Genomic DNA, 144,179 nt, shown 5'->3' on the forward strand with positions numbered 1-144,179 from the left:
TCTTATGCGAGGTATTCTGTTTTCCTCCAGTGAAAATACACAACTGAATTTCAGTACAAAGACTAATTGCACTTCCCCATTATTTGAAACTCTTGTTAGAACTTTCCCATTTTCTTCTTCTTGTAATTTTCCTAGGAAATGCAACAAATCTCAGAGATTATCATAATTTTGGCAAATAGTTTAGAATGTTGGTGGATGCCCCAAAGAGAAGAGGATCTGCTATGGACATAAGCTTGAAACCCTTGTCATCACTTCAGAGAATTAAAGTGAAAAACAAAAACACTGCACGTATTTTTTAATGACAGCAGCCTAATTTGCACTTCTTACATAAGCAAGAAAATCTCTGCAGACTGCCTTGGGTGTCAGCTTCACATAGCCTCTCACTCTTGTTTAAATTTCCGGCATATGCAGATGAAAGAGCGTGAGTTTCTGGGAAAACAGGTCATTCACTTCTGACATCCACTTCAGCTGCAGTAGAGGCTTGGCTAGAGGGTGATTATATTAATATAGCATGATAGCTCCCTTTTCGATAGGATTCTAGCAGAGTTTTGCTTGTGTGGCTAAGTCTTAAAGGACTAGAGTGTCTCCAGCTCATGACAAGGCAGATCACTTCCAATGGACTCTTGAATGCAAGTGTACTTGATGGGAGGTGGAGGCGGCTTGAAAGGCGGAGGTCTTTCCATGCTAGGAACAAAACATCGCTCATTCAACGCTAAGAATGTCAGGGGATGATGTATGTACATATAATATATTTTGTAACATGGGAAACAGAGAAAGTGAAAGAGACACACTTCCCTGGTTCTCTCAGATTTTTTTCCTGGCATAACCTGCTTGTTAGTCCTGTTATAATAGTATCATTAATTAATATTTATGTGATATTTTATAATTTACAAATCATTTTTATCATAGCATTATATAATTCATATTTAGGAACTAAATATCATTGTCACTATTCCACAGATAAAACTGAGGCTCAGAGGTTTTAAACAACTTGTTCAAGGGAACCAGACCAGCAATTCAAGCCTTTTAACCAGAACCTACACGCTCCATGGCAAATGCCTCCTTATAGAAGAAGTGTTTCTCTTATGTGGGTTAAAACATTCCTTCAGTGACAAAATTTTAAAATTCTGGGACCAAAGACGGCAGCTTCTCTAACAGTCCCTTTGCCAACCTTACCCCCAGCCCTCACCCGCACACTCACTATGTGTGTACCATGGGGAAGGATGCAGGCGGGAAGTAAAGCGCTCCTGAGTCCCTGAGTTGATTGGTACAGGATGGATGATACCCAGATCCCTCCTGTTTGTATCAGTGAACATTCTTAAAGTTATCTTTGTATAAAGTACTGTTCTATGTGAGTGCAATTCATCTCTCTCTCTGAAGTGCATCAAGCATAAAGGTGGGTGTTAGATTTAGCTGTACAAATGCTCCAGCTTTCTTGATATTCAGAGATAGAGGTATGTCTATGAGCAGATTTATATCCAGGACTCAAACACCTCTACCCATTGTCTGTCGATCCATAGGATCTTAATTTCTCCAAAGAGAGTGAGAGAGAGATCGTTTTTCATCTCTATGTAACACAGACATTTGAATACAGAACAGTAAAAAAACTCAATTCAGATTTTCAGATTCCCATTTACTCATTTTAATATAAAAATCCCCAATACCTATTACCTGGTTTTCTGATGCTTTAATGGAGATGCTTTTATCCACCTTTTGTGGACAACGTCCTAAGAAATTTGCACTGCTATTTTTTCTGGGAAATTAAGACTTTCTCAAGGTCACATGGTGGCCAAAGTGTAGTAATTGGACAAGAATCCAGAATTTCTAACTCTGGTGTTTTATTGACCACAAAACACTCCCTGCACATGGCTATAGGGTCTTTGCGTATACTCTAAGCAGAAGGTAGAGCACACGGTCAATGTTATCTGAGACAGTAGTAATACAATATGTGGAAGATCAGCTCTATGTGTTCTGAGGGTTTCCTCCAAATATGGCCTAATCCAGACTGAGCCAAAATAGCCAAGTCAGAAAAGCGAGGCTTAACCTTACACACCATTCCAGACAGCCGAGTGGAGGGAAGAGAGTTTTGGAAAATATTTCAATAAGACAAAAAAAAGGGTAACCCATTGCTTACTTTCTTTTCCCCATGGGGAAGAGGAAAAAGGCAGTAAAAGCCCATTCTGCTGAAAAGCAGCTGGAAATTTCTTAAAATTACCTTTCTCACTCAATTTCACACTTGAGCATCTAGGCTCAGTTGGGCCCAGGCAGTTCGGAGATGCATGAAAATGAAAAAAATAATGAAGATTAAAAGAAAAATCAGTTTCAGCTTTGAGGTGACGTGGGCCTCAGTTCTCATCTCATGCCCACTGACTTGTTCTATCCGGTGAGTGTTCCGGCCTGAGCAGGTAGAGGGGGTACCAAGGCAGCAATTGTGTATCCAGTGCCAACTGTGTGGTGCTGAGAAAGCTAGGGAGCCTCTCTGAGCTTCTCTGAGCCTTATTTCCTCAGTTACACATGAGAGAAATGCTACCTAGAAATGATATTTAAAGTGCTAAGTGAATATTTTGTACTGAAAAAAGTATCTGCTCCTGCATATTTTAGTACTGTACTCACATTTCTTTTTGGTATTGACACCATTTTCTCACTCCAAGACCAAACAATAAGAGGCAGGAGAAGAGCAAAGCTGCCACAATCACTGGCCAGGACATCCCATCTTTGGACCTATTAACCACAATACCTGAAAAAGGGCATAATGAGAGATGAACTTTAATGCCAAAGTTTGGAAACTGGAAAGCAGGATGAATGGAACGAGTTTGCTTACCTGAAACGTGTTTTCCAAGGGCCATGGTGTGTTCAAATGACGACACAGTCATGTTCTGGGATCATGTCTATGCCTTGTTCTCATTTCTGTTTTTGTATTTATACAGTTGCTTTTTTTTTTTTTTAACATGAATGTCTTTCTTGTTATAAACATCTTTCTTGTTTCAGACCTAATCTTTTCTTTTCTTTCACTTTTCCAAGGCCCTGGGCAATTCCTGGCACATGGTGGCCAATGAAATGTTATTTGTAAGAATGAGTACATAAAAGCGATAATCTCTAAATTTGTTTTCCAAATTCACTCGAGTAAAGAAAACTTTATATATGGAAATATTGGTCTAGCTTTGGATTTTCTTATTCTTTAAGGAGTCATTGAATGCTTTATGGAATATCAGTGTGTCAGGAGGAGGAGGAAAGAGTAAAATGCATTGTAACAGTCCAAAGCCCTGAAAGTCTAAAGCCGAAAAGACCAGAGGCAATATAAATATAACATTCTGGACTGTTTTACTTTTTCTCTAACATGAAGGAAAAATTAAGAAAAATGAACTCTCTTGAGAAATAAGATTGTCTGGTCCTGCCTGGCAGAGAATAAAAGAGAATGCTTATAATTATATGGTTACTTAATTTTTTTCCTTTTCAAAAAGTGTTTTATGATCATGTTAAAAATTCAAATAGTACAGAAATAGAAAACTACAATGAAAAGGAAGTATCCTTACTTCTTCAGATGCCAACTACCCACACTAGGCACAATAACTTTTTTTTTTTTTTACAATTATATATTTTTTTTGGGGGGGGTACACCAGATTCAATCATCTGTTTTTATACACATATCGCCGTATTCCCTCCCTTCCTTGACTCCCCCCCTCGAGTCCCCCCCCACAATAACTTTTAATAGTTAATTATGTATCCTATCAGAAATTTTTTATGCATGTATAAGGAAATATATGTACCATGGATATATATCCCTTTTTATTACAAATGGGGGCATACTGTACACACTGTTCTGTTCCTGGCTTCTTTCTCTTAAAAAACATTCTTGGAATACTTTTCACAAGATGCGTAGAGGTTTACCTCATTCTATTAAATGACTCCATAGTTCCCTAATGTATGCATCTACCATAGTTTATTTAACTGACCTCTTAATGTTATAAACATCTTTGGTTAAATTGTTTCCAGGCTTTTCTTATTTCTAACAACATTCCAGTGAAATTCTTTATACATTATAGGTAGATCTTTAGCTCTTCAGATTACATAAATTATTTGGGCAAAAGTGCATTTTTGTATCAGAGTTATCTGGATTGATTGTCTCATTGTTTTAACTAGATAAACTGCTTGCAGGTGGAGACTAGTTTTTAAATTTTTTTGATTGCTTCAGATTTATTACACTGCTTTTTATAAAGAGAAGTCTCAAAAAAATACAGGCCAAAAAAACTGGATTTAAAATATTAGTTACCAAATCTTTTCTATGTTTTATATAGTTTGGACAGCAGCCACATGATGTCATGTTAACACCGGTTATCAGTGCGGAAGATTTTTCCTCTTACAACACATATTCAGGGATTTGAGGTCTTTCTGATGCTCATGCTACTTCAGTCCTGTCAAAGCAGACACTGAGGGTTCCTTGGAAGTTCACACAGTCCTATAATATGTAACCATGTGGCTCACTGTGTGCACAGGTGGCTAGAGAGTTCACAGTAGTTCAAACCACTAGAGTATCATGGTCACAAAAGAAACAATCATACAAGAGGTCAATTCAGGACTACACAAAGTTCTTCTTTAGTAAAGTCAAGACTTACTAAGCTCTACACTAGTAATATGGTGGGATATAACATTTTACCTCCAAAGTTTTAGAGAAATGAAAGAAAAACGGGTTTTTAATAGGTCTTCTATAAATGCTTACTAATTTTCTCCCAACCAAATATAGAAAATGAGGCCATTAACTTCAGGAATGTCTCAGTGGAGAAGCAGAGCTTTAGTTTTGCTGTATCTCTCAACTAGGCAGTTCTTTAAGGCACCAGTAGTCAGAGATGTTGGTAGGACCTCAGTTTGCAGCTCCACTGCCATGTTGTGTGCAGGATGGACGATGCTGCAGTGACTGAGGGTTGTATGACCTTCAATACGAAATAAACTGAGTCCCCAGGTGGAGCGTTCACCAGTTAAGTGAATACCTTCCAAAGTGAAAGAGTTGATTACGCCTCAGAATTTACAATCAAGATCTGTGTTGGGAGGGTTCTAACTTTATTGAATACCTTGACCTCTTGTGATATAAAACAAGCGATCACATTTAGCACTGACAACATTTTATTAGTTGAAGTATAGGTATACTCTTTGTTCCAACAATCAGACTATACTTTCACAGAATTGAAATGTTTCTCACTACTTTTCACCTTGCTAATTCTTACTAATTTTTCAGATTTTAATTTAAATATATCCTCAGAGAATCTTTTCTTGTTCCCCAGTTAAAATCAGACTATTAGACTCTGACACCTTATACTATATCATGTGTCATAAATAACTTTAATTGCATGATTATTTATTTACTATATATCATCTATAATAGATTATAATCTTCAGGAGGACAGTGCTTTCAATGCATACCCAACAATTGGCACAGTGCCTGACAAATGGTAGGTATTCAATAAGTATTTGTTGAGTGAATAAAACATAAAATTTTTTAAAATGGTAAATGACTCACCAGTAATATGGGTATGATTATTTTCAGTAGATCCATTGGCAGCTGTAGGAACTTCTGAAATGGCGCTGGCTGTGCTGGTGAAGGTGTCACCTAGGGATATAAAGGGGGTATCTGAACCGATCCTGATGACCACCTGCACCTGGTCAAACAGTGTAAAATCAAGATTGGACTTCACTTGCTATTAGAAAGAGCTCCATTTGAATGGCCTAATACTCCTAAAATATTATGTGTAAAGTATACCAGGGACCAATTTATGCAAAACTGGTGTCCTAAGATCTGTCTAATAGTTACCAAAGAGTGACACCTCCTATTGATTTAAAGAAAAAAAAAGAGAAGCAATATAACAAAATAATATCTGCTAAAGAATCTCCATGTGAAGTGGTTATGGGAAAATGTCTGAAGTTGGGGTCATGGAAAGGTGAGGGTTATCCATAGTGTCCCAGGTTATCAAAGGTCCAGTGAATCAAAATACTGATTCTCCCCACTCTAATGTGTTTGATAAGGTCAATAAAAATTCCTTTGCAACATCTGAGTAGACAAATCCATGTCAGCAAGTCATTCCATTTGCCAATGGAAAATTAAAACTTAAAATGCATTTTAATGGATTTAATTGGCCCCCAAATGCTATAAGGTAGATTTCATTTTGAAATAAAATGGGGAAGAATTGAAGACTTAGTCTCTATCTTTTTTGAGTGACTGGGAAGAATTTTGGTTCCATCCATTGTCATTTTCATCATCACTGTTGTTTTCGAGATGCACTTTTAAATACCTATCTGAGACTGGCTTCGTATCAGTTCTTATTTTTCCACCTCTGACCCATTAAAGCAGACCACAACCCACCCCGACCCTAAATCTCCATTAAGTACTCACCATGAAGTGTCGAACCTGCACCTGAGGAGGATGAACTGTGTGTTTCACTGGGCATCCATGAAGCTGCTAAAGGAAGAAGGTATTGGGACAGTTAATCTGTATAAGGCTTATTATTTTATTGCCTCCTCTTGACCTTTAATTGAATCTAAAAATTCAGCATACATTAGAATGTCCCAAAATAAAGTGGGAGTTGGGGGAATGCTTGTTTCTAATAGAGAAGGTTTTGACCATAGCCATTAAAAGTGGGAAGAAGAAATGGAAGGAAAACACTAGGAGAGGTTTCTGCAGCCACAGAGATTGTGTTGTGACTGTTCTCATATCTATTCCACAGACGAGCTAAAAGAATGGGAGAGAAAGAAAGCTCAGGTATATTATGGTGGCCTTCAGTCAAGAAAAGATGCCAATAGGACTTTGAAGACCTTGGTAGAACACGCACGAGGGAACAAAGTAGTCTGTACTCGTGGATAAGCTGACATTCTTGTTTGACTATGAAAACTGAACCATGTCAACAGCGAATTATCAGACCCCTATGGTTACAGGCCTTGTTAGCTGCTGGGTGAGTCCTTTTGATACATTCAGAGGCACACCTCCCCCTTGTGTGGATGGCAGAAAATTCCAGCAGCACATATGGCCTTTGATATAGATCTCTCAACTCATTTTGTTTAGTTCTCCATCTCTGGCAAGAAAGTTCCACTTCCTGGCAGGCTCCACATATCTGTATTTGATAACATGCCTATAACGTAATGTGAAGTAAAATAACTACAGCAGTATATGGTTACCATCAGTAGAAAAACATTACGCTCATTTATTTAAAACATTAGTATACATGATTTTCCCAGTGGAATGCTTTCTTTTGTGTCAAGATCAAAACAAGTAAGCAAAACCAAAATAAAATAAAATAAAACGAACATTAAAAACCCCCTCAGCCTGATCATTTCTTGGTTACTCTCTAGATGCCAGTAGCAGTTACAGCTGCAGACAAAAGTATGTCACCGGGCCCTTCAGAAGAGCTGAAGCTCAGAGCCGTCATAGCCACTTCATTTGGGGTCACCCCTGAGGTTAGGGTGATTTTGTACATAGCTATTTTGAGTTTGTCTATTGAAGATATAGTTCTATGACCCTGCAATATAGTTCTATGACCCTGCACATGTGATCTTGACTACTTTTTGTTCTAGAGAGAATGCCAAGGCCTATAGATGACAATGGACTGGGCACTGTTTTAATGCTGATTTTTAATGTTTAAGCCATTAAGCCAGGAGTTTGATTGACAGTAAGCAAAAACCAACCAAAAAGCAGCTGGATCCAGGCCTGGGTTTAGGTAAAATTAGGAAGAAGGTAACTTGTTCTGGATAATCTTGCAGTTTTTTTGCCCAATATGGTGTCTCCTTTACTTCTACTTTTAGGGCTTGATGCCTCTATGTCTCATCTCTTCAAAATCTGTTTGCAAGATAGGATATGAAAAATTAAATTATGCTAAGATATAAATGGTTTAACAAGTGCTATCACTTTGAGAGAAATGAATATTTAAAAAAAAAAAAGATTTTCTATTTTATGTTTATTATTAGCAAGTCAATACAGGACACCTGCAATGATCAGTTACAGGTGGACAACAGCAGTTGTCCAGTCTTTTCTGGTCAATATTGATTTTCTCCAGACAAAAGAATCAACCACAACACAATTTCAGGAGATGGTAATACCACCACCATGATCCATCCAAATTGCAAAAATGGCAATACTTAAAATCATGTAAATTATTTGACCATTTCTTAAAACTTCTTATTGGCCTTCTGAAAACTTTGCAAGTGTAAAAAAAATCTCAAAAAATGTGTGATAAAACTGAATTATAAAATCTACTTTGGAAAACTGGGAAGTTATTTTTCTGATTTTGGCTTTAAGATTTTTCAAGATCTGTTAAAAAAATAAAGAGGAAAGTGTGTTGAGAGAGGTGAAGAAAAAGGAGCTTCCAGTTGATAGATTTAACGTGCCGGAAAATATTTACGTAATGTAAAGAAAAAACTTCAAGAGCAAGAATGTATTATAATTAAGAGAAGAAGAGATGGGCAGTTCTTGTATCAGCTGCTCCCATAGGAGAGAGGTCTTCCTGAAGAACGCCTGTTTACAGAATCCTCAGTAAGATAGACTTGGCTATCTCCAGTGATTTATTTTTCACTAAAACAATACTTTTTCTAAAAGCTCATCCACTCCATCATTTAGATATCCAATTTTTAGGATGTGTTAAACACTGGCTACTCCACCTGCCATTCTTAAGTCTCCTTGGTAGTCTCTCAGCAGAGTTAAATTACTATTGTCCTTTCATTGATTGAAATGCTCTGTGTTCTTCAAGGTGTCATTATGTTTGTTAAATATATGTTAATTCTTTAAATCCTTTGAGAACACATTTTCATCAAAATCCATGAATGAACACAACCTTGACATTTGGATGATAAACACCAGCTTGGTGGATAACATCCTTGAGTACATCACCATTATCAGCCAAAAACATGAACATAGGGATACTGTGTGATTAGAGTTTCTCAAATAAATTCTTATATCCCTCCTTTAGCATAATAGTTTCTTCCACAATTCCTTTAAATTTAGCTTTTGATAAATTATTTGATAATTTATTTGATAAATTTATTTGATAATTTGTTGATAATTATTTGACAATTAATATTTTGATAAAATATTATTTGACAAATTATTATTCGACAAGGAGACTAGGTGACTTAGCATACCATTCTACCATAAAAGGGTACTTCTTTTCTATGGTAAAAACAGGATCAACTTCGATGGCATTGTCTTTTCCTTGAGTTGCGATAACACTTATTGACATTCATCTATAACCAGCTTATGGTTCTCAATAACATTATGACGTTAGGCATCTTTCCCTTCGTAGGAAAATCTACTTAGTGTCATATCAATGTCCATGATTATCTGGTTTGGCAGCTCCTCTTCCGACAACATCAGAGGTCACTTCTGTTTCTCTTACAGGGTTCTTGAGGCAAACTGAACTTTTCTTAAATTCTGGCATGATTTTTACATGTACAGACTTTATATTGGGTAACCAATCTTCCTTAAGACACTCCAAGTTCTGTCCTTAATTTTGTCCTAGAACAAAGGCATAGGGTGGCAAGCAGTAACCATAGATGCAAGACTTGGACACAGATCTCACTAATCTTGGTCTTCTGCCCCATCTTTTTTTTCCAGGTGAATATGTACCATCAGCATCACTCCTTCCATCAGGATGCAAATATTGGCACCAGCTACTGTGTCCACTCTTGCCATCATCACTTAGTCCATAAATGGGACCCTTATGCTCTTCCTGACCACAGAAGAAAGGTGACACTCACGAGCTTTGAAAGTGTGGGGCTTGTATATCAACTATGAAGAAATCCATGGAGGCCCCCAGAAACTGATGTTTCAACAGAGGATAGAATTTTAAATCAGAGGAACAAATCTTTAAATTGAGACTGACCTAATGAGGAATTAGGTAACAGAATGGGAGCAGAACAGTGTTTCAGAGAAGAGGAAAACGGAAAGAAATGTGATCTGAGACATATAAGATTTTAGAATCTGAGGATAAGAATGGTGAGTGTAGAGGATCAGCATCCTGGCCAACAGGGAACAGAGGGACAGAAGAGATTATGGGGCAGCCTGAAACAGGGCCCCGCATTGTCGTAGGTCCCGGCATTGCGGCGGCCCCGCCATTGACCCTCAAGCCCTCAACTCCAGCTTCTCCATCGCCCTCTGCCTGTGGAAAGCCAAAGGGGCTGTTAGGAAGTCGTTAGGCACAGCTACCAGGAGCCTGAGGAGAGACAGCCAGGACCAGGCACGGGATAAGCAATGCACTTGTAAGATTTAAGAAGAATATGTAAAGTTTGAAGAATATGGGACGCAAGGTCAAAGAACGGAATAAAGACCTCACGTGAGATCAATAAGAGGTACTCTGAGGCTCATGGGTGCATGCGCCTGGGCGCGTGCGTGCACATATGGTGACAGTGAACTTGATGATTTCGGTAATGCGATAAATTGGAGGCTTAGGGACCCATGGAGACGCATATCATTTTTCTGCTTGTCTAACTTAGACTGGCTGACTGATTTCAATGTGGCTTTAGGCTCCACTGGGCCACATGGACGACAGGAAAAACCAGGAAGAAAAAAGCAATTAAGCTTCAATTTTCTGCTCCATGGCTTGATCACCTGAGTGTTAGGATGAAAATGTGTCCCAGGACATTATTAAATTCATATGTTTTGGGTATTTAGAAGGTCAGATTTGGTATCCCCATTCCATAGACAGTTACAGTAAAATATGCATTCCTGTTCTATACTGTAGGAAATATGGAAGCTGAACTAGGATGAGATTCCAATATTCTTAAATCCTAGATTAGACCTTTGCAAGTTAATAAATAACAAAATACAACAAAAGTATATACTAAAACACACACATAAATTTAGTATAAATGCAATGTACTCAGAACTTTCTAGTGACATCCAAATATATATGAGCTATAGAAAATGCATGTATAGCAAATATCCCATAGAATGTGTTCATAAATAGCAAGGGCCCTAGAAACATTGCCAGTGGTTTTATTTCACTAGAAATCCATCCATTATCATTCTTTTTTTTTTGCCTCTGAACATTTCATAAATCTACTGAAATAAACATATTGGAAGAAAAAATCCTGTTACCAATGCCTGCCACGAATCTTGCCAAATGCATCATCTAATATTGGATGTCATATTACAGTCCAATCCAACGACGAGCAGAAACGCTTCAAAAACAGTTTGGGAGTCAGCAATCAACATTAACTTGTTGGATCCTAATGTGTTTTTGTGAATGGTTATAAATAGAGCAACTCACTCTGGGGAATGTTTTCTCTAAGCTTATAGATGAAAAACAGCAACTGGTTAACAAGCTCTTCTTGCCTAAGTAAAACTGTGGGTTTCACTGCCAGGAAAAAAATTGTTTGTTGGGTTTTAGAGTCCCTTCGTAGATTTCACAGTTTCTAAGGCTATTTTTATGGTAAGAATGATAAAGAGATGTCTGTGGATAAATGAAGTTTTCAAGTGGGGAAGGACAGAAAATGTGAAAAATTACAATAGTTCACTTCATTATGAAATCTGTTAAAAAGATCAAGAATATACTTGTGTAAATTAGGAAGCATTTTCAAGCAAGACCCTTTCAATTTTCTAGCTTCTGGGGCAAAAAGTAGCTTGGGTGGCCTCTATGCTTCATGTTGATGCGATGCACAGGATGAAAAGGATTTTATTCTGGGCACACGTGCTATTGCAATAACAATTTAAATAAAGCAAATAAATAAAAAGTTCAAAACTTTCAATTAAGCAGATCATTTCTTTTCACTGTGTGTGTGTGCGCGCATGTGTTTTCTTCCTTGTCCATATGTACACATACCTTTTCAATCATTCAACTAATATTTGCTGAGTACCTACTGTTGCCTGCCACTGGTATAGATGTTAGAATACTACAGTGAACAAGACAGAAAAGGTTTAGGTCCCTGTTCTTGTGTATCTTACATTCTAGTATAATTTCAATAGACAATCAAATAATTCAGATAAACAAAGGAAAACATCAGATGCTAAGTGTTATGCTGAGACTTGAAATATGGGATCATTTATACGCAATCATAGCAAAAATTAAGTTGGAGTTCAGCTTTTTCTTATAACTTTGATCTATAAATTTTTATCCTCATTGTTACATGATTTCCCCCCCGTAACCAAGAAGTGTTAATTCATTTATCAATTCAGTAATATTTGTTAAGCACTAACTCAATGTCAGGCGCTATCTCATGCACTGATACAATAAACAAACAAAAAAACCCACTCTCACGGAACTTGTATTACAGCATCAAGAAGAAAGGGTGACACCTGTATATGTATTTTGTTTTCTCACATTGTTAATTTTAACCTAAAATAATAGTATTGTGTAAATATATTTAGATGATGTGCATTTGTGTAATATATTCTTAAGTGAGAAAGGTATATACATTCTCTTTAGGTTACATCTAGATAAAAGATAATATTATGAGCTTTATTGTTAGTCTGTGGTATCTTTGGTGACTTTTGTTTCTTCTTGGAATTTTTCTGCATCGTATAAATTGGTTGGAAAAAAAAATAAAGGGTGAGAACTAGTGTAGGTAGAGTTTCACCATAGTTTATTATTAACAACTCAATTTTATGTTTACATCAAATGATTAAAGTTAATCTATAAAGTATGAACTTTCATCCCCAGTCTAATGCTTTTATTCTCAATTAATATCTGATTGGTAAAAAATTTCCAGCTCATACCCTTTTCTATATAGCTTAGTACATCTTGGCTATTGTTTGGTTTGGCTTCATAATATCCATTGAATTATTGTCTCATCCTATTCTACATTCTTTTATTATTGGACATACTTTTCCTTAACAACTCATATACACAGATTTTGGAATTATTATAAACAACATTATAAATATTTACTCCCTGTCCCACCCCGTGTATGCCCATTCAAAAGCAAGTGCTGTTCTGAATGTTGTCTATTGTTCACTTATATATATTTTAAATTTTTTTATCACATATCACGTCTAAGCCATAAAGTGTTTGGTTGCACTTGCTTTTAATCCTAGAGCTTATCATACTAAGTAAAGTAAGCCAGACAGGGAAAGACAAACATCATATGATATCGCTTATATGCAGAATCTAAAAAAATGATGCAAATGAACTTATTTACAAAACAGAAATAGACTCACAGACACAGAAAACAAACATGGTTACCAAAGGGCAGGAGATGGGAGGGATAAATTAGGAGTTTGGGATTAAAATATACACACTGCTATATATAAAATAGATAACCAACAAAGACCTAATATATAGCATAGGAGACTATACTCAATATCTTGTAATAACCTATAATGGAAGAAAATGTAAAAAAGAGAATATATATATATATATGTATAACTGAATCACTTTGCTGTACACCGGAAATTAAGACAACATTGTAAATCAACTATATTCAATAAAAATTGAAAACAAAGGAAAAAAATTTTAAAAATAAATTTTACTTAAAATATCATTCCATATATTGTCACTTGGCATTTACTTTTTTGACTCAATACAGTGTTATTGAGTCATTCATTAAAAAAAAGATTCATTCGTGCTGTCGTATGTGGCTGGCATTTCGCTCATTTTTCATGGCTCCATAGTATTTTATGATATGACTATATTACAATTTATTTATCTACTCTCCTAACTATGACCATTTAGATTATTTACAGTTTTTTTGTTATTATGAGTAGTGTTTTCCCCCCAACATTTGTGTACATATCTCCTGGATACATGTTGTTTTCTCGGGGTATGTATACCTAGGAGTAGAATGTTCAGCTATAAAACATTATGCCTGAGTGGAGGAAAGAGATGGTACCAATTAATACTCTCCCCAGCAACATATAATAAAGGGTATTGATCTACATCCTATATCACACTCAGCAATTCCAGACTTGTTAATTTTTGCAAGTTGATTTATGTGTAAAATGACGTTCCGATTTTAGTCTTCAGTGGCATGTCCTGATTGTTAGAGAGGCTGAGAATCTCTCGATGTTTTCTAGCTACTTGTGTTTCATCTTTTGTGATGTGCCTATTTGCTCATTTCCTACTGCTTTTTTGTCTTTTTAAAAATTGGTTTGTAGGCATTCTTTATATATTCTTGATTTAAAGTGTCAATCATTTGTCAATTATATATTCTCGATCCTTTTTCAAACGTGTGGCAAATATCTTCTCCCAGATTACAGCTTGCCCTTTTGAGTCTTTTGATGAAAAGATTTTTCTTAATTTTATTGTTCTCTAATTTTTCAGTCATTTTTATGGCTAGTGCGTTATGTCACTATCCCAAAGCCAGAAAGAAATCCACCTTGATGTTATTACATGTTTTAATGTTTAGCTTTTCTACACAAATATTGTAAACTATATGGAGTTTATTTTTGTGTGATGTGCACAGCGGGGGTACATTTTAACGCGTTTTTCTTATAAAACGTCAATGCTCCTGGGTCCACTTGCTGAACAGTCTCTTCTTTTCACAGTACTCTGCATGCCACCTTTGACATACATCAAGGATCTCCTTGTGTGTTCTGTCTTCTGATACTGCCTTTTCCTTCTTGTATTTGGGTACTACGTTCACAGACATCTATTACAGTATCAACATATTTGTTAAGAGAAATATGTTACATTAAATTATAGAGGGTCACTCCCAGACTAATGATGAAAGTGTGTCATGAATTAAAGATTATGATTAATCTAAATCTGTGAATCTGAGACCCATAAAAGAGATTAAATAAATTATGCTCAAAGAGCGATATTACACAGGTTCCTCTTCTCTCTGATTTATTTCCTAAGGACGCGTTCCCAGCAGTGAAATGAATGAACCAGTGGGTATAAAAGACTTTCAGAGGTGTTCAATGCACAACTTAAATGCTTTTTAAAAGCGGCATACACATTTACTTTGTGGCAAAGGGCCCAGGAGTTAAATTCAGAGTCCTGCACCTGTGTTTCTCTCTGCTTTAGCCACACCCTTTGCCACTAGCCACCACGCTGATCTTTGTCCAGTGCCACTAAGAGGCAGTATATTTCCTTTGCAGACCCTGTCAATACCTGCTAAAGCAGCATCAGCAGACCCTGCTGCTACTTGGTCAGATGACGAGGAACGAACCATTTCTGTGCCTCACACTGGGCTCCCTCTTTTCCTTTTTTTAGCGATACGCATATTCTAACTAGTTCCCTCTTTCCCCAGACCTACCAATAGTTCGCTTTTTATCTCCACTTTACTCAGATGTCACCTTCCTCAGTAAGGCCTTTCAAGACCACCCTATTTAGAAGGGCAGAGCCCCCTCACCCTTGATTCTATCTCCCTTCTCTGCTTTATTTTTTCCATATCACTTATCACCATTTGTCTGTGTCTCTTCCACCAGAGTTTGGAACTCAGATCTGTTTTGTTTACAGAGGTATCCCTAGCAACTACTACAATACTTTAAACATGGTCCATGCCTTGTAAATATTTGTCAATATGATTATAAATAAAGCACACAGTAGTTGTTCAATAAATGTGGTGGATAAATGAATGAGGCCCAGAGGACTCCAAGGGACTCACAGTTACACTTACAGTATTTGGCCTCTTTCCCACTGGAGGTCCAGGAGTAGTTGAAGCCTCGGGTAGTCACATCGTAATTGCTGGCTGAAAGACAAAATTTTCAGAATTCCACTTTCTTATAAAGCTGTAATTTAATTTTACTTTGATGTGCTGAATTTTTAAACTATATGACTTTGGGGAAATCTGAAATTGAAAATATGCTTTGCTACGCAGAACACTAGCTGGCATAATAAGCAAAAGTCTGTAGTTTATGTTTAATGCCAACTTGTCACTGATTTTCTTTCTTTTTCTGTTCTTGTCACCAACTCAGATCGCTGGGAGTACTGTCACGATTACTTTAATATTACCTTAAAAATTCCATGACAAATGAAAGGTATAATATAATAACAAATCACCAGCCCATATTTTTAAGATTATAGGGATTGTCATATCAGTATATAGACACCAAATTACAATTTGCCACAGAGTAACTCAAAACCAAAATATCAACAACATCAAATGAAAAAATACAGCCTTTTACCCAAACCTCAATATTATCGTAGCTGTAGTACTGTGTTGTCTCTTTTGAGTCACACGAGAAAAGCCTTGCTGTACTCACTTTGAGCACTCTGAGGGCTGATGCTTGGAGTTGATGTACTCACATCTACAAGGGCTGTTGAAGACTGAGCTGGATAACCTATTTTGAAAAAAAATTCCCAAGTTCTCATAAGTATTTACTTTCACTTGTTTAAATATGCCATTATACTTAACAAGGGTGGCATATAGAGCAAGGAGTAGTAGAGTTGGGAAGAATCTTAGTGAATACATAGCTTAATGGCTTCATTTTATAAGTTATGAAACTGAGTCCGAAAGGTCTATGCTTGTGGTTACACACCCAATATTCAATATAATTTACTTGATATTAACCGAGTTCTCCTAACTCCTAGTGTATTACGTTCACTCTTTCCAATTATATTGTTTTAGTGTTTACTGTATGCAAGACTATTCAACATGCAATGAACACTGAAGACAAGGTCCTCGCCCTCATAGAACTTATCTTGTAGTGAATTTCACAATTATATATAATATTTTCACTTACTAAATATGGATTCTTACTTACTTCCATTATTAGCTTTCAAAATCATCTCCATCTTTCTAAGCCATCATTTCTGATTCTCCTCCTCCCTCCTTTCCCCCCAAAATGAAAGACTAATTCATATTCATTTGAAAATATCTCTGGAGATAAAGCAAGGTAGATTGAAGAAGAAAAATAGCCAACCACAGCCTACTGAAACATGTTTATGTCTCTTGGGAAGACAAATCTTTAATAGATTTTATTTCTATGAATTTCTCCTTTGTTCCAAAACATGTTCATGGTGGCTTACATAAATATGCAAGTGCAAGAGGATAAAAGAAGTAGATAGAAAGGGAAAATAAGGGCAAGGAAAATAAAGTGAGAAAAAGAATGCTGAGTTTTGTTGAAACCTGTTTGGGGATATTACATAAAATGCATTTCTTGATGTAGTGTTCTCTTAGTAGATATAGGCTGCACATTTGGCCAGAAGTTTCTAGTAACAATGCTAAGAAATAAAAGGTATATGTAATGCCATTGATGAACATTATAAGATAAAAACAGTCAATTTTTAAGAGAAACACAGCTATTCTTTTTTTTATTGTGATTAAAAAGAATTTTCTCCCCAGTCTTTATAAAAAGGACACTGAAAACGTGTACAACATTCTCAACAATATCCTTACAGTATGACAGCCAATATGCTCATTCACCCTCAAGCTTTAGTTAGTAGTGAATAGCCTGGCAACTTCCCAGGTACCTCAATTCTAGGAAAGGACATTCCTTAAATAGAAACTAAGGGTAATCAAATCTCTAAAAGAGGTATATATAAGATAAATAAATAAACTGGCATTGCGGTTCATAAGTAGTTCAAATAGGAGATGACCAACAACAATCGTTTTGCAATGCAGCCTACCAATGAACACCAAAGACATACTACACCCCAGCTCCATGAATACAATTAGATACGGGGAGATGTATTAGAGGCTGCCTCAGATGATGCTGTGCGAGGAACGCATATGGGCAGCCAGCAACAGGATGGTCAGAAAAAGTGTTTTAAAGACAGGATACGCACAGCTTCATTTATCCAACAAATATCGATACGTATTGAGTTCCCACTGTGTACTAGTATTGGGGATAAAGTGCAGAGAAAGAGAATTGTTGCCCTGACGTCATGGAGTATACAACCTAGTGAGAATAAAGGTCAGTGTGGCAGATTACTGGTTCACCACCAAACCTGGTCCTCTTTTTTCTGGCACAGAGAAACTACACTTCCTAGCCTCCTGGGCAGTTAGGTGTGGTGGCCATGTACCGAGTCCCAGGCAACGGACTGTGAGTGGGAGTGACGGTTGCCCCTTCAAGGCTTGTCCTATAAAACATCCCATATATGATCCTCTGTGATTGTTCCTTATGTACTATCCGGATATTACGATGCAGACTGACTTGGAAATCACAACTTAAATGTGACAGAGCTGCCACAGCCTGGGTTGTTAAACAGCTGTGGAGCAGAGCACTCAGCTACTAGCTTGGCCTTTGACTGAATCTTTCTGTTAGGATAAATAAATGTATATTATATCAAGTATAAATGAACAAAATGAAATTTTGGAATTTGCTGTTACTGTAGTTTGTTTCCTTTCCCTCACAAACAGTAAAAACAGAATTTCAGGGCTTCCTAGGTGGCGCAGTGGTTGAGAATCTGCCTGCCAATGCAGGGGACATGGGTTCGATCCCTGCTCCAGGAAGATTCCACATGCCGCAGAGCAACTAATCCCGTGCGCCACAACTATTGAGCCTGCGCTTTAGAGCCCCTGAGCCACAACTATTGAGCCCATGTGCCACAATTACTGAAGCCCACCAACCTACATCCCGTGCTCCACAACAAGAGAAGGCACCGCAAAGAGAAGCCCACACACCACAACAAAGAGTAGCCCCAGCTCGCCACAACTAGAGAAAGCCCGTGTGCAGCAACGAAGACCCAACACAGCCAATAAATAAATAAATAAATAAATTCATTAATTTGTAAAAATGAAGGCAAAACATAATTGCAGTGTAAGATAAGTACTATGGTAGAGAAAACGCACTGTGCTGTGGGATTCTGGAGGAGGAACACATAACCAAGGCTTGGGAACTCAGGGAAGGCTTTCTGGAGGAAGTGACAGGTCAGCTAGGCTTGAAGAGTGACAGGAATTAGCCAGATAAGTTGGAGAAAGAGGGTAAGCAAGGAGCAGAATGTTCCAAGTAGTGTAGACAGAAAAGGTGGGAGAGAACAGAAGTCCGGTCAGAATGCTGAAGGCACTCTGTGAGAAGAAAAGGGATGAGGATGGAGAAGTGAGAAGAAGCTGCATGCTTAAGATTCCACAGAGGAATAATATCAAGCTAGTCCTTACAAGATGCTCTGACCCCACAGTAAGTGAAGGATGGCCTGGACTACAGGGTGAAGGCTGTGGGAGAGAAGAGAAGTGGACAGCTTTCAAGTGTGGGCTCAACAAGACTTGGTGAATGGCCGAATGCAGGAAATAAGGAAGAAAGAGAAATCAAAATAACTCCCAGTTTTCCAGCTTTGGCAGCTTTTTGGATCAAGGTATTATTATCTCAGAATATAAACAGAGAAAAAATAGCTTTGGAAGGGCCAGAGGCACAAAGATGAAATAAATTTTGGACAGACTGATTTTGAGTGCATATGAGACATTCAGTTCCAGCAGAGGGTTGATCATGTGAGTCAATCTTAGGAGTGAAACTAGGCTGCAAATGAGTATTTGTGAGACATCAGCGTGTAGATAGTAATTGGAGCAACTGAGAGCTTCAAGGAGGATGGGTCCTGGAAGAAGAGAAGAGGGCCTAGTGGAACACTGAGGAACACTTCCATGTAAGGTACTGGCAAGAGAAAGGGAGATTGAAAAGGAAGGGCTGGGAGGCAGGAAGAAAGCCAGGGCCTATTGTATTAGAAAAGCCAAGATGACAGAGGGTTTCCAAATGCAGAGCCAGTCAGTCCGATTCAGCAAATATTTGTGGGTGAGCACTGCATGCCAGACGCTGGGTCAGTGCAGTCAAACGCTGCCAAAAAGACAGATTTCCATCTAGCTCTTAACTGCTAGGAAGCCACTGAATTAGACCCATCAAACTGCATACAGTCTAGGAGACAGATTTGCAAACCACTTGGAGATTTGCAAAAGCAGTGTAGCTTAGCTATTAAAAGCATGAATTCCAGAGTCAGATACCATGAGCTGAAGCCTGGCTTAGTTCTAAGTTAGATGTACGATCTTGGTAAAAGCTATTGACCTTTCTCTCTTTCTCAAATTCCTCGTGTGTAAAATAACAGTACTTTTCTATAGGGTGATTGTGACTATTTAGAAATAGTCACACATATACAGTACTTAGAATGCCTGGCATGAGGTAAGTGCTAAAAAGTAATCTTAGAAGCTATACAACAGGGACTTCCCTAGTGGCTCACTGGTTGAGAATCCACCTGCCAGTGCAGGGGACGCGGGTTCAATCCCTGGTCCGGGAAGATCCCACAGGCTGCAGAGCAAATAAGCCCATGTGCCACAACTCCTAAGCCTGCACTCTAGAGCCCACGAGCCACAGCTACTGAGCCTGCGCCACAACTACTGAAGCCCACTCACCCTAGAATCTGTGTGCCACAACTACTGAGCCTACATGATGCAACTACTGAAGCCAGCACACCTAGAGCCTGTGATGTGCAACAGAGAAGCTACCACACTAAGCCCATGCACCACAATGAAGACCCAAATGCAACCAAAAATAATAATATAAGCAAACAAACTCAGGCCCATGTTAAGGAAAAAAAAAAGAAGCTATACAACAGGTCACCTGCAGTTTAGTTCAGGTGTTGAAAACACAAACATATCATAACAATAAACGACTTGAGACTTGAATCTCCTGATGAGTTCTACCATTACCCTACTTTCCTTGGTCTTTCCAGAAGGAGGCTGATTCGAGGTAACCAAACCCTCCTTCCACAGGCTGGCCCAAGTCAAGAACTATATTCCAAAAGGCTGTACCAGAAAAGGGCTGTCTGGGGTGATGAGAACTGCAGCTTGCTGGGCATTAACTCTATGATGGGGTAAGAATTTCTACTGGCAGAGTCACCTACAACTCTTCTCTTTCACCTCACTGAGCCCCCAGTGGTTTGGATTCTTGTACAGTCATTGTAACTCCTACCTCACTGCTTCCCATCACTTATCAAGATGAGTGAGAGGAAAAAATGCACCAACAGACTGGCTACAGGATATATGCAGTATCTCTAGTGTAAACTCAGATTGTCTCAAATTGCGTATTGGGATCACATTCCTGGACACTGCAGAACTGCTCTTAGGGAACAGAGCCCTGGCGTTCTCCCACTGGCCCACCCTGTCAGGGGCGGTCTAATAGCAGGGCTGCTGGGAGAGGTCCGCCACTGTTCACTCCCTGTGAGCACTTTGCTGGCTGTGCTCCACCACGCTCTCTAGAGGAAGGCCCAGGAAACCTCTGCATCAAGAGAAGCTATGCTTCTCCTCCCCAACTGGTTCACTGTGATTTTATGAACCCATGGATCACAGAGTGAATTTGAATTTCTTTCTCTCCTTGAGGTGGCTCTATCTTTGTTCTTCTTTGCAGTAATTTTTTCAGTTATCTATTTCCAAAATTTTGTATGGTTATATATTTTGTAGACAAGGTAAAAAATGTGTAGAAGAAAACTAGCCAAAAGCAATCACTGGATACTGTGGGATAGTGAGAGGTATGATACGCTCCTCCTAATTAATATAGGAAGAAAAGGTGAAAGAGGACGTATGGAGGGGAAGGGAAAAAAGAAGAAAGACTACCATGTTTTAAACGATTCTCAGAAGGATAAAAGAAGAATGATCCCTTTACTCTGGGACTCTGTTCCTTGCATAGGAGAAAGTGTGGCTTTCGTTGTCTGTAAGTAGTCTCTTATCGCCCCTCCCACGGACCAGCATCATTCATTCACTCATTCTTCCTCCCTCCCCCACTCTCTCCCTCCCACACCAAGAACTGACCTTCACAGTATTCACCACGTGACTGAGTAAGTGAAAGCAGAAAGGAATGGTTTTAACACGATCATAACAATGGCGACGATGGTGAAGGAAAAGGACGAGGACGCGATAATCAGAGAATTTCGTATTTATTTGCGAGCTACCACTACCACCTAGAAATCTCAGTCTAATAAGCAACAGCCAGCCACCTTTGAAAAGACTTCTTACAAGGACAAGACATTTTCCGATTGCTCATACTGGGTGCTGGCGCTCATTAGTGACACATGATTTAAATTCTGGCAGGATTCACTGGAATCCTGATGAAGTAGGATAACTGGGAATTTCATTTGTATTAAAATAACTGATTACATGTTCTTTTCTAGAGGTCAGAAAATAAGGTGACATAAATCCTTGCTCACTGCAGATCTACTGCAGGGGAAGAATTCATTCATTTGATTCCATCTAACAAGTGTTGTTAGTGGACCACTGGGAAGAGGCACACTGCCTCAGGCACGCATGCCGCCTTGATCTTTGCCACGCTGTGTCTCTTGCCTGGTTTAGGTAACAGCCCTACGCTTCCTTCCACAGGCAGGCCTGTGGAGTTTGTTGAGGGTTGAATAGATGCCATTAAACTTCTGGGAACAAAAGGAAGGATCAATGATACCTATCACTATCTTGAGGGAGCCCAAGGTCATTTCAGTCTTAATTCGTCTCCAGCTGAACTGTGTTTCGGTGTTGGCCTGAGGGTCTGTACCAAGTTGCATAGGTTATTGAAAGAATGATCCCTTTACTCTGGGACTTTGTCCATCATGCGGAAGTCAGAGCTGAAGCCATCTAGAGATGGCTTTACACAAGGAAAAGGCCCCCTGGCGTTACATGACACAACCTCTAACTATCTCAACTTTGTTATCTCTTGCTGCTCCCTGCCTACATTCCTTCATTTATTCACCCAGCATTTGGGAGCCCCTATCTCCCAGGCATTGTGCTTGGTACTGGGGATACCATGATTAGCTGCCCTGGAGTTTATCACAGAGGATACGGACATTAACCAGAGAATCACATAAACCAATCCAAATATGAGAACACTGGAAGGAGAGAAGGCCTAGTTGGAGTCCCAGGAAGGTTGCCCTGAGGAATGTAGAGGGAGAATGGAGGCAGGGGAGGGGCTGTGGGAGCTTTCAGGTGGAGGACACAGCAAGTGCAAAGGCCCTGGGGTGGTCTCACCCGTGGTGGTTTAGTAGTAGCCATGTGTGGTACCTGTCTATTCCAGGGGTGGGCCTTTACAAGCCCTCGGAAGTGTTTGTTCTGTGTTGAACTGAACTGTTGTCACAGCACACACCCATGGCCTCAGCAGCAGCAGGACACTGATCAAACTGTGGCACGTGGGTGGCAGCCAACGCTTCTTGTTTCTCAGAGTTTTTTGTTTTGTTTTGTTTTACTTTTGTCTCCAAAGCAATCCCTTCCTAGAGCCTGACCGGGAGATTCTGTAACTATAAGAGGACATATGTATCTGCCAATCTCCTGACATCAAGTACATCATTTTAAAAGACTTGTCTTCATATTCCTTTCAGTCAAGCCTTTCAAAGATTCCTATTACATATTTCAGCATGTGAAAAAGCAATACTTGCTTTTGTCTTTTCTGTTTTAAGGTTATGTTTACACTCACAATATGGCAAATTCAATCGCTGGTTCTTTATTATGAGATATTATGTAGGCAAGTAATACACTACGCCTGGTGACAGACAGTTGTTTGCTTTGTTTGCTGGTTGTTTATCTCCTCTTCAGCTTTGAATGCTTATTGTTATTTAACCTTGCACATGTCCAGAGATATATAACAATGATCCTTGGTTTCCAGGAAAGACGAGGTTTAGAAAAAAACATGGCTTTGTACAAAATGACTTGCTATATTAATTCATAAACCGCCATTAGGTTAGATGAGATCTGAAACCTTTTGAAGCCCATTTCTATTAACACAAAATGCTTTTTCACTAATGTTAAAAATTACCTCTTTGTGTATCACTAGAAACTCAGTGAAGTCAGAAGACAGCTCTGGTCAGTTCTGAGTTGAATGGAGGAGACAGAAACATGTTCTATACGAGCTAATTCTGGTTGGCTCCTTGTGACATCATGACGCAAAACCCAATCTCTTAACCTGGACTCTTGCCATCTTCCCAGCGACCGTCCCTCTCACTGACGGAGAGAGAAAGGCACGGAAATGCCAGAGGCCCCATGCGGATTAATTTGGGGAAAATATTGAAATATTTCCCAAACAATTTAATTATTTAACATCGACTAGTATGTGCCAAATAAAAAAGATGGGTGAGCAGTTGTGATGTAAGTGGAGGATGAGGATAAAATGGTAACGACAACAACAAAACAGAAATATTGACTTGGTCATTGCTCCCTCCTTCAAGGAATTAAAAAAATACAAGTAAAAGTACTGATTTTTTTTAAGATTACTTTTGCTCACCGCCCTCATCTTCTGATCCCGGCATCCTTCTCGGACGGGACGGTATGAGCCTTGGCTTTATAGTTGCTCTTTATGCACTTTCACATTTCATACTCTTAGTAACCATGTGAATTAGATAATATTACTTCTTTTTTTTTTTAATATAAGAAAACAGTATTAGAGAAGTGAAATAACTTGCCCTGGGTTACAGAGCTAGTAGGTGGCAGAGATAAGAATTGAACCCAAGCCTGTCTGACACCAAAGATTATATTCAACCCAGTCTGGTGGCCTTGAAGTGTAGTTAGCCTATATGATTTGTCACAGGATATTGAATATCATTCCCTGTGCTGTACAGTAGGACCTTGCTGTTTATTCTGTACATAATAGTTTGCATCTGCTAATCTCAGATTCCCAGTTCAGCCCTCCCACCTCCCCACCTTGGCACCCACAAGTCTGTTCTCTATGTCTGTGAGTCTGTTCATTTCGTAGATAAGTTCATTTGCATGTAATATCCTGTGATACACCATAATGGAAAAGAATATTGAAAAGAATGTGTATTTATGTATAACAATCACTTTGCTGTATAGTAGAAATTAACACATTATAAAACAACTATACTTCAATAAAATAAAACATTTTAAAAATAATTTTAAAAAAAGTATAGTTAGCCTTGTAACAGCATGAAGGGAAATGCTAGACATCCCATGGCAAATTAACTGGGGGAAATCTTTAAGAACAAGGGTTTAGCCATGGAAGAACTCAATCATGGTCCCTAACACACAACCACTTAGAACAGAGGGCCTCTCTATCCTTTGCTTTTCTCCTCTCTCCCATTATCACCTCTTAGTTTCCTGTCATGAGACCACCCAGTCTTCCGGCCTCGACCAGGGTGCCTTTCTTTAGGGAGCCGTCTTCTGCTCCTTCTAAAACCCTTCCTTTGTTAATCACTTTCTCCTTTGTATTTTAGAAAATATCCTTAACACCCCCCCCAAATATTTATTGAGTTATCAATACTTACTGATAACCATATGTTATTGTTCTAGACGATAGAGGTTTATCAGTAGACAAATAAGACCCCAAAATCCTGTCCTCATGGGATTTACTTTCTTGTGGGGAAAACTCAGATAAGTAAATTATACAAGATATTAAGAGACACTAAGGAGAATAATAAAACAGAGAAAGAGGACAGGAAGTGAGATAGAGGGTGCTGCAGTTCAAAATGAGTTGGTCATAGAAAGCCCACATTGAGGAGGTGACATTTGAACAAAGATTGGGAGAAGAGGGTGTGAGGCATGTGGGTTATGGGGGGAAGAATTTCCAGGCAGAGGGAGCAAGTGAACATGCCCTGAGGTGGGAGCACCCAGGCCATGCTGGAGGAGCAGCCAGGAGGCCGATTTGGGTGAAGCACAGTGAGAGTAGAGTAGTGGGAACACAATAAACTGCATATAACATGTGACCTTTCAGGCCAACTTTATAGATACCTGCCTTTTCTCACTGCCCACTTCCCTCCTCCACTCATAAGACCATGATCATGGTGGGTTTCATTTACATCAGAATCCATCTCAAGTAGAAGTAGACATATAGTTCTAGATTTTTTTTTTATTAAAACAAACACACACAATATTAAGACAAAGACAGACTGGTTAATTAATCAGCCACTCTATTTCCTACCTTGGGTTCCTACCATGTTCCCAAAGGGATTTAAGGGCACTAATAATAAACTGTAACATTTTGACACTTACTATGGACCAGGTATTATATTAGGTGTTTTGCAAGCCTAGGCTTTTATGTTTCTTTTAATAACCCATTGAGGAAGGCATTACTCATGCTAACACTCTTCCCTTTTTCTTTCTCTTGCCTTTCCCCATTTTCTTCAAGCATCCTCGCCTTGGCCACACTTTTAGAACTCACATCCATCCCTCTGTTGCCAAGAATTACAGCTTTCTGTGGACCATCTCAGTGGGTAAACCCTCACCTCATCATGTTTGCTTCATTTTCACTGAATTTATTTTACTTATTAATTTTTTAAATTTTAAAATAAAATTGTATATGTTTAATGTGTACACATGATGATTTGATATACACAGTGAAATGATTACTACAGCCAGCCTATTAACATGTCATCTCTTTTCACATAGTTACTTTTTTGTGTGTGTGACGACAGCACATAAATCTACTCTTAGCAAATTTCCAATACTCAATACAATATTACTAACTATAGTCATCATACTATACATTAGATCTCTGGACTTCTTATTAATCCTACTTAACTCCAACTTTGTATACTTTGACCAATATCACCCCATTTCCCCTACCTCCTCGCCCGTGATAACTACTGTTCTACTCTTTGCTTCCATGTATTTGACTCTTTTTTGATTCCACATATAAGTGAGATCGTGCAGTTTTCTTTTTTTCTTTTTGTGTCTGGCTTATTTCACTTGGCATAATGTCCCCCATGTTCATCCATGTTGTTGCATATGTCAGGATCTCCTTTTATAAGGTCGAAAATATACATACTATTTTTATTGATGGGAACTTAAGCTGTTTCCATATCTTGGCTATTGTGAATAGTGCTGCAGTCAAGAAGGGAACACAGATATCTCTTTAGAGGAGGCTGATTTCATTTATTTTCTGTATATACCAAAAAGAGAGATTGCTGGATCAAATAGCAGTTCTATTTTTAAATTTTTGAGGAACTTCAGAAACTGTTTTCCATACTGTTTTCCATTAAAGACTGTATCAATTTACATTCCCACCACCCGTGTACAAGGGTTCCCTTTTCTCCATATCCTCATTAAAACTTGTTATCTTTAATTTTTTGGATAATAGCCATTCTAACAGGTGTGAGGTGGTATTTCATTGTGATTTTGATTTACATTTCCCTAATGATTAGCAATGTGGAGCACCTTTTCATATATTGATATCTTTTGGCCATTTGTATTTCTTCTTTGGAAAAATGCCTATTCAGGTCTTTTGTCCATTTTCTAGCAGGTTGTTTTTGTTTTGCTATTGAATTAAATAAGATCCTTATTTATTTTGACTATAAACCCCTTACAGATATATTATTTGCAAATATTTCCTCCCAATTCATTGATTGCTTTTGCATTTCGTTGATTGTTTCCTTTGCTCTGCAGAAGGTTTTTTGTCTTTTTAGTTTGATGTAGTACAAGGGTTTATTGTTTGCTTTTGTTGCCTGAACTTTTGGTGTCACATCAAAAAAGTCATTGCCGAGGTCAACTGATGTCAAGGAATTTTCCCTATGTTTTCTTCTAGGAGTTTTACAGTTTCAGGTCCTATATTTAAGTCTTTAATCTATTTTGAGGTTATTTTTGTGTATGGTATAAGAAAAGTATCCAATTTCATTCTTTTGCATACAGATATCCAGTTTCCTAAGCACTATTTACTTATTTATTTGTTTTTTAAACCAGAACACTTTATTTTATTTTATTTTTATTTTATTTATTTTATTTATTGGCTGTATTGGGTCTTCATTGCTGCGTGAAGGCTTTTTCTAGTTGCAGTGAACGGGGGCTACTTTTCATTGCAGTGAGCGGGCTTCTCATTGTGGCGGCTTCTCTTGTTGTGGAGCACAGGCTTTAGCCACGGGAGCTTTACTAGTTGTGGCATGTGGGCTCAATAGTTGTGGTTTGTGGGCTCTAAAGCTCAGGCTCAGTAGTTGTGGCACATGGGCTTAGTTGCTCCATTGCATGTGGGATCTTCCTGGACCAGGGATTGAACCCATGTTCCCTGCATTGGCAGGCCTATTCTTAACCCCTGTGCCACCAGGGAAGTCCTTCTAAGACTATTTATTGATGAGACTATCCTTTATCAGTGTGTATTCTTGGTGCCTTTGTTGAAAATTAGTTGACCATATTTGCTTGGGTTTATTTCTGGGCACTCTATTCTGTTCCATTGGCCTACGTGTCTGCTTTATGCATGTACCATACTGTTTTGATTACTATATCTTTGTAGTGTAGTTAGAAATCAGGACGTGTGATGCCCCCAACTCTGTCCTTCTTTCTCAAGATTGCTTTGGCTATTTGGTGTCTTTTGTGAATACCAATTTTAGGATTTTTTTTTTCTATTTCTGTGAGCAATGCCATTGGAATTTTGATAGGGACTGCACTGAATCTGTATATTGCTTTGAGTAGAGTGGACAATTTAATAATATTAATTATTCCATCCATGAACATCAGATGTCTTTCCACTTGTTTGCATGTCTTCAATTTCTTTCATCAATGTTTTATAGTTTTCAGTGTACAGATTTTTACTTTCTTGCTTAAATTTACTCCTAAGTATTTTACTCTTTTTTTGATGCTATTGTAAATGGGATTGTTTTCTTGATTTATTTTTTGTTGGTGCCACTGAATTTCTTTTAATTTTAATGGATAATGTAGAACACAACTTTCAAATGGAACTCTGTGTACCTCCATTTTAGGTGAGGCCCCAAAGGCTAAGAATGATATTACAGGGCAAGTCACCCTCATTTTTAAAGCAGAGTTCTAGACCACCTCTGAAGGACATGTGAAGATGGAGTAGAATGGGTTCTGTCAGTTCTGGTCCATCATCCACCTCAAGGCTATGTAAAGGGATGGAAGCAGCCCTGGTGAGGATTTTTTGGGGAAGAGTTGTAAGGGTTCTGTGAGTCAAGTCCCTTTTCATGGAGGAGGGAAAGAAGAATATGCTCCCTTACCTTAGTCCAAGTGAAGTGTAGGTTCAAGAGACCACACAGAGCTCTTGACTGTGTGTTGTGGAGTTTGGGACAAAGGTGCCTGACTCAGGCTGAAGAGGCTACATTGGGAACCCATGCTTGGGTAGCAGTGCTAAATGGGCACAGAGAAGATAGATGTGGCCATACTGGGAAAGAGGAGCACTTCCCTCAAACAGGAGGCCAAGGTACATGTTTTTTCAGACAAAACAGGATGCCATGAAAAGAAATCTCACCCAAGAAAAATACTGAGAGGAACAAAAAAAAGGCCCCCAAGCTGACAAACTCCCAGAAGCTAACAGGCTGCAGGACAAGGGGGTAAGCAGGAGACCAAAGGAGAAACATGGTCCATACCATGTGGATAGCATCCACAGGCCAGTCACAGATTTCTGAGAAATCTACCAAAGTGCCCCCATGAGGTCAAGATTGCAATTTTTATTTCCCCATCCTTAGGACACCTAAGTCAGATTACAGTCAGCCTGACAAGGAAGGTCTTTCCTTACCTACCCTTTTTCTTTTTTCCCCATTTCATGATCTCCAAAGAGAGATTCAAGCCAACAAACAGGAGTGGAGAGGATGGAGCCAGGAAATGTCAAAGACATCTCTCACATGTCTCCCCTACCCCCACAGACATAAAAGACACAATCTCACATCCCAGGCTTCCACAGCTGAGGTAGACCCATGCTTGGCAGGGAGGAGGGGGAGAAGTTCTGAATTGAATTAATTTTTACAAATTTTGACATTACACTGACAAGCTTTTTAAATTATTGACACAAATCTGTTCTTATGGCTGAAAGGGACCAGATAATACTTATTATATGAAAACCACCAAAAAGGCCAAGGAAAAAAATTATCTAAAATTTCTTTTAGAGGCTAGGCAGAAGTTCAACAGAGCTTATTTGAACAGGCAATGATGGGGCAAGAAAAAATTATTTTTTTGCTAACCTACCCCGTTCAGCTTATTTATTCAACTAAAAACAAGGGTAAAATTTATTTGTAAGTTCAGGCTGCTGCTGTCATAGTGGTTTGGTTCATCAAGCTCAATTGTCCAAGACTTTGCCAATTCTTATGTAAAATTAACCTTGAAAATTTAGCTTATTTTCTGAAATAGTAATATTTTCACTTGACATTCCACTCTATTGACATAGCATTTATCGACATAGCTACCCAGTCTCCTTGACAAATGTGTAATTGTACTCCATTTATTCACCTGCAGCACAAAGAGGCTTCAAACCCACAGCAGCATTAATTGAAAAATTGCACTTAAAAGAATACAGGTCAGCAAATACATCTAAACACATCTGAATGAGCCTCATCAACCCCCAATGTCAGGATAAGGTGGATACAGATCCTCAGGTCAACATATAGGAGATGTGTGGTGTGGTCTTAATTGGTGTGAAGTCTTAATTTCTACAAAAACTGTTTTCCCATGGGAGGCAGATAGTTTGGGGGACATGTGCTCACTGAAGGGCTAAAGGCAATATGTATTGCTGGGCTGCTGGTCTAGACAGGATTTTCAAGACTCTCTTGGAGGAAGATGACAGTAGGCAGGACAGAGCTCATCATACATCATGTGATACGTTCATAGACACTTGATAGTAAGGAAAGGAAGAATAGGATGCCCAATAGTTTTCCCCAGAGGTACCTCCCCACAAAGGGGGAAAGCTGAATAAACACACACCCAAGGTAAATCAGTCATCAAGGAGGCTACCCTTGACTTATGGGTGACAGGTATGGAAAAAATTGAGAAATTCTTTAACAGCCTCTAACGTGTGTCCCAGGTGAATGGTGGTGAGAAACTTGCAATGTCCAGAATTTTCTAGGATTCAAGGGAGAGCACTGGAGTTTCATATGGATTCTGTACATATCTCGGGCAATAAGAATTATAGTGTAATGATGTCGAGAGGAAAAGCAGTAACAAATTGAGGAGGGTCTTTTACTCCAATTTATTTCCGTCTGAGGAAATGTTAGCCCCACGTCTGGAGGTGGTATTTCTTAAAAGCACCGAAGAAGGGAAAGATTAATATAGGCATAGCTGTCACATTGACCTTCTCATAGCATCGATACCAGATTCACACTAGAAGGGATTTATTCAATGTCTAACAACATTTATTGAGCACCCATCATGTACTCTCAGAGGCAGTAAAACTCAGGCTTTGAAGCTGACTGTCTAGGCCGTTTCTGCACAACTTTGGGTAAGTTAATTAACCTCTTTGTGCTTCAGTAACTTTATCTGTAAAATGGGGATAATGACAGTACCTATACCATTGTGTCTTAGGGAGGATTAAATGAGATAATGCAGTTGCTAGTTTAAAATGGTGCCGGGCACATCAGAGGCATTCAAATATTAACAAACATTGTTACATTATTGCTTAGTACTATAATACAATCATGGCAGTTGGTAAAATTTTTTAGGTAAACACTAGAAAAAAAAAACCTGGAAGCCCCTTATACTATAGTTTTATAAAAATCTTTTATTTATTCCCCCACATTTAGGCAGACAATCCTGATGAGTCTCCTGTACACACAGTACTCTCCATTTCTATATATGCCCATTCTAGTTCAGACCATCATCACTTTAAATCTACATCACCTGGTCATCATTATTTGTCTTCTGTTTTACTTACATTTTTCATATACTCAAAAAGCCATAGCTGGGACTTCCTAGGTGGTGCAGTGGTTAAGAATCTGCCTGCCAATGCAGGGGACACAGGTTCGATCACTGCCCCAGGAAGATTCCACATGCTGCGGAGCAACTAAGCCTGTGCACCACAACCACTGAGCCTGTGCTCTAGAGCCCGTTAACCACAACTATTAAGTGCATGTGCCACAACGACTGAAGCCTGCGTGCCTGGAGCCCGTGCTCCGCAACAAGAGAAGCCACCGCAATGAGGAGCCTGCGCACCACAATGAAGAGTAGCTCCCGCTCGCCACAACTAGAGAAAGCCCATGTGCTGCAATGAAGACCCAACGCAGCCAACTAATTAATTAATTAACTAATTAATTAAAGAAAAAGACATAGTGGCTGTTTGTTGATGTTCAGATCACAGCCCAAATCCATAGCCCATTAACCTAAGCTCACCCCCACCTGGTTCCACCTCACCTAAGCAACTTGCAGCCCCCTCCCCAACTCAACAAGCACTGTCAGCACCCCTCCCGCTAATCTTCCTATGTCCTGCGTGCATTTTATGTCTTTGCTCAAGACCATTGTCTAAAGATCTCTCATCGTTCTTCCATTTAAGGCTGTATTTCTTTCCAGACCCCCTGGGCAACTTTTCTGATTCTACTCTCCCTGCCCCCAGAACTCATTTACTTTTCTTAATTTTCGGTGCTTGGATACATATGATATCGGCAGAAACTATCAGATAACAATAGAAGTGTCCTGACCCTTGAAGACAGGTATGGCATGACCAGAGAAGGTGTCATAGTTGCTATCACAAACAAATCACTGAGGCTTCTCATTGGCTTGCAGAGTCTCTCTAGGACCCCCTCTTAACTTTAGAACCCAGTATCCAGATATACAATTGATCCTGATCTGCTTCCCCTGGATTTGTGTTGGACTAATCTCATCTAAATTCCAGGTTGGTCCCCCACCCATTTCTGACATGCTTTCTCATAAATTAGTAGTTTCATTGCATCCCTTGAGTAACTGCTTCCTTCATTCTGTACCCCTCATGTCTGATCCCCCACTCACCAAGGATCAAGTGTGCTCACCTGGAGAGCTGGCCAGTGGTTAGAATCAGAATGGATCTGGTATTTCACTCAAAGCTTCCAGGAGTAGAAAGATCTAGACTGTAAGGATTATCTAAGTTTTTAGACAGTTCTTTTTTTTTTTTTTAATTTTATTTATTTATTTATTTATTTTATTGGCTGTGTTTGGTCTTCGTTGCTGCACACGGGCTTTCTCTATTTGCATAGAGCGGGGGCTACTCTTCACTGTGGTGCGCGGGCTTCTCATTGCGGTGGCCTCTCGTTGCAGAGCACAGGCTCTAGGTGTGTGGGCTTCAGTAGTTGCAGTACATGGGCTCAACAGTTGTGGCTCACGGGCTCTAGAGTGCAGGCTCAATAGTTGCGGCGCACGGGCTTAGTTGCTCTGTGGCATGTGGGATCTTCCTGGAGCAGGGATCGAACTCGTGTCCCCTGCACTGGCAGGCAGATTCTTACCCACTGCGCCATCTAGGAAATCCTAGACAGTTCTTAATGTCAAAAATCAATGCCATCAGGTCCAAGAGTTGTGCAGCACATACGTAAAAATAGGAGGCAGAGCCAAAAGATCTGTGGCCTTGTGGCCAGTGAAATGGAAGGCTAGGCAAGCGGGTCTGGCTAGGCTGTAAGCTCTGTGCAGCTGGGGGCCTGCCTGTCTCATTCATCACTGTATCCCAGCACCTCAAATTCCTAGCTCGTTGTCGGCACCCAGTGTTTACTTGTTGAATGAAATAAGGTCTTGGATGATTGCCACAGTCGGGGCTGGCGTTTCCGAGGTCTGCTCTCTGAGGCTACGTATCCTAGAGGCACTTCATGGCCAGTGAATTAGAAGCCGTAGGGCTCTGCTCAGGGCAGTGGAAGGCTGTAGTTATGCTGGTACTGTCTCATCCTAGATGTGTCTGGGGTCTCTATGGTTCCATGCGGGCTTGTCTCATCTCACCACTTAGCCTGTCATCCTCCTGTCTTTTCCTAGGACAGTGCTGCAGAAGCAGCTAGGACTCAGAAAACACCAGTTAGTTCAGGTTGAATTGAGCTGGGCTTCCCTGGGTAGTTCCTGCAGTTGGCTGTAAGTTATAAGGTTCCATTGTTTCCACTACTTTCTACATTTGTCTCATGAATATCCTTTCGTTGAGAAAAAAAAGAATACGATTTGGATGTTTGCAGCATTTGGAATGAAACCATAGCCTTTAGAAGCTGGTTTCCATGACATGTTCCATCCCGTTTCCTTTCTTAAAAGAACTCGAGGGTGAATCCTACCAGCTTCTGAGGCAGCCAGTCATCATGTGACTTCATAATTACCCTCCAGATTGCCAAAATGAAATTTAGATTTTTCAGTTGTAATTCAGTGTTTATTCTAAACAAATAAGTTTCACTTAGACATAAGCAGCCATTGATTTAACACGTTTCTTTGACATGTAAAAATCAGACTGAAAATTGTTCCAAACATAATCTTGTTACTATCTTGACAGAGGTCCAGATTTTGTAAAGTGAGAAATAGCTACTTTTATTATACCTGAGGCTGGAACTAAAACAGGGTTTCTTAACCTCAGCACCATTGACATTTTGGACCTGATAATTCTTCGTCCTGTCTTATGTTGTAGCATCCTCAGCCACTGCATGACAGATGCTAGGAGCACCGTCCATTCCCCCAATTTGGCAACCAAGTGTCCCCAGACACTGCATATGTCCCTCGGAGCGGGGTGGAGGCAAATCACCCTGCTGAGAACCATTGATCTAAAACAGTCCTGAGGTCCAATGTGGTGGGACCTTATTTTTAAGGAAGTCTTTTGATTCTCCAAAAATTTCCCAACAATATCACCTTAGTATGAGAGTGGATCAGATGGCATTTTTTCTACTTTTAAACAACTATATTTTTTGACTGTGCTCTTTCAACCTCTCTAATACTAAAGCTATATTAGATTGTAGACTCCTTAAGGATAACAAATGTCCTTTTCTTTTCCTTGAATTTCTTCACAGAAATGAGAACGGTGTTTGAACTGATGGAACAATTTAGTGTATGTCAACTAACCCCACAGAAAACTGAGCTAGAAGAAATTCACTTCTGCTTTCAACTGGCAGAATGTATATGCCATGACAGCATGTTTTTTTTTTCTCTTTTGTTCATTGTCGTATTTACAGCACCTAGAAAAGTACCTGGTACATAGTAAGTACTCAATAAATATTTGGTGAATGAATTAAGTCACTTCCTTTCTAAAAAAAAGTTTAATGGGGTTCCTCCCATTTCTTAAGGTGTGATATTTAGAATCCTTAAACTGGGTCTTAAGGCTCTCTTTTTCTGCATTTTCCAATCTTCATCCTGCTTCTCAGCTATGCTCACCTGAACTTATCTACTAATATTTTCCCAAACCCCATGGATATCTTCACCAATGCACAACTACTCACACTGTTCTCTTTGTTTAAAGTGCTTTTTCAAGCTCTTAACTTAGTCAAATAAATACGAGGGTGAGTCAAAAATTATCCGCATTCCGGTTATATTAAAACTTCTGTTGGCCGCACTGTCTTATCAGCGCTTTCCCTTCAAGGCTACTGTCTCCCCAGTCACTGCTGTGCAGGTGTGAACGTGTTACATTCAGTTCATTTGTAACTGTGGTGTGAGCAAACATGGATGCCCCACTTGTCATCTGCACGAAAGAAGAGCAGCGTGCAGTGATTCATTTTTTGTGGTCTGAGGGTATACCTGGTGCCATTATTTATCGAAGGCTTTGTGCACAGTATGAAGGAAGTGTTTTGTCATGAAGAAGCGTGTATGAATGGATAGAGAAGTTCAAGGAAGGTCGCACAAGTGTTAGCCATCAAGAAGGTACCAGATTCACTTCTGATGAAGAAGTAAAGACAGCGGTGCCTTCATGGCTCGCAGCTCAGCCTAAAACACTTTTTAATGAGGGAATACGAAAGCTTGTTTACAGATGGACAAAGTGTATTGAAAAGCAAGGAGTTTATATCGAAAAAATGATGTATATGTCTTTTCTAAAAGTTAGTTAAAATAAATTCCACAGCCAGAGTGCAGATAATTTTTGACTCACCCTTGTACAATACATACTTCAAGGGTCAGCTTAGTTCATCTCTCTTTGTAACACTTCCTGACTCCATGAACTCTAGGCATCTTTCCATACTCAAAGCTAAAGACTTTTTGGTCTGTACCTCTTCCTGAGCATTTTAATCCTATAAAATACCACACCTTTCACCTTACTATTTGGACTTATTATTTTCCTATGTGCATGTCATCTCTCTCCAGGTACACAGCAACCTTTTTGAAGGCAGAAACAAATTATCATCTTTTTTTTTTGACACCATAGAGTCTATTAAATGATATCCACATAGTAAAGGGACATCATTCTCATTTATTCTTTTTCATTCCTTTATTCAACTAATATTTTTTGCATGCCTACTCTGTGCTAGGCATGTATGAGGAAGCAAAACAAATAAGGTCCCTGTCCTCATGAAGTGTTTAGACCAGTTGGAGAAAACAGGGCATCTAATGTATTGAGAACTAGATTTATAGTCAGAAGGCTTTGGTATGAACACTAACTTTGCCACAATGTAGTCATTTAAGCTTTCAGCATCTCAGTGTCCCTCCCTTCCTCTCATAATAAAGAAGATCAAACCGTATTGAATTTTAGGTGCAAACATTTTCTAAGTGATAGAATGTGGTTGTTTTAGTTTGTGCACAAATTCTTCGACTCTTTTTCCTTCAAGAAGTGGAACTCAATTCTCCCCTTCTTGGGTATATGCTGGACTTCGTAACTTGCTTTTGACAGATAGAAGATAGCAAAAGTAATCATGTGCAATTTCACAGACTGGGTCATAAAAAGGCAGGGCGGTTTTGTCTTGGTGACTCTATGTGTTGAATTACTTGGTCTGAAGGAAGACAGCTGCCATATGGTGAGCAGCCCTCTAGAGAAGTCCATGTGGTAAGGAGCTGAGACCTCCTGCCAACACGTTCAAGCTTGGAAGCAGAGCCCTCAGCTCTAGTCAAGCCTTCACATGACGGGAGCCCCAACCAACAGCTTGACTACACCCTCATGAAAGAATCTGAGCCAACCACTCAGCTAAGCTGCTCCTGTCTCATGTGAAACCATGTGAGACAATATATGTATTATAAGTAGTTAATTTTTGTTTGGGTAATTTGTTATACAGCAATGTGTAAGTAACACATAGAGTACTGAAGAGATTTAAGGTATTATTATTGAACATACTAATATTTGTTGAATGAACAATGTTATAATTTACAATGGATTATTGCGGAATGATGAGTTTGAAGTGAAAGAAGGGACTTCCTAGGTAGTGCAGTGGTTAAGAATCTGCCTGTCAATGCAGGGGACACGGGTTCGATCCCTGCTCCAGGAAGATCCCACATGCCGCGGAGTGGCTAAGCCCATGCACCACAACTACTGAGCCCACACACTGCAACTACTGAAGCCCACGTGCCTAGAGCCCATGCTCTGCAACAAGAGAAGCCACGGCAATGAGGAGCCTGCACACCACAATGAAGAGTAGCCTCTGCTCGCCACAACTAGAGAAAGCCTGTGTGCAGCAACGAAGACCCAAACACAGCCAATAAATAAATAAACAAATTTATTTTTAAAAAAGTGAAAGAAAAAGAAGCATAGGAAAAGAAAATTACAAAGCCTTAAGAACTAGGAAAAATCAGGTGGATGTAAAACTTCTGCTGGGTGATTTGCAGGTATTTCTCACCCTGCCACGTGCTTCATTTTCTGAGAGATAGCAACCTGTGACAGTGACTGCAGGCTATGTGGCTAAAGGAATTGTTCATTCCTGCTGACTGCTTTGTTTTATTCCATTTTCAGTTCTCATTTTGAGCTAAAATTTATAGTTTTAATTAAATAAGAAATAAAAAGCATAATTCTACTCTATGTAGAACATACTTTTCTGTGTTAGAGAAAGTCACCTTGGTTCTTTGTTAAACACAAAGGCCATAGACTTGGAAATTTATGGTTTGTTTGCATCAATGCCAACTTCTGAAAGTCACTGCTCTCCCTTTGCCATGGTAACACTGACCCAGCCTGAACTCCATTATTAATAATGCCACTGGGAGGCTGAATTCAAGTCCTCACCAGTCAATTTGGTCAAAATTAATTTGAAGCAGAACAAATTTAAATTTAAAACTATCTACCTACCTCTGGTCCATAGGATCCCCATTTATAACCAATTCCTTAAACACCCCACTGAGAACATAGTTGTGGAGGAGGACTGTCAATTTATTAACCTGTTTAATAATAAATACAGAATTTAAATTTCTCATTGAATATTTATTGACCCTGATTTTGCCAGGTCTTCAAGTGAAAGACTATGGTAGCTGTGCTAATTCTTTTAACCCATGAGAATAGTACTTAATATATTTACCTAAAATGCCATAGATAAGAACAGGGCATGAATCATACACATTTTCTGAAATTTTTTTCTTTATCAATCTACTTAGTTTAAGGATTAATAGCTCATGGAAAGTAAAACAGTATGAAAACATCCTTACTTGTAGGAGATATGCTGTTGGCTGGAGAAGGTTGGGTGCTGAGGGTAGATGCTGTAGCATTGAGCAGAGAATCTGTTGGAGGGTTCACTGAGCCTGGAAGGATGAAACAGACTGGATATGAACAAAATAGTGTGATAAGAAGGTAAACTATTAACTTAGTTCCCCCTAGACCTTTATTTATTCATCTAGCAAATTATTATTGATTAAAAACCATCATTATTGCCCTGCTATGGGCAAGGCAGTAGAATGTAATGGTGAATGACAAAGACGTGGGGCTGTCTTTAAAGAGCATACAGCCTAGGAAATCGATAGGCACTGTGTTGAGTGCTGTGCTAGCAGAAGTGCAGGGTGCCAAGAGAATGCCAAGGAGAGGCACCAACCAACATTGAGAGGTCAGGGAAAGCTTCCTGGAGAAAGTTACATTTAACCAAGACCTGGTAAAACAATTATTGCAGCTAATGTTTTGAGGGTTTTGAAAAGTAAGCAGACAGTTTACAAATCCATAAACCCACAAAAGTTTTTTTTATCACTAAGGGTAGAAACAATGATACAGCTCTCCAATGGGACATGACAGCAGTGAACCTATGACTGATGGTATTATTGTGCTCCTTCTAAAATTTCTATTTTTTTCATAAAATTTTTATTTGGCTACAACTGTTCTCTGTGTGGAAGTTGAGGGGCGGGATCCTGGGATGAAGGAGAGGCTGGACTACATTGTTTTACTTATCATGTTACACATTAAAATCTCCATTATTGTACTGTAAAATCATGCCATCAGCACTCTAAAACAATATGCAAATGTCAGAAGAATCTATTGACTTCCAGGCTAGGGGATATTGTGATTTTTCTAGATATAATGGCTTTGGGTATAGTATCACACATCTGAGGACCATCAATTATCTGGACATTTAATTAGAAATTATCCTATTGCTTTTATTCTTTAATTTACTTTAAGGAATAAGTATATATGATTTAAATCATGACACTTGATAGGACATAGTACATTTGTTTTTGTAATCTAAATGCATTTATGTTTTATCCTCATTGATTGTTCCTGCTGTTGGCTATAGGTAGTGCTCACACCTGGCTGTGACTTACTGTCATAAATGATCCCTTGCTATTAAACTCTGAGGAGGTTGGGGGGTAGATCCATGGAGAGTATGCGAATAGGTCAGCAGCATGCCTATCCTCTTCGCCTCGTGCCATCTGGAACAAGTGTGAACTCTTCAGCACGGCGCACAGATCTGGTCATGATTTAACCCGTATTACACTCCCATCTTCATTTCCTGATGCTGCCTATTATCTTTCACATCTCTTTAAAATCACACCCTCACTCCAACAGATAATATTTCAACCCAGTTTACCAAACACAATGTGTTCTCCATGACTTCTTGGTCTTCGTGCTTACTGTTTCCTAATACTTCCCCATCCCAAAGCTCCTACTATGTACCTCTCAAACTTGAAGAATCCTAGGGATCTTGGTGACGTGCTCATAGCTCTTAATGTTTACCCTAGCATCTTCATTGCTACGCCTCCCAAGAGAAGTAACTGTTTTGTTTCTCACTGTATTTCCAGTTCTTGGCAAATGTAAGTGGATGAATGAATGTATACAGATTCCTTCTTAACACTGAAAGAAAGAAGATCAACTTTAAGTACGTATGTGACTGCTGGTCATAAGCATCATTTTCAAAGCAGTAACCTTAATGAGATGGAGCACGGGCCTGGAAAAATAATGCCTAGGTGTGCTCCTCTGCAGATTGATTAGAACAGAGGTTGACAAACTATGGCTAGGTGAAATCCCACTCACTGCCTATGTTTGTAAATAAAGTTTTATTGAAACACAGCCACACCCATTTATTTACGTATTGTCTGTGGCTGCTTTTGTACTACAATGGTAGAGCTGAATAACTGTGATAGAGACCACATGGACCACAAAGCACAGCATATTTACTGTCTGGTAGATGAAAAACAGGAAATGTTTGCTAACTCCTGGAACAGAAGCTGTTGATGCTCAATCCTAGATTTCAAAAATGGGAAAGAAGCATTTAGTTTTCATTTGCTGAGTATTTCTATTATATTATTTTGCCATGTTTCATCACCAAATATCTTTGTAAGCTGAGGTGTTCTTGGTATGTACAGCCTCAGAGCGCATTAGGATTTTATTACTGCAAGATTTGCATTTTGAGATAAACTCTTTGCTCTGTGACAAAAGTGATGTACAGCTTCACTGAGGCCACAAAGAATCCTTCCAGTTTCAGACTGACCGGCAAAGTAGAAACTCTGGTCAAAACAAAACTAAGGGGGTATAAAAAGGAGTGGCTAAAACCTAACAGGGAAAAATTACTCCCCCAAACTCAAATGCAGAATTTAGCAGAAACATGTCATCCAGTTTTCAGACCATTGCATTCACCATAATGTTGTAAGGGGCTGGGCTACTGAGCACCTCATCCACTCCCGAGTGTGTATGCATGTTTGTAAATAAAGTTTTTTTTTTAACTTAATTTCCATTCTGCACGGGCCCAGCAGGGCTCTCAGGACCACCCTTACAGGCAGCAGTGGCCATGTGTCTGTCCCACAAGGGCAGCTGGGTCAATTCTAAAGCTTTCTCAGAGCTTGAATCAGCCATTGGCTGGTCCACCCAGAAATGAACCTTGCCCCAGGGTTTGCTAGGTTCTTGCTTCTCAAAATGTGGTCCACAGCATCTCCTAGGATCTTGTTAGAAATGAAGGATCTCAAGCCCTGCCCCTCCCAATTCTTCAACTTACTGAATCAGAATCTGCTTTTTAACAAGATCTTTAGGTGATCTGTATGTAAAGTCCTTTATTGATACTCTCAGTATTCCCAGGATCAGACATGGGTATGAGGGGAATCATGACACCAGAAGTATTTGTCTGGCATATGTCACCTTAATATTCAGTGATCCTCTCCTCCCACTATTGAACTATCCCTTTTTAATACTCTCTCCACATCCCAAAACACACATGCACACTCTCTCACACACAGTGACCCACTCGTCAACCCTTAACTTTCATTGTATCCTAAAGGTCTTGATCTCAACAGTTACAGTTGGAAATCTATTTAATCAACAAATCTCTGTCGAGGCCGATGACAGCCAGAATATTACCCACCCCAGGAGGTATCTGCACTCAACTTTTGAACTGAAACAAAACAAAATATACCTTCTACCCACTAAAAACAAAACAACTCTTTGTATGCACTGAAACTGACTCTGCAGTGTTACAATATTAGACACTCTGATAGACTAAGTTGGCATGATAAAATACTTTTAGAAAGAGCTTTTGTTTTTTTTTTGTTTTTTTTTCCAAAAAAATAAAAAGTTACTATTGAATCATGACAGTTCTTCAGGTCCTGGTACTCAAATAGCTGCCTGATGAGACACCTTCACCTTGACCCCCTCCCCTAGCTGTGTTTTCTAGAATAAGAATCACTGAGCACTTGAACGTCTTGAGAAACAGGGGGATAGGTGGGAAAGGAAGCACCTCAGAGGGCTGTTACCTTGCAGCCTTCCAACATTATTACTCTTTTCTGGGAACAAAAGAGAGCAAAAACTCCTCCTCTTCTCTCCCTAAATCTCCCTTCTGCTCTTTATTAGTCTCAGAAGTTCTCTACTTTAGTATTCAGAGGCAGATTTTTCTCCTGAGTTTTCATCTCAATATCTGTCTGTAATAATAGCTTGACTCTTCCACAAGGCAATGACTCTTGCACAAGGCATCAGAACTTTACTCCAGAGTTCATAAAGCATCCCTCAGTACTACTACAGGCAGAAAGCATGTTTGGAAGTAAATGTTTAAGAACTTACAACAAATAGCAAAATATGATATGGCAATGACATTGCTTTGCAGAGCCTCAACTGTATCTTCTAAATCATTCACAAAGACAGATGTCAGAATATGAGCAGAACACAAGCTATAATTTGGGGAAACTGAACTGTTTAAGATTTACTGTCTTTAATATTTGATTGCAAAGGATAAAGACTCATTTGACAATTTAAAAATAACCTTCTGCTAAGAGCCTAAAATTATACTAGATCAGGGCTGTCCTGTAAAATTGAAATTATGGTGTGCTTTGAGTATCAGAATCAGTGCTCTTCCTTATTACCTTAAAAAATATTCACTACTTTCTGATCTTAAAACCAAACACAGTTCAAGAGAATGAGAAGGCGAGCCTGGAAGAAAATATTTGCAAAAGACATATCTGATAAAGAATTGTTACAAAAATATATAAAGAATTCCTAAAACTTAACAATAAGAAAACAAACAACCTGATTTAAAAATGGGCCAGAGACAGATATCTCACCAAAGAAAATATACAGTTGGCAAATAAGCACATGAAAGCATGCTCCACATCATATGTCATCAGAGAACTCAAATTGAAACAACAGTGAAATACCGCTACGCCGATTAGAATGGCCGAAATCCAGAATACTGACAATTCAAAATGCTGACAAGGATATGGAGCAACAGGAACTGTCATTGCTGGTGGAAATTCAAAATGGTAGAGCCACTTTGGAAGACAGTTTGTTGGTTTCTTATAAATCTAAACATACTTTAACCATACAATCTAGCAATATGCTCCTTGGTATTTACTCAAAGGAGTTGAAACATTAACGAAAACCTGCACTTGAATGTTTATAGAAGCTTTATTTTTAATTTTGAAAACTTGGACGCAAACATGATGTCCTTCAGTAGGTGAATGGGTACATAAACTGTGGTATACGCATTCAACGGAATATTATTCAGTGCTAAAAAAGAAATCTATCAAGCCATGAAAAGACATGGAGGAACCCTAAATGCATATTACAAAGTGAAAGAAGTCAACTGTAGGACAGTGAAATTTTAGGGCTGTGTGACACCATAGCGATGAGTACATCATTTGCCCAAACCCGTAGAATGTACAACACCAAGAGGAAACCCTAAACTAAGGACTTGGGGTGATTGCTTTGTGTCAATGTAGGTTCACCAGTGGTGACAAACACACTGGTGAGCGATGTTGATAATGAGGGAGAGGATACATGTGTGGGGAGAGGGGGTGTGAGGAATCTCTGTACCTTCAATTTTGCTGTAAATCTAAAACTGCTCTAAAAAATAGTCTTTAAGCAATAACAAAAAACCAAGAACCAGTCTTAACATCATAAAATATTATTTTTTCAAACATGGTTCTGTCTATGATGGGAATAGAAGTCCCCTTAGGAATTTGAGGTTATTTGGTTTTTAGCTCATTAGATTCTGCCAAAACTACTGGTAAATCTATGTGAGAACCAGTTACCTTTATGCTGTTCCAAGACTGCAGCCCTAACCATGTACAGTCTTCTGGAAAGAAGGTGCATTTATTTCTGAGGGAATTAGGCAAAGTTGAATATGGATGTTTCATGGCCATTTCTGAATGATGAACTGAAAATTCATAGAATGATGTGAATGGGAGGGGTTGCAGGGTTGCAGGGACGACACCACTGTCTTGGTGTCTGAATGGCACCTGTTTCTGCATAGCAGGGATGGGCTTACAGAGCCACATACCCCATCCAAGGCTTGCAGGAACCAACCACTGGCATTGGTGACAGGGCTGGGAAGGACCCAATATGCAGACTGTAGCCTTGAAACAAAGGGAAACTCTTTCCCTCATAGCTTATTCCGGTTTTTGTACGTATGTTATAGACTACAATATCTCTGAAAATAGCAGGGTAGTAAAAGATGTTAATGGTTCTGCAGAGCCGAAGTAATGACTTGCAAATCTGTTTAAGTTTTATAGGTATTACTTTACTGTTACATATGAGTATTTGACAGCTGTCATTACACGTTTACTTTTTATAGGCAATCTGTTGTCCCTATATTTGTTGAGAAATTTGTTCACATCTTTTACATAGTAAATCTTTATTATTTGACCTGGTTCAGAGTAATGAATACACTGGTTAATCAAATGTTGTAATAAGTAGAGTGATCCCACATACCAATTTTCAATTCATAAAAACCCTCCGTGTCAGATTCTGTGCTTCAAATCTAGGGATTCTAAAATCATTATAACAGCAGAGATTGGCACAACATTGTAAGTCTATACTTACAACTATACTTCAATAAAAATAAATAAAATCATTACATCTCACACATGGTTTATCCATTCCTAAGTATTAGAATTATATATCCTATGTATATAAATGAATGTTTTTATAGACTCTGAAGTAATTTTAGGATTCTAAAAACTCTTGATCGTCAACGTACTAATGTTAACTTTCATTACATTGTAGATTAACAAAAATGCTAGCATATTAAGACATTATTAATGGAATTTGAAAAAAATTCGCTGTATTCACAAGAAATTCTTGGAAACAGGAATCAGCTACATTTTATTTGAAGAAATTCTTTTCAGTAAAGTCCCTTTTAGTCAAAAAATGTCTGCTACTTTGAAATCTCATAATTTTGAGTTGTGTAGAGAGAGCTTTCAGAGATTAAAATAACACGGAAATAATCAGTATTCTATTTGTTTCAGTTGGAAATGTTCTGAACTTATGGCAGTCTTGGCCACCCTTTGTTGACCGCATTAAATAGACAACTCACCCAAGGAAAATGTGATCTTTTCAGATGAGCTATTCCACACTTTGTTCCCAGGGACCGGAGACAGAGCCATACACCAGATGGTCAGGTTGTTTGACTGGGCTGGTTTATTACCATACACACTTGTCAAAACAGACCTCAGTTCCCAAAATCCGCCTTTGTCTTTCCTCTTTTCATTAGTAATGCGTATTTCTACAAGGCAGATAAGAACATGGTTAGTCACCAACGTTTTCTGTATGAGTCACAATGACGCCAAGGCATGGCTGGAGGCGGTGTGGTTTATGGTGATGTAGAGTCCAGAGTGGTCAAACCGCAGCTTCTGTGCAGTGAGTGTTTGTCCGGCAGGCCTGGAATTAACCTGAACATTTTCGTTCAAGCTCCTGCATGGCATCAATCCATGGTCAAGGTATGAAATATATGGATTAAAAGTGTTGCTTTACTTGTGACCATCGATCTAGTGGGTCGGGGGGCAAGTTTTCCCAGCGCATCAGCATTGCTTATTAATAACAGTGAGACTGATGCTTTGCCCCTGGCCTGGGCGAGAACCTGGGAGGACTGTGCTGTCGAGTGTGCGTATGTAGCAGGAATACCCCTAAGTGACCAGGAAAATATAAAACAACCTCAGCTGAGACTCCATTTTGGCACCCCCACTTTGAGTGCTGTAAATGGGATGCATATCCTTACTTTAAGGATGTTGTTGCTAAATTACATGCTTTTCCTGAACTAAGCTGTAGATTTATAACACTGTCATTTTGGGTCCTTTAAGTCTTCTTTAGAAATAGAACTCTGTTTTTTTTTTTAATGAACAATTGTTTAATAAAAACTTTTCCATGTTTCCATTACATGTAAATATATCAATTTGGCCTCTCTATAAAAACTGAAAATGGTGCAAAAGTTTTATTCTCTTAGAGAAAGCCATTGACAAAAAATATTCACACATCACTAAAATTTTGAAAAATGGTCAAAACTTCTTTATTAATCTGAAATCTTCTGGATTATCAAAATCTAGGTCTGCTTTTTCCTCCTAAAACACTAGAGAATGTTTATTCACAAGAATAAAAATGCAAACTGGGGAGATGGAAAATTGAGGACTTTTTTTTCCCCTGAAAATCAAAAAAGAAAAAAGAAAAGGAAAAAAAAAGCTAGTTACATAAGCATCCTCCAAAGAACACAATGGGATTCATTTCATTGAACCCTGTTTCACTGCCACTGTGAGTACCACCCCCAAATGGCATGCATGGCAGTGGAAATGAATGTAACACTCTCCATCCCTGCACACCAGAACTTTCTCTCATGGCTTCTTGACATTGAAGGTTCTAAATGCTAGTTCTGAAGTTATCACTTGCTAAAGTAATGACTAAATGCAGTTGTGTAGCTGGTAAAATTCTGGCCATACTGCCTGGCCTCACGGGTGGAAGGGTAATGGGCCCATCAGATAACAGCTTATTTAACAGAATATATCTATAATGACTCAAGAGCCATTTGCAGGGTTGCATCCTGTCATTATTGTGGGTGAATTGTTTTTAAAGTGATCTAATAACAAAACCAGTAATAGTCTCAGAATGAATCAAGGGGATCAGTACAATTATTCATCAACATAAAATTAAATTTAATCCATTGAAGATCGTACCGCAGCAAGAGCTATGTGACTCAGTTACTGTTGAAAATACACTGAGCTCTGGGGAAAAGTGACTCAGGAGAAAGGAGAAGGGCTGCGGTCCCAGGCAGGAGACAGCTGGCACTGTTCTGGCAGAGGCTACCGTGTTTGCCACCTGTGAGAATATGGCTTTGTACATTCTCACCTGAGCTTGTCTCGATGTGTGCCCTGCTCCAGGAAACTTTAATCCTCCTGGTGAACATGTTCCTTGTCATAAAGCCAAGTCCTTTAGGTACACTTCCTCCAAATCCTCCTCACCCCCACCCCACCCAGATTCTTGCAAGAAAAAGGAGAAATTATTTGTTTATTGGTTTAAAGTAGTGACGCTAAGTGAATCGAACTAAATGAAATGATTAATACACGAATGTTGAATTAAACTTGTTTGCCCTCATGTAAGAGATTTGCATTTACTAACAGTTAAATACTACGTTAGTGTTTATACGTGAATTGACTAAATCAACTGTATTTCTTATATTCTGGGAAATGTTACCTCCTAATCCCTTAGAGGAGCCAGATGAGGTATCAGAAAATGGCATTTGGTAGGCAAGATGATATTTTTCTTGGGATGAGAATTGTTCTTAAATGCCAAGATCAACTTGGGCGGCGGAAACTTCTATTATTCTTTGTTTTCTTTCTTTCTTTGCCAAACCCACTTCCATTGACTGATTTCCTTACCTTCCTTTTCACCTTGAGGGAAGCTTCTCTCTATAAACCATGTGAGATTGGCTGTGGGAAATACATTCCTCAGTGAGCAGGTAAATATCCTCTGGTGCGGGGTAAAGACAGAATACAGAAAGAATTATTTGGCAATTCAGAAGAAACTGATGTCCCTCACATCTCCACCAAGCCTCAAACGAGGCAAATTGGCACAAAATTATTTTCTCCACTTTTAACAAGGCAGTGTTTACAAGGTTTAAAATGTTAACTATAAACAGACAATCTCCTATAGAGATGTTATAAATTAATGATTAGACTCTAAAGTCAGTTTAAGAAGAATCTAGAATTATACTAATGTTGCAAGTCTGGATTCTGGGCTCTGAAAAAGGAAAATTACATCTTCACATAGGCCAAGTACAATAACATACATGGAAATCAAATTAGAAAGAAGAAGCTATAACAGGCAGTGGCCAGAGAAGAATATTCTGTTAGACTGAAAGCTAAAAGAGATCCAGACTTTTGTTGTTTTCATTCCCCAAATAACATAAAGTACTATTTGTAGCAACAACTATAGAAACCATTGAATTTAAATATCTCACTTTTGACTCATAAAGAGTTTTCCTTATTGATCTTTTATCATCTTAACAATCCTATAGGCTAGGTAGGATCCACCTTATTATTTCCATTTGACAGATGGGGAAATCAAGGCACAAAATCACAGAATGCTTAAAGGGAGTGGAATGTGGTTGATGGCATAATTGGAAGAGTTACCTCAATCCCAGTCCAAGACATTTCCTGGTAAAACATGTTGTATTGAAATAAGAAAGAAGTAGAAGAACAGGTAGCTTATGTTATAAAACCAGGGAGCTTAGGGATAGGGTTAACTATGTTTTATTTCCAACACTGTGTTTGTTCTTTGTGAGAGGGAGGTTTCTTCAAGAGCCTGGTGAAAGCATCCAATAACACGTATTGGATCTTCATTATTTTATCTGAGATGTTGCAAAATTACAACTCCATTTTTAGTTACTTGTTTTCTCATCACGAGATATGTGTATCTTACATATGACCAGCCCTAGTTCTTAGTTCTGAAATATTTTTCACGATTGATGAATACGCTAGTTAACTAGTAAAGAACAATTAACTATATTTAGTGCTTAGTGTGCCAATTTCCCCACAAGATAGTGATGCCCAAAGAGTTTGGTCTTGAGCAGGGCTGAGAAAGCAAACCTCAGGATACTAAGTCCCATCTTTCTGATGAGGTCCCATTGAGGAGCAGTTGAACATCCCTCAGAACATCACGGCAAAAACCCCAAGGAAATCATGAGACTTTCAGCAGAGGTGATCTGTTGTATCCAAAATGGTAGGTAGCAAACACTGCAGCACCAGCTTTCCCACCCATTCAGCACTTGACAATGGGGATGCAGGCATGTGACAGAAATGCAGCTCCATGAAATTATGTCTCTTTCTGTCCTAAAAGTAAAACCAGGTCCCCTGAAATATATTCTTATTAAGTAAAGGAAAGAGAATTCAGTTTATGTAATCCAATAAAGTGCCAAAGATTGATATTTACCTCCAGGTGGTCCATGTAAGAGTTACAGGAAAAAAATGTTTTAAAAAAGTTGTAAAGGTTTGTATTAATGCCAATACCTTTAAATCCTCTCATGATTCATTTTCTCCATGCACATTCAACCCACCAAAAGATGAGGATATAGTCATATCAGGAACAAGTAGGGGTTCCACTATTTCATAAAGGCAACTGGCTCACTGAAGAAATTTCTTAACTTAATAAAAATATTAAAAAGATCTAACTCTTGTAGATTCTCTGAATTCAGAGTTCCTGGAATGATTCAAATTTCAAATATTCTATATCATCTGCAGACAGTGTTCCAAGATTTTGTGTAGGAATACAATTCTTGTCCTGAAACTCCTCTAATCTCTAAAATTGAAAAGCTTCATTAAGTCCCATTTGTTTATTCTTGATTTTATTTCCATGATTCTAGGAGGTGGGTCAAAAAGGATCTTGCTTTGATGGATGTCACAGAGTGTTCTGCCTATGTTTTCCTCTAGGAGTTTTATAGTGTCTGGCCTTATATTTAGGGCTTTCATACATTTTGAGTTTATTTTTGTGTATGGTGTTAGGAAGTGTTCTAATTTCATTCTTTTACATGTAGCTGTCCAGTTTTCCCAGCACCACTTATTGAAGAGGCTGTCTTTTTTCCATTGTATATTCGTGCCTCCTTTGTCAAAGATAAGGTGCCCATATGTGCTTGGGCTTACTTCTGAGTTCTCCATTCTGTTCCATTGATCTTCCTTTCTATTTTTGTGCCAGTACCATACTGTCTTGATCACTATGGCCTTGTAGTATAGTTTGAAGTCAGGAAGCCTGATTCCACAAACTCCATTTTTCCTTCTCAAGATTGCTTTGGCTATTTGGGGTCTTTTGCGTTTCCATACAAATTGTAAGATTTCTTGCTCTAGTTCTGTGAAAAATGCCATGGGTAATATGATAGGGATTGTGTTGAATCTGTAAATTGCTTTGGGTAGTACAGTCATTTTCACGATGTTGATTCTTCCAATCCAAGAACATAGCATGTCCCTCCAACTGTTTGTGTTGTCTTTGATTTCTTTCATCAATGTCTTAAAGTTTTCTGCATACAGGTCTTTTGCCTCCTTAGGCAGGTTTATTCCCAGGTATTTTATGCTCTTTGTTGCAATGGTAAATGGGGGAGTTTCCTTAATTTCTCTTTCTGCTCTTCCGTTGTCAGTGTATAGGAATGCAAGAGATTTCTGTGCATTAATTTTGTATCCTGCTACTTTACTAAATTCATCGATTAGTGCTAGCAGTTTTCTGGTAGAGTCTTTCGAGTTTTCTATGTATAATATCATGTCATCTGCAAAGGGTGACAATTTTACTTCTTCTTTTCCAATTTGGATTCCTTTTATTTCATTTTCTTCTCTGATTGCTGTGGCTAAAATGGGACTTAATGAAACTTAAAAGCTTTTGCACAGTGAAAGAAACCATAAACAAGACAAGAAGGCAACCCTCAGAATGGGAAAAATAGTTGCCAGTGAAACAACGGACAAAGAATTAATCTCCAAAATATATAAGCAGCTCATGCAGCTTCATACCAAAAAAGCAAATAACCCAATCCACAAATGGGCAGAAGACCTAAATAGACATTTCTCCAAAGAAGACATACAGATGGCCAACAAACATATGAAAAGATGCTCAACTTCACTAATCATCAGAGAAAAGCAAATCAAAGCCACAATGAGGTTTCACCTCACACCAATCAGAATGGCCATCATCACAAAATCTGGAAACAACAAATGTTGGAGAGGGTGTGGAGAAAAGGGAACTCTCCTGCCCTGTTGGTGGGAATGTAAGATGGTACAGTCACTATGGAAAACAGTTTAGAGGTTCCTTAAAAAACTACAAATAGAACTACCATATGATCCAGTAATCCCACTACTGGGCATATACCCAAAGAAAACCATAATCCCAAAAGAAACATGTACCATAATGTTTACTGCAGCACTATTTACAATAGCCAGGACATGGAAGCAACCTAAATGCCCATCGACAAATGAATGGATAAAGAAGATGTGGCATATATATACAATGGAATATTACTCAGCTATAAAAAGGAATGAGATGGAGCCATATGTAATGAGGTGGATAGACCTAGAGTCTGTCATACAGAGTGAAGTAAGCCAGAAAGAGAAAAACAAATATTGTATGCTAACTCACATATACGGAATCTAAAAATGGTACTGATGAACTCAGTGACAAGACAAGAGTAAGGATGCAGATGCAGAGAATGGACTGGAGGACACGAGGTTGGGGGGGCGGGGGGTGAAGGGGAAGCTGGGACGAAGTGAGAAAGTAGCATAGACACATATATACTACTAACTGTAAAATAGATAGCCAGTGGGAAGCTGCTGTATAACAAAGGGAGATCAACTCGATGATGGATGATGCCTTAGAGGTCCGGGATGGGGAGGGTGGGGGGGAGTCGAGGGAGGGAGGGAATATGGGGATATGTGTGTAAATACAGCTGATTGACTTTGGTGTACCTCAAAAGCTGGTATAAGAGTGTAAAGCAATTATATTCCAATAAAAATTAAAAAACAAAGAAAAGCTTCAGACTAAACTAGTTCAAATTGAAGTCAAACGTTATGAAATGTCAAGCACATATAGTTTTGCTGAGCAAGCAGAGCTGTCTTTCTTTGGGAACTTCCAAACAATAAGAAAAAAAAACACGTTAAATTTGAAAAAAAAAACCCCGTGAAGTAAACACGAACAAGAGTCTATGTGCACATGCACACAAGTGCACACGTGCGCACACCCGCACACACACACGCACATCTTTCTCTGCTGAGAAGTCGAAATCATTTACTCACTCAGTGTGTCTGTTGCATTCACGAAATAAGCAAATTATTGGCTTCTCCAGCACATTATTCTAAGTACATATGGAATAAGTGAGCAATAGCATGATGAATTCTGTAGTAAGTGCCAAAAAGCATTTGGAGAGCTCTGTGGGAGTGCAGAGAAGGATGAAAGCTGGGAATAACTTACAGGGCACAGTTACATTTTGTGGACAGGGAAGAGCTGGACCTGGATCCTACAGGTGGAAAATAGTGGGGAATTCACAAAGATGGGCAGACGGAATGGTTCATGGGCTTGGGTGTGAGTTGGGGATGTTGTTCTGGAAGCAGAGGTTGGAGCAAGAGGAGACTGATGAGGAAGGAAAAGTGAATCCAAATCTGGCTGTAAGACTGATCATTCTCTTATTTCCACAGATGAAATACTGAAACGGTCACCATTTGTAAATTATCCCATATTCAGTTTCAAGTTTGGACAGAACCTCTTCCAAAGGACTTTTCACAGAATCAGTTTGAAAATACTTAGTTTTTTAGTCTAGAAAGAGAAATCCTAAAACAAAGAAAGAAAAAAAAAGTCTCCCTATTTGTTCACCAGTTCTTCATTTCTATTTGGAGTCTCTGCATGCTCCATACATTTAGTTTTCACTTGGAATTTAACTGTCAGTCTCTACGTGTTTCCTACTCTACCGTTTCTCTATTTTCTCCTGTAACTCAAGATTTTTTCTTCCATAGACATCTTCTTTAAAACGTGCCTGTCTCCTCTTGGTAGGTTTTCTTTCCTAAATCTATCTATCTATCATCTATCTATCTATCTATCTATCTATCTATCTATCTAATCTATGTATCTATCATCTATCATCTATCATCTATCTATATCTATCATCTATCTATCTAACATCTATCTTATCCATCTATCATCTATCATCTATCATCTCTCCATCATCTATCTATCTATCTATCTATCTATCTATCTATCTATCTATCTATCATCTACCTATCATCTATCATCTCTCTATCATCTATCTATCATCTACCTGTAAATATATATATTTTTTCTTAAGTTGTAATTATCCCTTTATTTCACTCCAATTGAGGGTAGAAGCCAACAGCTTTCAGCTTTTCCAGTTCTAGTTACATAACATGATAAAAAGCAACCACAAATTTGCTGTATTTCTCTAAATTGGCGGGGGATTCCTTCCACTTAATCTTCCCCTTTCTTCAAGTTCTCTGGCTTTTCTACTGACTGTATTCACAACACCAATAGTTTCCAACCAAAAATGGACTCATGGTCTGACAATGGGACAAAATATTTGAAACCACAGATGTCCTTGAGGCATGTGGTTTCTCTGCTCATATTTTCCACTTTCCCGTTCTTCAATCTCCTTCTTTGCTTGAGAGGCCAGATGATCTAGTCCTCTGGAAACAGAACTAAGACTTGTAGGTGCTTGATTTACTGTTTCACTACATGATATTTGCCAGGGACAACTTTTTTCGGTGGTGGAGCGGGGTGGAGAAAAGGTTTGCATTTGTTGCAGAAAAACCCTACAGGCAGGGATACACCCACTTAGAAACCAGGCTTCTCTGGAAGTGGGAGGGAACAGGATCTGGAGGTGCCCTCCTCCCAGGGGCAGGAGTCAGCTAATAGCCTTCTAAGGTGGCAGGAGCGCTCACTCTGCACCAGGGCCATCAGAGACCAGTCCGGAGCCTTGCTTGCCTGTAAGTACACTTGTGGCTGGGAGGTGTTCCTAACTGTACAGGGCTGCAAAGCTTGATGGATAAGGCTCCAATCACTTGAGAAATGATCCAAGAAAGGAGAGAGAGGTCAGGCCGGTTTTAAAATGTACCATAATTTTCCATTTGTTTATTGATCCTTAAAATGGGGTACATGAGCCAAACATCTGGAGTCAGTTGCTGTCAGGAAGGTCTCATCAGCTGTTGGCTTTGCAGGTGCCTGGGAAGGTGGAGTGTGGTGAGCTGCTTGCTGAGGACGCCCTGGCACAGCCAAGTCTGTAGAGATGCGCTCCACCTCTCTCTCCTCTGGGCATGCCAGCTCCTCCTGCTGAAAACAACTGAGCCTGCCGTTTGGAGTTCTTAGAATCCCAGTCTCAGAGGGACCTCCCTAGGGACAAGCTGACTTCACCCTGGGAACTTTGTTTCCCAGTCCCTGGCAGGCTTTGTAGTCTCCGGACTACCTGTTGCAACCATTCTGAGGAAGCACAAGTCTCTCCGGCATCAGTATCCGTCTATGCTTCTATCCATGCTGAGGAAGCCCCAGTGAAGACCCAGCCCTGGGGCTCCTGAACAGCCTGAACCCTGAGGGTGCTCTTCCAGTTTCCAGAACGCATTGAATAGATCTCCAGGAGCACAGAAACAGCGGAAGCAGCCAGGAGGAGAATCAAGAGAAAACCTAAATTTTTCCAATATTCAAAAACGCCTGTGGTGCTGGTTGATGCAGATAACACTGAGCTCACCGAACAGCTTTGTATTTGTTGCACTGATTTGTTTTGTCTTCTAGTCCAGCCAAGGAGGGATCAGTACGTGTTTAGGTCATGGAGGGGATGTACAGGAAAGCCTCAGAGGCCATTTTGCTTGGCACTGACTCACCCTGACTCTCCAGTGAAGCAGAAAGGAGGAAACATCACACCACCCAGGTGTGGCCAGCCTTTGACTATTATAGCAAATCCCCAAGAGTCACCACAGTCGCTTCCCAAGTACGCTTTTAGCCTTAGAGACTTTTGGCTCAAGGAAAGCTGTAAAGAAGAGACAGGATGAGGCGGGAAGAGGAGGAAGAGGAGGGAACCGGGATGCAGGCAAAAGGGCACTTAGATGTGAAGGAGGAGGAGATCGGTGAGACGGGAGAACCGGTTGGCCCTTTTGCCGGTGCCATGCCCCCCCCGATGCCCCACAACAAGGGGACCCGGTTCTCCGAGGCCTGGGAGTATTTCCACCTGGCCCCTGCCCGTGCTGGGCACCACCCCAACCAGTACGCCACCTGCCGCCTGTGTGGCAGGCAGGTGAGCCGGGGCCCTGGGGTTAACGTGGGCACCACGGCCCTGTGGAAGCATCTGAAAAGCATGCACAAGGAGGAGCTGGAGAAGAGCGGCCACGGTCAGGCCGGGCAGCGCCAGGACCCCAGGCTCCAAGGGCCGCAGCTCCCGATGGGCATTGAGGGCGACTGGGCCAGGCTCCTGGAGCAGGTAGGGGCCCTGGCTTTATGGGCCAGCCAAAGAGAAAAGGAGGTCCTCAGGAGGGAGAGGGCAGTGGAATGGCGGGAGAGGGCTGTGGAAAGGAGAGAGCGAGCCCTGGAGGAGGTGGAAAGGGCCATCCTGGAGATGAGGCGGAAGGTGAGGGCTGAGAAGGAGGCCTGCCAGAGGGAGAAAGAGCAGCCGGCAGCAGCTCATCCCTTCCATTTTGTTTAAACAGGGCTTGGGGGAGTCTATTCTGAAAACACTGACTTTACACCCATAGCAAGAAGCCACTTTAGTTCCAGCTTAAATATATAGCAAAGTGGCTTAATGGGATGTTGTTTTTAAGAGAAAGAGAGCACAGAGCGGGTTAATCTCAGCAGGTCTGAACTGGTCAAATGCTTATCTATAAAATTCCTCAGGACTGTATTCACCAAAACTTTAAAATATACTAACTAAAGAGATATGTCGGTTTGCCACCGTGGGTCTGTGGGTTTCTTGGGGGCAAAATGTACCAGCCTGTCAACACTGATGAGTGAAAATAATGGGATTTACGCCTAGCACTTGGTTTTGGTGGAGCTGATGGTTGCCGCTGGTGGGATGGCTGGAATATGCCTACATGACCAGCTCACTCTTGAGACCCCATCAATTGCACAGCTTAGGCTTCCTGGGAGAGAGGTGTTTGCACGCATGCTGGCATTAATTTGAGACCTAGGTACAAAGTGGGACCCAGCAGTGAAAGGACAAGGAAACCTGAGCCTAAGATCTCCAGACCCTTCTGATGCATATCTTTCTCCCATTATTGCAGTGCTTATATTAAAGCTGTTTCATCAGTGTAACCGGTCTGAATCTTGTAAGTCTTTCCAACAATCTAACACATAAGTAATTAATGCATAATTAGCACAGAGAAAATTAAAGACCTTTCAACTCACTTGAATTAAACATTAAGAATAGAGGATACATATTAAAACATAATTTGATTTCACATTAAGCTTTGTTAAACAAGGAGTTTGTGAGGAAGAGATGAAAGAACTTCAGAAAGAAAAAGAAAAAGGTGGAGAGGTTGGGGTATATTAGGAGAAACAAAGAACAGAGGCAGAAAACTGAAAATGATAAAGGGACAGAGAAGAAATGTGAAGATAAGAGAGACAGCTCCTTTGAGAAAATTCACCATGGAAAGGTAAGAGACCTTGACTGTCTGGGAGAGTGAAGGACAGAGAACGTTTTCTTAACTTCTGAGGTCAATTTTAATGAGTTAAGTAGCTTTTGTTTTGTCCCCACAGACCACGCAGACCATTCATTCATTGGAGCAGTAGGTTTCGGATTCCATTCCTCTTTAAGATACTAACTGCATGCCAAAGCATTGCTCTCCAATTTTTTTTAAAGCTGTCCATCTTTAAATATTCAGAGATGCTTTGAAAAAAGGGATCCAGCAGTCCATATGGAGAGGAAAATTCCTTGGGCTGCTGAGGATGTCCTTAAAATGTTAACTCAGGAGTAGAATAAAATCAAACTGGAAACTACTCTGGCCTTTGCGCTGCAGCTGACTTGTTTCAGATGATTCCTGTAGAACCTATTATTTATTTATTTTTAAAACTGGGTCGGGAGTGGAGACGAGGGCATGGCGAGAGCTGGGGAAGACAAGAGGAGACAAAGCCAGCCTCTCCTCTTACAGACAGCCATCTCCCTAAAGCAGACAAGATCCTGGTGTAACGATGGCGTCCTGCCTCACTCGGTCCTCACCTATGTGGCTCCTGTTTACTGCTGTTCTTAGACGTGTCAGCAGCTCTAACAGTCAGATCTGTCTTCCCTGTGTGCTGTTTGTGGAAAAGACACAAGTCCAAACAGCAGGTTTGTGAAACACCCAGGCTGCATTGCAGTCCTGTAATCCCCTTTTTGCTAGAAACCTGTCTGATATGAAAGCTTTCACTTTCCCCACAGGGGTGTGATGCCCTTTTTAGGACCCTCTCCATCTGTGGTGAAAGCTCAGGGGCTCACCGCTGCAAATGATGATGGCGGCTGGGAGTCACATGGCTGGAGATTTGGACTCAGGGCCTTATTGTGCCACAAAAGATGCTAGGAGGGAAAAAAAGGCTGCAATATCTAATCTTAAATGCACACACAATGCACACACACACACACACACACACACACAATGGAGCTTAAGAAGATCAAGGAATCCACAAAAACTTGGGCTTTGCGAAATCAAAATTAAACAGAAACAATCCAATTCTATAAATAGCTTCTGGAGCTATCCTGCTAAACTCTAATGATTTGCTTTTAGATTATGGTGCCTTTTTTCCCATGAGTCTTATTATTTTAACTTCTCTTCCTTTTTAGGCATTTTAATCTCGCCTGCTTTTGTTTCCTGTGTTTCATGTGAGGTAGTTTTCTTTTTGTTTGTTTGTTTTGGGGTTTTTTTTAGTTGTTTTTCCTGAATTTTGTAAAACATAATAGAGAGTGATAAGGGCGGGACCCATGGAGATGGTTGAGTAAAACCACAGGCAGAAAAAAGAGACACACGTGGCTCATGGAAAGACTGCCCTGTTGAGTAAACTAGAGTTTTCGTGTATCTCTCCTGTGCTTTCTTTTGCCGCGTCATCAGAGTGGAGTATCGAGGGCCAGGGCTGTGACGGAGGGGCTCTTCGGCCCAGCAACTTTTGCTCTAGAACAAAAATCTGCTCCATGGGGGGGCCCTGAAGTTTAGGTTAAAGACTCTTTTTCTTTTCATGGAGCTGCGGGAGCGAGGCTGTGTGCCACGCTGGAGCCCTGGAGAAGCCGAGTCCATGGAAACACGTGAGAACACGACATCCGTAGGGGTGACACTCTCCGTAGACATCCCTAGCCTGTCTAAGCCTGAAAGGCATCACTGTTAGAACAATTTGGGGGCTATTCTATTCTAAAAGAAAGCTAAATTAACCATAAGCTTTGTAGCTTTAACTCGTAATGCTGGAAGACACAGTTCACAGCTGACCAAATCCCTCTTGTTCTAACACTCAGGGCTGCAGGTGCAGTGCACATGTAGCACCCAGTAGGCATCGATACATGCATATTGATGGAGTTATTTTTTAAGAGATGAAGGGAGGAGGGTAGGAAATCACCACTGCTGAGCACTAGCAGTTGCCATAGAGTTGATACTTTGCATACAGGTCCTTATGTCACCATTGTGAGGCTGGGATCATTGCTCTTGTTCACTGATGAGGAAGCTAAGAAGCTGAGGTCCAAGGCCCAGAGTTAACAGCGATGGAGGAGAATTCAGATCCAGGTCTATCTGATTCCACATGTTGCGTGTTTTCATTATCCCCCAGTGCCTCTGAGGATCAATCACACGGTAGATTTACAAATATTCACGCAGAGGAAGGAATAAGTGAAAGAGAGTGAGTGAGGGAGTGATAAGCAGTGGGGAGGGCAGAAACATTTCTGAGCCACCCACTCTGCGCTACACACTCTATTACTGCACATAAATCTAACGCACCCAAGAACCCTGTGGAATGTTTATGATGATCCCAGTTTTGGAGATGAGTTCGTTGGGACTCATAGAGCTTAACTCCTTGATGCGGCTGCGTTGCTAGTAAGTGGCTGAATTAGGAGGTGACCTCAGTTCTGTCTGCCCCTGAAGCATGATGTCCTTCTGCTGTGCCATCCTGCCTGGGTACGGGCTGCTAAATTCTCATCCCACTTCTGTCCTTTGTTGGCAGTGGCTCAGCCAGGGGTGTAGACTCTCTAGGCCCCAATTTCTCATCTGTGATGTAGCAGGTGTTCTACCTATTTCAGAGCCTTATTGGGAGTATCACATGATAAAAGCCTGTGAAAGGGCTTTGAAGAGTTAATAAGTTATTAAGGATACAATGGGGATTATAAGAATATCAGAGTGAGGAGTTACTAACGTTTGGCAAGGTCTTAAAGGATCCACAGACAAGCTGTGTCCTGTAGCTGGTTACGTGGACTCGGTGAGAGATTATGCACTAATTCCCCAGGAAGGAAAGTTCTCTGGTTTTTCTAGTCAGTGCCCAGGGAAGCATGGGTACAGAAGAGAAAATCTGATGACACATAAGACAAAGTCCTTTTCTTTTTAAACTGGGATTCTTGGATCCAATCTTGTGGTTCTATATCTGGATTGAGTCCATATTACCTGTAAACAATGGCCCAAGAACCTATAAAAAAATCCTCGTAAGAAGCAAAAACACCTACCAAATATTGTACCATTAGATTATTTTATTTAAACTATTGAAATGCAGTCCACTAATAAACTTGAAAATTAATTGTGGCAGAGCAAAAAAATGGAAATCTTTCTTATGTACTTGGAACTATAATAACAATTAATCTAAGAGACGAGTTCATAAACTCAAAACACATGGATAATACACTCATCCAAAACCATACCACAGAGCCTGAGCTACGATCTGTATGCAGCTGTCAAATTACGTGACTGATACTCACTGAAACCATGACAAGAAATCATACTTATTTAAAATTCTTGGGGCTAGAAGACACTAGAATATAATTTTCTCTCATCCCATGTAACAGAAAATATTTGAGAACTAAGGAGAATATTTATTTTACTTGGGGTTTTGAAAAGTTTCAATGAATTCATAATGCTACAAGACAGCTGATCAGCACACATTATAGTAATAAGAACAAAAATGCTTACTGAGCACATAATATACACCAAGCAATATACTAAGGACTTTTCACGCATTATTTCATTTAATTCCTGAAAACAACAATGTGCTGATACTCTCTTTACCCCCTTTATATAGACGGGAAAACAGACTACAAAGGTGTGAAGTAATTAGCTCAAGGTCACAGCCATCAAGAGGAAGAGCTAGGAAGTAAGCCCAGATCCCAAAGACTAGATAGAGGCTGGGAACTACCTACATGAAATTAAAGTCAGAGGGCCCTATTCCAATTTCCTTTTTCTCTGCCCTTCGTCGTACTGCCTAAGAAATAGCCAGGGTTCTGAATGAGGTCAGAAGTGTACCTTTCCTCTTGACACTTAAAAATAAAAACACCAGGAAAGCTGGTATAGGAAATGAACAGGAACAAATTAAATGTCGAAGAATAAGCAAAAACCTCATTCTTACACCAGGATTCACGCTGCTTTCTGTCCTACTTTTCCTTCACTATCTACTTCAATTTTTATTAAACAGAAACTTAAACAGTTGAGACAGTTTTTCCAGGAAATTTAAGGACTAAGGATTGCAAGATCACGTGTTCTGAAAGCCCTAGGTCAGAAAATAAGGATTCCTATTTGCATTCTAGAATCAACTTCACTTTCCTTAATTCCCACCAGAAATTAATTGGAATAAGGTCCTTTGAGAAACATTCTAAGCAATGATGCAAAATAACACACCTTGGCATATTATGCTGTAGGTTTTCAAAGACTTTAGCATGACTCACCTCTCCAAAGACATCCATGGAATTATCTTCCACAATCATGGGGGTTTCTGGCTTAGCTTAAAGGCAAAGAAAACACAGTTAGTTAGTGGCCCTGAATGATACCCTCCCTGGTCACTACTGTGCGTGCATGTGTGTGTGCGTGCATGTGTATAAAAAATTCATAACTCATCAGATATTTATTAAACTCCCACTGTGTGCCAGCAGTATACTAGGTGCCTAGGAAACAAAGGTGAACAAATCACATTCATCATCCTTGAGAAATTCACATTTTCATGGAAAAGACAGATATATAAACTAGAAATTAGAATTGATAGAACTGATATAAGCACTGCTATTGAGGACACGTGGGATTTGAAGAAAGCTTTTAAGAGAAGCTTCTGACCCAATCTTGGAGAATCAGAGAAGGCTTCTGGAAGAGGTGGAACCTGATATTTGAAAGATGACTATGGGTGAGTCAGGTGAAAGGAGGAATGTGGGGAAGGGGAGGGGCAGGCAGTGGGCAGAGAGAAAAGAGGAGTAGTCTATGTGTCCAAAGGCCTAGACATAAACCACAAGCTAAAGGTCCCTGAAGAGGCACGAAAAACACCTGGTTCTTGTTTAGTTGCTTGGTACTAGAAAAGATCAGGGACCGTTTCAGTGATTTGGCTGTCCTGCTAAATTGTAAGTGCCTCGAAGCCAGAATGCTTTATTCTTCTCTCCATCTCTAGCACTTAACAGTGCCCAGCATCAAAGAGACATTGAGAACGTCAGGTTGAACTGAAGTGTTTGTGCTAAGACAGTCACACCCCATAAGTGAGTGAATGGTGATATCAATTAAAGAGATGAAGAGCCTTTCCAATTCATCACAGGACATTGTCTAGGCTCCACAAGGAATCTGATCACCAGGGTGCTATTGAAGATTTCCCAGCCTATCCCTGAGGAGAGGTAGAGAAAGAGGGAGGGAAAGAAGGAGAAAGGCGGGAAGGGCAGGAGGAAGAGTGAGAGCCAGAGAGAGAGAGATAGGAGAAGCTATAAGCAAGAGACTTCAAGCTAAATACATTTTGGCTGTAGCTCTTCCCATCTTTATGAACTGAAGGGTTTGCATTTCTTTCAAAATACTGAATTCTATGACCTCTAATAATAATCAATAAGATTCTAAATAAAAACAAAGATTTCTCACTTGTCCTATCATTCAGACAACTGAGAAAAAAATCTACCAGCCCATGCTCTTAGGTTTTGTGAATTATTTTCTCTCTGTTTACCTCATTCTCAAAAACAATTATTGATACTATGTATAAAATAGATAACTACTGAGAACCTACTATATATAGCACAGGGAACTCTACTCACACTCTGTGGTGACCTAAATGGGAAGGAAATCTAAAAAAGAGGGGATATATGTATGTGCATAGCTCATTCACTTTGCAGTACTGTAGAAACTAACACAGCATTGTAAAGCAACTATACGCCAATAAAAACTTTTAAAAAAGCAATTGCTCATCCACATCACTGTTCTTGTCTTTGCCTTCATTTAAAAATGATGTTTTAGAAAATACAGTTCTTGGTCACAAAAATGAAAAACATCCAAAGCCAAGGGTTTCTGTTTGTTAATATTTTCTTGCCTCACTGAGCAAAATGGAATTTTCACATTTCCCTTAAATTTACACCTGCCGAGTCTCTGCAATTTGACCAAGACCACAGTAGATATTTCAGCTAAGCTCCACTCTCCTGCAAATGCAGGGTCAGAGGGCCATCCCAGCGGGTTCTTTAGCTGGAGGAGCTGGACAGTCTCTCACCCCAGCTGGCCTTGGTAGGGGTGCGGGGCTCCTGCAGAGTTTCTTTGGAGCCATGTTTATCATCTTCCTTTTCTCACACAGGCCTTATTCCACTTTGCTCCAGAAAGCAACGAAGACAGACATCTAAAGCAATTAGACTTTGCCAGTTATAATTAAAGAGACTTCCAGTGTTCTCGGGAAACATTAACACTGCACGTAAGGTAGTGGTCACCAGGAAACTGATGCATCTATGGCAACTGAATCACCCATCAGTCTTTAGCTTCCTACCCTGGTCCCCACCCCCAACAGGAATGACAAGCATCCAGGTGAACAGAACTCCAGAATACCAACCCTTGTGCGGCTGCTCTCCCGCTGACAGGGGGCTTCCTCTTTAGGGGAGAGAAAGCAGGAGACGGTGACAGGGGGATGGCAGGGAGTCCAGAGCACAAAAACTCTTACCAAAAACCCTGACCGTGGTGGAGCTCCTCAAGATTTTGCCAGGCCCGACTACAACCTGGCAAGAGAACTCCCGGCCATCATCGTGGATGTGGACTGGAGAGAGGTAGAGTCTGTAGTCTGTACCTATCTTGACTCTGTCTTTAAATAACGTGGAATTGCTGACGGGGTGATCTCGGGTGATAAGTGTCTCCTGAGTTCCGTTATCCTCCTGATGAGACAAAATGGTTACCAGCTTTGAGCGCTCAGTTCCGCCAGCTCTGGACTAGGTGTTCCAGAGGCAGGAATTCACTTGCATCTTGTAACAAGAGAGATGGTGAATGAACAACTGAAATGAAGCAACATTCTGTTACTCGAGAAAGTATTGTTATACATGACTTTCAATCAAAAATTCCTGTCATTCTCTCCCCACACAAATAGAAACTTGCTGCTCTTCTGACTAAAACTTCCCCTTCATAGCCTTCCATAAGCCGCATTCTGGGGGTGGGATCTGGGGGGTACAGCCCAGGGGGCTAATGTCAGAGCATTATTCTCATTGCAGGTTCTGAAATCTCACTGCTAAGATGTGCTCAGGAGGCTGTACCAGTTTTACTTATTAAATCTTCACTGAACTGAATGATTACAGCTGTCCTCTCTTCCCAGCGTTCCTTTAGAAAAGGTTTCATTTTTTTAGCTCCCCTCGGTGCCAGGACTAGGACGAGGTAAAGAGAGACGGCTAGGATGCAAAATTTAAGGAGGCACTCACTCTCAGGACCTTGTACGTGCAGGGTAGGCACCTGAGAGCCCACGCCTCCTTAAACTGTGTGTCCTTGGTATCTCCTTCCCTCAGCCCACTTGTGGCCCACACCCCTGTGCTCTTATTTCTGTGTTTGTGACCTTCAAAGAGGACACACAAAGAGGAAGCTGTAAATGTTAATCTGAAGTTGGAGATCAGAGGTTAACTGGAGTACTTGGTTCCTCCAGTCTGTGGCCTTTTCTGGTGTCTGGGAGAAAAACGCCCTCATTACTCTTGCCTTGCCCTGAATTTCACAGACAAGGTTCCGGGGGGGGGGGGGGGGTCCCAGTGCTGATCAGTATGAGTCAATGCGCGGACGCAGGGCCTAGTGGGGAGGCAGCTCTTGAGGGGCATAGCGTAGACGAAAGGTGATGTCCTTAGACTCCTTTATAACTCAGTATCTTCCCATTCTGAGGGTTGCCTTTTAGTTTTGTTTATGGTTTCCTTCGCTGTGCAAAAGCTTTGAAGTTTCATGAGGTCCCATTTGTTTATTCTTGATTTTATTTCCATGATTCTAGGTGGTGGGTCAAAAAGGATCTTGCTTTGATGGATGTCATAGAGTGTTCTGCCTATGTTTTCCCCTAGGAGTTTTATAGTGTCTGGCCTTATATGTAGGTCTTTAATCCATTTGGAATTTATTTTTGTGTATGGTGTTAGGAAGTGTTCTAATTTCATTCTTTTACATGTTGCTGTCCAATTTTCCCAGCACCACTTATTGAAGAGGCTGTCTTTTTTCCATTGTATACTCGTGCCTCCTTTGTCAAAGATAAGGTGCCCATATGTGTTTGGGCTTACTTCTGAGTTCTCTATTCTATTCCATTGATCTTCCTTTCTATTTTTGTGCCAGTACCATACTGTCTTGATCACTATGGCCTTGTAGTATAGTTTGAAGTCAGGAAGCCTGATTCCACCAACTCCATTTTTCCTTCTCAAGATTGCTTTGGCTATTCGGGGTCTTTTGCGTTTCCATACAAATTGTAAGATTTCTTGCTCTAGTTCTGTGAAAAATGCCATTGGTAATTTGATGGGGATTGCGTTGAATCTGTAAATTGCTTTGGGTAGTACAGTCATTTTCACGATGTTGATTCTTCCAATCCAGGAACATGGTATGTCCCTCCATCTGTTTGTGTCATCTTTGATTTCTTTCATCAGTGTCTTAAAGTTTTCTGCATACAGGTCTTTTGCCTCCTTACGCAGGTTTATTCCTAGGTATTTTATTCTTTTTGTTGCAATGGTGAATGGGAGAATTTCCTTAATTTCTCTTTCTGCTCTTCCGTTGTTAGTGTATAGGAATGCAAGAGATTTCTGTGCATTAATTTGGTATCCTGCTACTTTACTAAACTCATCAATTAGTGCTAGCAGTTTTCTGGTAGAGTCTTTAGGCTTTTCTATATATAATATCATGTCATCTGCAAAGAGTGACAATTTTACTTCTTCTTTTCCAATTTGGATTCCTCTTATTTCTTTTTCTTCTCTGATTGTTGTGGCTAAAACTTCCAAAACTATGTTGAATAATAGTGGTGAGAGTGGACACCCTTGTCTTGTTCCTGTTCTTAGAGGGAATTCTTTCAGTTTTTCCCCATTGAGAACGATGTTAGCTTTTGGTTTCTCATATATGGCTTTTATTATGTTGAGGTAATTTCCTTCTATGCCCATTTTCTGGAGAGCTTTTATCATAAATGGATGTTGAACATTGTCAAAAGCTTTTTCTGCGTCTATTGAGATGATCATATGGTTTTTATCCTTCAAGTTGTTGATATGATGTATCACGTTGATTGATTTGCGTATATTGAAGCATCCTTGCATCCCAGGGATAAACCCCACTTGATCATGGTGTATGATTTTTTTAATGTGCTGTTGGAGTCTGTTAGCTAGTATTTTGTTGAGGATTTTTGCATCTATATGCATCAGTGATATTGGTCTGTAGTTTTTTTTTTTTTTGTGACATCTTTGCCTATGAAACAACGGACAAAGGATTAACCTCCAAAATATACAAGCAGCTCATGCAGCTGAATACCAAAAAAGCAAATAACCCAATCCACAAATGGGCAGAAGACCTAAATAGACATTTCTCCAAAGAAGACATACAGATGGCCAACACACACATGAAAAGATGCTCAACATCACTATTCATCAGAGAAATGCAAGTCAAAGCCACAATGTGGTATCATCTCACACCGATCAGAATGGCCATCATCACAAAATCTGGAAACAACAAGTGTTGGAGAGGGTGTGGAGAAAAGGGAACTCTCCTGCACTGTTGGTGGGACTGTAAGTTGGTACAGCCACTATGGAAAACAATTTGGAGGTTCCTTAAAAAACTACAAATAGAACTTCCATATGATCCAGTAATCCCACTACTGGGCATATACCCAAAGAAAACCATACTCCAAAAAGAAACTTGTACCATAATGTTTATTGCAGCACTATTTACAATAACCAGGGCATGGAAGCAACCTAAATGCCCATCAACAAATGAATGGATAAAGAAGATGTGGCATATATATACAATGGAATATTACTCAGCTATAAAAAGGGATGAGATGGAGCTATATGTAATGAGGTGGATAGAACTACACTCTGTCATACATAGTGAAGTAAGTCAGAAAGAGAAGGACAAATATTGTATGCTAACTCACATATACGGAATCTAAAACTGGTACTGATGAACTCAGTGACAAGAACAAGGACGCAGATACAGAGAATGGACTGGAGAACTCGAGGTATGGGAGGGGGCGGGGGGTGAAGGGGAAGCTGAGACGAAGTGAGAGAGTAGCACAGACATATATATACTACCAACTGTAAAATAGATAGTCAGTGGGAAGTTGTTGTATAACAAAGAGAGTCCAAGTCGAGGATGCCTTAGAGGACTGGGGTGGGGAGGGTGGGGGGGACTCGATGGGGGGGGAGTCAAGGAAGGGAGGGAATACGGGGATATGTGTATAAAAACAGATGATTGAACTTGGTGTACCCCCAAAAAAATAAAAAAAATAAAAAACAAACAAACAAAAAAAACAGATGATTGAACTTGGTGTACCCCCCAAAAAATTAAAAAAATAAAAATAACTCAGTATCTCGAACGGAGTTGCTCTGAACGCATTCTGATGCACAAGCTTCTTCTCTGGTGATTCTAACAGAGCTGCTCTGGGATAAGTCTCATACCAGGACCCTTTTTTTTAAAAGGTCCTCAGAGAAGCCAGGTCTGAGAACTCTTGGTCTAACTCCAAACAACAGATGAATCGTTATGGGCAGGAGTCGGGGGAAATGGAAGGAACTGAAAAGGAGAAGGGTGAACAGGAATGCATCAGATGGGGAAGACGTCATGAAATAATGAAAACAGAGGTCTGTGACTTGGAATCTCTAGTTTAAAAAATGAGACAGATTCTGGGTAGAAGAAAGGAAGCCGGGTGAGGGGGAGAACTCAAGTATGAGCTGGGAGCGGAACAGGAGGTGGAAACAGGAAGGCAGACTTCTTATATAGTTTATATAGGTATTTCCAGAATATAGTTAGTAGAAACTCTTATGTAAGACACAATGTTTTAGGTGAATATGGTGAAGACTGGCATCAGCTTTACCTACAGATACACAGAGAGTACTGCCTGCAGAGAATCACAGGCTTACTCCTGAAGCAAAGTACACACTTTTATACCCACACACAGAAGGACTTAAGCGTCTGTGCCGCTGCCTTCCTAACGAGGAAGGGTGCAGAAAATTAATGGGAGAGAACTTATGTTCTGGAGACAGGGACCCCAAAAGGAGCCCTGAGTATTGGGTGGTGACAGAAGAAAGAGGAAGGCATCTCACTCAGCGTCCGCTGTTCTGGAGGCTACTAATTAAGGAAGCGGGCTCCCCCTGCAGGTCCTCCAGCACAAACTACGCTTTACAGCTCTTGTTTTTTGCACAGGGACTGTTTTTGTGAGAATCTAGGAGTTCAGAATGCTTGATCTTTTAGTAAATGACTTGCCATTTGGAACACTTCCATCTGTCACTTTGCTGTGGAAGAAAGGCAGTCCGAGGCTGAGGTTGGAGATTGGTGAGAAAACTGCTTTTTCCTCTATCGTGTGTCTGGGGGTGACTGGCTAGGGTGGTTTAATTGATGGAGAAAGATATTTTAAAAATTGTGCATAGGTTTTTTTGTTCGTTTATTTTCTGGGGGCTTGACTGTCGTGGGGGGCGGGGAGAAGATTTGTTCCTTCGTTGGGAAAGGTAGATTCGGTTGCAAAGTATCCCTACAGCATCAGGAGATACTGAGAGACTCTAGAGTCTCCAGTTATAAAGGGGCAGAAGCAAGAATCTGCCTGTGAGCACCTGCCTTCATGGAGCAAATGGGAAGAGAGATGACAAAACGCAGGGAAACAATGAAATGTCTAGAGCTGGGAGATGGAGAGGCAACACTAATATTATGCTATGACCAATACTAAATTTTTATATTCTTATCAGTCAGAGCTTAAATCTATTTAGCACCTACTGTGTTTTAGGTACTGTGTCACGTTCTTCCAAGTCTTAGCTTGTTTACTCCTTATAACAGCCTGGAATAAACCAAGGTTTAGGTAACTTGCTCAAAGGTCACACAAAGAAGGTACTTAAGTCACAGCACCAAAAAACGGACAAATAAAGCCTCTGAGACAGCACATCTTAATAAAACCAAGCCATCACAAACCAAAATTTTCTGTGGATTATCTAGAATGAAAAATTTAAAAGAAATTCCAGGAAGCCAGAAGTCTTTATATAAATTGGAGATTTTAGAGGTGTGGACAATTTGCTGATTGAAAGGAACCTTTTATGATATATTGATCTACCTTCGGTGACAGGGGTCAGAGAACACACCTCAACTCCTCCTTGAGAAGAATGGTCCACAGGAAACAGACCGGGAGGGGATCTCACACGGAATCTTTGTTCTTGCCTGTTTTTCTTTTCTTCTTTTGATAATTTTTAAAATAGTAATATTTCTAAAACTTTGTGGGATTTTCATCTTGGTGGACACTTACATTTGAAGGAGGAATGTAGACTGAACTAGCTAATGTATATGACACACCTATGCAAGTCCTAACACTCAACAGATGTTCAGTTAATACTAAATCTCTGTCCTCCAGCCTCAACTGGATCAGCCTGCAGTGAATTCATGAGTATTTACTTTCTACTGGGTTAACCTGAAGAATTATGGAGAGTCCGAAAACGAACTTTTGAAAGATTAGTTTTTAATAAGCACTGAGCGTAGGTACTGTGCTAAGTTATTTAGCACCTCACAACCACACCGTGGGGCAGGTGCTATCATTATATAATAACTATAATTATCCCCTTTTGTGGATGACAGAACTAAAACTCAGGCTTGGCAACATATCCAAGGCTGTATAGAATTTTGAGATAAAAGGAAAAATGTGTGCCCCTATACGCACTTATCAAAATATCCTCCCATATTTTAACTCAGTGGGAAGTTAATAAAAACTCTACAGTTTAACATGTTGAGAAATGACTACATAATGCCCACATTGCTCAGTCTTTTCTCCTGCCCTTGTCGACCTTCATGCCCGCACCTGTGGGGGGCACGATGCCATGAAGACCCAGGAACCACAGACTGATTGGAAAATCCTGTTCTTTGAGCAGCACGGCAGGGTCTCAAAATAAACAACAGCCTGCCTGTATTTAAAAATTTGACATTTCTTTCATCATGAATTTTCCCTAAATTTTGATTTTTTAAAATATTTTATTAAGATATATACCTTGATTACTGATTTTGGGGGGCCACTCCCTTAAATTCTGCACCCAAGGTGAAGGCCCTACTCATTTCACCCTAATCCTAGCTCCTAGGTCCCACAGCTAGGAAATGGTAGAGCCAGGATTTGAAAGTAACAATTTCCCTCTAAAAGCCACGCCATTAATAACTGTGCTACACACAACCTCCCAAGAGTATTAGAACAGACAGTCCTTGACTTTTCTGCTGAGAGTCTATTTGAGGAAAAGAACAAATTCACAAGAAAAACAAATAGAAAATCAGGACCCACAGAAGAAAAATAAATGCATAATTAAATAATATACAGGAGTTGGATAAAATGATTAGCATGATGAGGGCTGGCTGGGTCATACTGAATTATGGAGAACTCCTCCTGAATGTCTCTTAATGACTTGACAAACCCTAAAATAATTTGCAGAGAGGTCCTATTTTAGTACTAGAATCAGAATTTTCAATGCAGAAAAGAGACTATGGTACTATTTGATTTAGTGAGGTGCCCTCATCTCTGGGTTCCATGTCAGAGCTGGCAGTGGTGGCCACAGCACAAGCAGGTGCTGAGTACACAGAGCCCATTCAATCAATGCTGTTAACTGCATCGATTGCTACTTCTTTATCTCCAAACTGCCTCCTATCTTCAATTTTCTCCGTTTATTCTCCATCCAGTCAGCGCTGTCAAAGCAGGCTGTTTGCGAAGCTCTCCACGTCCCTTTTATAGAAGTCCACGACAATATTTTTCCAATCATCACAACTGGTTGTCAACACTTTGTACGTTGGCTAGCACTTTATTTTTGATTACAGTGAAGACAGTTAGGGTCAGCTGCCATCAGGTAGAAGGTGACAGCTTTCTTTTCTGAATAGCTGGGCTTCTCATAGGCATGGAAAACCTATCTCTATGGTGCCATTTTGATTTTTTTTAACATATAAAACATTACAAATAATAAAGAAGAGACTATTGAAACATTTGTAGATAAAAATGTAAAGAAACATAAGCATCTAGGTTTCAGTTATATACCTTTATCACTAATATTGAACTGTTTGAATCTGATATGTTTCTCAATTTCTTTTCATGATTCTAAAGAGAAAAGTTATCCACCAAGTTTGGGAACAAATATTCCCTCAACACCTCCCCCACCCCCACTACCAATGTGTGCTCACAGGTCCCATGGTCTTGGTGTGATACATGTTTGTTGTTTGCTGGCTTTAATCATCCAGCTCAAAGCTTTTCCAGGTGCATTTAGTCAGAATCTAACTATTTTCCCTCTATGTTGCTTTTTTTTTTACACATTTTTATTAAAGTTGTAATTCATGGTAGGAAAGATGTTCAGTATAGTTTTGTACCCCTGCAGGACCTAGCACTTAAAACAGATTCACATATTTGTTAGACTGAATTGAAATTTATACTGTGGGAAATCAGGATGATAGTTGGGAATGAACACAGACTATTAGACTGTATTTAGAAGCTCCCAGAGTAAGCCTGCAGAATTCCCCTGATGACTGCATGCTTGGGCCCCAGGACATAAACTAGGAAAAATATCATTTGTCCTTTCTCTACCAATTGCATTCCACCTAAACACACACATTCTATGCCTTCTTCTACATCATCCCACCATGCACATGGACCCTCAGCTGACACCGAAGGTTAACCCTTTGTGTTTATTTAGTTACCTCTCATGCTAGATAAATGTTAGATACACAATTTGCACCAGATGCCTTTCTACTTCTGTGTAGTCGTGATCCTGGAATGCAATGTTTCCAAATGCAAAGGATCTGCTCCATGAACACATTTAACACAGCTTTAGCATGGGATCAGGGACACACAGCAAGTAATATTTTTATAATAACTGAGAATCCCAATAATAACATTTCTCATGAGGGTCATAACTGAATTAATTAGATTTTATAAATTCCACATATAGTGTTGGAAGACATTCGGGAACCTTTTTGATGTGGGCCGAGCGATGGGATTCTTGAGCAGTGGAGGAGCTGAGGGTGCGGGGCGTGGAGACTAATATCACCCTGTTTGGTCCTGAGGGATGGCTGGTTAGCCAAAGACGGGTAAGATTCCTCAGAGGAGGAACAACCTAAGACAGGCACAGCCGCAGAGGGGCCAACAGGGGTGGTGCATAGAACCTTCCTTATATCACCGTGTTTGGCCCTAGAGGATGACTGGTTAGCCAGAGACGGGTAAGATTCCTCAAGGGAGGAACAACCTAAGACAGGCACAGTCTCAGAGGGGCCAACAAGGGTGGGGCACAGACCCCCAATATCTGAGAGAGGTCTCCTGGCCCCAGGGCTGTTTTGCTCTCCACCCCCAGCTCAAATCCACACCTGCTCAACTCGGACCCAGGAAGTAAACAAAGATAATTGCCTCAGTCATGTGAGGCCTTTGATTGTTTATGAGTGTAACCTGAGAATGTAAGCCCACGAACTCAATAAAAGCAGCCTGGGATGAGTCAGCGGGGCTCTTGATCCGAGAGGTCTTGAGCCCCCCGGTCCCACTTTTCTCTTCAGTCTGTGTCTGTGTCTTCTTCAAGCTTGCGGCACCCGTCACTCGCCTCGAGTCGCCGAGCTGGTCTCGGCAATATAGGACACGGCTTTTGTTTTCCAGTGACCTAGATTAAACTAATTTCAGTTTGTCAAATTGTTCCCAGGGTTTAACGCAGCACTTGAAGTGGGAGCACTTTGCAGCTCTCCAGAGTTACTGAGCTCAGTGTAGCAGGTTTCTACCCTCCAGAGTTCATCTTCACCATCTCTACTTTTTAACCTTTTTCTAAAAGCCACGTTATATCATGTCTGTGAGAACAACTGGTTATCATTATGATTATTATTGCCAGTTTAACAAGAGACTAAAGAATTAAAATATGGATTGAGGGGATATTGATGTCCTCTGCAGACCTATAACAGTTATGACATAAAGAGCTGTAGTTTATTCCTTAATAATGGGAGTTTAGATGATTTCATCTCAGACTTGCTGAATCCCACTGTGCCAGCAGTGTGGAGTATGGATGTAAATCAAAGGAGCAAATAGATTTTGACATTTAAAAAGGGAATGCACAGCTGGAATTCAATCAGCACATTTGCCAATACAATATTCTCTTTGAAAAGAAGTTTCTTTCAAAAAGATTCCTCAAGTTGTCTCAATTATGATGCATTCTTTAAAGTGAGAGCATGGCTTGAAGTTCCAGTTAGAAGTTTAGGACTCACTCTCTCACTGTGTGACCTTAGGTACAATCTCTCCATCAGTTATTTATCCTAAATGTCTTGGCAGCATTCAAAGGTAATGTCTTTATAGCCTTCTTAGTCTCTTTGAAGAAAACTGTTAGAGGATGTCTTATCAGTTATCTGGTCACTGATACTTAATGAGCTGCTCAGTAACCAATCAGACAGCCAGCAGGAGGTTTAGTGATCCCTCATTTAAAGAGGCCAACGAATAGGACTGTGAGGAAAGAGGGCAAAGAGAAACAAAACAAATCCATGCAATTATTTATTAGATATTTACTGAGTGCCTATGTTCTAGGCATTACACTAGATGCTCGGGATTTTTGAAATGAGCAACGCAGCTTTACGTCCTGGAGAAACTCAGGGTCACAGAAAAGACACGAGCTGACTGAAAGCTTTAACATTTGCTTGGAAAAACAGATTAGACACCCTTCAGATAAGATAAGGACACTACAGATCAACTTACTAGCCAGCAAAAATCTCTACAGTAAAGCTTTGTTAAACTGTAGTCTTTTAAAATTTTTTTTTAATTTTTTATTATTTAAAATTTTTTATTTTATGTTGGAGTATTGTTGATTAACAAGATTGTGATAGTTTCAGGTGTACAGCAAAGTGATTCAGTTTATATATATATATATATATATACTCATATATATACATGTATCTATTCTTTTTCAAGTTCTTTTCTCATTTAGGTTATTACTGAAATATTGGGCACAGAGAACTCTGCTCAATATTCTGTAAACTTTAGTCTTATTTACTGCTATTAAACTTTACTATTCCCATTGATAGTGAACTTGTGATCATTAGAGTAGAAACTTTTTGCCCACTGGTGGAATATATTAATAATGTAAACAAGGTATAGATATGGCATTTGCATTACAGTAATGTTTAGTACAGCAGGTTTCCGCCTTCTTGAGAGCATCTCCACTTTCTAATTTTTTTTCTAAGAACAGGATGTCTCACATTTGTTAAGAACAATTGATTTACACTAAAGATGGGCATAATGTCAGACAGGAAGTCTTACATTTTAGAAACCAAGCCCTAAAAAGGGGGGGAAATGTGTTTTTTGACAGATGACAAAGAGACTTGTAGATTTTAGGACAATTTGAGAAAGTTATTTTTATAATATCTTTTGATCCTACTGACTATCCAAGAAATACCTAGACAGTAAAAAATTATCAGGTTTATTTTAAGGCCTCCTTGCAAGTCAATTATTTTGGATTTGGCACATCCTCAGAGAAACCTTTTTATATGAAGGGTCTAGTTTCCAAGACAGTCACAAGAATCTAACAAATTTGTAATGTGAACGATTAACCATGCAGTGGTATCAGCTGCTTTTTTCATGGACATCTACTAGCTCTGAAAGAATTTTTAAAGCTTGTGTTTACATTTTGATGAAGATCTGAAAAATTAATATAGTCATATTCTGACTCATCTAAATAAAAACCCTATCATGATGTGATTCTCGAAAATGTGTTTATGGTTATCTTTATAATTGTGTAAGACGTGTTATCAACTGATTTCACAGTAGTATTAGAGGTCTACTACAAACATATGTTTATATATATATATATATATACATATATATATATATATATATATTAGTTAATAGCTGGCTGTCATTTGCTTGGCTTGCCTTGGAAAATTTCTCATAAATATCCAGACTTCTGTTCTGCTTTGTTTTATTCTTTTAAGTCAGAAAACATGGCAACTGTGGGCCTGCCATTACTTGCGGCAATAACAGAGCTGGGCAGTGGCTGTTTCTGACTCAGATCCTGCTTCTCTCATGGACATTTTCTAGCATGTACATTTGATAAGCATTAGAGTTTGTGTTTCTCAATCTAAGCAATGTTGTATATTTCCAGGATGTAGTAGTAAGGGTTCTGGGAAGAGGTAGTCTACGCCTCTGCACATGTTGTGTGTAAACAAATATGTGCGAGTAGGGGCTTCTGCTGTATGTGGTTCCTCTCCGGGGCACCATCCACCTTTTTCTCTCTGTAATCATGGTTTAGTATGTAGCTTGAGATAGAAACTAACCTTTAGGAACTAATTTCTAGGTTACTGCATTCAAAGATCCGGGGGCTTGCTGAGTTGGAAGGAATCCTAGTGTCCTTCCTTCCCTCCCCGGTCACTCCCCAATCTTCCACATAATGCCTGCCTCTTATCCAGCATGTTTCCTTCCCTATTATTACTTGTTATTCATTTTTATTTCATTAATATTTAAAGATCACTGCAGTTATTCACTGAAAAGGGCAACACTTACCACCAACCATGCAAAGGTGAGCTCATATGAAATTTCTAAGGAGATATTTTGAAAGCATGGTATTTCCAGAGTCCGGTTTATCTCTATTTCTATTGTATGGTTGCTTCTCCATTCATCCTGTGTAACTGTAACAAAACATAAGATGTGAAAGACATGGATCTGTGATTGGTTTGTAAAGTGCTTTTAATTCAAGAAATGAGAACAATTTTAGGATAGATTCATCCATCCTCAGGGTACACCTATGAAGAGGACCCCACCTACAGTTCTCATTGTATAAATAGTAAAACAGAGTCACTGAGACGCACAGAGTTGTTTATCACTGAAAACTATAGGGAAACTACTCAGAGTTTGGCATGTTCCTCTGCTTTAACCCCAAATCGATGCTTTAGGTTTCAGATCACATTTCCTGGATCAGGTAGAATATAAACTGTTATAACCTAGCCTCTAATTGTCTTTTTAAAAATTTTAATAGACAATTTTTTTAGAGAATTTATAGGTTCATAGCAAAATGGAGTGGAAAGTACAGAGTTTCCATACACCCTCTACCCCCACCCATGCACAGCCTCCCCCATTAACACCCCTAACCACAGTGTTGCCTTCATTACAATGAACCGACATCAAACAGGTCATCACCCAAAGTCCACAGTTTATTTACATTAGGATTCACTCTTGGTACTGTACATTCCATGAATTTTGACAAATGTCTGACATGTGTCCACTACTGTAGTATCATATGGAATAGTTTCACTGCCCTAAAAATCTTCTGTGCTCTGCCTATTCATACCTTCCTCCCACCAAACTCCTCACATACATGGATCTTTTTACTGTTTTCATACCTAATCGTCTTTTTAGAGCTTATAAATATTTATCCAAAGAAGAAATGACATGGAAAAACACATAAGAAAACTCGAAGGAAGAATCGTTAATGAATTATTTTCATTTTTAAAGTGATATGAGATGAAGAGTTTTGTAGTCTCTCTTTTCGGGAAAGTTATATACATATATTTATGTATATATATAGTATACATTTGTGAGTAAACTATAGTAATATCAAAAAATAATTTATAAATGAAAACAATTCTATCATCCTAATATCCTGAAAATCTTATCTTTTTTTCTATATCTATACAAATCTTGTTTGTACGCATGTATTTTTTTCATACTTTGCAATTTTATTTACCAACAAATGTTACCTACATTTTTACTTAAAATGTTTTGCATGATTCTTAAGTTATTTGCGGTTGAAATTTTTAGAGGCTTTATGTCATATATACACACCATCATCTGTTTAGTAATTTTCAATTATTGAATCATGTGCTTTTTCAGTTTGGGTTTTTACCCAATTTAAACTACTACAACCTTTATAGCAAGGATCATCCTTAAACTAATAGCTTTCTTCTGACTGTTCAGCTATGTAAGATAAATTCCCATAAGTATAACTAATGGATCATGGTATGAACATTCTCATTATTATCAACAGTACATTTTTTTTAAAAATTGGAATATTTCGAATATTACCGCTAACCTTTAGAACTTTGTTGTGTTTCAAGCTCTCATCAATATCAGCTGTCCTCTTTCCTGATAACTCTCTCCTTCCCGCTTCCTTAATTGAAGCCAGGCCTTCCCACTGGGGCCCATCTTCTCTGCATTACTCTCAGATAGTTGTTGTTCATTTTCTTATACCCTTATTTCTTCAAGATCAGGATATGGGATCAGTGCCTTCTTTGCTCTCTATTGCTGTTTCCAAATATTATTCCAACCCCATAATTTAAAAAACAAAACAACAATAAAACTCTTGTCTTTTATGGTTAAAGGCTTTTAACTGTAACAGTACTTCCAAATGGAGTTACTTGTATATCACCACCAAATGTTTTTTGGCCATATTTGCATACCACCATTAATACTATTTAATTTTATTCTTGAGATTATTGTAATTGTTCTACTTACATCAGTTTAAACAGAGAGCGATCTAGGCACATATTTGTGTAGTTTATGAAATCCACTTGATACATTAATTCTATTTTAATGTGCATTACCCAAATACAGAAGTATTAAATTTTTGTAAAGTTTATCCAGATTCTGGGAAGTTGGCAATACAAGTGGCTTAACTTTTTGAATATCCCTGAAATTCCTAATGAAAACAGACTAACTAGAGTAGCAAAACTAATCACACATAAGCAATATCTATGGGAACATTAAATAACAATATATCACCATTAATAGGTGGGGACAAACCACTAGACCACTGTGATATCAGCAACTGTGCAAAAAGAAACAGCAAAGTCAGCTGGGCTTCTGATGGCCCTTAGAACTCCACCCCCGCCCATACACACAAAGCAAAACAAAACAAAACAAAACAGGCAATCACTGGAAGGCATACTAATTGGAGAATAGCAGCAGAAATGGAGAAAGAAATTTGAAGGCACCAAATTCGCAGAGTCTTCTAGGGGAAGAAAAAAAGGCTTGTCAGTGCTAGAGCAGAGGTGACTTTTCAGGCATATCCCATGCTGAGAAGAAACCTCTGGGAGTAGAATTCAAATGAAGCAGGACGGGCCCAACAGGAGAAAACAAAGAGGCAATTTAGATAAAAGTGAGAGATAGGAGGGAAGAAAGTACATCTCACAAAGTACAGTGGCATATACTTTACCTTGAAAATAACAGAAGAGAGAGCTCTAGAGAACTGAAGACTTTAGAAAAGATAGCCTGGCCCACTCCTCCACCATAAAAATCAAAATCCTTTTAACTTAAATATACTTAGATCGAGAAATAGAAAAGAAATGGGGTAGAATCACATAGAAGATACCAAAGGAAAAAAGAGAACACAGAACAAAGTAACGTTCCTACAATAATAACAGCATATTAGAAAGACATGGCTTGAAAATAAATAAAAACTATAGCCTAATTATTCACAACAAGCCAAAAGAAATAAAAAAAATAATATAAGCTATGAAAAATTTTAGAAAGACTGGTAAATGAGTCAACTGGAGAGAAGAAAGTTTATAAAAGATAAGTGAGAGAATTTAGGAAAGGGTTGGAAATAATAAGTTTTCAAAATCATTTCAGAAATGAAGAGCAACTTAGAACAAAATCAAGAACATATTAACACAAAAGCTAAGGCATTAAAAGAAATTTAAAAAATAGAAAAAGGGAAATTTCAAAATGAAATAAGTTAATAAATAATGAATTTTAAAAGAAAAAAGAGGTAAAAGGGATTCCAAGAAAGAGACAGGCAAAGAAGATAAAAAAGTATGTTTAATAGAAGATACTCAAGGAAATAAACAGACAGAAAAAATACTGAAAATCATAATTCGAGTACAATTTCTTAAAATAAAATGCCTAGAAAATACATATTAAAAGGTTACACTGCAAAAGTAGGAAAATAGTCTCAGAGTGGACATTAAGCATATTCTTATAAAAGTATTAAACAAAGTCAGTTCTGGGGAAAGAAAATTAAATTGTTACTAACTTTTGGACAGCAATTCTTTTACGTCAGAAAATAATATAGTAACATATTTAATACACTCAAGGAAAGAAAATATGAGTTAAGGATATTGTATTCAGTCTTTAATATGAAGACTATAAAAAACTTGTTAGAGGCATGCAAGAACTCAGGGAATATTGCCCGATGAGCATTTCCTGAGGATTCTCCAATAGAATATACTTCAAACACGTTTACATAAAGGCTAGGGTAAATGTTGAATATATATTTACCTTTAGCACAAAGAATAAATAATTGTTATAAGAGAGTAGTAATGAATATGTATTTTTAAATAAAGATACAATATAAGTATCAAAAACAGTGTTGAGGGGGGTATTGAGGGACTCCTCGTTTAGGGGGCATGAAGAGGTCAGCGAAAAAAAGATATGTATAAAACTGAGCCAATGTGTTAAAAAAAATCACCATTTTCAGGGCCCTGGAAATTGACCAAAGACAAACATTTAATTGAGAAGCATTTCTTCTTGAAAAACCACCAGGGCTTCAGTAAGAACAGCAGGAGTCTTTAGCCTGCTCGCTTAGGAATCCTTCCAACCCCTGTCCCAACTAGGTGGTGAGAAAGGTAGTTTCACCACCTTAGAGCTGCCTACAAAACCCATCAACTTTTCTTCCAAAAGGGGCAGACTTAAATTAGGTCTGAGCATGAAAATCCTTCACTGCGTCAGCTAACAGGGACCAACTTGGTAGGAAACAGAAAAACTGATGCTTGGTTAGCCTGGGTTTGCAGTCCCATTTGTGGTGGGTGGCGGACCAGATAGACAGTTAACATGGAGATTCTAGAAATCAGAGAGTCATAAAATAGCTGACATAAATTCTCTACATATCCCAGGCTGATAGGGAAAATACACACATCAGTGGGAGGCACCTGAGAGAGCCGAGTGAAAAGTTAAAGCCACGGGAGGTATTACTGCTGCAACTTTGAATGCACGCCCTAACCCCATCCCCCATAGACACCTATGTGTAGAGGGTGGAAGTCTATTGGGCTTGAGGTATTTGAGCACAATTTTTGCCAAATTCATGTGTGGACCAACAAAGGGGCTTTCCCAATGCAGGCACAACTCCTCGGAAGCCAAGCTAAAGACGTAAGAATAATAGTGAAAAACTGAGCAGAGCTATCAATGGTCACACACTGCAAAGGAGACAGATTTTGCAATTTAAATATGGGTAAGTTACTAAAATCTTAAAAAATCCACAGAATCTAGAGTTGTCACATTACAGGGTTTTTTGGGTTGGCTGTTTTTTGTTTTTTGTAATGTTTAGCTTTCAATTGAAAATGATGACATAGGAAGGAAAAAGGAAAGTGTGATCCATACTCAAGAAAAAAGCAGTTCAGGGACTTTCCTGGTGGCACAGTGGTTAAACCGTCGGCCAATGCTGGGGACACAGGTTTGATCCCTGGGCTGGGAAGACCCCACATGCTGCGGAGCAACTAAGCCCATGTGCCACAACTACTGAGCCTATGCTCTGGAGCCTGCGAGCCACAACTATTGAGCCTGCGTGCCACAACTACTGAAGCCCCTGCACCTATAGCCCGTGCTCCACAACAAGAGAAGCCATCGCAATGAGAAGCCCACGCACCACAACAAAGAGTAGCCCCCGCTCACCACAACTAGAGAAAGTCTGCGCACAGCAATGAAGACCCAACATAGCCAATAAATAAATAAATACATACATAAATAAATAAATTTATTTTTTAAAAAAAGAAAAAAGCAGTTCATTGAAACTGACTCTGAATAGACCCTACATTGGATTTAACAGACTTCAAAGCAGCTATTAAAAGTATGTTCAAAGGATTAAAGCAATATATGATGACGAGTCAATGCATAGGGAATTTTAGTGACGATAAAATGAACCAGATGGTTATTTTAGAGATGAAAAGTCAATAATAAAAATAAAAAATTCAGTGGGGATTCTCAACAGTCGATTTGGGATGGCAGAAGAAAAAAATCAGTATATCTGAATAATGATTAATATAAATTATCTAATCCGAAGAGCAGAGAGAATGAGGACTGAAAGAAAATGAAGAGTTTCAGAGCCATACAGGACAATGCCAAGTGTCCTAACATATACGTAATTAGAGGCATAGAAGGAGAGATGAAACAGAGGGGGACAGAACAAATATGTGAAGAAACAAAGGCCGAAAACTTCATATGTGATTTTTTAAAAATTTCCCCAAATTAATCTACACATTCAAGAACTTTAAAACCTAAATAAGATAAATACAAAGAAACACCCACCTAAGCATGTCATAATCAAACTGCTGAAAGCCAAAATGAAGAGAAAATTATAAAAGCAGTGATTGACATCAGTAAGGAAAAAGCCCCAAACTTATCACATGCAGGGACCAATAACAGAATTAATGGCTTATGTCTCACTGGAAACAATGGAGATCAGAAGACAGACTCAAAATACTGAAAGAAAAAACAGTCCACTAAGAATTCTACACTCTGTGAAAATATCGTTCAAAAGGAAAAATGAAAAAAAGAAAAATCAGAATCCATGGCAAGTAGATCTGTTTTAAATGAAATTCTAAAGTTAAGTCCTTCAGGCTGAAAGGAAATGACACCAGATAGTAAATTCACTCCATGAGATGGAATGAAGAGCGTAGGAAATGGTAAATACATGGTGCAACATAAAAGATTTTATATATTTTTTCTTTTTTCTTCTCAATTTCTTTAAGAACATGAAATTCTTTAAACTGTTAATCATAGCATGGTTCTGTTGGGTCTGTTACATGAGATTTTTCAAATGGCTGTTTTTTGGTCTATTTTTTCTCTTTTTGCCCACAACTTACTCCAGCACATCCCTTCCTTTTGTTATTATTGTCAATAATAACATAATATATATTCTTTACATATGTAATACATATAGTAAACTTCATTTATGGAAACAATAGAAACCTTGGAGTTATCCAACAAGGATATTAAAATAACTTTTTAACATATTCAGGAATAGAGAAAAAGGTGAAAGTAAATGAAAAGATGAACAATTTCATCAAAGAATTAAAAATCTATCCAAAACAATAACTTAAAAATATAATATCAGAAATTAAGAATGAATTTGATGAGATCAAAAACTTATTGGATATGAAGAAAAATTAAGATTTGTGAATTGGAAAATAGGTCAATAGAACATTTCTAAACTGAACCACAGAAAGGAAAAAATTATAGGACATAAAGAAAAAAAGTATTAGAAATAATAAAAATATATTTAGGTACAATTTTTTAACACTAGAAATCTAACATCACAAATTTAAATGCTAATTGAAAAAAACAGGCAAGTGTTAGAAGTAACATGAGTGAATTTCCATATAATCTGAGACTGGGGAAAACTTTTCTTAACTATGACGCAAATTTAGAATCAATAAGGAAAAAGAGTGATAGATTTCATTTCATAAAAGTAAGAATTCTGCTGCATTGGAAACAGTATCATGAGAAAGTATGGATAGACGACAAACTGAGAAAATATTCACAATTTGTATCACAAAGGGTTAACAGATTTTATATGTGGGACATTCTTAGCCTAATAAGGATACTAATGAATTAAAACTTATTAATATGTTTAAATTCACATAAATTCTTGATACTTAAATACTTATTTGTCACCTAAGAATGCTAATGAACCAACACATTTTTAAAACTGGTAAATAAAGGGAAAGAATTGAGTGCCTATTCTGTTTTTCTAATACAAATTGAAACTCTCATAAATAATTAGTTCATGAGAGGAAGTTCCTTTTTATAAGACTACTTCAGCTGATAAATGAAGGAATGATAGAGTTAGAACATCACTATTTGGCAGCCCATGACGAATGACTGGATCTAGGCAACACCCATCAGTGGCTGTTAACATTACACAACCAGACATTATGTAGCTCTGATGTAACTACACAACATCATGTGTGAAGTACTCTTGCCAGAAAATAAAAATAAAAATAAATGCAATCACTGTTGATGGGAATGTAAATTGATACAGCCACTATGGAGAACAGTATGGAAGTTCCTTGAAAAACTAAAAATAGAATTACCATATGACACAGCAACCCCACTGCTGGGCATATACCCAGAGAAAACCATAATCCAAAAAGAAACGTACCACAAGGTTCATTGCAGCACTATTTACAATAGCTAGGACATGGAAGCAACCTAAATGCCCATCAACAGATGAATGGATAAAGAAGATGTAGCGCATATATACAATGGAATACTACTTAGCCATAAAAAGGAATGAAATTGAGTTATTTGTGGTCAGGTGGATGGACCTAGAGTCTGTCATACAGAGCAAAGTAAGCTAGAAAGAGAAAACCAAACACTGTATGCTAACTCATATATATGGAATCATTCAAAAGACACATGCACTCCAATGTTCATTGCAGCACTATTTACAATAGCCAGGACATGGAAGCAACCTAAATGTCCATCAATAGATGAATGGATCAAAAAGATGTGGTACATATATACCATGGAATATTACTCAGCTGTAAAAAGCAATGAAACTGGGACATTTGTAGAGACATGGATGGACCTGGAGACTGTTATACAGAGTGAAGTGAGTCAGAAAGAGAAAAACAAATACCGTATATTAACACATATGTGCGGACTATAGAAAAATGGTACAAATCAACCGGTTTGCAAGGCGCAAATAGAGACACAGATGTAGAGAACAAACATATGGACACCAAGTGGGGAAAGCGGGGAGGGTTGTGGGGGAATGAATTGGGAGATTGGGATATCAAACTGTACACTCTAAATATATGCAGTTTATTGTATGTTAACTGTATCTCAAAGTTCTAAAAAAAAATTAAAAAATAAAACCAAAAAAAAAATGTGATCAAATCTGTATACCTAACTAAAAGGTGAAAGAGGAACATGGAGATGCCATGAGATGTAAAAGCAAAATTCAGGCTGTGGGTAATTCTATAGAACACATAATCAAATTTGCTCAACAAACACACTGGAAAAGAAAAATAAGAAATGTAGGACAGCATTCAGATTAAAAGGGAACAGATTGGTCTGAGGCATGGGGTGGGGAGTGTGTAAAATGGGTGAAGGTGGTCAAAAGGTACAAACTTCCAGTTATAAGACAGATAAATTCTGGGGATGTAATGTACAGCATGGTAACTGAAGTTAAAAATACTGTTATCATAAAGAAAAAAATTGTAGGTATGTGAGATGATGGACGTTAACTGAACTTACTGTGGTGATCATTTCACAATATATACATATATCAAATCATGTTGTACACCTAAAACAAATACAATGTTATATGTCAATTATATCATTGACATAGGAAAAATGGTCAAAGAACAAACTATGCCTTTAGACAGGGTAACAGCATGTAGTTAGACTGAGATTATCAAGATCATATTATCAAGATTATTCCATTCTATTACCAGTACTATTACTCTGTTACTATAGTCGATACTACTTCCATTACCACATCTCCTCCTCCTTCTACTACCATTCCTATTTCTAACAACAACATTAACAGCCTCCAAGAATTCTGTTGGAATCTGGGGAATTAAAGACACATTGTACTTTTTGTAACTAATCCTAAGAACTACACATTTCAAACACATTAGAGTCTTAGAGCCTGAAGCACTGGTGGATCCGGTAGCATCAAATGAAGGAAACCTGGATTACAATAACCCAAGGCTTGACTCAGAGAACTGCGTTTCCTGGAATAACTCAAAAGCTAGCCTAAAAGCAAACGCTGTCGAGTGAAAATGAAAAAAGAAGCCAATGCCAAACTGTGTGTTACATTTCTACCCTCATCCACAGCCTCAGAGCACCAGCTCACACAAAGGAACGAAGTCAAGTGAACAGAGAAGAGTCCCTTCTCGGCCAGGTGCTCCAGGAACGTGGGGACAGGATTTAGACGCACTGTTTTGTGAGCAGACAAGGAGAAGAATGACTTCGCAGACCACAGAACGGAAAAGAAAGAGGTTCCAACCACCTCTGGTCCCTCAGCATTTTCACATTTAGATTTTTATACACCACTCCCATTTGCATTTGTTTATGTACTGCACATACTTGCACTCATGTGTGCTTTGCTTACCTAACCAGCCTGTAAACTTGAAGACTTCCCGGGCATGTAAGAGGGAAAAGGAACAAGTGAGAGGAGAAGTGAGTGAAGATCAAAAGTATAAAGACAGATGATTGAACTTGGTGTACCCCCCAAAAAATAAATAAATAAATAAATAAAATTAAAAAAAAAAAAGAATAAAGGGGACAAAGATGTCACTGGGGGGATCTGACAGGGCTTTTGAGTGACAGCTGCCCCATCAAAGTTTCTGCTCCTTAGCTTTATACCAGGCTTACATCTTTGATCACTCCATGGCGAAAGATTTTTTTCCTTTCTGTTTCTTTCTTTTCTATTTTGCTCCCTTTGTACCCAAATACACATACCAGAACCATTTCTCTAACATCGAGCCCATTTTTGTTTTTCTGTCAGGTCCAGCTGATCAACAGCAAAGTTACAATCAGAAGATGGGGAAACTGACCACCACAAAGCATGTATACTTGGCTTTTGCCTCCCCAGTGATCTGCAGTTTTCAGTAGCTACAACGCTGCCCTTTATTTTAAGAAATACACTTTCCCTCCACGGCCACAGCACTCTCCTTTCTGAACGACACGGTACCTCCTTCTCCACTGCTGTCTTATGTCGAGCACTCCCACCTCCTATTTCCTAGAGCTCACATCCATGTTGTCAGTTCTCCATGGAATAAACATTAGGTCCTCACACATGCTGTAGCGTAGTTCACAGTTTTAGGAGGAAGGTACGAAACTCTGTCTAAAGCCAGGGTCAGTGCGTACTTGTACTAATGTCTGGCAAATGTTCTGCCAGGTTCCATATTGGGCAAATATAAAAAGAGAGGGAGGAGGACTCATTTTTAATAAGAACTGAGAAAGACAGTGCACTTATTATTATTATTACTATTCATAATGAGAACTACCCTTTACCAAACTCTTACTCTTTGGCAGGAACTATGCTAAGTGCTTTACACAGATTATCTCATCTAATCATCAAAATAGTGGTACCTGTGAAGGAGGTCCTATTAATTATCTGTATTTGTTATATCAGGAAGCAAAAACTTAGGGACTTAGAGTAACTTGGCAAAGATGAAATACACAGTGAATGACAGAGCCAACATTCAAATCCAGGCCACCTGATTCTAAGATAAGTGTATGTAGGTAGACACTGTTCTCTCTGGGTCTCCTCATTTCTCTTCACTCGACCCCACCACCCCAATCCATCCCCAAATGAAGTGTTTTTCCCTGGAAAACAGCAATGGGAATGGGGCATTGTTCAGGTAGAGGTACAGGGGGTCCTGCTCTATAGCTGGACTGTCCAACACTATGGTCTTATCTCTTGATGAAAAGTGGAGTGTTGTGGTTTTTTCTTATACCACCAGGTCACTTTGCCCCTGAGTTAAAAACACTCCATTTCCAGTGCATTTTCCATTTGTTGGCTTTCGTTTTCATCTTTTCCATTAGTACAAATGGAGCTCCTTTACTTTAGGACCAACTAATTTAGGGTAGGTATTATTATCATCATTTTCCAGATGGGTTCTGAGAATGTACATGCCAGGCCCCGGGTGAAACTCATTTCTAGCCAGAAAGGAGCTAGAACTTTAACCTAGGATTCCTGTCTCTAAAGCAAGTATGAGTGAACACTACACATTCGGCAGCCTCCTTGGTACCTTTCCCTGCTTTATACTAAATACATGCAAAGCCACTTTGATCAATTCCCCCACAAACCCACTCTGATTCCTTAGCCTCCCATCACAGTGAATGCCACCGCCACTCAGGTGTGCCTGCCAGACACATGCGTGTTTTCTCTCTCCTTCACTCATCCTGCCATGGTTCTAGACCCACTCTGTTACCAAGTCCTACCTGTTTAATGCCCAAAGCATCAAGGGTGTCACCTTCTTTCTATATCTCCCCAAACTACCGCTCTTGTCTCCTCTGGGCTACTGGGATTTTCCCCTAACTTGTCTCCACCTTTTCCTTCTTGTCCGCCTTCACTTCATTCTCATACTGAAGCCAGCATCATCTTTTTATAACACAAATTCAGTCGGGCTATAAATGTCATGCCACCCTTTGGTTGAAAATACTTCCATGTCTTCCCAAGGCTCTTAGATAAAAATCCAAAACCTCGAACATCGGTGACTAGATTCAGCATAACCTATCTGGTCCTCACCACATCTCCCACCTCATCCCTTAATTCCTGCATCACAGTCCCATTGGCATTCCCCCATTTCCTCACACACTGCACAGCCTTTCACATCAGCTATTCCCTGTCTCTGGATCACTCACAAACGTACCACCTCCCAAATGGTGTTAATATCCACTCGGTCTTCAGACCTCAGCTCAGGTGTTGCTTTCTTAGAGTCAATTTTCCTGGCTTCTCTCATACGCTCTCACAAAATCACTATAGTCTTTGTCGCTTATCACTATTGCAATTTTACATCTATTCGTGGCATTATTTGGTCAATTTCTGTCTTCATTTCCAGGCAGTACCTCTTTCTACTCAACCTTGCTGTACGTAGCACCATGCCTGGCACACGGTTGGCTCCGAATACATACTTGCGGAACGGATGAAGCTGAATGCACGTATGTGCTTCCTTCCCCCTCCCAGTCATCCTTACTTACCATCTGTCTGAATCTGTAGGTTGTAGGTTTTCATCTGAATGCCCTCTGGATACAGAGTGAAGCTACACTCGTACTTTCCAGCGAGCGAGGAGGACATGTTCCTTAAGTGCAGTGTCCACTTTGACACATTCCCAGGAGCTTCTCTGAAAGTCACCAGTGACTCACAGGGACTCCCGCTGGCACAGTACAGGCCATACTGGGGATGATAAAGTGCAATCAGGTCCAACTTCTCAGACACCTTGGACCACTGCATCTGCACCAAGAAGCCCTTCTTCCGTGTTTGGCAGGTCAGGTTAACATCAGAGCCAGGCAAAGCGTAAATGTCTACTTCTGCATTGGATGTTTCTTCCAATATTCCTAAAAAGGAAGGATGTGAGCCGTGAGTTTGCATGATTCACATAGAGAGACTCCATGAGAAACCTTGGTTACTTGGGTGAAGGGAGGGAGCAGCTGGAACTTTCCTCCCTGGCTGCCGTAGGAGTCAGAGCTTGCATCTAATTCAGATAGAGAAGCATAAGACTCAATGCAAATGAGGAGGCATTTGCTTAAAGACACTAGAGGAAATTATTGACTTTTGAATATCTATCTCTTTGTCCATCAGTCTGTTCAAAAAATAATTTGTCTCTAAATACCTGTGAAAAAATTAAGCCTATCTAAAGATTGAAGCCCACTAGCAAATTTATTATGACAACTATTCTTGCAATGAATATAATTGGCTTTTTTGTTTAAGAATCAACAGCATATAACACACAAATATGATTTTCTGAAACCGAAAAATGACTAATGTGCATATAACAGTTTTTAAAAATACATGTTTACAAGAGGCTTTTACATAGGTTATCTTGTTTAATCTTCCACACACACCAAAGAGTGACGTTGTTAACACTGTTTATCAAAGAGGAAACTGAGGCACAGAGAGATTAAGTGATTTACTTAAAGTCACACCTCAGCAAAAGAATATGAATTCTGTTGTCTTGAGTCTGTGCTCTTTCCATAACCTTCATTACCTCCAAGCTGCCTTCCAAATTGGTTGAGAAGAGTAAAAATCTGACATTCAGTATCAGAGGATCAAAACGGCCATCATTTCCATGTAGTTAGGGTTCCCAAGGAAAGGAGGGAAAGACAGAGGTAGAGGTTTCCGTTAAAGATAAACCATTGGTGAGCATCATCTATAGCAACACTGAGATACTAGACGTAAAAGAAGATTCCCTCCCATCAGCTCTCTGACCAAATGGTACAGGACACTTAAAACATGTTAAGCATTGAGCCTCTGACATGCCTCCAGTAGTGTAGGTCTCAGTTTTAGAATTAACATGGAATACTGTTACAGGATGATATATTATTGTGACGAGTACCACGGAAGCTCACAAAGGAAAAAGATAAAAATATGACAAGCGACTGAGAAAAAACCAGGCTCTGAAAGGTATTTGACAAATGGAAATTACTACACTTTTATGGATGCAAAAGTGTGGGTAGGCAAAGGTTAGTGCAGTTTAACGTAGCTCCCTGTGAGCTCGCCTTTGCCTGATAATATACCGCTGATCCTATCTACAGCATTATGTGCCAACGTCTCCTTTGATTTAGAGACTCTCCTCAAAATTTTCATAGCTATATCTGAAAAGCACAATTAATTCTTTTTTTAAAATTAGTTTATTTTTTTATCAGCTGCATCGGGTCTTCCTTGCCGTGTGGGGGCTTTCTCTAGTTGCAAGAGCAGGGGCTACTCTTCGTTGCGGTGCAGGGGCTTCCCACTGTGGTGCCTTCTCTTGTTCCGGAGCGTGGGCTCTAGGTGCACGGGCTTCAGTAGTTGTGGCACACGGGCTCAGTAGTTGTGGCTCGTGGGGTCTAGAGTGCAGGCTCAGCAGTTGTGGTGCACGGGCTTAGTTGCTCCACAGCCTGCGGGATCTTCCCAGACCAGGGCTCGAACCCGTGTCCCCTGCATTGGCAGGCGGATTCTTAATCACTGCACCACCAGGGAAGTCCCAGCACAGTTAATTCTTAAGACATTCAGGCTCACTGTAATACCCTCATGCTACGGACTGCAGAACAAATCTTTCCTCCTGCTATTTTAAACAGGCCCTTTAGGGACTGGTCCCCGCTGTCATAAGGAGCCTACTTTGCCTTCCAGGTCTATACCTACACACGCCTCATTAAAATTCAACATATGTTCAACTCCCAAAGATCTTAGTATTTAGAGAAGAAATGCTTGTTATATCCAAAAGAGAAAGTATATGAGAGAGAGAAAAAGTTGAGCCAGGAGCTCTGAGGCTTTGTGATTTTTTTAGTATTCCGGAGTTGTTCTGATGACCATTTGGAGAGCATTTCATTTTCAAGAAGCACAGCTTTCCAGTTACTCCAGAGGTCCTCTTAGGAAGAAGATGGGTGAAAATGTCTCAGAGCAGTGGCACAAACCACCCATTCCTTTCTTGTTTTTAGTGCTCATTCATAATCATTTCTAGACTCTAACATCTCTCGGAGAGCTGCCACTTAAATACATAACTGAAAACCTTAATAACAATCTGTCTTTGGTGATCAATTTCGGCAGCAGTCACAAGGCATTTTAAATGAACAGAGGCCCCATTCCCCCCTAAAGCAGCCGATTTGACGAGAAAGGACAACCAGAAGCCTTACCCCTGACAAGATGTATCTGGATGATGGAATAGACAGCACAGTATGTCCATTTTTTCTCCATCGTCTCCTGAAGGCCTCACGCCAGCATTTCCATAACGATCACAGAAGTCAATAGATGCCTTTAACTAAGCAAACTCCAGCCACCCTATTTGTGCTGAAAAAAACCCCACATCTACCACACGCCTGTGTCTGTTTATCACTTGGCAAGACCCCAGGAAATGAAACGTAGACAGGAAAGTAATGTGGTTCAGAGCTAAGTATAACCTTCAACAGAGCACTGTTGAAATTGTTCTCTGAAATCTTGTGTATCACCTTCATTAAAAGCATTTTCAGTATCCAAAGATTCTCTCCTTCAGGAACTCTGTGTCAGTCAAGCTGCTTCTAAAATCCAAACAAAGGAAATCAAGCAGAGCACTTCGTAATGTGCTTTTTATACAGTTCTTTTCAAGAGCACAAAGTCATTTAACAAATGTGAGCTCAGTGTCTTTCATAATAGTTTTTCTGTTCAGTTTTAAAATATATTTTCTTTCCAGCATGCTTTAGGGTGAAAGAACAAAGAATTAACACATTTAATTTTAATAAAATCTGAAAAGTAACAGAGGGTAGCTCCAGCTAAGAAATGGAATTTTAATGGCTCCCTTCTTGCAGGGAAACCCACATTCCTGGAGGGGAGGAAGTGAGGGCTCCTTTTCCACTCCGTGTCTCGGATGGGCTGGTGGTCAGGTAGGGAACTCTCCCCTCTCTGCTGGAGGGAGGTCTGTTTTGATGATGCCAGAAAAGCATGTCTGTGCCTCAGCAAAAACCATGTAGAGTAAGACAGAAACAGTCAGAAGCTAAAGACAGAGAATCTCCCACCTCAGCTGGCTACCAGGCCTGTTACATCCACCCACTTACTTCCATTTACAGAGAACTGAGACTGGATCTCAGGGAAGTGACTCCTTGGTAAAAATGTCTGGTTATTCACAGAGAGACATGATGATTGTTCCCTGCCAGATACAACTGTACTGGTTTTCTAGCTTGGAGTAAAATAGGCTGTCGCTACCTCTCAGCATTAGGAAAAGAAACGTTAATCTGGAACTACAGCATACATTTAATGAACGAAGAATAAAAATGAATAAATATACACAATTTTATGAACAACTGGTGAAACATTCTGTGACCTTCATCTCATGACTACAATATAGGTACCACCTAGCAATCCTAAAGACAAATGAGAAGGCTGAGTGGTGTTCCTGAGATGGTTACTCTTTTGAGGTCAGTGGGAGATAATTCTGACCAGGTTGTCATTATGTATCATGTCATCAAGTATCATGACATCATGTACATACTGATCTGTCCTACACAAGGACTTGGGGGGAATATGGATGATGCTAAGATATAAAGCATCACCCTTGCCAATCAGGAGATTAGAATTTAACTGGGAGAAGAGATTTGCATATGGTGAAACGGGGTTACTGTCTTCCTGGATGTCAAGGCTACCCTCTGCAACACCACTACAAATATTTGCCATGACAACTGTCAAACTTACTCATTACTATTCAGATAATGATGCTTCCTGCAAAGGCCAGAAGATTGAGTTACTGATTTCCTAGTCCAGGGCTCCCAAACTTTTATTCTTACCCCCCATTCCCACCTCCCCAGTAAGTCTCAGGTTTTTGGAGGTGTTGGGTCAGGTGGGGCTGACAGAGGTATTTTCAGGGAGGGCTGGGGAGTTCAAAGTCTTTGAGTGAAAGATAGGAAGAAACATCACCCCTCTTGATGCCTGCATCTCTGCCTCTGTCCTCCCAGAAATTCCAGTAAATCACAACGATGGAGGAGAGAGGCAGAACCAGGCCAGCAGATATAGCAGGAAGATCCTGATTGGTAGTTTGGTGTCCCTATTAAACTGGGACACATTACAAGCCCGGGGAGGGATTTCAGTCACTCTGCTCCACTCGTCATATTAAGAGGAATCTACCTAAGTAGAAACCAATAAGAATCTAAATTTACTGAAATCTCTAAGAACAATATCCTCTCCTTTGAAGCATCTAGCGGTCTCCTGTTTCTTATTGCTTTAAGGTGAAACAACTCTTGAAACAGATCCCTCCGATTCAGGAAAAGGGAAATCCTCACTTATCTTCCAGAGCCGCAGACTCCCTTTTAATGGAATCCTTGCCTCTCGGGGTTGGGATGACCAGGGCCCGCCTTGAGTGGCTCCTGGGCAACGCTGCCCACGCTGGGTGTTGCTTTCCCGCTTCTGTGGCCTGGAGTCATCAGACTGGACGGGTTTTCCTTTGAGATTCACCCAGGCTCTAAGAGAAAAAAACTCCAGATGCCCACAGAATATGACCTGTGTGCACCGGGCGTCCTGCAGCTGCGAGCTCCACGCCAGCCCCTCCGAGGCTGTTCGCGCGCAGCAGGTGGCAGCAACGCCCCACAGACCAGCACCGCTGGCCCAGGGATGGGAATTGCCCCCGCTGCTTTTCAGTCCTGGGAATGTTTTCTAAAGGCCCTTTCAGCGTGAGGATAGGCATCCTCTGCACTTAAAAATAACTCTTCTATGGACGTCGTGTCAATCTCTTCTATTATCCTCCCTGCTCGCCAAATCCCAACCGCACAGGGTTTCTTCTGCCTTAGATTAGCGTCTACTGCATATAAAGAGAAAACAGGAGCAGTCCGTTTCACACACAAAAAGAAATCTTGCACTTCTTGAACTTCAGAGGCAAATTCAATTACTGACAAAGTGAAGCAGGGGCACACGTTATTTCTGCTAGAGGCAAGCCATAATTGGGTGTTTGGGACAAACTTTTTAAGAGCTCCATCTAAACACTTACCCTCAACAAGATAAGGACCTTTTCAGAAATAGGAAGTTGAGCAAAAGGTAATCTTATTTTTGTGGTTTTCATAGAGGTTAACTCAAATCTTACTGGTTGGTCTTGGATTTTATTCTTTAACTATTTATATAAAAAAAAAAGAATGTGGAGTGTTATACTGTTGCACGTGTTTCTTTCCCCAAATGCTTAGAAAACATGCTGCTTGATGTTTCTGTTAACCGAAAACTATGTATTTAGTGCCGCCTCTTAAGGGATAATTGAAGAGGCACAGTTCTAGGTAATTTTAAACTACAAATGATAAAACAGCCCTTGCCCTTAAGGCACTTATCATTTCACTGGGAAGAAAACATCCACATGCGCCAAAAAAGTCAAGTAACATAAAGCACAGAAGTGAATGACTAGGTAGCACGGGGGGTGGGAGGTGGGGGTGGAGGGTGGGGTGGGGGGTGGCGGATCTCCGAGGGATCCTGTGGGCTAGGAACATCTCTAGTGTGCAATCTTAACGTGGCTTCATATTACAGAAGCGAGTCTGGTGGAAACCACGAGGTAAGTCATTCCAGGCAGAGGAAACAGCAAGAGCCAACACGAGGGAGTATTGAAGTTCAAGGCCAATTCAGTGAGTCAGCTGTTATCATGAAGCAGAGGTTTCACTGCGGGTCTTGGGGCAACGTCATGCTGGAGGTGGGCTTAGATTCTGGAGAGCTTTGAATTCTAGGCGATAGAGTTTTCCTTCAGGTCAGAGAGAGTTATAGGATTTTCAACAAAAGACTAGCATATTTAAAAGTAACATTTTAGTAGGATGAATTAGGCGAATTAGTAGGTAGACATGTGTAGATTGAATAAAAGGAGGAAGAAAAAAGAGGCAAGAGACCTGTTAGGAATTCTGTGTTTCTTTAGGCACCTGAGGAAGAGACCTTTCCTCTCAGTGGCCATGGTAAAGTGTGACAGGGGCATGGACATTACAAAGAAAGAGGAGGTGAGGCTTGGTGTCCAACTGAACATGGAATCAAATCTCCTCTGAATTTTCATGCATCAGAATTAGGAGGAAAGAAAAGCCATCACAGAGCTGGATTCCTGCTGGAAGAATGGATTCCTGATCCCTTTCTACCCCAGGAGCAATCAAATCATCAGGGCTCGCTGGACTTTGAACTGGAAGTGAGGGATGACATTTAAGGTACAGGTAGAGGCCTTGCCTCCATGAGAATGAAGGTCCTCCTTTTGGTTTTCACTCAAATTTTATAAGTTTTAAGAATTATCATCTAAGGGAAGAGAAAAAATTTCATGAGACTTTCCGCACAGCAATCTGTTTTATCACCATCATTTCCATCCATTAAGGACTGATTTTAACGTAGTACATTTTTCTAATGACAACATCAATATCTGCCCATTACAAGAAAACACTTTAAGAGGATAACAAAGAAAATGAACATTGGTTGGAACCCTAACCACCCAAAGATAACCGAAGTACTTATATTTTGTCTGACCTCTTTCTATACATAAATGTATATATGAAGAAAATAGATTCTTACTCTAACCTGCACTTTTTTTCATTTCATAATATATTGTAGATATATATATGCTATAAAAATAAACTTCCTTTTAAATAGTTGCATAATATATTCTATAGATTTCCAGAAAAATATTTTTTAAGAGAAATTTTTAAATATTGTTTTACTTTGAGAAATAGAATTACAAAATTCAATTGACTAATTATAATAAGTAATCTTTGAAGTTTTCTTTTCAGTAGCAAGTTGAAATAAGGAGAGGGAGAAAGAGAGAGAGAGAAAGAAAGAGAGAGAGATTGATCCTGATTTTGCCAAAGCCCTGGCAAGCTAATGACTCAATAATAACTCAATGATGTTGACTTTTGTAGAAATGTGCTTGCAAAACTATTAACATTTCTAGGGTTAAGTTAGCATAGTGAGAATTAGAAGAAATATTTTAAATTCTACATTCTACCTGGTATCAAAGCAATGAAACATTTCAAATATCTCTTCACAGTCAATGGAGAAATTTAAAACACATTGAAAAACCGAGAGGTGTTCAATTGATTTTAAAGCTTAAAAAAAAGATAGTGTGGCACAAAATCACACATCCTGATCTTTTTGTAACCTGCTACAAACATATGCTTAACCACATTATATTTTTATAACTGTAGATTCCTGCAGAGAGACTGTGTTGCTACCCTTGGTGAAAACAATAGGCTAGTGAAAGTCAGTCAAGGACTGCATCTGATCTTTGTCTCTAATCCCCCTTTTCTTTTTCCCCAATAATTTGTTTTTAAATGGAGATCTAAGTTTGAGAATAAGTGAGAAAGGGAAAGAGAGAAAGAGAGACCATGTTGGTTTTTTCTTTTTCCTCCCTTCCTCCTTTGCTTCCTTCCCTTCCTTCCCTCCCTCCCCTCTTTCCTTCCTTCCTTTCTCTCTCTTTCTTGTAGTGATGTTGCTTAATGCAACCTTAATTAAGTAATGCTAACAGAAAATAGGAGATTATGATTAACAGCCTTTTCCTGGTAACCGAGAGCTAAACCAAACTGTTTTCTTGGAAGAGGAAGGATTGTAACGGGGAGAGAAAATGGTGGGACAGAAAGATAGTCCTCATTGCCGAACATCTTTTTAAAAGGTATTGCTTCTCATTTCTGGCTCAGTAAAATCCTTGTGATGCATATTATGTCATTTTATTTGGTGATTGAGGTTCTTACAGAGACCAGGGTCATTGTTCTGAACCTCAGACCCCAGAGTGGAACATAAGAATATAGAAGATAGTTGTGAATAAAAACATATTCCCTTCTTCAAGAGAAGAAGTCTAACTTTTGAAAGATTTCTGGAAGGGTCAAAAGCAGAGGCATGAATGTGCCTGCACACAGAGCTTGTATATTTTCTGCCAAGATCTAAAGAATGTTGGAGCTAGAAGCAACTGTACGATCATCTACTACAGACAGCATCCTTCATCTTACAGATGAAAAAAACCTGAGGCCTGAGAGGTAAAGCTGTCTTGCCCGAGGTCAAAGATTTTGTTATAGAGAATCCTGTACGGCTTGTTATATGGAGTCTTATTTCAACACTATTAAACTATTCAGCTTAACGTATTCAACAGCTGAAATCACCATCCTTCAAATTAATATGTAAATTGCCTTCACATCTTGACAAGGAAGCAACAATCTAGAAAGCATAGGTTTTTTTTTTTAATTCCCATGATATTTTTCTCTATTAACCTGCACCCGTATGTCACAGAGGAAACCATAGTGAGTGATGTATATGTATGTATTTGCATACATATATATGTATATATTATATATGTATATATATAGTCTCACACACACACATATAAACACTTATATATATATATTTGTTTGAAAAGTTTCTGTTTGCATATCTGTTTGCTTGCTTGCTTTTCAAGTTAATTTCCTGGAGGAATTCTGCCTACTTCTTTGGGTGAGACCAGGCGTGCTATTTTTTAATGGAAGTTATTGAATTAACCTCACCCTGGTGTTATATAACTCAGCATCAGTTTTATCCTATTTTCACTGCTCTTTAGCCATTTATTACGTATTTTTCCCTCTGGTTTTGCTCAGGGAAGGCATCATAGGTCTCCTCTTTGCATCTCCAAGCAATTCTCTTTCTCTTTTCAGTTACTCCTTTATCCCCCATACACACAACCAGTGCTGAATGGGGAAGCTGCTCTAATGACCCAGCACCTGGCTAGGAAGGCACATCTCTACGATGAGATGCTGATACAAACAAATGCACATGGAAAACACCATGTGTGCACAGTCCTCTGAACCAAGCTGAAGCTCCTCAAAGCTTTTTCTTCCCCTAAAACAAAATCATGTTTTGTCACTTTTGAGAATGTTACAAAAGCTTTTCTTCCCTGAAACATAATCATGCCTCATTGCTTTTGAGAAAGTTAGAATCTACTTGGAATTAGGAGTATTTGTATCATTTTCACACTCTAACCACAGTTACAGAACCAAGAAACCTCAGAAGAGTCAACCCCCTTATTTTACAGAAGAGGAATCTGGTGCCCAGGAAAGCAAAATGATGAACTTGAAGTCACAGAGTTATTTATACCATAAATATTGAACTCCAAGGATTGGGCTTTACCTTGGGCTACTTTTGTTTTCCCCACAGAAACAAAGATTAATCACATCGCAGATGCTGCTGGATACGCGATCATGCGTAAAGGACAACGAAACCAGGCTGAAATGTGGGTGCTGAGTTGTCACCCAGATTCACTCCCCAGCAAAGCAGTTCACCCCCACCCACTCCAGCCTCACAGCGCACGTAACTCAAATGTGTGCCTCTACGACAGAAAACTGCTCAGAGACCCTGAGAGTCACTTGTGAGAGGTGCACACCTCAAATGTCAGTTCTCTAAATGTCCAAACCCCTTTTTTCATACACCTCTAGGTCATACACACGCTTGAGAGGAACCCAGCACCTCACCGTGCTCCCCTACCACAGTCCTGCCCCCTCTTTCCTTTCTGTCTCTCAGGCTCTTCACGTTCATTTAACCCCAGGGTGTTTGCATTTACCATTTTCTCTGCTTGGAACACTCTTCCACAGGCTGGGAACATGACTGGATTCTTTCATTCCAGGGTGGTTCAAATGCCCTTTCCTCCGTGAGGACTTTCCCTGGCCCTGTGACTAAGCCTCCCCACCCTCTCCAGCCCCTTCCTCCCACCATGGGTCTCTGTCACATCAATAGCTGTTATCACTGTAAGCTGTTTCTTATTTTCTCATAGGCATATTATCACTTTGCACTAGAATGTAAGCTCTGTGAGGACAAGGACTCTGTGCCTTGTAGATGTCCTCTCTATCCGCCTTTGCCCTCAGCTGTTGTGGAGGCAACCAGCAGCTTACACCTACAGCCTGGAAGCACCACTCCCCAGTTGCCCTGAATACCGCTTACTTTCTGACTTGGGCATCTCCGGGGCAGAGACGCAGTACCTCATCCACTCTGACACAGGCTCCACACTGGAGTACAAGGGAGTGAACACCCCATGGGGTGACGCCTGACCAATGGGGAGCAGGAGCTGGTGCATAAGTCCCTCCTCCTCTGAAGTGCAGGTGTTCAAAGGGCACCCAGAGGGGACCCAGGCACGCTTGTCCCCGGTGTTAGCTGCTTCAGGACGCACCCTTGGACGGGCTTTCCCTCCTTCCTTCCTTTATTCTTTTCAGTCCCCGATTCCTCTTCCAGAAGATAATATCCTCAGGTAACTGTGAGAAGGCTCTGATCTCAGCTGTGCTTTGGGGACAAGGCTGTCTCCTTGCTCACGGCTCCATCTGCAGCCCCCGTGGATACCACGAATGCTTTTTGGTGTAACTCTCTTGGCAAAGAAATACCATTTCCCATCAGTGAGAATACTATTGCATATTCACCTCACAACATGCACAAAACGGAAATAAGCTAGTCAGATCATCCTAAAAATAAGATACATCCTTCACCCAGATGAACTTCTCAACAAATATTGGGCTCCAGTTCTACGTCAGGCACTAGGGTCGGTCTACAGAATAAAGACAAACAACCTTTTCTCTCCCTGATGTCTCTTCAGCATCATCAAGGAGAGGGGTGACCACTGTCAGGATGAGCAGTTCAAGGACCCCCACTGAATCTACCACCAATTATGACCTTTAGGTCCCCTGTGAAGTATATCAGACTAAGGAAATTTGCTGCTCATAAAACAGCAGACAATGCCTACCTTGACAAAGTGAATGTAAATTTAAAGACATTTCACGGCTAACTTGCCAAATGCTCAAATCAACTGTAGAAAACACGTAAATCCTTGTCACATGAGCCATGGAATTCAATAGCAGTTCTTAAGATAGAAATAAGGGTGAGAAACTTACCTCTACCAATGATAAGATTCTTTTCTCTGATAGCCTGAGTTAAATGGTATAATGCTATAACTATGGGAAAAATCAACATGGAGAAATCTAGCTCTCTTACATATAGGCACATAGTATTTCAAAAATATCAGAAAAGCCACCATGCAGCTTTTGCTGTCACTGGTGGCTTAGCATTCACTGAAGTAATTGCTCCCTGGGAGCTGCATTACTCCAGAGTTGGTAAGACAATCTTCGCCCAGAAGAAAATAGAAGGCACACTCAAAAGTGATAACTGAGTAGAGTTTAATAGAGAGTTTCTTTATAAAGGGGGGTAGGGTATCATGGAAACAACAAGGGATGGCGTAGTTCTCAGGGCCAGCAACACCGAGAAGCCATCTCCTTTCTCAGGACTGAGGGGAAAGGGAAGAGGATCCCCAGAGAGAGCGCCTGTAGGGAGAGGACCTCCTGACAGGAATTGCGTCCTTCAGTGTGGAAGTGCAGCCAAGCCACGGCAACCCCTCAGGTAGGGACCTAGGGATGTAAGTATCTCAACCTCCCTTTTTTCTCTCCATTTTGTCAAGTAGTTTTGATAAATATGTAATTTCTATTTTGTCAAATAGAGAGAAGGAGAGTGAGGTCAAGGTATTTATGTGCACCCATTGGCTGGGTCAAGGGAGCTCATTTATACAGTCCGCACAGCTTAACCTCCCAGGACGATGAACACGATGGATCCAGAAGGACAAAGAGATAACATCCAGCACAGCAGCTGGATGGCCCTCAGTTATTGCACCAGTAAAGGCTGCAGGCTTTCTTTGCTTGTCCACCTGGACCAGGACAGGGCTCACGGTTCAGTGCCCAGCCTACTGGAAAGGAGGCACCTCAGAAACCACCAGGTAGAGAATGTTCAGCGGTGTCATGGATGAAAGCCAGGTAAGGATGCTTCTCCTCCTTTGAGAAGGGTTTAAGAAGATGCCATTTCTTTTAGTCTTGTGCAATGAGGTATGTTCTGGCACGGGAAGGAGCTCCCCCTATTGGCAGTGCCTGCAAGAGGATCCCAGACTTCATGGAAGAAAACAGGTGAAATCAGGAGAGTGTGTGTGTCATTATGGTCTGTGGATAAAGTGACTAAGACATTCTTTGGAGACTCTAACCGTGGTAGAACAGCATTTAGTTCTTGCTTTTAAAGACAGGTGAAGAACCAGTACCCTTCAGTTCCATCATTCCTGTCACCTCCTCGTATGTCTAGAGCATTCCCTGGGAAGACCAAGTGTTACCATTTAAAAGACTTCTCTTTTTCATTAGGTCTCAACATTCTAGGTAGGATCAAGTTACCCCGACAAGTTAAGAGTGAGCACAGACATCAACCTAAAGCCCTTATTTAGGAAAACCCTTGGATTTTTCCAAACGAATTCTTTCCCTTTATAATAACGGGCATGAAATCTCACGGGCCAGGAAAATACTCCCATGACCTATTAGGAGTGGAAATGCATACTTGACAATAAGCAAACCAGAAATTGATTGGTTTTAAAGTGGGTAGCAGGACCCAGCCACAGACCATGAAGTAAGACTCCTTTTTCATGAATATCTATCGAGACATTCTACCCCACCATCTCAAGGTGAATGGTGAGTGTCCGTGCGGTCCTGGATCCTGACATGGTGTCATGGTTTGCACTAAATCCATTGATAGAGATATTGGAGACTGTGGGTTTTAAAAATATAATTTCTTATGTAGAGATTAAATGGTATAATGTTGTATTAGTCTTCTGGGGCTGCTATAACAAATTATCAGAAATGTGGTGACTTCACAGAAATTTATAACAATTCTGGAGACAAAAGTCCAAGATCAAGGTGTCAGCAGGGCCTCTCTCCCTGCGAAGGCTCTGGGGAACAATCTGTTCCCTGGCTCTTAAGCCTCTGGGGTCTTTCAGCATCACTCCAATGTGATGCCTCAGCATTCACTTGGCCTCATCCCCACTGTCCTCTTCTCTTCTCTTTCTAATAAGGACATCAGTAATTGAATTTAGGGCCCACCCTGTTAATCCAGGAGGATCTCATATCAAGATCTTTAACTTAATTACACCTGCAAAGACCCTTTCGCAAATTAGGTCACACTTACAGGTACTGGGGTTAAGACTTGCATGTATTTTTCAGCATCGGGGGCACCATTCAAACCACTACAGGTGTCATAAATCAAAATCCTCTCTCTATTCTCTAGTCTTTTAAGATAATTTCCCTTACTCATACTGCTCATCAGCCATTTAGCCTTCTAATTTTTGAAAAATATTACTTCTATGTAAAAATTTTTTTCATTCTTTTCATCTTTGTGTGTTCAACATCTTGTGTTTCTAATCACAAGGATTATCACACCTAAATCTGTACACAGACATAAAAAGAACTACCTTTATCATTTTGGAGTAATTGAGTGTCTGATGTGGGCTCTACAGTTAGATCTGCTTCAGTGCTTGGCTCTGCCATTTCCCAACTGTGACCTTAAACAAGATGCTTAGCGTCTCTGAGCTGCTGTGTCTGTAAAATAGGGGGGGTGCGAAGAGTGATGACAGGTAAAGCGCCTGGCACCAAAGTAAACCCACTGCAAAATTAGCTATTATTAACATAAAATGCACAGTACTTTTAAAATTTTGTTTTTCTAATGATAACAATATCCCTTGGCCAAAATGTCAGTTTGCACTTATTGCCTAATTCTTTCCTCAATGAAAACAATCTGAACTTATTTTTCTCTGCTTGTATCAACTGCAGATTCAAAAGACCTGGAGAAAAGTGGTTGGTACATGAGTTACTGCCACCCATCACTCACTAAAGTTCCCAGCTATGTTTTGAATCCCTAACAGACAGTGATGTATGGAGCAAAAGGTGGTCAAAGGGAGTGATTTTCAGACAAGGCTTTGAGTTCCAAACATGGGCAATTTAGCAAATCATGAGAGAGACCTTGGGGAAATGAGGAAAGCAAGCGAGAGCCCTGCAATGTCATCTTTCTGAGCATTGTTATGTACAGGGTGTGGTAAGGAACTGAGGTTTTGGATTAAAACAAACTTTAGTTTAATGACTGGGATTCACAAGCTATTAGTTAATGCCCTTGGTCAAGTCACCTAAGTTCTTTGAGCCTCAGTTTTCTTACATATAAAGCGAGGATAATGGCAATACCCATCCTCCAGGGTCGCTGTGAGAATTCAGTGAGATCGCATCTGTGAAAGCGCTTGGTACAGAATCTGGCCCATAGTGTGGCTACACAATAATATTAATATAAGACACACAGGAGTCAAGAGAAGGAAGATGGTTTCTAGACATAGCTCTTCTCCAACTAGCGAGGTTGGACAGACGGGTCATTTAACTTTTCCAGGCGGGTATTTCCTCATTAGTAAAACAGTAAACTGCTAAAAATTATCCAAATGAAAGCTGCCTTCTAGTTCACTGATTCAAGACAAGCTTAATGGTCATCACTAAACGACTTTTAGAGATCCAACACAGTAGTCTGCGTGGCCTGCCATTAGTTATAAAATCTAAGATTTTCATGAAATATACAGAAGATGATAGACCATATAAATCATAAATAATTACAATAAATTATATGGATGAATCTCTTTGTTCTGGCAAATGTAGCCTATAATCCCTTAACACTCCTCGCCTAACCCCTCTCTCCCCTCCCTGCGGCCCGCCAATGCCCTGACTAAGGAGGCTTTTTCTGTGATCCATAAAAATCAATGCTACAGTAAATTAATCATAGCCTGCTGTAGTGATTGGATTAATGGGAAGATTTTGCTAGGGCTTACATCAAAGCCCAAAGAAAACAGCCACCCAATACACAGACTGTACTGGTTAGGGCATTGAGCCACTCTAAAAGGCACTTAAAATTGAATTAATAAATCTATCTACTTAAAAAAAGCCTACCAAATTGGAAGAGTCTGAGATCTCAGGTTCTCTATCCTTTTGCCTCATTAGCAATTTTTCTCAAATCAAATTTAAGTTTTAATAAGACTGCAGATTCCATGGAAACCACAGGCAAGTTAGCCAATGCACCTGCCCCAGTTGCTTCCTGGAGTGGTGTTGGCTCGAGGCACCTGATCTAGATCAGATGAAGGTCTACATTTCTATTAAATGCATTTGTGAACTTAAATTTCAGTCTTTTAGGCTAACCCCAAGGAAGTCTTTTAGCTTCCTTAGCAGAGGAAGGTTGTAATATTATGATACAACAAACAAGGGGATCGCTAAGAAACTCAGTCTCCATGAATTTCCATGGTTCAAAATGTTTAGCATAAAAGTGTAGGGAATGATGAGTCGATATGTACTCAGAGGTGACCGTAATGTTCTGATTTATCATGTTTCACTTTCCCCACAAAGCAGGTGACAAAATAGGAATAAGCAAAATGAATCTATTCTTATTAGATTGGGGCCACAATTTCCTATTGGGTTCAGATATTGCATTTGCTGACAGCTTCCTATATTGTCTGCTTATTGCTTTCAAGGGAGCCAGCAATGGCCTGGGATAACAGTGTCTGGAATGTGAGACATCTTAACTGATGACACAATTTCCCTGGGCGCTGCTGCCGGTGGAGTTCCCTAAGCAAGTTAGTGTTTCTGTGTCAGCGACTTTGGGGGCTCAGTGGAAACCAGACAGGAATAATCCTTGCCTAGAATAATGATCCCATAAAAGAAAGCGGGAACACAAAGATGAATATTCTCACTCAGGTTCGATATCACCCATCTAAGCAAGAAGTTTTTTTTTTTTTAACATTGGCTGAGAAAGACTCAAGGGTTCTTTCAGCACTGGTTTCCTCTCTCATTTCCTTTTAGGTTGCTACTGAATACACTCGCCTCTGACATCTCCCTTATACCTGATCATGGGATATCCCTCTCTTCCTCATATCGAATGTGGCATATACCCCCAAATCCACATGTCGTAGAGTTGGTCCTTTAACATTTTCTGACATAAACTGGATCTGTCTGGCTCAAGGCCGCAGTGTGACAAAACAATAAAACACTCTCTTCTCTTTGAATTATACTCAAGCCTGGTCTGGCTTTTCTTCTTGTACATGTAAGTTTGATGACAGGTCCTGAAGTTTGCTGATTAGGTTAAAGACCAAGAACATTTTTCATTAATTTAAATAAAAAAGACATCATCTGACACAGGCATTGAGAAAAGAGTAAACAAACTTAAATCAGAACACAACCTGGGAAATAGCAAATGCTTTGTTAAAACTAAAGTGCCTGGGGCTAGAGGCATGGGTGGATCCGCGGGTGGGAGGTGAGGGGGGCACCACGTCACCTAAGCAGCAGATGCCTTCATCCTCCAGCAGTTCCATCCGGCACCGAGCATCAGCAGCTGACTGATTCCTCCGCTCAGCAGTGTCTGGCCGGAGGCCAAGGTCAGCCCTGAACCTGCTGCACCAGGACTCCACTGCTCTGTCCCAGCAACTCACGCACAAACTGACTGGGTTAAGGGTTCACCTGGCTGGAACGGAACATCGGTTCTTTCCTATCCTGGCTCCCCTTGTTCAGAGGGTGGGGCCCCTGTGAAATGTGTTCTGGCTTTTGCAGGCAAGTCCAGGGCAGTGTTCTTCAGCTCCCACCTCCCGCCCCCACACACTTCTATGGCCCGTCCTTCTTCTCCCTTGAAGGCCATTCAACCTTCCACTCCATAACATTAGTCTTCCTGGAGTTCTGTTTTCTTTCTTTTTTCCTCCTCCGTCTATTCTTCCTCTCTGCTCTGTTTCTCACTAGAAAGTTCAAATAGGCAGTGACAGAAGAAGAGTGTGCACAGAGGCCAAAGTTGAATTTGGGAAGCAGACTGAATAGAGGATTTTTTTGAGGAAAAAAAAAAATTTGGTAGTAGGAGGGGGAAGTAATTAAGTATGTTTATGACACAATATTTGGTAATATAGAATTTGTTTTAGGCTGAGGGGAAGCAGATGAAGGAGAGCCTAATAATTTAAGAAAGAGTAAAAAATTTACAGGAAAGCGTCTGGAAGAAGATTAAGAGGGCCGAGATCCAGGGCACAGATGGAGTGATCAGACTGCAAAGAAAAAAAGTGGGAGTTGGGGGGAGGGAGATGCTTCTGCTTTGACAGGGAGGATGAGAAATATTCTGGTAAAATTGGGATGTGGAAAGTAAGAAAGTTGAAGAAATTCAGATCTGAGCCCTAACTTTATACATAAATAGAAGAGAAGTTGGGTAATTTGCTGAAAAACAGTGAGGGAGGACCCCTGAGGAAAGGGAAGCAGGGAATTTTGGACTGTCGACTGGGAGGATGGTGAAAGAGAGCAAAGAAATGAGGAAAAGGATGCCTGAGTAGAGGTGAGGACGTGGCAGAAGACGACAGGTTGATCTTGGACTGGAAGCACCAATACTTGGTGTCAACGTGACAGGAGGTTGCAAGGTGGTAATGTCAGAAGGTTGAGAGGTGGAGGTACAAAGGGAGGAGAGAAGACAATCAAATTGCTGACTCTGGGCTATACAGGGAGAAATGGAAACTCAAAAGGCGGCTGCAGAATGGGGAGAACAGGAGGGGTGGAGGGAAGAAGAGAGGTAAGAGAGAAGAAGGGCAACTTTCCTCAAAGCTTATATGTCATTCTCCATTCACATTGGTTTTTAATTGTGTCCCCATTTTCACTAGTAGATTTAAATTAAAAAAAAAAAAAAAGGAACTCGTGTGAATTGTGTCCAAATTAAACTTTAGCTTCTCCTTATCCCAACAGCTCATTGTTGTAGCAACTGACACCAGTATATATGGGGAAAAGGACTTTGTTAGAGGGAAAGTGCACATGCTGTGCAGGGGGTGAGGAGAAAAAGGGTAGCACCTGCAGCCTGAGAGCAGCAAACTGGAAACCACAGGCCTTGGACTTGGGGGCCAGGGAGGGAGGAATGATTCTTCAAGAAAGCAGAGTGCTAAAGAGTAACCTTTGCCTACACCATTTCTGCCATGTTTGTCTTACGGATATGGCCTTGAGGTAAAGAAATGGCTATGAAATTCTGTCTAAGCTCTGACCCGGGATCATGCTAGAGCTCAATTAGGAACCCAAAACTGGGATTCTGTGGGGACGTGGGAGGGAAACTGCCTGATTAGGTCCAGATAGTTCCCTACATCCAAATACAAATGGTGCCAGCCCTAGGATTGTCTCTTTGTCTTTGGGCAGCTGCCTAGTTTCATCCCAGGAGGTCTTTATTTTCTTTCAAGAGACCAAAAATCAATCACTTAATTCTTGGGGAGGTTAAGGTGGAAGATTAGAGCGGATTAGAGTCAATTATAAACACGGTCCCTTCTGCCATGCTTCCTGGGGGACCAACAGAAGCTCATCAGACCCCTCATTAAAGCAATTACTCTCACAAGCCCATGGTAACTGTATTAGCTTTATCTAGTGGCCATACCTGAGTCTATATTGAAACCAAACTAGAAAAATCTAGAAAACAAAATAGGAAATAAAACATCTGGAAAATCTCAGAGCCCTAGACTGAACTCTGCTTACAATCTACCTGCATGGCTAGACAGAGAGAGAGATAGATAGATAGATAGATAGATAGATAGATAGATGATAGATAGATAGATAGATAGGTTTATCTGAGATCAAAATTGGCAAGGACTATTAGTTTCTGGAATAGACCAATCTAGATATTAATATTAAAACAACCCTTTCTGAGCTGGAAGAAATGGAAACGATGGTGGTAGTGGTAGGAGAGGAAGAGAAAATGAACACGAAGAAAAACACAGGATGCTGGGGGCGAAGGAGACAGCTAGGCCTGGAAAGCACCTCTGGTGCATCTTCCACACCACAGCAAAACACTCGGCCTCGACGCAGTGAATGGCACACTTGCCCAGCTGGCTGCTCTGCCGGAGGAGATCCCCTATAAGGCATTTGTGTTACTCAAAAGAATGGCAAAGTGGTTCACAGGCATGTTGTTTAAGTGTTTAGCATTTTCTAGGCACCAAGTGAGAACTGGGGTCTGATCACCTGCAGGCCCTACTGCATGACCTCAGAGTCATTTCAAGCGGTTTCCTCATCTTTTATGAATGTTCATGGAACAAATAACACCTTTATATATTTCTCTTTATTATTACAGGCCTTTATAATGTTTCATTTTTTAAAGAATGTTGCAAAGTGGGAGAAAATCATGGTTAAAATTCATACAGTCTCAAACTCAGTATTTTAATCACACAGAAAGACAGAAAACGCAGAGTCGTGACTCCCTGTGCTACCACAATCCAATGTCCTGCCAAATACCTAAACATTTTCACTTGCATATATGGTATTAATTTCTTCCTTTGCCGCTACAGTGGGCTCAGCTATGTTTGCCTTGGGATTTTAAACTTGGGACTTTTTGCTGGCATTTACTTGATTAAAAACACAGCATTGATTTTGCCTTAATACTTAGCTATGCTTTATTTTTATTTTTCCTCTTAAAGAAAGAAGAGTTTGGGAGAGCAGAAAGCAGACAGACATTCACTGGTAATTCAGTCAGGCTGAGTTGCTAATGTAAGCCTTATGGAGGACCCGGAAGGAAAGCATGAAACGAGGGGCATACAGCAGCCCTGCTCTCACGTGCTGTGATCCGCAGTCATTGTCCGCTGAAGTGGACCAGCAGGTTCATTTACAGGGAAAGGGCTCTCCCATTTGCAGGATTATAACAGAATTTCAGCTATCAACAGCACTGGATTTAGAATCACAAAACCTGAATGTGAACCCTACTCCTGTCATTGACTAGTGCTTTACACTTAGGCAACCTATTTTATCTCTGAGTCTGCTTTCTTATCTGGAATGAGAATTTTCCAGGGTCTTCTGACTGGAATAGGAATTTTCCTGGGTTTTTAGAGGGATTAGATTGAAATCATAAAACAAGAAATACTCCAGACAATACCCGATGCATGACAGACACTGAATACATATTAGGCTGTTCTCTTCCTTCCCATTGTAATTAATAAAGTATAGCTTTTGAAAAACTGTTTCTGTAAGTCACACTTCTAATTACCCAGAGCACTGGCAGAGAAAAAAATCTATGTAAATTACTTTATAACAGTTTTCAATGCTCTATCAATCACACACTATCCCACTGAAAAGGGGTCTGATCTTGGCAATCTTCTAATTGAATTCCCTCAAGGAAATTGACACAGAGGAGTTAAGTGAGACACACAGATACATGGTAGCACAGTCAAGACTTGAAGCCAGGTCTCTTGTCTCCAGTTCAGAGTCTCCCTTGTTACCATGTTGATACTACTGCATCCGATGGACATAAGAAGTGCATGTGATCAGGGTGCCCGTTTTTAGTCATTGGTCTGAGCAAGTGACCTAACCTGGCATGTACTTAAATCGCAATAGAAAAAGGAGCTCTTGATCTGGCCAACGAATAAATACTTCCAGGAATTTACGGAAGGATGAGACCTAACCTTGAAGCTAACCTAGAGCCGGCCTCATACACTTATGCCCATGGTCTGTAGTGGTCTGATTGACTCTGTCCTAAATAGCTCTACCTGACAGTGGTGAATGAGAGTATAGACATGATGTATGAGATCAAAAATAGACTTGGGGGACTTCCAAATTTAGCATATACCTTCTTTCCTCCGGGGTCTCTCATCTTCAAACTGGGCCCAGAGCCGAATCTTTAAAAGCAGATTTTGTCACGTAGTACACTTCAGGGAATACTCACCCTGCCCCACTGATGGGATTTTGGAGAAAACTTTCAGAGCAATGGTTTTCAGAGACCAGTCTGAAGACGTGTGCCAGGTTGGCTGGCTGTACCGCGAAGGGATCTTCTAGTCAGAAAGCTTTAAGAAACAGAGGTCCCCAGGCTCCTCCCTGGGAGAGCTTCTTTCAATCAGGCTGTGATGGGGCTTGGGCATCAATGTCTTTCAAAAGTGCCTCAAGTGTTTTGATACTCAACCACCACGCTAACTCAGGCGAGGGGCACTGGCAGGAGATGGGAGGGACTCGCACAAAGGATAGGTGTGAGGACGTCTAAGCAAGTTCCTCTCCTCCTGGAACAGATGAGGTGACGTGAACGATGACGGCTAAGTGTTCTCACCTTGCCCTGCTCTACCGTAAGCTACAAACTTAATTTCCCATCCACCTTGGGTGCACCTCTACTTAGCACTACACTCTGCCTTGTGGGGGTACCTGTCTGCTCCCTTAGGAGGCAGTGTCATCCCTGAGTTGAGAACGGAGACTGCGTGCATCCTTCCGTGACCTCTGTACTTAGTGCTGGGCCGGGCACACGGTAGGAAGGCACTGAGAACATGAAGGAAACATCACCTCCTTGCCATCAGGAAATGACATCACCTCTGCTTTGGCTTTAGGAGAAAGGATGTTGGCATGCTTGGAGAAAACTTCATGGCGTTGTGAATTCTGAGATTCATTTTTAGAGGGAACTGGTAGATTCAATCCTTGAGCGTGATCTCCATGTGACAAATCCTAACTTGACGAGTGACAGAAACAGCCACAGTGTCACTTCAGGAGATGAGCTATGTGGCCCCTGGGCCTTCCACGTGGCGTCATGATTCTCTGAGTGAGGCAACCAGGGGCTGTTAAACAAACACAGGTGCTGATCTGGGGAGCGAAATGAAGTTAAAAGCTGGTGAGCCCACCAGCCTCTAATAAATCACCCTTACATCAACTGCAATACTTTGGGAAGTATCTAGTCTCCTGAAGCAAGTTCGTCTTCAGCTGCTCCGAATTAATTTTGGGATTTATAAAACTGGAATGTAGGAATGAGGAAACAATGAAAGTAGCTTACACTGGCACCCAAAGAACTCAAGTGCGTGAGCAAGAGTTCCTTGCTGGGGTCCAAGACACAATTCTGCTTTTCACTGAAAATAAGGATAGTGGGGGTCCCAGTTGAGTCTCATCTCTATTCCTCTGTGGCCGTGGCTCAGAAAGGCTAGAAGGACAACTCTGGCCAACTCAGAAATGGATCTACCAGAAGTTTATGAGACTAAGAGTCGTCTTGGTAAGAATTCAACTCGGGGAGAAGAGTGATAGTCAAGTTTGGCTTTGTAGTGAGGATTCAGCTTCAAGAGGCAGCCGGAATTCTGTATATAACTCGGTGTCTTTCCTTCACAGTTGTCTCCTGACCTGGTTCTTATGAACTCATGTCCCAATCTATAGAGGGGTGGGGAACAGAGTGGGGATGTGGTGGTGTGCGGTACATAAATATGGGTATAACTACATAGCATATGTAAAACTGCACCTACTCCAGGTTTCAAGTTAAGGCTTTACCTATTTGTCTTTCAAGCATTAGGTGAACAAAGAAACTTAGTCCATAGCTATTCCAGTGAAAACCTCCTGTCCTTTCCACATTCTTGAGCATCCTTAGATACCTGGAAGTCTCTCATTCTTGCATCCTAACAGAATTCTCCTATCCACACAGTCTTGTCCATCCTGGTCCATCAGCCTCCTCTCTCCTCTGCACAGAGCTGTCAAGTGTGCATCAGACATAGCATATCCCTCTACCAAATGCTCTCCCTCCCCAATTGGGGGTGTGGTTCTTTGCTTTTTTCAAACAAACCACTTAGATTTTGTGCTTTAGATCTTCAGAGAGGAGGGAGGCAAAAAAGCTAAGTAGGTGGAAAAATAGGAAGGAAAAAAGCTGTGAATATCTATATGTTAATTTCACTTCATCACAGACATTTCAAGAAAAACTCAGTAGAGTTTGGGACCCAAACAGACCCTTTCTGAACTCACACTAACCAGAGGAACAAAAGGTAGAGAGAAGAAATCTTTATGGTTTTCCACAGAGCCCCATACACCTTGGGACAGAATTTATATGTGAGAGCAACCCAGTGCAGGTGATGGGAGCCAAAGTGGCTGGGGTCTGTTGAGACAGCAGTAGCATCTTGTGGCAGCAACACCTGACAGCACTCTTTGAAAGAACCAGTACCTGGGAGAGGCAGTGGTCACCGCCAGTGGCAGCACCAGGGTCCTGCAGAGGTGATGGCGATACCCATGACAGAGAGTGCCCTTTGAGAGAGAGAATCGCTGTGGGTTGGGCCAGCCGATACAGGGCACCTTCACATGGTCCACACCCACTGGAGGCCTTGGCAGACTCACTCACTTGTCCCCGAGCCTGAAACAGAAGACCAAGAAAAGGGCACGTGCCTTTTGGTCACTAAAAGAATTGTTTGAAGCACATGTGAGATAACACTTAAGAGCTGTGGGATTGGGGTGAGAGTTGGTGATACAATAATAGCAGATAGCAGTAAGAGCTGGTGAAAAACAGGTTTTTTAACATCACTGTAATTTCCTTGTTTTTTGGTCTTCTAGAGAGTAACACACATCCAGGAAAGAGAATGAGTGGCTTGAAGACACACGGATTACTCATGGTAAAAAGTGGCATCAGTATGTAATTCAAGCTGACATACTGATATCCAGGTTTTCATAGCCAAATCTAGGCAGGAAGTTCCTCTTTTTAATCTGAATTATTTTTGGAACTCCCCCAGGAATCTGTGATCAGAAGCCCCATATTACATGTATGTCCATTATGTGGTTCAGTGTTCTCTTAAATGTAGGATCTATATGAGGGCACTCAATAAAGACATGCTTATAGTCTTTAGCTTTTGAGTGCTTGGGAATTAGATGGATTTACTACAGTACTTGTGCTATTAAAATATAATCAGGAATAGGCTTCCAGTGTTAACCTACATTTGCTTGATACAGATTAATAGATGGATGGATGGGAGGAAGGATGGAAGGATAAATGAATGGGGACTAATATTCCATAGTATCTTCAAAGGAGCTAACAACATCATGGAGTGTGGTTAGCCATTGGAAGGATGTTCCCTCACTTTTCATTCTTCAAGTATCACCGACATGATAGAACAAAGAGAAGAAATATTGGACGACAAATCAATAGATCTATGTCTGCAAATAACCATGAGCCCTCAGTTATGTCTCTTCACTTCTCCCCAACTTAATTTTCTCATTCATATAATCACAGAATTGGACTGTATTGTCACTTAAATCACTTTTAGCTCTAAATTTCTATGATTCTGCTTTTCTTCTGCTATTCTAAGTTGGGCTGAGCAATGGTTTTTCCAACTTTTTAAACAAGTGGTTTCCTTAATCCATATAGCATATGGATTAACCTTAACGTATAAAACGAATAAAGGCAGAAGTTCTGTGGATGAATTGTGGGTGGGAGGCAGATTTTACAATTTCTTAGTACTCTCCTCTGTCCTCCTGCTGGTCCTTTTAGTGTTCCATAGACACCGATTTATGAACCTTTGTACTAGGGAAGTGAGCACTAAAGCCCTAGAAACTAACTAGGTGCACTTGAAGTAATGAATTCAGAGCCAAATCTTGAATGTAGCACAAGACTGGGGTGCCAGTGACTCTGGTTAGTTAAGGAGTCAGCCAGGAAGAACATCTGTTTCAGAGGGTTGCCTTATGCGAGAGGGCACTGAGTCCACACAGCACTAATTTTCTTTCCTCTATGATTTCAAGGCCAAATTTCATGAACATTTTGTGTCAATGTCACACTCCTTGAAAAGTGAAGACACAAATTGGAGAGCTCCCTGGAGGAGTTTTGGGCAGACGACCTTAAATCAGACGCAGGAAAAGAAAAATGCATTTAAATTTTATCAAGTAGTATGATGCAATGACACATCAATAACAAGTGCCTATGGCCACGTTTTAAAATGATGGCTTGGAATTTATCCCCATTGCCCTCTTCCCTCCCTTTCAAAATAAATGGCAAATAGGGTTGAGTGAGAAATGTCACCTATGCTTTTCCCATTCTTCTTCCATCGAATTCAGAAATGAAAATAATGTTGATGTTTTATTTTGTTCTTTTGTAAGAATCCTAACTGTAATCCATCATGTTCTCTAAAAACATTAGCAACTCCTTTGACCTAGTAGAAGACAGTACGTTTCACACTGACTTGCTGACAGTGGTAAGTGATAGACTATGGTACTTCACAGCTATTTTAGGTAAAGCCTGTTCTTGACACAACTCTGATGAATGGTGGTAAGGCACAATGGGCGAGAGGGAAAAAGGAGGCAGCGAGGGAAAAATAACCATGATGTTTTCCCCCCACTTTCGTCTCTCATCTACCTCCCCACAAAAGAATGGTATGTCAGAGAGACTTTCACTATGAAGTTTATAATTGTTCCTTTATTTAGCACAGCTCAAGGCTGTAACTGACTGTATCATCAGGGACTCTGCAGGATAACTTGTTGAAACAGTCATTGAAAGTAAAGCAAAAAGAATAGAAAAAACAAAACTTCTCCAGAGTGATGTCATTTCCTGCAAATGAAAGTTACCATCCTTTTATTCCTCACCTATCCTTAATTTATTCCATCTCATCTTCAGCTTTGTTTAAGACTATTAATTTAGATTTCAGACATCAAATTCTTCTTTGTGAAAAATAAAAAAGATTTCTCTGCATAATTTTTCACAATATTTCTTCTTGTTTATTTATCCAAACATTAAGAATGTATGGGGTCTTCTACACGCTAAGCACTCAAGTGCTGGAGAGAAAAAAAGTGAATAGGGCACGATTCCCTTCAAGAAACTCATAGTTTGGTTTTTCTGCACTGAAATCATACCCGGGGTGAAGATATAGAAGTCTCTGAACAAAATGTAATGTCCTTAACAGGAAGCTCAAAGTAAACCCCAAAGTAAACCCCAAATAGCAGGAACACAGGGAGAGAAGGATTAGCTAATTTTAGTTTCCTATTATAGCTTAGTTACTTACCATTATATTCTCTCATTCTCTCCTATCTGATCTAAGTTGGAGGTTCAATGCTATCGTCCCAGGCCACAACCTCCCTTCTGACATTAATGGCAGATACAAGCAGCAATTTAAGCAGAAACAGCTCACTGGTCCTTCCTGTCTTAACCTGAAGGTGTGTAAGATCTGAATTTGAAAGGAAAAAAAATTCTGAAAAACAAACAGCACTTTGGAGTCTCCCACAAATCTTTTCTCTATCCCACCTTTACATAAGGTGCTGTAGTGGGAATAATTTTTACATCTATCTAATTTAATCCTGCCAATGTCACTGGGAGAGGGGGGCATTATTAACATAGAGAGTCAAACAATTGGGTGATTTTTAAAAGTATTGGGTAAAATTTAAAAGCCTCCTTTTTCCCTCTCACCCATTGTGTGTCTTACTACCATTCATCAGAGTTATGTCAAGAATAGGCTTTTCCTAAAATAGCTGGAAAGTACCATAGTCTATCACTTACCCCTGTCAGCAAGTCAATGTGAAACTTACTGTCTTCTACTAGGTCAAACTCTGGGGAAAAAAAAGAAAAAAAAAAAAAAACCTTTTTTATATTGAATAGTGCTTTGAGCTCTATTTTTATTGTGGAAAGAAAAATTTAACATGAGATCTTACCCTCAAGAAACTATTAACTGAACACACACTTATGTATGGTATAGTTAACTGTAAGTACAATGTTGTGTGGCAGGCCTCTAAAACGTGTTCATCTTGCTTAATTGAGGTGTTAAGCCTATAGATTAGTAGCTTCCCTCTTACCCTCTCTTCCTAGCCCTTGGCAACCACTATTCTACTCCCTGATTCTATGAATTTGACCATTTTCTAAGTAATTCAAATAAATAGAATCATATAGTGCTGCAGTGAATATGGGACCACTAATATCTCCTTTAGAACCTGATTTCAATTCTTGTGGATAAACACCCAGAAGTGGGATTGCTTATTGCATATTGTAGCTCTAATTTTAATTTTTTGAGGAACCTCCATACTTTTTTCCATAGCAGCTGCAACATTTAACATTTCCACCAATGGTGCACAAGGATTCTCTTCACATCCTTGCCAACACTCATTATCTCCTGTCTTTTTGATGATAGCTATTCTAATAATAGTGAGGTGACATCTCACTGTGGTTTTGATTTGCATTTTCCTGATGACTAGTAACATTCACCCTTGCTGAAGATCAATTTGCTGTGTGAGTTTATTTCTGGGCTTTCTATTCTATTCTGTTGGTTTATATGTCTGTCTTCACACTAGTACCATACATTTTGATTACTGCAGCTTTGAAATATATTTTGAAATCAGGAAGTATGATGCCTCCAATTTTGTTATTTTTTCTCAAGACAACTTTGGCTATTTGTGGTTCCATATGAATTTTTGGATTCTTTTTCTATTTCTGTAAAAAATGACATTGGAATTTTCACAGGGATTGCAATGAACACATAGATAGCTTTGGGGAATATAGACACTTTAGCAATATTGCCTTTCAATCTGTGAACACTGCATATTTTTCCATTTGTTTGTGTCTGTCTTCAATTTCTTTCATCAATGTTTTTATAGATTTTAGTATACAAGTCTTCCATCTTATTTAAGTTTATCCCCAAATATTTTATTCTTTTTGGTGCTACTTAAGTTTACTCCCAAATATTTTATTCTTTTTGATGTTAGTGTAAATGGGATAGTTTCTTTAACATCCTCTTCAGATAGTTCATCGTTAATGTATAGAAATGTAACTACTTTTTATATGTTAGAAAGATCATACACCATTACCAAGTAGAATATACCTCTGGGATTCAAGGATGATTAAACATACAAAAATCAATTAATGTGATACACCACATTAACAGAAAGAGATCTTTTTTTAAAATTACATGATTGTCTCAACAGATGCCGAAAAAGAGTTTGACAAGTTTCAATACACTTTCACAACAAAAAGTCTTTACATGTTGGACCAAAAATCAGAAAATCAGAAGTCTCCAAATTTTCAATTTTGAAATATATATATATTTATATAGTGCATACTCTTCTTTTGCAGGAAGGGGGGTGATATCTGACTTCTTTTACACAATTTTGATATTCATTCATCTTGTTGTATATACCTATAGTTTGTTCATTTTTATTACTGGGTAGCATTCCATTGTTTAGATAAACCACAATTTGTTTATCTGCTCGTCTGTTGATCAACTTTTGGGTTGTTTTCAGTCATTGACTATTACAAATAAAGCTGCTATAACCATAAGGATAAAGGATTTTGTGTGAACACTTTTTTTTTCTTGAGTCAATACTTAGGAGTGCAATGTCTAGTTTTTTTGGTAGGTGTGCATTTAACTTTTTCCTAAATTGCCAAACTGTTTTCCAAAGTGCCACCACCATACTACAGTGCCAACAGCTTTGTACGAGAGTTCTACTTTTTTCACCTTCTTGTCAACTCTTGTTGTGGTTAGTTTTGTTAATTTTAGTAGTTCTAATGAGTGTTAGTGAAATCTTGTAGTTTTAATTTGCATTTTTATAATGACTGGTGATTATCTTTTCATGTGCTTATCTGTTTTTGGTATACTTGAGATGTCGATTCAAACACTTTGACTTTTTTTTTTTGGAGGGGTGAGAGGATAGGGGTTGGTTATCTTCCTGTTATTAAGTTGTAAGAGGTTTTTTATGTATTCTGGATACAAGTCCTTTGTCTCATACATGTATTTTGTGTATATACTCCCATATTATGGCTTGCCTTTATTTCCCCCTTAATTATGATTTTCAAAGAGCAGAAGCCTTTAATTTTGAAGATGTCCAAGTTACTTTTATGGTTTTGTGTTTAAGAAGTCTCTTTCCTACTCCAAAATTGCAAAGAATTTCTCCCGTGTTTTCTTTAAATTTTTATAATTTTTATGTTTAGGCCTATAATGCATTTTTAGTTATTCTTGCATATGGCAAGAAGTAAAAGTCAATGTAATGCATTGTTTTGTGGCTGCTTTAATAATTTTCTATATGTCTTTGTTTATATTCTTTGTTTTTTCAGTAGTTTGATTTTCAGCAGTTTGATTACGTTAGGTCTAGGAATGATGTTTTTCCTTTCGTTGTTGCTATATCCCATTTGGGGTTCAATGAGCTTCATTATACTGCTTTCAAGTGTATTTTCCATGACTTCATGGAGTACACTTATAATAGCTGCTTTCAAATCTTTTTCTCATATTTTAAACTCCAAGTCATTTTGTGGTTGGCATTTGTTGATTGGCTTCTGTCTTGAGAGTTTCTCACGTTTTCTGGACAATTTCTGATCGTATTTGGTAAACTGTAGACTGTTATGTTGTGTAGACCCTGAGACCTGTTATAATCCTCTGGTAAATATTAATGATTTGCTTTAGAATGCACCAACCTGTACAGGTGCAGTCCCCAAGTACTATTTCACTTTTCCTTGGTTGTGGTTCACATTTCAGTTGAGTTCTCCAAGACTTTGCTATGCTGTTTGGGTCTGTCCCACACACGCATAACTCAGGGATGAGACTAAGGTCTGCAGATTTATATGTATAATTAGGGATCCCTTTCTGATCTGGGACTTTTCCCTCCTTGTGCTCCTGCTCCGTGGTCTCCTTTTGCTGGTTCCTCTAGCCAGAAAGATAGAGTTTCTACTGGTATTATAGTACCTTGCACTTTCAGTGGGGCTCTGTACTGAACACAAAGCCCATCAAAAAGCAAGTTGGGAAACTTACTCATATGGCACCTCCTTTAAGTTTTGATTTTCCTCCACAATCTGCTTGCTTTTGTTTAACTTAAGAGGCCATAGGTGGTTCGTTTTTGTATTTTTTCCAGGGTTTTTGGTTGTAATCTTGGAAAGAGAGACTGTAGCAGACATATGCCATCATGCCAGAACTGGAACTGATATGCTTAATTCTTTTAAAGTTTATTCTTAAGCATTTTATTTTTTAATTGTTACTATAAAATGGGTTTTCTCTTCCATTATATGATTATATCTTTTAACTGGTTATTTACTTATACATCTGAAGGCTATTTATTTGCATATATTAATTTTGTATCTTCCTATGTTACTATTGTGTCAGTTTTATCATTGATTCCTTTGAGTTTTATAAGTATTTTATCATAGTCTCTCAAGAAGGATATAGTTTTACTCCTTTTTCCAGTTCTCATGTGTTGAATCATTTTCTTTTGCCTACTTGTATTGGCTAAATTATATATAATGTTGTTAAACAATGGAAGAGACAGTGGACAACTTTAACTTATTCCTGACCCTAGTGGGGCTACCTCTAATGTTTTCCTATTAAGTAAAAATATGGCTTTAGGGGTAAGTTATACATATTTAGTGTTAAAGAAAAATCAATCCTTATTTTATTGAGTGTATATTTTAAAATCAGGAATGGGTGTTGAATTTTGTCAAGGACTTTTTAGTGTCTACAGAGATAATCATTTGTTATTTCTCTTTAGACGTTTTTCCAAAGAAGTCATACAGGTTGCCAACAAACACATGAAAAGATACTCAACATCACTAATCATAAGAGAAATGCAAATCAAAGCCACAATGAGGTATCACCTCACACTGGTCAGAATGGCCATTGTCAAAAATCTAGAAACAATATATGCTGGAGAGGGTGTGGAGAAAAGGGAACCCTCTTGCACTGCTGGTGGGAATGTAAATTGATACAGCCACTATGGAGAACAGTATGTAGATTCCTTAAAAACCTAAAAATAGAACTACCATATGACCTAGCAACCCCATTACTGGGCATATACCCTAAGAAAACCATAATTAAAAAAGATACATGTACCATACTGTTCATTGCAGCACTATTTACAATAGCCAGGACATGGAAGCAACCTAAATGCCCATCAACAGATGAATGGATAAAGAAGATGTGGCACATACATACAATGGAATATTACTCTGCCATAAAAAGGAATGAAATTGAGTTATTTGTAGGGAGGTGGATGGACCTAGAATCTGTCATATGGAATGAAGTAAGTTAGAAAGAGAACAACAAATACCGCAGCTAACTCATTTATATGGAATCTAGAAAAATGGTACTGATGAACCTAGTGGCAGGGCAGGGATAAAGATGCAGATGTAGAGAACAGACCTGAGGACACAGTGGGGGAAGGGGAGGCTGGGACGTAGTGAGAGAATAGCATTGACATATATATACTACCAAATGTAAAATAGCTAGCTAGTGGAAAGTTGCTGCATAGCATGGGAGATCAGCTCAGTGCTTTGTGATGATCTAGAGGGGTGGGATAGGGAGGGTGGGAGGGAGACTCAAGAGGGAGGGGGTATGGGGATATATGTATACATATAGCTGATTCACTTTGTTGCACAACAGAAACTAACACAACATTGTAAAGCAGTTATACTCCAATAAAGATGTATTAAAAATAAAATACTATATTTTATTAATATATCATTGGAATCTGTTTGCCAATGTTTTACTTAGAATTTTGGCATCAATATTAAAAAATGAGACTGTTTCCTAAGTTTCCTTTCTATATGTGATTTAGACCTCAGTGTTATACTTGGTCCATTCAAGAAAATAGGAAGTGTCCTTTCTTTTTCTCTGCTCGGGAGCAAGGATGTTAGAATATCTTTAAGAAAATATCTGGACCTGGCATGTCTTGTTGGATAATTTTTTCATATCTCACTGGTTTTCTGTTGAAAAGTTATCTTTTTTTAAGCCTTGTATCTCTACTGAGGTCAATTTTGGCAAATTTTATTTTTGCAGGAAACTATCCATTTCATTTAATTTTTCAAATGTTTGCACAAAGATATACAGACAGTTTGTCATGACTTAAAATTTACTGTTTCAAAAGTTATTTCCCCCATATCATTTTAGATTTCATGTATCTGTGCTCTCTCCACTTTTTACTGGGTTAGATTAGCTAGGGCTTTGTTTTGCTAATTTTTCCCAAAGAACTAACATTTTTATTTATTTATTTTACCATTTTTCAGCTTTCTCTTTCACTGATTTCTACTTCTATATCTTTATTTTCCTTCTGCTTCCCCTCCACCCACCTTTCTAAGTTGGGATTTTATTCATTTATTTTCAGCTTTTAATTTTTACTTACTAAACATCGTGTGTAGAGGTATGCATTTTCCTCTAATCACTCCTTTAACTGTATCTCAAAAATTTCTTAGAGCTTATGAATAGAGTATTTACTGAGTTTTTGTCTATATCAAACTACTTTTCTATAGGATTAATACATAAAAGACAGCCGACTTGCCTGTATATAAAAATCCTTGGCTCACATTTTCTTCTTTTGAGTTTCTTAAAATTATTCTTTCACAATTTTTTTTTTCTTGCTTTAGGATCTTATTTCCTTTGTAAGTGACTTGGCCTTTTTGCATGGGTACTCAGAGTGTTGCTTCTATATATTTCATGTCTAATAAGTTTATTAGACTACTTCCTAGAACTGATCATTCAGGGTCATTTTCCCCATGTACACGTGGGCCCTCTCAATCATAGATCCAAATTTTCTTTCATCTACAAAAAATTTTCTTGGATTATGGGTTAAGTATTAGTGCTCTTGTCCAACGATCTGTTTTCCTTTTTCAGAAATCTGAATGTACATGTCTAATCTTCTACATATCTTCTATATTATTTTCTCCATATTTTATCTTCTTTGTTTTCTTGAAATTTTCCACTTATTTTCTCAATTCTCTTTATGTTTTCAGGGAAATCCATTTTCTTTTGAGGACTTTGAAATTATTCTTCCTATATTATTGCCTTTTTCAATGTCTCTCCTAGGTTTTATTTATTGCTCACATCTTACTTTATTTGTTCATTTAACTCTGCTTTTCTGATTAAAAATTTCTTCTGACCAAAAAAAAAAAAAAAAAAAAAAAAAAAGAAGGAATTCCTTGGCAGTCCAGTGGTCAGAACTCCACGTTCCACGCTCTCACTGCCAAGGTCATGGGGTTCAATTCCTGGTTGGGGAATTAAGATCCCACAAGCCACATTGTGTGGGGGGAAAAATCTTGTCTGTGAAATGTTTATTTAAAGATATTTAATTTAGGGTGAGGCACTGTTTCACAGATCTCCACTTTGTACTTAGCTTTTTGGGGAATTTTTTCATCTGTTTTTCTTCTCATTATTTTTCCCTGTAGCAGTTTTATATGGATACTGTCAGACATTTTTGTTCATTGAAATGTCTTAATTTTTTTCTAATCAGCCATAAGTGAAGGGGTAAAGTGTCTGGGGGTGTTTACTAGGTTTCTTGCTTCAGGAAGACCTTCTTCTGTTGCTATAGTGATTCAAAATGTTTTAAATTAATGGCACATTTTTGGGGTAGAGGATGGGCTGATGTGTTTTCTAACTTAGGGATTCTCTTGTTTCTGTGTCTTATGCATAATTTGAATGGCAGCTTCCTTCTTTCCTTTTATCTTCAAGCCTCCAAGGAAGGCCTCTCCTTCACAAGTTGCCTCCTCTCCCCTAGAAATTCTATCTTAGCAAGACTGCCAAAATGTATCCTTCACCCTTTAAGTCATTTCCTTTTGATCTTTCCGTAGCTTGTGCTCTGATCCATCTAGTCTTAGACCTGTCCTGTTTTCACACTCAGGATGGGGACTTCTTTCATGAGGGCGATTTTATTTGTGTTATGCCATTCCGGTTTCTCACTTATATTTTGTTTTTCTATACTCTCTATTATGGCATGACTCTAGAGCTGGTTTTAGAATATTTGGGGTTACTAACTCCCCATACATACATGTAACTGGATGCACTACAGGCTATCTTCTGGTTTTGCTGTAAGAATGAGTGGTGGGTGGTTTTATTTACTCTCCATGTGGATCTATATGCTTTTTAACATTGTATGGAGAGATTTGGACTAGGAAGTTGCAACTGACCTACAGAAACCTAAAAGCTTATAAATGTATCCTTGGTTTAATTCAATCCAGTGGTTTTACAGAATTTTTTTTTCTATTTTCAGTGGGTAGAAAGCAATTCTTTATTTATTGCCATTTTTATTAAGTAGATCCACAGATAAACATTTGACATCAAATTTTATGTACACAAAAATACACGCACACTTACATTTGGTATCAAACTTTCTAAACAACATTTATCATCTATATACATATATAGGTATACATTTAAGTGAAAACATAGATATCTCATATATAGAAGTTAAGTCTTATAACTGGTTTCAGTGTTAATGATAATCTTCTTATACCATTATTTCCTCCATTCCTTAATTCTTTATTTCATTTACCTCTGGTAGTTAAAATATCTCGAAATAATTTCCCAAGCACAGTAGATAAGTAATATATTTTCTGAGTCACTGCATACCTAAAAGATTGTTTTTCTCTTGCCTTCACACCTAAATGATCACATTTTCTGATTCAAATTCTTGGGGTCACAAGTTTTCCACTGTTTTGTGGTTGTCTGGTTGGTGTTCAGTGTCAAAGCAGTTTAAGGTTCATCTGGTTCTTTTCCTTTTTAAATAATGTGTTTTGTTTTCATTTTGCTGCCTGGGGTTTAGGTATCAATGCCACACTCACTTTGTAAAATGAATTTAGTAGATTTCCTTTTTTATTCTATCTTAGTGAACATTTTAAACAGCACTGAAGTTATCTTTTTCTTAGAGCTTTAGTAGAACTCCCTTGTGAAATCATCTAGGGACTGGTGCATCTTTTTAAGGTTGGCTCTTTGACACTTTTCTCTGTTTTCTCTTTGGTAATTGATCTGTTCCGGTTTTCTCTTTTTTAGGTCAATGTTGGGTATTTTTAATTTCCCAGAAAATTACCCATTTCATCCAGGTCTTAAAAATGTAGTCCCTTAAAGTTGATAAAATCATCCTTGTAGTTATTATAATTATTTTGTAAATTTGTATCATTTCCATTTAAAAAATGTTTATCAATTTCTCTATTTTATTATTGCTGCTTTTACTACTGTCAAAGAATCAGCTCTTAGATTTATTCAGCCAATTTCTGATTTCTAACTCATTAATTCCAACTCATTTACTTGGGGTTATTATTATTTTGTGCAATTATTTTTCCAATTTATTGATTAGATTCTTCATTTCTACACTGTCTGGGCTTAAAGCTCTATATCCTGTTCTACAATCATTATCTCTATATTTGCATTAGTTTAAGGTTTATAGCTAAATGAATGAAACCCTCACATGTAGATCTTTTTCTGTAAGATTATCCATTTGTACCTTGATTGGCTTAAATTTTCTTTGTGGCTTCAAGTGTCTCCAAGACAGGCTCAAGGGATCTTAAACTTGGCATGTTTATAACTATTTGTCTGTTACCCTTATAGCTTTTTTTTTTTCTTTTAAGTATTTTTTTTCTTTTAAGTAATTTTTTTTAAACTCTATTTTATTGGACGTGTTGGGTCTTTTTTTTTTTTTTTTCTGTGTGCGGGCTTTCTTTAGTTGCGGTGAGTGGGGGCTACTCTTCATTGTGGTGTGTGGGCTCTTCATTGCTGTGGCTTCTCCTGTTGTGGAGCATGGGCTCTAGGTGCATGGGCTTCAGTAGTTGCAGCACTTGGGCTCAACAGTTGTGGCTCATGGGCTCTAAAGCGCAGGCTCAATTGTTGTGGCGCACGGACTTAGTTGCTCTGCGGCATGTGGGATCTTCCTGGAGCAGGGATCGAACCAGTGTCCCCTGCACTGGCAGGTGGATTCTCAACCACTGCGCCACCTAGGAAGCCCCACCCTTATAGCTTAATGACAGATTAGCTAGGTATAAAATCTTTGGATCACAGTTTCTTCCCTTGAGGATTTTATAGCATTTAGATTTTAAAGTTGCTGTAGAAATGCCTGATATAAATCTTGTATTTTCCCATAACAGATGATTAGCTCTCAATGGTCAAAGTCTTATTTTCTTATCTTTAAAGTTCATAACTTTACCAGAATAAACTTCTTAGTTTTGATGGCTGTGTAAACATTCTTCCCATGTGGGGAAGAATGTGCCCTTCCAGTCTATAGATTAAAGATAGGGTTTGGGAGGGGCAATATTATAAATATCTTTAAATACTTTCTGTCTTATTATTTCAGATCTCTTTTATGAGGCTGGGGTTGCACAGAAGGAGATACAAATTGTACTTATGTTGGATTTCCCTTGTCTGTTTTCCATAAAGATAATATACTACTTTTCATTTTATTTGTTTTTATTTCATTTTGCTCCTTTTCCTGAACCCTTTCACTTATCTTTTTTACTGTGTTTTCAGCAATTTCTAATATTCTGCTTCTAATGTGTCCCTTACTTCTGTTAGGGTTTTAAATATTTTTTGTTTACTTCTTGCCTGGTGAAAGCTCAAATTTTATTTCCTTCTATTGCTTTGTCACATCACTTTAGAGAAATTCTTTAAAGGCAATTTGGAAACAATGAAGGTTGTGATTTTTAATTTTTATTTTATGGGAGTATATTTGCCCACAATTGTTATTTTCTCCATCAAAATTTTTAGAATGAGTAAATTTTATCTATAAGTTCTTCCGTATTCCTTTCCTCTGTTTATTTGTAATATCTTTATAATGATGCTGTGTTATTTCTTTTTATCACCATTCATGTAATTCATATTAGGAATTCTTAGACCTGCTACTCACTTTGAAGCTTCCTATGGTTTAAAGACAAAGAGTATGTTTCAGGTTTGTATGAGGATAAGTCAAAAATTATCAGCACTCTGACTGTAGAATTTATTTTAATTAACTTTTAGAAAAGACAAATGCATCATTTTTTGACATAATCTCCTTGCTTTTCAATACACTTTGTCCATCTGTCAACAAGCTTTTGTATTCCCTCATTAAAAAATGTTTTAGGCTGAGCTGCAAGCCACAAATGTACCACTGTTTTCACTTCATAAGAAGAGAATCTTCATCCTTGAAGGGCTGCTTTCAGGGGACCAAACAGGTGAAAGTCCAATGGAGCAAGATCAGGACTATAGGGAGGATGTTTAACACCTCAAAATGAAGTTTTTGCAGAGTGTTGACAGTGTGGACAGAAGTGTGCAGATGTGCATCGTCATGCAAGAGCACAACGCCCTTGGATAGCAGTCCTCCGCATTTAATCCGAAGTTTAGGCTGCAGCACAAACTTTTCGAAAGCTAAGTCTGTCGTGGATTATTTCATAGGCAGATCCATGGCTGGTCTGAAAATGATTTGCCACATAATCCACTGTCACTCATCTATTCCACAGAATCATTTCATGTGTATGCTCAATGCTGTCATCAGCCTTGGACATGCACTAAGACAGTGCGGCCAACAAAATTTTGATATAACCGAAGTATGGAAATTCTCCTTATGACACAGAAGTGTGTGTGTGAGAGGCTTCTTTTTGCCTTTACTTTCCCCAACCCACTGGGATCAACCTATCTGGGTGGCTCATCATATGCAAAGGCTCTCATCTCCTGCCTTACCAACAGATATCTTCCAACAAATATGGCTTCTCTGTGTGATTTCTTACTTAACTTTGATTTCCCTGTTGTTTGAGATACTGTGGCAAAATAAGTCAAGAAAAGTGATTGCTACCAGACAATATTCCCATTCTCATCATTCCAAACCAGAGCTCCTTGGTTAGGGGTGTCAATTACTTTGAAGATCTATGCTCTGACAACTTTGTCTGATGTTTACAGATATGAACATATGTTCTAGACTTCTTCCATAAAGCCGTTAGACCTTTACTATATTTAGTAATTCTTTCTCAGAAATTTTAGTAAGTTATAACTGTCTCCTGCTTAGTAAGTTATAGCTGTTCATAATGGAGATTGTGCTTGTTACCCATTTTTTTTTAGTTTACTGTGACATTTACAGGTGGAAAAGAGAAACTCATCTTTCATTGTCATTTAAAAACTGAAAGTACTCTTCTTTCACGATATTTTCAGGATTCAAAGTACAGGCTTCTAAAATTTTCATAGCTGTATTGCAGAAAATCATATTAAGAGCTTTTTTTCCTGTGAACCTTTGCAACAATGCTCTTTATTGCTGCATTTTAATGGACCTACTGATGGTCTTTTTTAATACTTTGCTGTCAGGGACTAGATAAATTAAGTTTCAGGATTTTCTATCAGAAAGGATAGGTGGTAAGTTCTAGGTCTCCATCACCACTTTCTGGGGGTCTGGAAACTTGTTTCTCTTAAGTAGAAATTCAAGTTTTGTTCTCACTCAATTTATCATTTTAGAAGGTAGGGATTTAGTGCAAGTTTCCTGGATCTTTTTTGCTCTGTTATATTCTTTCACTAAACAAGAGGATGTAATGCAATTTTTAATATTTTGAACAGCAGAATTACATAAAAGACCATAGCTTTTAGCCTGCATTTCTAACATTCTTCTTATCTCTGTGCAGACACTTGAAACATCCTATATTTATCAAGTCTCTTATCCCTATGTACTTCCTTCTGTGCTGTGTTCTAGGAATTACCATTATTTCATAATGGTAATAAAAAGGATCTAATAGGAATAAATGGGAAGGGGGTAAGACCTTGGCTCTATCTGGCTACAGAATTAATTTCTCTGGAATTGGAGAATGGCCACCTATTTTTCTAGTCAGTTCATCTTCACTATTTCAGAATGAAGCACTTACACAGAAGGTGAATCAGTCTTTTCTACCCTTACTAGGTCCACCTGGTCTGTTCTGGTTCAAAGATTACAGCATGTGTTGTGCAGTTCAAGAATGTACTTCTCAAATTTATCCCCGTGTCTGATGCAATTAGTTGCAATTCCACCTGGATCTGGCATATGGTCTTCTCTTATTTTGGGTTTACAGTAATGTTGCCAGCTTTTTCTTAAAACTATTTTTTTTGTATTTTCATGGATATTTTAATGAGAAGTTGGGAGAGCTGTCATAAACATTTCAAGCTTGCTACAATAATATATAACTTCCATATTTGCACAATGAAGCCACATCTTAAGTGCCTTGAGAGCAGGGACTCATATATCATATCCATGGCTCTTTATTAAGTGCCCAATAAACATGTTTTGATTTAGAACTGAATAAAATCAAAGTGAAGTAGTCCTTGGTTTTTACTTTAATATGCTAATTATGAACTTTATGTTATCCTAGTTCTGGATACTATGATTACATAAAAGTGATAAAACTCAAATGTAAAAAATACAGCTATACTTCAGATTTTTGTTAACTCGTACAAACCTTACTCTAGTTGAAAACCTGACTTGTAAATAAATGGGAATTTTAAAAGACATGGAAATTGGGCTCTTGTTAACTACAAATAAAGTTTCCTTTAGATCATTCTACCAAATTGTCCACAATATATATGGTAAAACATTCAGCTTGTTCATATCAGTAGTCAGTTAATTATAAAATTTCCACTATTGTCAACAGACACACAGGGGTTAAGACCCCAGATTACACAGTTTACTTCAAGGATTATTTGCTTTATTTCTCAGTATCTTTGCTTCTCAGAGTCAGGATGACAATATCAGAAAGTCTATTTTATATTATCATACACATTCTGTAATATCAACGATGCCATACCTATTGATCTAGATCGTAAGTCCTCCTTCACTTATACCATAGCTATCTAAGTCAAGCGCTATTTTTTTTTTTCTTTTGCAATGACTACTAGGCACAGAGAAGTGCTCTAAGGCCCAATCTAGAAGCATGATTTAATGGATACAGTATGAAATTTAAAGTCAGAGGACATGAATTTGAGTTTCTTGCACTGCCATTTATGATCTGTATGACTTTGGGCATGCCATTTACTCTCTCTCTGTTGCTCAGAAGGGTGTGTACATGAAGAAATGTATTTGAATAAGCCTGATAAACTATACATACTACAAAGCAATAGACTGCATTGACCCAGTGGTTGCTCTTCAGATGGAGGGCATCCAAATGTGACCAAAGCCAGGTCAACTAGGCAGTTGACTGGAGTCTTAAAATGTTACATAGAATGCAAAAAGAGGGAGAAAAGTTTATTTACCAGAACTCCTGGATGGGAAGAGATGGGGAGTGGGTCTCTCTGTGTTTGGAATGAACATGTTAAGAAGCCACTTAGTGTGAAGGAGTAAACCCTCAAGGGATATGCATCAACAGATGGTACCTAAACTGCTTTCTAAGGGGGATCAGGCAAGTTAATTCCAGGCTTCCATCATGCCAAGCGGAGTACAGGATTGGGGCTGCCAGTGGAGCCCTTTTTTCCTCTCCTTCCTTCATACACCTGAGTCATTCCTATAGATAAATGTTGAGCCATGATTTTTTAAATTAATTTCATTGGAGTATAGTTGCTTTACAATGTTGTGTGAACCATGATTTAAAAAAAAATCAGTTTTAAGAGTTACCCCATTTTCAGCTTGTCTGGGACACTCACAAGATGTGGTCAGACCTTCATCATGATAATATTTAAGTTGCATAGTAACATGGGAGCTGCAGTAAATGAGAGCCAAGTGTTTTCAGTGTTAAGTGCTCTAAATCCTCCATCTCCTGGCATTAGCTGTTCTGACGTAGATCTCTGGTTCTAGTTTCTAGCACACTGATCAAACTCAGCTTTAAGTTTCTTATGAAGTTACAGCTCTTGAAATATCCAATGGTGGCTTCCTGCTTTACTCATTATTAATGAGGTCTTTTGCAGCCCCTCTGGGCTAGGGCCAAGTGTCTATGTTTGTAGGCCTGGATAGCTACTAGGAATTACTCATCTCATACTTCTCAGGGACTGGTTGCCTTGGATCCTGATTATTTGCCTTATGGAACACCCCTGGTACTTGTAGGTAGAAGTATAGACCCTAGCGAAAGCCACTATCTGGGTCTAAGCATTGTTATTTTATTATTACAAACCAAGGGATAATTTATAAAGGCTGACGATATTATTATTATTTTAGTTTCCCTGAAAGTTGTTTTGATTCTCTGGGCCTCAGAACAAGCCCTTTTTAGAACAGAAACTATTTGTTTATACAGCCAGGCTTTGAGGATGATGTATTATATATTCATGTGAGAAAACTGCAACTCAGGCAATTTAAGACTTTTAACTTTTTTTTTTAAACCTCCGATAGCAATGGGATATGTTTCCAGACAAAAGCAATGTCACTTGATGAATAATCAACTTGTTATTTATCTTTCTGCTTTTGGGAGACAATACTAGGTCAGCCAATGACATCTCCAAAAGGGTACTATTATTAATGGAAATTAAATGGTGTACAACACAGAATATGTTTTCTTCAATTATATTCTACAATGAGATGGAAAATGGTTCAATAATCCTAGAGCTAATATCTGATTTAAAACATCTTTTCTGCGTATAATTTAATTTAATCTTTGTCTTGTATGAAATTTACAAATTATCAAGAAGATATAAACATAGATGCTGGAATTAATTTGCTTGATGAAGGATGATCCTTTGGCTTTGCTTATGGTTTGAGAAGCCCCTTAGGACCCTGACCTCTCTTTGTCCATATCTGTAAGTCTGCTGGGAATATATACGTGGCACACAGAAGGGTGAGGCCATAAAATGTAATATGCACAATATAAATGTGATTCTATTACTCTCATGCTTAAAATCATTGTGAGGCTCATTCAAATCTTCAAGGCAAAATCTAAATTCCTTCAAGGCAAAACTTAATTTGGAATACAAACCCTCCACAACAAGATCCTCGATCAATTTCTTAACTTCATCACAGATCATTCCTTTCCAACTTCACCTCAAAGTTACATGTATATGCACACGTGAGCAGACACACATCCCTAACTCTAGTAATAGTTTTAATATATAATTCAGTCTGGATCTTTATATTACTTACATCAAGCCAAAGCAACCCAACCTGTGGCACTGCCTCTAAACCTGAAAATTTAACAAGTAGGAGGCAGTTCCGGTCTTGAAATCCTTAGAGAACAGTTAATTTACACTTAAATAGCATTTGCTGGGACGTCCCTGCTGGCACATTGGTTAAGACTCCGCATTCCCAATGCAGGGGGCCCAGGTTCAATCCCTGGTCAGGGAACTAGATCCCACACGCATGCTGCAACTAAGAGTTCACATGCCACAACTAAGGAGCCCATGTGCCACAACTGAGGAGCCAGTGAGCTGCAACTAAGACTGGATGCAACCAAATAAATAAATAAGTAAATATAAAAACAACCCACTTTCTTTAGCAAACTATTTAAAAAAAATAAATAAATAGCATTCGCTATTGAGTGATATGTGATGGGGGAGTAAAATAGGGACGGTTAATCTATCAATGATTAGAGGTAACTTGAATTTGGGTTGTAGCTCAGGTATTTGTGAGGTATATGATCTTGACCAATGTAACTTCTCTCAGCTTCAATTCCATTGCCTAAAAATGGGCCCACCTAGAATACTGGGCAATTAGGGATGTACTAGGGTTTATTTCCCACTGACCTGATAGGTTAAGGAGAGAATCACCTGGTGGGGATAGGGGTTGGGAGAGGGCTGGTGATGAAAAGCTACCGAATGAATGACTTTAAAGTTTGGAGGGACTGGAGTCTGGCTGTGCACCCATGAGCATTTTAAAAAGTTCAAAGACAGAAGCAGGCCAGAAAATGGGAGTCAGAGCCAAGGGCTGGAGACCAAGTCAGGCCTTAAGAGGGGCTGCAAGGCAGAACAGGGTCAGGACCACGTGGAAGTGGATAATGGCTGGGGACAAAAGTGGAAGGGGCTATGAGTTGCCACCGATCAGCTCAGACAATAAAAATGCATTAACTCACAGGATGACTGTGCGCACAGGCTATTAAAAGTCATGTAATTTAAAGCATTTAAAAAACTATGAAGCCCTAACAGATATTACTATTTTTATCCTGTGGTATCATAAAGATGAAACAACTGCAAAAAAACTTGTCAAGATTAACCCCATCAGGGGGCAACCCAACAGCTGCCCTCCCTTTTACCCAGGGGAACATGCACTTGGCATCCACAGAAACCTTGCCTTTGCTTCTCCTCGTGTGTCTGACACTCTATCAGACACAGGGCATTCATCTTCTGCTTTGATCTCAGGGTGCTTTTAGTGAATCCTCCAATTCCCAACCATAAAGGCTAATGCAATAGCAGCACTTGAGGCATTTTCATCAAGAAATCTCTCAACTCCTGCTACCTAAAGTTTAAAAATGTATTTCCGAAGGGCAAAGTTATTTTTTTCCCACTCTCCTATTTGTTGAGTACTTTGTCCTGGTGGGCTGATGTGCTTACATTCCATTACCATAAATTCAATTGTTAGAGAATTTGTTCTCAATAATTTTTGCCCTCTGGATACAAAACTACATTTAGGCTGGGTTGTCTTTAGCAAGTGGCTTGCTTTCCTTCTGTTGATGAGGTTCTCTGAACCTCTCACTGCCTGTTTGATACTATTATTCCTTTTTAATAGCTTTTCATTTTCTCAACTATTACTGGTCACTTTACAGTCCAGTGGATATTTTTCTACCAACAGGTAGACATTTAACTGTCAACCTTAGAGGAACTGATATGCAGGAAACCCTTCACTGATGTGTTCATTCAAAAGATCAATTTGTCGTTGTCTTTCTGATTCAGCGATTTCTGTCCTCATTGGTCCTTGTTTCTGAGCTGCCCTTTTCTGATGATATTAATCTAACATTCAGGCTGCTCCACTACTACACCTCATTTCAGAAATGCAAAGCGAAATGTTCCACTCAACCTCATTTTTAAGAGGAGATACTGCTCTGTGCACTGCAATCACAGAAGGGTGTTGAGGTAGACAACCAAACGCGTCTGCTTTGAACAGAATGTTACATTCACAATGTAATGCAGCCCCAACCTAGTGTGATGAAGACAGCTTCAGATTAGAAGTAAGGAAATCTGTCATAATTTCTATTCTGCACCAAAAAGTCTTCATTCATAGGTCACTTTAGCCTTCCTGTATTTCTTGGATCATTTATCCTGTAAAATTAGAACTTTGATTAATTGATCTCTAAGGTTCCTGACAACTTTAGACCTCTATGTTTTCACAATTTCTCTTCTTCCTCAATAAATACAATCCCCGGCAGTGGGAAAGGAAAGGACAGATCAGAGAAGTCTTAACAGAGTGGATGTTTGAGCTGTGCCTTGAAAGGTGAGTGCATCACTTCCAGATAGATGACAGAAGAAAAGTGTTCTAAATAGAGAAAATAGCAGGTGCAAAACCATAGAGGAGTAAATTAGCATGGAGTATTTGAACTTTGGTTCAAGAGCCAGTTTGGGACTCAAAGGAAACTCAAATCCAGGATGACGGTGCTAGGCTAGTGAACTTGTACTATCACATCATATCACATCACATCACATCACTAACTTTGAATCGACGTGGAATTTCTTAGTTAAAAAATATCAACATTAAATCACACCCATATAAAGGATAAGAAGGCGCCAGGGAGTAATGGGTTTTCCAAGTTCTCAGGGAGAAGGAGCTTCACAGTGGATGCTCTAGTTCCAGGGCCAGCAGCTATGATCTCCAAGATATGCCTGCAACCTTCCCTCTGGTCTGGAGGCCAGACTGTGAAGGGTTTCTGGAGCTTGAGTGGGATACAGAATTGGAGGGATTGGTCCTCAGTCTGACTATCTATAGTGTAGCCAGAATGAAGAGCTAAACCCAGTCTGGTTACTGGACAAAGAGGTAGAATCTGGAAACGAAGTTCTGGAAAGGCAAACTCCAGGATGGAAGGATGGAGGTGCAGTCTGAGGGTGACAGCAAAGATCATATCTTCTGCACAGAAATTTTGTGGTGATTAGATTGAATAAGAGAAAGTATTTAACATAGTTTCTGACCCATAACATAAGTGAAAGGTTTTTGTTGTTGCTGCTGTTATTTAAGGCACTGAAATGTAAACCTTGAAGGCCTTACTTAAGGATTGGTTGACTTTTAATATAAAAGGATGAGACCAAAAAACAAAAAATAGGTCAAACATTCCCCAAGCCCCAGGGGTTTTCCAATTTCCTTCTCACCCGCAGGTCCGTGGGATCTCCCGGGCAGCCCTCCTAGTGCTTGTGCACACATTCATTATGAGACCCAGGTCCTACTCCACACCCCTTTCTCTGTTTGGGGTTACAACACATTGAATTTTAACATGGTTGCCACCATGACTTTGAACTAGAAGTTCCCCCACCTCCCATTTAGGGGCTCAAGAGGTAGTTTTGTGAACTGTGGTCAGACAACACTAAGGTGGGAGTCAGGAGACCTGGGCTTTCTTTGAAGCTCTGTCATTAACAAGCTGGGTGTCCTGGGCAAGTAACTCAATCTGTCTCAGCTTGAGTTTCTCACCCAAGAAAAAAGATGATTGAACTGGATGTCATGCAAGGACTTCAACTCCAGCTCCAGCAGGATAAACCATGGCCACACCTGGGGAAGCTCCACTCATTATCCAAGTTGTCAAAAAGGCTCAACACATCCTCTTGAGCACCAGATTAGCATCAGCTGCATAATTCCAGATAATGAGCCTTTACAGGAAAATGACAAGGAGAGAAGTAATACCCACAATGCTCCAAAGTCATCCCCTTAGCCAACACGATGCTATTCTCAACAGCTGTGAATCTGGATTAAAAAGATACCCAGGGGGTTAAGTGGCCACTTTTGGATAGCTTGATAATTTGGTAACTGGAAGCTGTTTGATTCCCCATACTACAAGTCAACTTGAGTAGCACACCTTCATTGGATGCCTACTATGTGTAGGTGTACTAGGCAGGTCCTCTGAAGCAGAGGTATCGATGCTTAACAGATATAGATTAAAACAAAACATATTCTATAACTTGGCAGATTCTCTCTCTAGAGTGAACAAAACATCTCTTTATTTCCATTCTAAAAACATATGGTCTAATGCATAAACCAATACCTGCATCCATTCGCTTACACATTCCTGAAAAGGGGAATTTAACTTAGGTAACCGCAGCTGTCCATAACAATTGTGTTCTATTGTTATCCATAAACAAACTTTTGCCAAGCATTCCCTGTGCTGATGTGGCTCCAAGGAGAACTTTCCAGTGGTGACCTTCCCCTGTAAAGTCTTAATTACCATTGTTCTATAAAGTTAATATTGTCATGCTGCAGAGGGATAATCAGCAAACTTATGAGATATTTAAAAAATTAGCTCTTTTTTGAAACTTTTCGTATAGGTTTGACAATCAAAAGTCTGCACAAATAGTTACTAATGTTTAGTATTTAAAGACAAAGGTATTGTTTCAGGAGAACAGTCTATTGGTGAAAAGCAATGCTTCAGCTTCAGTGAAGTAGCGGAAAAAAGACCTTCCTGAAAAAGTAGGGTTAATGGGGTGTAAATCAGAAGATTTTTTTTTTTTTGGTCACTTCTAAAAATAAATTCTCCCTAATCATGTATCCTTAAGTCCAAGACCTTTCCAGTAAAATAGAACAATGCACAGACAAGAATGTATGTATTTTGTTTTACCCCATCTCTCAAGGGAAAGGGCATATAAACCGCAGCCTGAGTGATTCCAGCTGGACACAAGGAGAAATATCGTGACAGTTACAATGACTAACTCTGGAAGGGCTCACAGAGGAAGGGTTCCGTACCTTTCTGGGGAGTCTTTAAACGTAGGAGAGACCATCTGTCTGAATGAGGTTGGACAAGCTTACTTTCGACCTTGTTTCATCATTTTACTTTTTTTATTTTTTATTTATTTATTTATTTATTTAATTTTATTTATTTACTTATTATTTTTGGGGGGGTACACCAAGTTCAATCATCTGTTTTTATACACATATCCCCGTATTCCCTCCCTCCCTCGACTCCCCCCCCACCCTCCCTCGAGTCCCCCCCACCCTCCCCGCCCCAGTCCTCTAAGGCATCTTCCACCCTCGAGTTGAACTCCCTTTGTTATACAACTACTTCCCACTGGCTATTTTACAGTTGGTAGTATATATATGTCTGTGCTACTCTCTCGCTTCATCGTTTAAATGGGGGAAATCTCTGAGGCTCCCTCTCACTTTGAAAACTGATACTTCTGTCACACCAGGTGTACCTTCGGGAAGTTGATATTGTTGGAGTGGGGGAGTTTAGGCCAACTAGGCTACTTCCTGAGATCTCTGTCACCACAGCACCTCTCCTGTTCTAGCTAAAGTCTCTCCTGGGGCTATTCCCCTAATTAATTAAACTGGAAACAGTAACAGCAACTATGACTTTTTTATCCTTATGTTTAGGTAATTCTTATTTTTCAGTTCTTTAATGCAGGCATTGCCAGCCTAGTAATCCCCCCATTGTATTCGTGTGCACTTTATTTGCTGGATTCTCTGACTAAATGCACTTTTTAGAGATCTGAGTCAAGAGAGCACTGTATACCCTGGAAATCCTCAGGCTGCTCAGATGTGTAAAGAAGACCTGGAGATTCATCCTTACGTGGTGCTCTGGTGGTGCTCTCAGTGAAAGCAGCTGGATGTTTGAAATGACACCCAAGAAGCTCTGTCCAAGTCAGTGTCTGGGCAAAAGTGATTAGAAGTTACCAAATGAGATGGAGCACAAGAAGGCATTTTGTGACAGTATAAAACCTGGTGATACAATTATCATTATTATTAGGTCCTACCTTTCCTCCTTGTCTGTGTTTTGCTTGTTTCCATGGAGTTACAGACATTGTGAATGATGAGACAGAACGGAAACTTGACCAGTGAGGCCCATTTAGACTACACAGGAAATGAGATTATCAGAAATTCCTTTTAATAATGCAAAAGCAGAAGTGTTGAAACAAAGGTTTCAATGAATTAGTTTCCTTATCGCCAGACTAGTTCTCCATGTTCAAACATAAGGATGAATTAGTTCCTTCCCCAGCATCTTTTTACTGTTATAAATGTCTAGTTTATGTCTCCTAGTGGTATACAGGCCATTAAAATTAAGAAACATGACAATGAAACTACCGATTTTTACCATTACCAAAGCAATTTATCATTAAAGAGAACATATTGAAGCCCTAAATCAAATAACCATTGCATCATGGAGACTATAAGGTTATTAAGAAAAAGAGTTTTATTCTTAAGTTTTTGATATTAGGATATTGCCCTGTGAGATATTTTGATGTGGGAGTTAGAGAAGCAAATTCAACTTATCTAGGAAGGTTGCGATAATATTTTAAGGGAAGAACTGGAATAAACAAAAGAATACTTTAGGAAAAATGCGGTCTCCTGAAAAAAACCTCTATAATCTGTCTTTTTCCACAGTGACAATCTACCTTCTGTCCTTTTTGTATTCATAAGACCAGAGAAGTGGCAATAAATTGCTGTTTGCCCTGGTTGTGCCTAGATTGTGTGTAGTATATTGTAGAGACACACCTACTTTCCTCCTGATCACAGCAAAGGGTTATAAATCTATCAGGAGAATGAGTCCCAGAACATATGGCCCATGGGAGAAAATTGCTTGCATTTAGCTCTGGCCAGCTGTCCAGAGCTCAGCAACGTTGGTAAAATATTTCAGGACAGATAAACTAGGAAATATTTAGAAAATGCAAGCTAAGAAATTTACATGAATCTCCTCCACTAGATTCAAACCTATCAATTGCCACTGCACTATTTCTTAGAGAAGAATTTAACTACATCATTCCTGATCACCCAAGATCTGACTGAATAAGAATAATATTCACCATTTCAGACCTTATATAGATGGCATTCATCTGGCTTAAACCATAACAATAAGCTTCCTGATAACTGATACGTTTTTCAGTTGCATGTCAAATACAATTTCTGACACTATGAAGTTAAAAGAGCAGGGGAAGTTTCTTATGCATAAGATGGGCCCTCTGCAAATTTGCATCAGCCTCCAGACACTTAAGTAGAAATAAACTGCAGTTTAAGATTCTGAGTTCATGAATAAAAAATCAGTTAGTTAACAGGGCTCCTTGGAGATGTGGCTAATTCCTAGGCTGGGGCAGAGAAAATAAGGATGAGCCCGGAGTATCTTGTAGTGCTAGAAAGAAACTGCTTTAAAAGTAAAAGAAAAAGAAAGAGGAAAAAAGACGGATTCATGTCAAAAGGACACATGAACCAAACTGATAGAGCTCCCAATGGCCAAAGCTAGAACTATCTGAGCAACAAAATAATGAACTGTAGCAGTGGATTAAAAACCAATGAACTGAATATATATCCATGTGTCCATACTAATGTAAGTAAATGACCAGATAAGAAATAAATGGAGGAAAAGGGACAAATATTCCTTAGATAAGAATCCTAGGGAATATATGTAGGTACTGTCCCCTCCATGAGAGACTCACTTCCAAAGGACAGAGTATAAAAAGGAAAAAATAGTAACTTTAAAGTGGAAAGACAAGCCAGATACCAAGGGATCAAGGTTAACTTCACTGCTGATAAATCGTGTTGATAATATGTACTCAATATGATATAAGGCAATGAAAAGGTCATTTCACTTCCTTGTATGTTTCCCACAAACACATAACCCTAGTCTAACCATGAGAAAACACCAGACATACCCAACCTGAGGGACATTCTACAGCATATCTGACCAGTGCTCTTCAAAATTCTTAATACATAAAAAATGAAGAAAGACTGAGAAACTATCACAGACTAGAGGTGACTAAAGTGACACGCTGATTAAATGTATGTGTTATCCTGGAGTAAATCCTTCTATAGATAAAGGACATTAGCGGAAAAAAAAAACTGGTGAAATACAAATAAACTCTGTAGTCTAGGTAACAGTATGGTAAAAAGATTAATTTCTTAGTTTTGGCAAATGTATAATAGTTACCTAATATGTTAAACTTAGGAAAAGCTGGATGAAGGTAGTACCAAGTTTGGACTTTAAAAAATAACATATTTAAACTCAGTTTTTAACTTTGCATCCTCAAAAAAAGCCACATTCCCATTTCAGGGAAATCCTTTTGTAAGAAGAGCATTGGTTCCGTCCACAGGTGTTCTTTCCGACAACATCTGAGAGAGACGGGGTGGTCACCTACTTATCCGTTCTTGTAAAATTTTTTTCTTTTCTTTTTTAATTAATTAATTTTTTGACATACAATAAACTGCATGTATTTAAAGTGTAGAATTTGATTTTTTTTGTTATTAGTAATGTATATATGGCAATCCCAATCTCCCAATTCTTAACCCCCAACCCCACCTTTTTCACCTACTTGGTGTCCATATGTTTGTTCTCTACATCTGTGTCTATTTCTGCCTTGCAAACCAGTTGATCTGTACCATTTTTCTAGATTCCACATGTATGTGTTGCTATATGATATTTGTTTTTCTCTTTCTGACTTACTTCACTCTGTATGACAGTCTCTAGGTCCATCCATGTCTCTACAAATGTCCCAGTTTCGTTCCTTTTTATGGCTGAGTAATATTCCATTGTATATATGTAGAATATCTTCTTTATCTATTTATCTGTTGATGGGCATTTAGGTTGTTCATTCTTGTTAAATTTTTACAAAACGGTATTCATCCTTTCACTACCTTAACTTATTAAAGAAAATGTGTCTCTATACTAACTATTCTCATCAAAGCATCATTTTCTTACGGCTTGCCAGGAAGGATAATAACAAATTCTTTATTGATTCATTAACTGATCGTAATTCATTATTGCCTATTTATTCAAAGTTTGAATGAAAGAAACCACATTTAGGTAGGATTGCTTGTAGGATATGTAGTACATCCATTCCTCTAGATTTTACAACTTCGTAGGTGAACTTACTTCTGTGCCTGTGTCTTCATACATGCGTTGAGACTCTTTACACTTAGGTACATTTAGGAATATACCTATAGTCACCCATTAACTTTAAGTAACACTGAAGATATCATATTTTGCCTGATGCATTATAATAAAGTGACCAACCAATCATTGGTTCCTTAATTAATACACATCTGCAGCATAAGTATTGTATTCCTTTTGCTCTTAATTGGAACTCAGAATCAATTCACTTTTTTCCTCTTAATTGAAGAATGGCAACATTCATTGTGTGATGTTAAAGTAAAAGCTTAACTTGGGGGCCCCTGCAGAGTTCTGCTAATCTCCCTAGTAGGAATCTAACTAAATGAGATACTAGAAGTAAGAATAATTTTCATATACAAGGTATTGCAGCAGCAGCAAAGTTGTACTAATGATATGGTAATAAAAATGATTCCTGTATCTTTTTAAAATAGTGAAGAGATACTCTAGTAAGAAGAGGGGACCATGGAAGAGAAAAAGGAAATAGATTGTATAAATAACTTCTATTAGAGAAACCAAAGTCTTAATCTTTTTTAGCATGTGCTGTTGAAAAAGAAGCTCAAGAAGAAGGAGGAGGAGGGAAGAAGGACGAGGTTTTTAAATAAAGAAGAAAATGATTGGAGACAAGCTGGACAATTTTCATGAAGAACAACTAAAGAGGAAGAAAACGCTCTTGTTCATAGAGGATTTTAAACCATAGAAAATGCTTATGGGTTTTTGGTTAATGGACTCTTAGAACTGGGAGAACATTTTTTAAACATATGGACTTTAATGTCTGTCTCCCTCTGTCTCTCTCTCTCTCCCTTTCCCTATCTTCCCATCCCCTCTTTTTAACAGATGAAGGAATTGAGATCCAAAAAGGTGATAATGATCTGCCCAAATCACACAGCTCTGTGGAAGAGGTAAGGATAAAAATCTAGACTTATTGATTTCTAGCTCAATTTCCTTTTCAATTTACTGGGCATGGATAAAAAGATATATATATAGCAATGCCATGAGAGAGTCAACTCAAAGATAAACCATGGTTAACTAAACTCCTACTGCTGAGATTAGGTATCTCAAGGGCCAGCCTTTCTGATGTGTGTCTAAATTGGGATTACACAGTTAAAGATTCTAGCCATTATGTCTGTTTCTCTCCTGCTACTGCGCAGATTAAAAAATGCTAAATAAATATAATCTATACTAATCTATCACATTGTTGTTGAATTTCTTCCTAGGCTTGATGCTTTGGTCAGCCCTTTGGTGGTGGAGTCACTATGACCCCCAATCTCTTTGCCTCCTTGGACTTCTTTCCCATTCATCCCCTATGTTAGTCCTCAACCGTCAATCACCCCATGCCCCAGAAAACCACTAGAGAGGGTCACACACTGAGTAAACTTCATCTTCTAGCCCAACAGCCCTTGATAGATTCAGACAGTTGCTCCTAATTAATGTTCTGAAATTCTTTTTCCCCCTAATTAATTCTCTGAAAAATTCCACACTGTAGTTGTTGTCATGCTTTTCTTCTATCCTTATGTCTAGTTCCATCTTCTTAGCAGATAACTCAATCTCCTACTTCACTGAGAAGCCTGAGACCATTTTCCTTTCCCTCTCCCACAAAATATCTATGTACATACTTTGAGCACCTTTCTATGTACTATACATACTCATCCTCTTTCCTAGATTAACTCCTACATCTGCCTCCTGGTCCTATATTCCCCCTCCATTTCCAAATCTCAGATATTTCTCTATCAATAGTTCCTTACCAGGCCAATATCACTGATGAATATAGATGCAAAAATCCTCAACAAAATACTAGCAAACAGAATCCAACAGCACATTAAAAAGATCATACACAATGATCAAGTGGGGTTTATCCCTGGGATGCAAGGATTCTTCAATATACGCAAATCAATCAATGTGATACATCATATCAGCAAATTGAAGGATAAAACCATATGATAATCTCAATAGATGTAGAAAAAGCTTTTGACAAAATACAACATCCATTTATGATAAAAACTCCCCAGAAAATGGGCATAGAAGGAAATTACTTCAACATAATAAAAGCTATATATGACAAACCAACAGCCAACATCATTCTAAATGGGGAAAAACTGAAAGAATTCCCTCTAAGAACAGGAACAAGACAAGGGTGTCCACTCTCACCACTGTTATTCACCATAGTTTTGGAAGTGTTAGCCACAGCAATCAGAGAAAAAAATGGAACAAAAGGAATCCAAATTGGAAAAGAAGAAGTAAAATTGTCACCCTTTGCACATGACATGATATTATACATAGAAAACCCTAAAGATGCTACCAGAAGACTGCTAGCAATAATCGATGAATTTAGTAAAGTAGCAGGATACCAAATTAATGCACAGATATCTCTTGCATTCCTATACACTAACAATGAAAGAGCAGAAAGAGAAATTAAGGAAACACTCCCATTTACCACTGCAACAAAAAGAATAAAATACCTGGGAATAAACCTGCCTAAGGAGGCAAAAGACCTGTATGCAGAAAACTATAAGACACTGATGAAAGAAATCAAAGATGATACAAACAGATGGAGAGACATACCATGTTCTTGGACTGGAAGAATCAACATTGTGAAAATGACTATCCTACCCAAAGCAATTTACAGATTCAATGCAATCCCTATCAAATTACCAATCACATTTTTCACAGAACTAGAACAAGAAATTTTACGATTCATATAGAAATGCAAAAGACCCCAAATAGCCAAAGCAATCTTGAGAAGGAAAGACGAAGCTGGTGGAATCAGGCTCCCTGACTTCAAACTATACTATAAGGCTACAATGATCAAGACAGCATGGTACTGGCACAAAAAGAGAAATATAGATCAATGGGACAGAATAGAGAGCCCAGAGATAAACCCACACACATATGGGCACCTTATATTTGACAAAGGAGGCAAGAATATACAATGGAAAAAAAGACAGCCTCTTCAGTAAGTGGTGCTGGGAAAATTGGACAGCTACATGTCAAAGAACGAAATTAGAACACTTCCTAACACCATACACAAAAATAAACTCAAAATGGATGAAGACCTACATGTAAGGCCAGACACTATAAAACTCTTAGAGGAAAACATAGGTACAACACTCTGTGACATACATCAAAGCAAACCTTTTTGACCCACCTCCTAGAATCATGGAAATAAAATCAAGAATAAACAAATGGGACCTCATGAAACTTAAAAGCTTTTGCACAGCAAAAGAAACCATAAACAAGACAAGAAGACAACTCTCAGAATGGGAGAAAATATATGTCAATGAAGCAACTGACAAAGGATTAATCTCCAAAATATACAAGCAGCTCGTGCAGCTTAATACCAAAAAAACAAATAATCCAATCCACAAATGGGCGGAAGACCTAAAAAGACATTTCTCCAAAGAAGACATACAGATGGCCAACAAACACATGAAAAGATGCTCAACATCACTAATCATTAGAGAAATGTAAGTCAAAGCCACAATGAGGTATCACCTCACTCCAGTCAGAATGGCCATCGTCAAAAAATCTATAAACAATAAATGCTGGAGAGGGTGTGGAGAAAAGGGAACTCTCCTGCACTGTTGGTGGGACTGTAAGTTGGTACAGCCACTATGGAAAACAGTATGGAGGTCCCTTAAAAAACTAAAAATGGAACTACTATATGACCCAGCAATCTCGCTACTGGGCATATTTCCTGAGAAAACCATAATCCAAAAAGAAACATGTACCATAATGTTCATTGCAGCACTATTTACAATAGCCAGGACATGGAAGCAACCTAAATGCCCATCAACAGATGAATGGATAAAGAAGATGTGGCACATATATACAATGGAATATTACTCAGCCATAAAAAGGAATGAAATGGAGCTATATGTAATGAGGTGGCTAGACCTAGAGAGTGAAGTGTCATACAGAGTGAAGTAAGCCAGAAAGACAAAAACAAATATCATATGCTAACTCCTGCATGGAACTTAAAAAAAATGGTACTGATCAGCTCAGTGACAGGTTAAGAATAAAGATGCAGATGTAGAGAATGGACTGGAGGACATGGGATTGGGGAGGGTTGGGGGGGTGCAAAGGGGAAGCTGGAATGAAGTAAGAGAGTAGAACAGACATATATACACTACCAAATATAAAATAGATAGCTAGTGGGAAGCTGCTGTATAACAAAGGGAGATCAAGTCGATGATGGGTGATGACTTAGAGGGCTGGGATAGGGAGGGTGGAAGGGGGTCACGGGAGGAAAGGGATATAGGAATATATGTATAAATACAGCTGACTCATTTTGGTGTAAAACTGGCACAACAGTGTGAAGCAATTATATTCCAATAAAGAGCTTAAAAAAATTCCTTACGTCTGGTTTGCTCAAAATTTTTCTTTGTTGGCTCTCTGTCTTCAACAATGTTCAGGTCTCCACCTTCTTGAGAAAAGCACCCTCAGCTTACTGTTCATGTAGCTAGCTCTGGCCCTCGGAAAGTACAGTAACTCTCAATATTTGAGTTATTGCTGTTATTCGGACCCTTTGCAGACCTGTATCTCCAGCCTGTATCTTTCTCCTAAGCCACAGTTAAATTGTATCTAATTCTGTTCAAGATCATCCCAGTTTTGTTCAATCAGTTTAAGAAAATTTGATTTCACATTTGTTACCACCTTTCATTTTTCTGTTTCTGACTTGTTACACCTTGATTTTATTTTCCTTGGTTCTCTGACCTCTTTTTAGATTTAAAACTACTCCTATAATCCTCTCTTCACATATTATTATGACTTAAATTGGCGTTTCCACATAGCAAACACCATCCTTCTATTTCTGCTTTGGTATCATAGACCATGTAGATAAACCTCCCATGCCCACAGACTTGTTTCCTGGTCAGACTCTTCCCCAGCAGCCGAGGACTGGGTAGCTGCCTGGTCAGGCCCCCATTATTTTACAATTTAATGTTTACAATGGCCTTCACACAAATTCCTGGCCAGTGGATTCTGAACAAGGATGGGAGCTCAAACTTCCAAAAAGAAAAAGAAACAAACAAACACTGCTGTTCACATCATCTCTCTCCCCAAAATCTTTCACTGTCTGTCTTCCCACAGTGTATTCTACAGTGTAAAGCCCAAGTTCCTCAGCCTAGAATTCAAAGTTTCTACTCAGGTCAGTATCTCTAATCTCTTCATATCTTTCACCAGCATAAATTCACCTCTTCAACCAAATTTGTCCACTTAGGTATGCATGTGCATTTCCACTGCAGAACTACTTTGTGTATGTCATTCTTCTACTGTTAGGTCAAACAAGTCTTTCTTATCTACATCGTACCCAATCAATGCCAAAAAAAGAAGATTAAATCAACATCCATTACTGCTTAAAACCTTTCGTTACCTATGACCAGGTGGATGCTGCCCTCACTTGATGGAAGGACTTTCATCTTAAGCCGATAGTCAGTATTATATTTAATAGTAAAGTTCTAAAATATTTCTATTAAAATCCAGAATAAGATGAGGATTCTGGCTATTACCAATATTATATAATACTGTAGTGGAATTTAAGAGGTATCTATTATGACAAAGAGGAACCAAACAGATCTTCATTTGAAGATGATGTGATTGTTGCCTACTCGGACAACCTGAAAAAATCAAATGCAAAAGTAGTAGAAAAGAGAGCTTGCCAAGGTTGCAGATTATAAAATAAATATCCCCAAATCAATAGATTGTCTATATACCAGTAATGACCAGTTAGAAGAAAATATAATGAACTAATGATATCACTCACAATAACTCAAAAGTATATAATAACAAAAATCAATTTTAAAAAATGTGCAGGATTTATACGAACAAATCTGCAAAACTTTAATGAGGACTATGTCTTATCAACCATTCAATATGAACTGTGAACTCAGCTTAATTCTGCCACCTCCAAAAAGCTTTCCAAAACCAAGGTCACAATATTCTCTCTCACCTGAACTCCTGTTGGTTTTGTTGTGGATAACAGGCAACTGATTCCTAATCACATAGCTCCTTAAATTTAGACAGAATCTCGAGATCATAGTGGTTGTGATATAATTGGTCACGTCAATCTCTCTAGTTTCTGCTTTCTCATCTGTAAAACAGGAATTATAAGAGTATACACATCACCAGGTTACTATGTGGATTACATGAATAATTTATAATTAATCATCACATTAATAATTTATAGTAAATAATATTTAATACTTAGTAAACAAAATATCAAATAATAATTTAAGTTCCTATTATATTTCTACTAGTTTAAATTTGTAATTCCCTGGTATACAACTTGGCATAACAAGCCCTCAATATATGGTAGCCTTTAGTTGTAACTCTTGGTATGAGGTTACAATTAGTTGGCCAAGGTGCTAACAAATGTCAAAAATGAATGGTCCCATGAGAAAGGTGTAACCCTTGTCAAGTTTTGGAAATAAATTCTCTAACAAAGTTAAAAATAAAAAAGAATGGTCCCTTTAATTCTATGGATGGCAATATGGGAAGAAATATAGAGAAAACACAGAGACTTCAACACAGAAGTAAAAGGAGTGAGGAACTATAAGTAAAACATGGTCAAGGTCTGGGAATCAAGAGAACACATAAATAGAACGCAAAATAGTTTGCAGTTGCTTTAGAATGCAATTCCTGGGAAAGAGTGGAGCCAATAGATACCCCAGTTTTTGGTCAGAAACTATGTATAACCATGGAAAGCCCCCACTTGGTTTTAAAAGAACATTGCACTTATGCTGGTAGGAAGATGAATGTATCCAGACAGGTGATGGCTTAGATCTGCTGACATTCTAAGCACAGATCGTACAGAAAGTTTAAAGAGAGCAGTCAAGTCAATGGAAAGGTGAGTGTGATGGCAGCAGCCAAACTGTATACAATGAAAACAACACATATGTGCCTATAGTAGACGCACAGTAAATATGCTTTGATAAATTCGATGCCCTTTCAGAATAATTGAGATCACCTAGAGTGATCTTAACTTACGGTATTATGAAAGAGTTGCTTGTTATCAACTAGTTCAAATGCCAAGTTCCAATTAGAAAATATTCATTCCACATGAGCTACAAAAAGCCAAAAGCTATTCTGAATCAGGCATAGGTTAGCCAGTTTGACTTCAAGAGAAATTAATTTTTAAAATTATTATTTACCCATCTTGCTTCAAAAAGCATTGAAGGCAGCAGAAATTTATGTTTTCATTCTGATACTGGTACATGTTATCAAACCTCATTGCAGGAACATGTGAGAACCCTCATATAATTTGTTTTATGTAACTTTTTAAATGTTACTGTGTGTTATAGTCTAAGTTTTCAGAAATATTTGGACTATTATTTTAACAAAGCTCCTTTCAATGTTAACACAGTCACTACAGTGGTGACCTCTGGTCACGTTAGAAGGATTCAAGAGATCCTTCATAATGTTTAGAATTTCATCTGCCCAGCTATTTTCTCCTTCTTCCTCTCTATTGCACAGGGCTCAAGAGAACACACTATAGGGATTTCCCTGGTGGTGCAGTGGTTAGGTATC

General features: G+C 39.3%; 2 protein-coding genes and 1 pseudogene across 3 annotated transcripts; 1 reads left to right on the top strand and 2 right to left on the bottom strand.

Annotated features, from left to right (window-relative positions):
- Positions 1–288: 288 nt before the first annotated feature.
- CD96 (CD96 molecule) lies at positions 289–88,864 on the bottom strand. 2 transcript variants are annotated; one of them, XM_057697688.1, is made up of 14 exons: positions 88,766–88,864; positions 86,135–86,491; positions 73,988–74,112; positions 62,000–62,207; positions 59,787–59,842; positions 46,834–46,924; positions 44,505–44,693; positions 37,936–38,028; positions 16,118–16,195; positions 15,532–15,603; positions 6,383–6,445; positions 5,513–5,602; positions 2,614–2,737; positions 289–684 (listed from the first exon to the last, which is right to left on the bottom strand). In XM_057697688.1, exons 1-14 carry the CDS (start codon positions 88,824–88,826, stop codon positions 576–578), a joined length of 1,716 nt encoding a protein of 571 aa, XP_057553671.1. In that variant the 5' UTR covers positions 88,827–88,864; the 3' UTR covers positions 289–575. The 2 variants fall into 2 exon arrangements, with proteins under 2 accessions (XP_057553671.1, XP_057553670.1); XM_057697687.1 differs by having other exon boundaries at positions 6,383–6,448.
- On the bottom strand, positions 8,499–9,440 carry LOC130830464 (cytosolic 5'-nucleotidase 3A-like; annotated as a pseudogene).
- On the top strand, positions 52,837–55,188 carry ZBED2 (zinc finger BED-type containing 2). The gene is made up of 2 exons (XM_057697685.1): positions 52,837–52,917; positions 53,149–55,188. Exon 2 carries the CDS (start codon positions 53,970–53,972, stop codon positions 54,618–54,620), a length of 651 nt encoding a protein of 216 aa, XP_057553668.1. The 5' UTR covers positions 52,837–52,917; positions 53,149–53,969; the 3' UTR covers positions 54,621–55,188.
- Positions 88,865–144,179: the final 55,315 nt, after the last annotated feature.

This window comes from Hippopotamus amphibius, chromosome 10 (assembly GCF_030028045.1).
Source record: "Hippopotamus amphibius kiboko isolate mHipAmp2 chromosome 10, mHipAmp2.hap2, whole genome shotgun sequence".
Lineage (NCBI taxonomy): Eukaryota > Metazoa > Chordata > Mammalia > Artiodactyla > Hippopotamidae > Hippopotamus > Hippopotamus amphibius.

What these genes read in the sequence shown, in the direction of transcription:
- CD96 (XM_057697687.1), bottom strand. Translation starts at nt 88,826, where the DNA reads ATGGAGAAAAAATGGACATACTGTGCTGTCTATTCCATCATCCAGATA. An exon ending in CCCTCAAGGTGAAAAGGAAG is followed by an intron (nt 44,694 to 46,833) that starts GTAAGGAAATCA and finishes TCTGCCTTGTAG; the next exon opens with AAATACGCATTACTAATGAA. An exon ending in AAAGATCACATTTTCCTTGG is followed by an intron (nt 38,029 to 44,504) that starts GTGAGTTGTCTA and finishes TCATCCTTCCAG; the next exon opens with GCTCAGTGAACCCTCCAACA.
- ZBED2 (XM_057697685.1), top strand. Translation starts at nt 53,970, where the DNA reads ATGAGGCGGGAAGAGGAGGAAGAGGAGGGAACCGGGATGCAGGCAAAA.